Consider the following 121896-nt stretch of genomic DNA (forward strand, 5'->3'; position numbering starts at 1 on the left):
GATGGGAATCAAGAGTTCCCTGTAGTTCAATCTCTTGAAATTGTTAGTCTGCCTGCCCACTGATCCCGCTTATCGGTTCTTGCACTTGCGCTAAAGTAAGCTAGTTTTAGCTCATGTGCTGGAGAAGGAAAACAGTGACGCGGTCTACAGCGTGAATAAGGACATTAGTTTTATTTATATTGCACAAAAGAACAAGAGCGCGATGGTTAAGTAGAAACTGCATCCAGGATAGAAACAACTGCATTATGCTGCTAGCAGAACTTGGGCTCTTTGCAAGCATCTGGACAGACAGCATGCTAATGCTAAGCTAGCCAAGAACCCAGAGTGATGTCAAAGCTGAGTGAACAGCCCAGCAACCAGACCCTGAACTTCAACAGGTAATAACGGCATTGATGAGCAGTCAAGCTGCTGTTCATGTTCCACAGGAGAATCACTGTGACGAATGTTATGAAGTGTCTTTGTGCTGGTTTTCATCTTTGATTTGTGGTTTTGGCTTTGTGTTCATATCTAAATGCTAAGACAAACATCATATGTGTGTCCTCATTAGGATGGGGATTTTTGTTCTGTCGCATGGAAGCAATTTGCAATCAACAGAAATTCTCAGCTTCAGCTACACTGACGTTGAGAGTAATAGATTAATGAATATACATTGGAGTTGGAGAGACTATAGAGTTTGTGATTGCTTCCAACATGATAATGGCGGTTGCTAGGGGATAAGAATACATATAGAAAAATAGTCTTGTAAAATATCACCATTAATATAAATGTAGGATTTTAATATTGCAAATGTCAAATCGGCCAGACATATGGTAGCACTTCAGTTCATTTAGGCATGTAAAAACGGACGAATCGACCTGCTAAAGTTTTAAATCGATTCTCAGAACAATGAAGAAATGTGATTCAAGTGACTGTGGACATGGCAGAACATGAAAACATGGATCCATATTGCGTTTTATGGGCAGCTCAGACTGGTGGTGGTGGTGTAATGGTGTGGGAGATATTTGTTTGGCACACTTTTCACTATGTAATACAAAATCAGCACACAAATAAATATACAGCCCACCCAAGTATTGTTGCTGATCATTTGCATCCCATAGTGTATCCAGCTTCCAACAGAATAATACACCATGTTACAAAGCTTGAATACTCTCAAACTGATTTCTTGAGCATAACGATGAGTTCACCGACTCAAATGGCCTCCACAGCCACCTGATCTCAGTCCAGTAGAGCAGTTTTGGGGTGTGGTGGAACGCAAGATTCACATCATGAGTGTGCAGCAACTGTGTGATGGAATCATGTCAACATGGACCAAAATCTCTGGGGAATGATTCCAGCAACTTGTTAAATCAATGCTACAAAGACTTAAGGTGGCTCTGAAGGCAAAAGGTGATCCAATCCATTACTACCAAGGTTTACCAAAGAAAATGGTGTGCAAGCTTATATAAGTAGAAAGAAGTTGCACAACATGGAAATATTCTTGATTAGTACATCCATCCATTTATTTTCTCAAAGGCTTTTCTAATTCAGGGTCACAGGATGTTTAGTACATTACTTTAACAAATCAGAGAAATATCAGGAACACAGCTTTCATGAAAATGAAGAACTGCTGCTGCGTGCTGGGATTTCTGTTGATATTTTTTTACCATTGTTTCAGGAAGCCATTGTGCCATTGCTTTACGGGTATGACAGCAAAGATGTTGAAAAGCTGTGTAATCCATCACAGAAGAAATAAAAGCTGTGATCCTTTTTTTGTTGTTCTGAAAGTTACTTGCAATGCATTAACTCATACACATCCAAATATCCAGTAACTGATGGAATGTGTAAGCCCTGCAACACAACAACCAAAGTAACTGCATTCCTGTTATCCTGATTCATTAATGAAACAATAGGTTCATTAAGGTATAGAGCAGTCATTCATATGAGGCTTGGCAGACTTGATTTGTGGTTTATGCCAGATTGGACTACATGCAGTTTTATGTAAACCTGGCTGCCTTGAGCAGTAGGGAAAGCGCAGCCAAAACATTGCATAGCAATGTTTAGCATGAGTGACTGATAAGAACCTCTGCCGTGCAGAAACACTGATACAATTTCCAACTAGGTATTCGTGCTATTGCATCTGATTCATATCTAGCTATGGAGCAGATTTGTGTTCTCTCTGAGCTGCTTTTTTTACTTTGTGAATTGTGAATAAAGGTTTATTCTTGCAGCTTATTATGTCAAACTTTTCAGTTTTTTTATTCATTGTACCAACTATCATGAACGCTAAAATTGTGTACACTGTGTGGCATATTTTTTTGTGTTTGCCTTTCAAACACGAAACTCACGGACAGACTCGTTCAGCACAGCTCTCATCTGGTGTTTCCATTACAAAGAGGAGCGCGCATGCTTTGATGGGGAAAGGCACTCTCTCGCTCCCTCTCTAAAACCCTAATTGTACCTGCTTCCAAGCCTATTTCTGGGACATCAAAGGATCAACTAGCCTAAGTGCTCATGCCACAGTGTAAGGGTGCATATTGAAGCCTGTATTTAGAAACTCCCATCATTACCATGCTGATGTAAGGAGGGTTATTTTCTCATATGCGCTCCATACCGGAGCGTGTATAACATGTAAACATGAGGCAATGGCGCCATCACATGGACAGCAGAAGTACTGACCACTAGTGGATGATAATTTGTTTGAATAAAAGATGAAACCGCAGGAGACGGAGCACAACAAGTCTGGGGGAATTCATGCATAGCGCTAAATAGAAATTGATTTTGGGTAGCAAATAAGGGACAGTTATGGAAGCAGGATCCCTGCTTTGAAAGTGAAAGCCTTCTTGTTATTTAAAAGTGTAAAGAGAACAGGGTATCCCATTCAGTTCCATGTCTAAAGGTTCAGATGTTGACCTCTGACCTCCCAAATTACAATACAAATTTCTCGCACGGCTCATATTTTTCGCTTCTCTGTTGAGTGACAAGAGCCAGCCCGAGTCATTTCAACTTGTGATTTTCTATGATGGCTTGAAAAACATCCTCCAACAGCATCTGCTGCTGGAGGAAGGCCAGAGTGATATATCTGTTGCTAAGCAACCACTTTGACTCTTATTTTGTTGTGCAGGACCACTAACTAGATTTTCAGACAAGGTTGCATCAGTTCGGTTTGATTCCTCTGCAATGTTGGAAACATGCAGAAATCAAAGGAGAGAGTGTGTATTATTGATGTGTCTGTGCTAGCTCTATGCGAAAAGACACATTTTGATATGAAGTTACAGATGAGAATGCAAATGTGGGAATGGAAAGTGGCTGAAAGTCAGTGTCTATAATGATGCTTGGTACAGTTTGTTATCGTGCATCATTTCAAAAAAATCCACCAGATTTGCACGCTGTGAGGCGAGCCCTCACGGTCAGCAGTCAGAACTGCAGCAGTAACAAGGAGGAAAAGCCCGTGGAGGGAATTAACATAATTGAAAAGGCCAATCTGAAGCAGTCCTCCTAAATAGCGTGCTCTTTTTTTTCCCGTATCAAATCTGGAAAGATACACATCATTTAAAATTCAGTGATACGTCCTGTGCATTATCTGCAATGAGCATGTCAATAAGGCTCCATACATTATTTAAATGTCTTATCGGTAAATGGTTTCTTACACAGCTCTGCAGAAGTAGACCCAGAAACATCAGCTACTTTGGTCTTTGAAACAACAAAATGACAAAGTCCCAGCGTGGTAATATGCTGGTGCAAATCTGCATGTACAGTGAAGCTCTCCACTGCAACTTGGGGAATAATATGTGGAATAATCAGTAATGCAATAGTGCTGTAGTTGGTTTTGTAGCTTACCTTTTCACACTGATGATGCAGATGTCCTAATATACAGAGACTTTAATGTAGCGGAGTGAAATCAAGTGTTTAAAAGTGTCTGTTGCTTGGTGGTTCTCGGCCATCTCTTTTTTATAAAATAAATAAATAATTTTACAAGGTTTTTTCTGCCCTTCTGCTTCCTTGTTTTGAACTCTATTGTGGTAGCTTCTTTCAAGCCAACCTTTCAAACTTTTTTTATTATATCACCCATAGGCTATGTACTCTTGGCTGGTTTGAAGACTGCATGCAAAAAAACAAAAACAAAAAAAACTGTATGCATTTCTATGGTGTCTCCATTCCTGTTCACCGTGTACACCTCAGACTTTCAATATACACCACCTACAAAAACACTGTGATTAGTATTCTGCAGTGGCTCAGTGTATTCGTGATGGGCAAGAGGAGGTGTACAGAGGACTAGCTGTTGACTAGCAGGTTTGTGTAGAGACAGAAATCATCTGCTTCTGAATGTGGATAAGAAGCAAAAGGACTGTTCACGTACCCACTGAATCAGATTCTACAAATCAGTGGGTATACTGCAAGAATTTTTACGTTCTGTAAAATATTGAGAAATAAAAATAGGTTTAAGTGAAGTCTGGTGCTTCACAACCTCGGGTTTAGAAGCTAAATCCATTTTATGGTACTTTAGTGACTAAACCTTAAAACAACTACATTCATCGTTCTGTTTCTCGTTACCACCAGACCAGAATTCTATTTCTTGTCAGTTAAATTAATACAGCTTTGGCATGTGACAGAGTCTGCATAAAACTGCAAAATATATAAGCCTGTAAATGTGTTGTGTCTCCTTCTGATGTGTCAACATCAAGCAGTTTTTTTGGGGTTGGGGGTTTTTTGGGTTTTTTTTTTGCTGCTCTGGATTTCTCGTGTCTTCTTTATTCCCAGAGGCTCTTAGATGAGACGTGTGGAGGAGAAATGACAGTCGTTGTCACTGTGATGTAATGCAGCAGGTGACTGGATGAAGAAGGCATCAGTGTGAGTGAGCAATGAAGCCCTGTTGAAGCAACTACTGTATAGTGTGGACGGCAGTGACAACACCTGGATTTATGGGCAAAAGAGATTTCATTTGCAGTGCTCCTATACACATCATGCTACAGTAGGCTCCAAAAAGCTACCAACCAGTGTTCTGCAGGTGACCTTGAGCTCTAGTAGAATCAGAAGAAAACTGAAAAATACAGGTTGTATAAAAAATCAGTGCATACTGGACTGGCAGAACCACCAACCTTATGAATTCTTCCTTAAAACAAATCCTTTTTTCATCCTCTCCACTGAATGGCTTTGATAACTGTATTTATTCATCTGTCAGAATAATGTCATGTGCCAGAACTGAAAGCACAATTACATTCAGTCTTATTGTGGGTACAGCAACCTTTGATCCAGGTGTTTTAAGAGAGCTGACGATAAAGTAATAAGCCTTAGTCCTTTCTGAAGGCTCTCTAATGATAAAGATTATAATTGCAGCACTGTGCAAAAGTCTTGAGCCACTCCTTATTTCTTTGTATTTTGCTTCCAAGAAGACAGACTTTCTTGTGATTTTTAAAGTGGTCTTGAGCAATAGTTCTCCAGCTTTTTGAAGAACTTTCAATATTTTTCTTTAGACATGGGTTGTTTTTTCACTCATTTTCAGTTCAGCCCTTGTACCTGACCATTTTCAGAGGAATGCTTTTTTGCTTGTTAGGAGACTTAAGACTGTGACTTAAGGCACCTCACTCAAGAGATGAACAAGTGTTGTGTCTAAACATAACAGACAACTTAGGAAAGAACTAATGTAAAACTGTGTTTGTAGGCATTTTGTTACTAGCAACATGTGGCAAAACACATATTTGTTCTCATTTCCTTTAGTTGAATCTATGAAACAAATTCAAAAAATGTTTGACAGACAGAAATGAGCATTTTTGCACCAACAACCCAAAAGGCTATAAGCTGAAACTTTTTAGGGAGGGCGGAAAAAAACCTGCTATGGTTTCAAGTTGCCTTTCAGCCTGTAGTGTCGGGAATCTTCTCAGAATTGATGGAAATAAAAATGTAGATTTTGATCCTTTTTCCAATACTATGTGAAAAGTGTCTGATTAGCAACAGCTTAGCTTATTTTTCAGCATGACAGTGATCCCAAACAAACTGTCAGTGCAGTAGAAGCATACCTGGATAGAAAAAAAATGGAGCATTACTGAAGCAGTGTGAGATCTTCTTGACTGAGAACAGAAAATAGATCCGATTCCAGCATCGAGAACTATTTCTGAAGACTATAAGAACAAGAAAGTTTGCCTAAGAGGGTTCAGGCTGTACTGAAAGTGTTCCTACCAAACACTGACTTTCAAGCTTGTAGAAACCCCGTTTTTCTTGTATACTACAATTCCATATATGTTTTTGTGTTTTATTAAATCACTGCACATTTTTCCCATTTTCATATCAAAATAGGGTTGACTGAAAGAAAAAGGGTTGACTCAAGACTTTTGCACATACAGTGAAAGTTTTGCTGTGTAAGATATTGCAGGCATTACAGTTAGGTTTTCTGTTGTCACCGACAACAAACATTTGACCTCAAATATGAATGCAAGAAGTTTTGCTGAGCAGGGCCTGCAGATAAGTCGGTATTACAAACTAAGCATATTTAGTGTAATTCAAGTTGGCAACGAAGTCAGGCTTGGCAGAAATCTCAACACTGGCCATAATATTTAGGTCCCTGTATTTGCTCTGCATCTACAAGCCACTTTGCAACCCACCTCAACCCCACCTTTTCCTTTGTTACTGCTTTCTTCTGTCTTGCTGCTGCTGTTCTGAGTGTTTTCAATGTGTGTCACTGAAAATGTCTGATGGTGTAAAAAAAAGAGCCAATATGCCAAATGTAAATATCTGTAGTTAATATTAACTAATATTACCCACCATAAGATAATCTCAAGTTTAGCAAGGCTGTGTTTTATCACTTATGAACAGAAAGGGGAAGGTTTTCATGTTTCATTGGTAAGAAGTATAAAAGACACACATATGGACAAATTAGGTTTAGACTGATGTTTAGTCCATATTCCACAAGATCAATTAAGAGGCATTTCCACTGTAAAGTAAAAACTCAAACAAACTAAGACGACACAAAACCAGAAAGAGTAACCTGTACGAACATGTACCATGCTTCTATACTCTATTATATTTTTGCTGCAAATATTGTACTTTTGTACTCCATACTATTTCTTTTAAATCCTTAGTTACTTACTATTTTGCAGATAAATTGCATTATACCCAGGAATAAAAGTAATTAAAATCACCAAGAGTTGCAATGATCCAATAACATAAAGAACATGAATCTGAAAAGTGCTTCTACATAATGAGTACTTCCTTTAAATACATTTTGATTATCCAACTCATGCACTACTAAAGTACTTAAAGAAGATTATTTTACGTAATTAAAAAGTCTAAAAACTTTCCTACTTTACAACAAACGGATCCAACACACAGCCTGAAAATCATGTTTATGCTTTTTGATGCCTGTCACTGAGTGAACACTGAGGAACAGTTTTCAGTACCAAAGTTACCAAAGTCACAGCTGTGGTCTACTACAACAGCTGGGGAACAGTCTGTTGTACCTTTGTGCTTCTTCAGGTATTAAAAACTGTTTATTGTTATGCTTGTGGGAAAAGTGAACTAATAGAAAATACTTTGATTATGCATTCCGTGACTGCTGGCTTAACAATATAACGGGTTCTCCTATGACATAGCACAGTAATACTTGTAAGAAGATGTAACACTTTGAGATAAGTATTGGGTTTAAGGTATGAACAGTGTGTCAAACATAAGGCCCAGGGGCCAGATTTGGCCTGGACAGCTTTAGAACAAGTGAAGGAGAGGTATACATTTTGGACCTTTAGCTGTATTTTTTCACTGATAAAGACCTCCACCATGGCCACTCATACAAATGTAATTAAGTAACAGATATATGACAGAATATCTCCTGGGTTTTTTTTAAGTACAGAGTTTAGTTTTATACCAATAGTACATTAATTTTCTATGGATTGACAAAATCTTTCTGTTTTTTTTAAATACAGGACACTCAGTGGGAAATGAATTACTGAACTTTCGCTGTAATTTTACACATTTCTTACACTTTAACAGATGACAAATTGTTTTCCTTGTAACAACAGCAGTGTTTTAAAATCAAGTTTTAATAAAAGAATCTGGTTTCTTTGTTGTGCATCTGATTAATTAGAATGACTTTGTTACTGAAATACTGACTGTTGCTAGTTTTCTTTGCTATTCAAGTAAACCTGGAGACAGTTTTGCCCAGTGTGCTTTTACCCCATAATGCTCTTTCAGTGGTTCTTGGTGGTCCCAATCTCTCTGTTCAGTAGCTACAAATACATTGTTTTGTTTTGTTTTCTTCATACAGCGCTTTTAAAAAATATTAAATTAAATAATTAACATCAACAACTCTTCATCCCTCACCAAGAACCTTCTTTATGGGATGTGAGACTGAGACGCATACAGTATGTCATTTTGACCAGGACCTCCAAATCCAGTTTATGGACTTTTATACCTTTCTGCCTGAAAGTAGAAACTTGGTTGCACTGGGCTAAATGCAAATTTTCAACCAAATAAACTTTTTTTTTATTATAAATTATTATTATCAAAGTATACTGACGGACAAGGTGGATTAACATAGGAATACCACATAGGGATACCATTCATACTGGCATTTCCCTAGGGCTAAACACAACATGGAAGATCATATTGGGAGTCTTTCAATCCTAAGCCAGAGGTTGCCAGGGGTGGGAATAAATTCACAAGCCTCAAACACAGAAAAGTATTTTGGACTTATGTCCTTAAGGCCACCAGTTACCCAGGTCTTTTTGAGGCCTTATACCTTGTGCTTTTTTGTATTCAGTACCTTGGTCTCACATTAGGGTGGCTGTTTTTGTAATTGACTAGAGCTGACCTAATGTTTTATCTTTCATTAGTAACAGTGTATGGCGCGGCGTTTGTAAACTGAAACATGCTGAAAGTAGCGGCAACATTTTTCCACATTTAGCTCCAAACCTTACAAAAACATGTTTTTTTTTAGTCACTTTTTACAACATTTAGTAAAATATTTGTAACTTTTAATGTTTAAAACACAATTTTAAATGTTAAATCTAAATATTACATTTAAATCTAAATGTAAAATTTTAAATCTAAATGTTACAAGAAACTTTTGTGCGGGTCAACGGAAATACCAAAATAAAAGCTTTACGAAAACCTCCGGCGCTAAAGTGATCCTGACAGTCACCGCTCGTCTACCAGCATGTCCAGGGATTTAGCTGAAAACATCGGAAGAGCCGTTTTGTCGACCATAAAGGTTCAGCAGTAGTGCACCCTCAGCAGCTGCAGTCTCCACTTCACAATCGCCGCAGCGTGTGTGCAGCTAAATCGCTGGACATGCAGCCAGGCAAGAAGTGAAGCAGCTCATGGCGGTGAGAAGTGACCGTCAGGACAGAGCAGACACACAACCTGACCACTACCGGCACACTTTAGCGCCACATAACAGTGCTGCATATTTAATATTAATTTAACTATCCTGTGTTATATATATATTGTGGTGTCTACACTATCTTTGGCTAGAAACGGGGCCATGTACTTCCTGGATGATGGCCTCACTACTGCCCCTAGAGACTGAAGAAAATGATGCATGTAGTAAGTGTTAGCGCAGGTGTTTTGAGTGAACCCATTGTTGTTTTGTTTTTACTAGCTTTGTATCGCTACACCCTGAAAAAGACACACCTGATATTCTTTTTTTTTTTAATGTTTTATGTTAGAATTGTGTTCTCAGATGTTCACCCACCTTTGGAGAGGTAAGAGCTCCCTTTCTGATTTTTTTTGGCCTTTTTAGCCTTTCGGTATTGTGCAGTCAAGTTCTATAGTCTTGTTAATGCCCTACTAATTTTATTCAGGTGTGTTACAACAGGGACACATGGAAATGTTTCAGGACACTGGCCCTCGATAACTGCAGTTTGAGACCACTGGTATAGTGTGAAGGAAAGTTACAATGTGGTATATAAATGTAAGTTGTAGTGGATTTTAAAATAGATAACATTTGAACTCTTCACTGTTGCATACTTGCATTAGCATCATTTTTTGTTTTCTGGAGTGTTCAAAATTCTGCATCTAATAAAATGTACACAAATCTGTGTAAATATCAAGAACTGCGATTTCAACAGTGGATAAAGCCAGTTTTGTTTGTTTAGTTTTTTTTATTGGTTTTGTCTTAACTAGGGGTAGAAATGTAATGCGTTGATTGTGATTAATTAATGAAAAAAAAATAACGAGTTAAAAAATAACAAATTTAATGGCACTTTGCATTCCAAGCAAAGGGCAACTTTGCTAGGACTGATCGGAGGCAAATTTCGTTTTCAAAAGACTACCCGTGCAAAAATGAGTTTGCATACCACCAAAACACTTCAACCTTATGGTACCAACTAAATGCAAAACATGTTGCAGCAAGCACAGAAACTGTGGGAGCTGATACTGCTAGCAGTTCGAGTACAAACAAAAGGTGTCGGCAGCTCAAACTTGATGAAATGACTGGCTTCAGGACCAAAATTATTAAGTCAACATCGGACAAACTTACAAATTTTCTCGCACAATGGATTGCTCGGACTGTAGACCACTATCAGTGGTAGAAAATAGGGGGCTAGAAAATGTCCTTCAGATGAGTTTGTACAGCGCAAAATCCACCATTAGTCAAACAGACTGCAAACCGCTGCAGTGGTGGTCCAGTCGAGCAGCGACCCACCCACAGCTGTCTGGCCTGGCCTGGCCTGGCCTGCAAGTATTTGATTAGTCCTGCCACTTCTGTCCCATGTGCGTGACTGTTCTCACTTGCAAGTCACATAGTAATAAAACAAAGAGCTGCCTTGAGCTCTCAAAATGTGAACAGGCTAGTTTGTCTAAGTAACTGGCTGAAAGAGATGGACAGTAAATAAGAATGGAGATATTGTGAGTCCAATGGGTTTGTTTTTTTGTTTTTGCACTACAATGTTCGATGTTTTAACCTAATGTACAAAATAATTTTGGCTAAGGTTACTCAGAGTTTAAAGGTGAAGCTATTCAAGTAACCTTTTATGTTTTTGTCTTATTTTTTTTTTCAGAAGAAAAACTGCACTTTGTGTTGAAATTTTAATTATTGTTATTTAAAGACGATACCATTTTGAAAATGTACTTAAAGTATTTAAAATAACACTTTATTTTTAAGTCTGTTACAAAGTCTGTGGGGGGGTTTTGTTCTCTGTTTTGCATTGCAATGCAGTTTAAATGTTTTTTTGTTTTTTGTTTTAATTAATAAACCTTTTGCGCTTTGGGGCAAATTTTCTTGTGCGATCAAATGTGCTTAATTGAGATTAATTATGAAGCCTCTAATTTATTTTTTTAATCGAGTCCCACCCCTTATCTTAACATATTTAAACAAACATTTGACAAAAAACAACAATATTTTCAATATCCTTTTTTTTTTTTTTTTTTTTTTTTAAATTTTACGTATTTTAATCTTTATGCTGCTGAGTGGCTCATTTTGTTTTTTCTTTACTAAAACTGCATTCAGAGAGGGGCCCCTGCACCAGTGCATGTATGCTTTTTTGCTACTTTGAAATGATCATGATACACACCAATTTAAATGATTAATTTTAAAATAAAATTATTAAGCTTTTCCTGATATCTTTCCTTTGTACTTTTAGGAAAAACAACAGAAGCAGGCCGATACGGACTGATGGTGGGATTACAGCAGAGGGCAGAACAGATGAAGGTGTGCAGGGTGAGAGTGGAGAAAACAGCAAAACATTGATACAATTGTAATTTTCATCTTATACCCATCTTATTCTTTCTTCCTATTTTCATCCCAGTCTATCCTCTCTGCCTCCCGGTCTTCCTCCTTGTCTCCCCATCTTCCTCACTTCTCTGGGACTTCTTCACTCTCTCTCTATAATGCTCTGTTTTCCTCCTTGTCTCCACTCTGTCTCACTATCTTATTACCTGTCTTTCACTCTGTCCTGGGTTCTTTCTCAATTTTTTCCCAGTTTACTAGAGTTGTAATAGTTTTGTGTCATATGATTAGTTTTTATTGTTATTTTGTTTTGACTTTTTCTTTTTAATTCAGTTTAGTGTAATTTAGTTTTCAGAGTGTTTTGGCTTGTTTCAGTTTAGTTTTCATTATTTAAAAAGTGTACTCTTTAGTTCTTATTATTTCAGTGTTACTTTCAATCTCTGTCTTCCTTCCTCTCTTCATTTCTTTCTTCTTCTTCTTTTGTCCCCAGCTGGCGGTCGGCAGGGGAGGTCGTCCATGAAGCGTCACGCTTTGTCCTCCAGTGAGCGGCGCGCTGCTGCAGCAGAAGGCCAAACCATTGGAGTTGTCGCTTCTGGATCAGCTGTTCCAGCTCTATTCCTACCTCCACCTTCCTCTCTACCCATTTTCCTCCCTCTCTACCTCTCTTCCTCACTCGCATCCTGTCTTTTCCGCTTCTTAGAATTCCTCTCCGCCTTCTTTCCTTGTTGTCCTTCCTCTTTACATGTCCTTACTTCCTTTCTGTTTTAATCCCTCCTTGTATTCCTGTTGTACTTTGCTTTCTCAATGTCTTCTTCCCTGAGTGCCCACAATTTCCTGTCCTTCTGCTATTCCTGTCTCCCTCTCCCCTCCCTGTCTGTCTCCTTCTCTCCATCCCTTCTTCCCTCTCTCCCTTTCCCTCCCCCTCTCTCTCTACCTTTTTCCCTCTGTGTAACTTTTGTCCTGTCACCCTTCCTCTCTTAACATCTTCTTCCCTGTTTTCCTCCTGTTATCTCCTTAGTCTTCCTCAGTCTTTTCTGTCTTCCTCCTTCGCTCTTCTCGCTGTCTCTTCAGTTTTCATTTGTTTTCGTCTCTATTTTTGTTTTTCTTCCCTCACCTCCACCTTCCTTTTATCCATTTGTCTTCCTTCCTCTTCATTTTTTCATTTTCTTCCTTCCTATCTCCCTTCCTTCCTTGCTGTCCTTTTTTCTACCTGTCCTCCATCTTTCTATCTTCCTTTCTCCCTGTATTCCTTTCATCCTTTCTCTCAGTTTCTTCCTCTCTGTTGTTCATCCTCCCTGTTATCGTTGCTGTCTTCCTCCCTCCCTTGTTGTCTTCTTCTCTTCGTCTGTTTACCTCTCTTTCCTTCTTGTCCTTAATCTCTACCTATCCTGTCTCACTCCATAACATTATTCCTGTAGTCCTTCTCCTTCCTTTCTTTTTGTCCTCGTCTTTGGCTATCCTCAGTCTTTCCTGCTCCCTCCCTGTATTCCTTTCATGCTTCCTCTCTCTGTCTCTTCCTCCTTCCCCTGCTCTTTTTCTGTTTCCCCCTTTGTCCATTTCCCTCACTCTCTACCTCTCCCTCCCTTCGTTATTGTCCTTCATCTCTTCCTGTCCTGTCTGTCTGTCTTCTTGTATTCCTGTCATTCTCCATCTCTTAACATAATCTCCTGATTTTTCTACTGTTTTCTTCTCAGTCTTCCTGTCTTTCCATTTTCCCACTCTCCCTCTCTCTCAATGTCTTCTACCCCACCTTTCTCGCTTGTCTTCCCCTATTCTCTCCTTTTTCCTCGCTCCCGCTCTGTTTTCTTCCCTCTTCCTCTTTTTCTGTCTTCGTCCCTCCCTGTATTCCTGTCACCCTTCCTCTCTTAATGTCTTCTTCCCTGTTTTCTTCCTGTTTTCTTTTCAGTCTTCATCTCTTTCTGTCTTCCTCCTTTGCTCTTCTTGCAGTCTTCTTAGTTTTCATCTGTTTTCCCCTCTATTTTTGTTTTCTTCCCTCATTCTATTCCTACTTCCCCTTCCTCTCTACCTGTCTTCCTCACTCTCTTCCTGTCTTCCCGCTTCTTTGTTTTTCTCCCTGCCTTCTTCTTTCCTTGTCCTTCATCTTTCCATGTCCTGTCTTTCTTTGTTTTCATCCCTCCTTGTATTCCTGTTATCCTCCCTTTCTCAGTGTCTTCTTCCCTGACTGCCCACATATTCCTGTCCTTCCACTATTCCTGTCTCCCTCCTTCTCTCTCTCTCTCTCTCTCCTTCTCTCCCTCTCCCTCTCTAACTTTTTGCTTCCCTCTTCATATTTGATTCCCTCTCCATGTCTTCTTCCCATCTGTCTCTTTATTCTTTCCTCTCTTCTCTCCATTTTCCTCGCTCCCGTTCTGTTTTCTTCCCTCTTCTTTTTTTTGTCTTCCTCCCTCCCTGTACTCCTGTCACCCTTCCTCTCAACATCTTCTTCCTCCTGTTATCTCCTTAGTCTTCCTCAGTCTTTTCTGTCTTCCTCCTTCACTCTTCTCGCTGTCTCTTCAGTTTTCATTTGTTTTCCTCTCTATTTTTGTTTTTCTTCCCTCATCCTCTCTCTCAATTTCTTCCTCTCTGTTGTTCATCCTCTCTGGTATCGTTGCTGTCTTCCTCCCTCCCTTGTCCTCTTCTTCTCTTTGTCTCTGTTCACTTCTCTTTTTTTGTTGTCCTTCATCTCTACCTATCCTTTTTTCCTCGCTCCCACTATTCCTGTCGTCCTCCTTGCCTCAATGTTGTCTTCCCTGTCCCACTGCCTCTCTTCCTTCCTCTCTACATATTTTTCCCTTCCTTCCTTGTTGTCCTTCCTCTTGTCCTTTGTCTTCCTTCCTGTATTCCTGTCATTTTCCATCTCTTGTCATCTCGTTATTGTTTTTTTTCCCGTTTTCATCTGTCTTCCTCTCTCTGTCTTTGTTTTCCCTCCCTCTCATGTCTTCTTCCCCGTCTTTCTCCCTTTTCTTTCATCTGTTCTCTCCATTTTCCTCACTTCCGCTCTGTTTTCTTCCCTCTTTTTCTGTCTTCTTCAGTTTTCTTGCTTCCTGTTTACCTCTTTTTTTGTTTTCTCCCCTCATCTCTGCCTTCCTGTTTATTCATCCCTTTCTTCTTTTCTTTCCTTCCCATCTCCCTTCCTTCCTTGCTGTCCTTTTTTTTTCTACCTGTCCTCCATCTTTCTATCTTCCTTTGTCCCTGTATTCCTTTCATCATCCCTCTCAGTTTCTTCTTCTTTGTTGTTCATCCTCCCTGTTATCACCGCTGTCTTCCTCCCTCCCTTGTTCTCTTGTCTTCTTCTGTTTACCTCTTTCCTTGTTGTCCTTCGTCTCTACTTATCCTTTCTCACTCGCTCCCATTATTCCTGTAGTCCTCCTTGCATCAATGTTTTCTTCTGTCCTAATGCCTCTCTTCCTCCCTCCTTCTTTTCCCATCTTCCTCTCGTGTTTCTCTATTCTTACCCCTCTATTTGTCTCCCTGTATTCCTTCTTTTCGTCCTCGTCTTTGGCTATCCTTAGTCTTTCCTCCTCCCTCCCTCTATTCCTTTCATGCTTCCTCTGTCTCTTCCTCCTTCCCCTGCTCTTTTACTGTCTCCCCCTCTCTCTAATTCCCCCACTGTCTACCTCTCCCTTCCTTCCTTGTCCTTCATCTCTTTACCTCTCCATTGTCTTCCTTCCTGCATTCCTGTCATTCTCAGTCTTGTCTTTCGTAATGTCTTCTTACCTGTTTCTTTATTTCCTCCTTTGTTCATTTATTGTCTTCCTTCACTCTACCCACATTTTCCTGTCCTTTGACAATTCCTGTCTTCCTTGCTTTCTTTGTCTTCCCTATAATTTGTTTCCCACTCTATTTTCCTCCTTGTATTCCTGCCTCGCTTCTCTCTCAATGTTTTATTTCCCAGCTTGTTCCCTGCATATCTGTTATCCTCCCTCTCCAGTTGTCTTACTTTCTTTCTTCTTGTCTTCTCAGTTTTCCTCTGTTTACTCCCTTTCTCACTTTTCTTTCCTTCTTGTTTCCCTTCTTCCTTTTTGTCATTTTTCTTCCTGTCCTCCCTCTTTCTGTTTTCCTTCCCTCCTTCTCTCATGTCTTCTTCCCAGTCTTTCTCTCTTTTCTTTCATCTGTTTTCTTCCCTCTACCTCTTGTTATGTCTGTCCCTCACTTTTCTTGCTGTCTCCATCTGTTTTCCTCTTCTCTTTTTTTGTTTTCTCCCCTCATCTTTGCCTTCCTGTTTTCTTCCTCCCATCTTCATTTATTCATTCCTTTCCTTTCTTCCTTCTTTCCTCCCTGTCTCCCTTCCTTCCTTGTTGTGCTTTGTCTCTACCTGTCCTGTCTGTCTTCCTTCCTTTGTTCCTTTCATTCTCCATCTCTTAACATCCTGTCCTGTTGCTTTGTTTCCATCCTTCCTTGTATTCCTGTCATCCTCCCTTTCTCAGTGTCTTCTTTCATCTTTTCTTTCCTTCCTGTCTCCCTTCTGTCCTTGTTGTCCATTGTCTCTACATGTCCTCCATCTTTCCATCTTCCTTTCTCTCTGTATTCCTTTCATCCTCTCTCAATTTCTTCCTCTCTGGTATCGTTGCTGTCTTCCTCACTCTCTTTTTGTCTTCCTCCTTCCCTTGTTCTCTTCTTCTTTGTCTCTGTTTACTTCTCTTTCCTTGTCTTTCATCTCTACCTGTCCTATCTTCCTCGCTCCCATTATTCCTGTCCTCCTTTCATCAATGTTTTCTTCCCTGTCCTACTGCCTCTCTTCCTTCCTCCTACTGTTCCATCTTCTATCCTCAGTCTTTCCTCCTCCCTCCCTGTATTCCTTTCATGCGTCCTCTCTCTTCCTTCTTCCGTTGCTCTTTTACTGTCTCCCACTCTCTCCATTTCCCTCACTCTCTACCTCTCCCTTCCTTCCTTGTTGTCCTTTATCGATACCTGTCCTGTCTGTCTTCCTTCCTGCATTCCTGTCATTCTCCATCTCTTAACATCATTCGTCAATGTCTTTCGTAATGTTTTTACCTGTTTCTTTGTCCTTTCTTCTACTTCTACTGTTTTTCCTGTCCTTTCGCTACTCCTGTCTTCCTCCCTTTCTATCTTCTTCCCTGTTTTGTTTTGGGGGGGGTTTTTGTTGTTGTTTTTTTGTTGTTTTTTTGGGGGGGGGTTTGTTGTTGTTGTTTTTTTTGTTTTGTTTTTTGTTTGTTTTTGTTTTTTTTCCTGGTTATCTCCTCAGTTTTCTTCAGTCTTTTGTCTTCTGCCTTCGCTCTTCTTGCTCTCTTCTCAGTTTTCATCTGTTTTCCTCTATTTTTGTTTTTCTTTCCTCTCTTCCTGTTTTTCTTCCTCCATCTCTCCTCTGTACCTGCCTCCCTTGATTTTAATCCTCCCTCTCTCCAGGTCATCTTCCTTCCTGTTTCTCTCTTTTCCTATCTCCCACTCTAAATGTCTTCCTCTGTTTTCTTCCCTCTTCCTGCTCCCGCCTTGTCTTCTTCCCTATCTGTTTTCTTCCTTCTTTCTTTTCTTTCTCTTCCTGTCCTCTTCCCTTGCGTCGTCCCTCTCAGTATGCTCTTCCCAGGTTTCCTCGCTGTTGTCCTTTTTTTCCTCCTATCTCCCTCTCTATCAATCTTCCTGGTTTTTTTTTTTTTTTGGTTTTTGGTTTTTTTTTCCTTTATTCCCATCTTCCTCCCTCTTTTTCTTTTCTGTGTTAGAGCTAATTTTTTTTAAACACTGAGTGTTGTTGATTTTCTAACACTGACAGTGGTGTAGAACATTTTCACACTCCTCAGTCTTACTTTAACACTGGCGATTTTGCTATCCTTCCTCTCTTCTTTCCTTTCACCCCACCCCCCAATCTGTCGCGGCAGATGACTGCCCCTCCCTGAGCCTGGTTCTGCCGGAGGTTTCTTCCTGTTAAAAGGGAGTTTTTCCTCCCCACTGTTGCCAAGTGCTTGCTCATAGGGGATCGTTTGATTGTTGGGGGTTTCTCTCTAATAGGATCTTTAATTTGCAATACACACCTTGATAAATTGAATTGAAATTGAACCAAAGCTAAAGTCTTCTAATTTGGACAGCCAACAATATACAATAAACTGAAATCAACAAACTCTTGGATGCATTTTTTTTTTTTCTTTCTAAGTCACTGTTCTCATGACACTCATGCAAGTTAATGACTGTGATGGAGGCTTTTGAAATTTCACATGCATTTTTGCCACAGAACAAGGACTTCCCAATTTGCCTCCATCACAGTAATGAACTTGCATGTATGCCATGTCAACATTTCATGTGCCATTCTCTTTAACTGACAAATACAACGTAGTTTATCAATTTTTCAGAGTGGTAGAATCTCCAATGATGTGATGAAAACAGATGTAATTGAAAACAAAAAGCTTGAAGGGCTGCTAATGTTAAGGGTTTTGTTTCTATTCATGTCTCCTCCTGTACGATTTTCCTGATGTACTGAAGTGTCCTTCCCCGTGACACTGAACCTGTTGTTTATGATGCCATGTACCTATAAATAACCAAACATGTCTCATAGCATGACAGCAAATCTGTCACACACACCAGTTTCTCATCTAAAATTTAAATGAGCCTCAGAGGTATGCTCCATCTTCCTCAGTGTTGTGGACTAAATCAGCCACCTCGATTAAAAAATAACAGTAATAAAATAATAACCAAATTTTTTTTAATTGATCAAGTTGTCTTTTAAAAGAAATTTAGACCAGTTCCAGAGCTTTGTTGTTTGTAGAAAACAATTATTACACTGAGTGCTGCTCTCTTTCCCTTTGAAATATATCCTATGAAGCAGTGGAGCCAAAAACAAAACAGCAGGAGCTGTTGAAGCTCGGAGAGTAGACTGTATTCTAATTTATTGGATCCAGTTCAACTAACAGCTCAGACCATTTCTCAGAAAAGTCAGAACTGAGCAAACTTATCTGGAATTCAGGATGCAGAATGCATAAGACGGTGTAGGAGCAGGATTATGACCAGATTTGACTTCACCTTCTGCACACTTTGACAGACATGGCTTTCTCCTTTCCTGAGGCGTGCCTGGTGCTAACAGTGACCAAGTAAGTGGTATCTGATTGGTTTCTGAGCAGAGTTCAGACTTCGGTCGGTTGGACATAGCGCAGTTTACCCCTGGGCAGGGCAGAATACTCAGAGTAACTCAACTGTCCCTGGCTGGAGAGGACCCCAGCTGACCCGAACACTAGTTTGTCCAGGCTCAGAAACTGTTAACATAGCTGGGCTCAGCACCTCTGGTGTGTAATGGAGATGAGAGCAATGGCTGAAGGAAAAGAAATAATATGAAGAGAACATGATGATTTTCACTTTGAGTTTTTTCTTCTTCACCAAACCATAAAATCTTTTACACGAGCTTTTTCATTGTAGCTTTTATTTTCTTATCGTGGGCCTATAACAAAGACATTTCAGAATGGCAACAAAATCGACTTTACAGTGATGCATGTAGAACAGATAAAAACGGCAAATTTCTAAATTTGAGAGACTGCAAAAGCAGGTTAGAACTTTGACTTTTTACAGTTATAACAAAATTTTGAAAATGTTTTGTGCCAGTTGCAAAGCCCTACCAACTCTTATCCGAACTGCAGTGAAGCGCATCTCATAGTGGCACGTCAGCCAGGACAGAACAGGTCACCACTGCAGTGTGGTGGAGCTGGTAGAGACGTGTCAGACGTGAATTTCTTCAGCTCTGATAATCTCTGTTGGAGACAGAAGGACATTATGTGCACATGTTGTTAGGGGCAGGTATCTTCTATTTTTTTTTATCATTTATTTTTCCAAAGAGGAGGAGAAATGATGGTGACAGGACAGAAGGAAGCACTAAAAAGGCCGTCGGTCAGCTGCCCACATAGACTCCCAGACTTTGGTGTCTAAATGCATTCACAGCTACAGCAATAAGACCATCTGAAACAGCCAACCCAGTGAGGCCCTGCAACAAAATGACAAATTCCACAGATGCGATGTTATCTGCGATTAGATTCTATGCAACCCAGCAAGGACTGATGCATTCCACATTGTTCTACACAAGCCCTATTTTGTATTATGCATCATGTCTTACAGCTGCTGTAGAAATGCTGTAGTGTCCCTTGTGAGCATTATGGCAGTTAGCTAATCCATCCAGAGAAATGTGTCATCTTCCAGGTCTCTGTATACGTATAAATATGTGTGTGTGTCATGTTGGGCATAGCGCTGGATGGAGCAGAAAAAGATGGTGAATTATTAATCCATTAACAGATTGGCCTATCTCGTTACAGGTGACTCATACACATGCACACAGAGTGTCCCAGCTAGTTGGACTCCTGGTCTTCAGGAGCATGTGTGGTATTAGGGAGAAGCACAGAGAGACATGTAATACAGGATATAAGTGTTATTGTAGCCGTTTGAATGGAAGGGGAGTTTCTCAAAGCTACTGAAGTGTATGAGCAATCCAGCTTTGATTGGTCAATCAAGGTTCAATCATGAATAATAATTTTTCCCAATCGTTGTAATACAGGTACGTGCAGATACACAATTTTATTGAGCAGAATGTGTGTTGTGTTCAATCCAATAGCAATTTTTTTGTAATTATCTGTCATCCTCACTTTAATTCTTTAAATCTTTTATGTGGAACACACAAAGATGCTATCTATATCGTACTCACCAGTTATGGCATCCCGGAATTCCTTTGGCTGTAGCTCAGGAGGTAGAGCGGGTCATCTGCTAATCTGGAGGATGGTTGGTTCAATCCCTGGATGCTCTAGTCTACATACTAAATATCCTTAGGCAAGATAATAACACCAAGTTGCTCTCCCATGCATCCATTGAGGTATGAATGGGTGTGAATGGTAGATAGAAAAAGCATAGTAAAAAAAAAAAGTACTTGCGTGAATGAGCGCTATATAAGAACCAGTCCATTTACTTTGTGATGATGCTCATATCGTCAATGTACACAAAATACAGGTGAGTTCAACACCTGATATTTGCCATGGCCAGTGGACACGACCAGCACGGCCACACCCTCGTAACATAGCTGAGCCATCATCCATCAACCTAAAAAAATGTCTTACATCAAAATGGACAACCCATGCTGTCCTCTTGTTGCGACCAGTCATTCATTCTTTTTTTTTGGCCTTCTCTTTAAGCATCATTGTTGTTTTGGTGCCTTCCTCCCAGTTACATCATATAAGTCAAGAAAAACTTGAGCTCAATGTCTGGTCTGCCAGACAGCCATGTCACTCACTGTGCATAGTGAACAACCCAGTATAACTCCAACTCACTTCCCTGTCTTTGGTTTTGCTTCCTCTCTATTTTCTTCTGTGCCCCCTTTGAATTCTGAAGAAGCAAATACCTTTGTTGGAGAGGGGGTCATTATTGGTTGAATTGTATGTGCAGGCAACGCTGGTAACACTCTCTGACAGAAGAAGTGGAGCGTCTTGAAACAACTGGGGTCCAACAAAAACACCCATCCTTACAAATGATGTAATCTAACTCTTATAAAATGCAACATAACAAAAGTCAATACAATCTCTGAAAAAACGATTTGGGGCATCTCATAACTGGAGAGCTGTGACATTCTATCACGCTAAACGTGGAAATATTAAAATTTCATTTTCTCTGTTTTGTTGTTTGTGACAGGCGGCTACCGGAGAATAATTCAACTTATTTCTATTGTTGTGACTCCAGCGAGGAATATGACAGATTGTTTTTGGCAAGTTGCTAATAGAGTGCAGAGCGCAGTTTCAGCAGTGACAAGTGTCTCTATTTTCTGCTGCGAAGGGACACGCTTCCATTACAGATAGGACAGATCCAGATTGTCTAGGAGCCCAGGAAATATACACTTGCAATATGGAGCTATTCACATAAAAAGACTGTGAGAATACAAAAAAATAAAAGAATGCAATAGTTTTTGTGGAAACAAGTCCTAAGTGTGGGAAGTGGAGGAATCTTGCCACCTGGTATTTCTCTCTTTTGTGACTTTTCAGAGATTTGACACATTATTGTCTGTAAATGGATGACACCATAACAATGCAGCGGTTAAGAACCCCCACCTGTCAAACCATTTTTTCTCTCTGCTGCAGCTTGAATTGAATCACTGAGACCCTTTCTTGTTCATCCTATCAGAGCTCCTTCACTCTTCCACACTCTGAAATAAAGGATACCCACAATAGCGGACTTCCCTTTCTGTGGAACGGTGGGCGTAGAGATGACTCGGCCACTGCGCTGTGAGCAAACTTCTTCTCCTGGGCTTTCACTGCACTGTGTAGCTGAGGACTTTGTGGGTAGACAGCCTGTAGCAAATGGGCACTAAAGCGATACTTTGTAGCAGTGGGTTCTACAGCAACATGTGGGGTTGACCTTGTTTGACCTTGAAGAAGAGCTCACATGTTCAAATTTTGATGGATTGTTAACATGAGCCCACTCTACACCCTTACATGGTTTTTATCAGAATTCAATGACATACACAAATGCCACCAAAAACATGGCAGCTACATGCAAACCGAAGTGGAAAAAACACTGTGCAGCTATTTGGCTCACTAGGGACTTAACTTAGCAAGCCAATTGGGAACGTACTACTGCAAGTCAAAAAAAAAATTGAACAAAGTGGAAAAAGTGATATATTTCAAGACTTTTATTTTCATTTTCAAAATTTCACATTATTTGAATATTCCATTTAGGATTTGATTAAATTGCAATTCAAACAGTATGAACAGTGTATAATTCACAGGGTGGAAGTAATTTTATGTGTTTTATGGTTTACTTTTATTAGTGTGTGTGTTTTTATGTTTCGCATGTTTTCATTTGTGGTGAAGATTTCAGACTTCTGCCCAACCCTGGTGAGCACAGGCTCCCATCACTACTCAGACCACAGTGAAGTGGCTTGGGCTAGTCACTGCCACTAGCTCTCTCAGACAGGCAGCTTCATGAGGGGGGACACTTTCCGTCCACTAAAACTTTTTATTGGACTAATAAGGGGACTTTAATTCCTTTTTTTAAAGTATCATTTTAGGAGGCTGTCAGGCCCTTGAATATAAAGACTTTTGGTTCAGTCACTGGCGTGAGCTCGACAGTTTTAGCTTTTGTAAAACTAGTCTTAGAGTGTGTTTTTCCATATTTTTGATATATCTATTTTTTTCCTGGCCTGGGCTGGTTTATGGTTTTATGGGTTTTATTGTTTAAATGTAAATAAATTACTTTTTGAACTGCTGAGGACAATGGGTAAACTGCAGTTACCATCCTTTTGTTCACCATCATGTGTATGCTGCTGCACCACAGAGGTAGCAAGCATCCTGGGCATTAGCCAAATGAATATTATCATCTCCATGTTGACAAAGTAAAGAATGTTAACAGCACCAATTGTGTCTAAATGAGACTGTAGTTTAACAGATTCAGTCCCTTAGGCTAACACCTATTTACTGTTTAAATGATCGTTTCTGTTTGTCTCAACATTACTGCTGTTTGTAGATATTTAATAATATTTGAGTTCTGCATAGGGCCTGGAGAAAAAGTCAAGCCTGTAGTCTTACAGGTGTTTAAAATGAAAACTTCCCAGCTAACAGCTTGTTGTCTTCCCTACCTAGCTAATGAAATTAGTTAACTGATCACTTTACAAAACATGCATTAAACTTGCGTTAAACCGCCCAAAAAGTAAGTCAGTCCTTCGGGTCTCTTAAGTTAGTTAGTCCAGTTTACTGCATATTGCTCTTCAGTTTGCAGCACACAGTAGTGGTTATGAAAATGCTGGCTCTCCTCTTAGCATCCTGCTCCAGCTGCAATCAATCAAGACATTATGGGCCAGTTTTATGGGAAGTTAGTAAATAAAATCAAACTTATGAGAAAAGCTGCGCCCTTGAACCTAAAAAACGATTGCACAAAGGATCTTTAGGAAAGAATTTATGTGAAGTGAACTTTTTGTTTTACTTTGACCCCTAGCCCATCTGCTAACCTGTACAGAGCTGAGTTAATGGTCTATACTTCAAACAGACAGCAGGGAGCGAGAGAGAGGTGGTCCATGTTTTCTATAGTCTTGAACAGCCTGTTCAAGCATATCAACTTGCTAAGTAATCAACTTCATTTTGCAGTTCCTCACATTATTAAGCGATGCCCGGTGACCTGCAAAGTTATTTGCCAACTGTTTCAAGCTTTAAAGCACTGCATGGTCCCACGTCATCAGCTGTGAGAATGTGTTTTACTTCATTGTTGTCAGTTTTTATATTGTTGGTTGGACTAGAAAACATCACCTTACATTGCACTGCAGGATACCAACTGTACATGGTCGTATGGGGTCTTCACACACCCCCGTTCTCTGCCAGCCATCGGGGCGGGGGGCTGGGAGGAGGTGTTGGCTGACAGATTGGCCTCCCTGCTTCTGCGAGGCCTGGGGCGGTCTGCTTGCCTCCACCCCGGGGGGAAAGGGTCACATCTCTTGGGTCTGGGTGCCGTTTCCCCCTCTGGGGGCGAGGGTACCTGGACCCGGGGTATAGAGTATGTTTGGGGAGTGCGATTGTGTGTACATGTGCATATATGTCTATTCCTACGTTGGATGAGTGCTGAGTGTTTGTATATGTGTGCATGAGGGTGGGAATGCATGTTTGTGTCTGTGTGTGCCTGTTTGTCTGTGTTTATATGTCAGGTCAGGTCTTAGACTCCACCTCCCTGGGAACACCCAGGCCCTCCAAAGTGTGGAGGCCTATCTCCCCTCACCACACTCCCTGCCGGTAACTGATGCACTCAGGGGTCGGTGCATTGGTGGTTCTTGGTGTCCGGGGCTGGGCGCTCAGGTATACACCAGCTCACTCCCGGTGGCTACTTGGCGGGGCCTGGTGCCTGTCGCTCGGTCAGGCCTCTTCCGGGGCAAAGGGGGCCCTCGAACCTCCGGCCTCGGGGCCTGCAGCTCGGTTCACTCTGGCACAGCTGGCTGCCGGCAGAGCCGGCGGGCGCGCCAGTGCAGCCCCCTCTGGCTTCTGCTCCGTGGCTACTGGGTGACCCCTCGTCTGGGGATCTCCTCAGCCCTTCCCAGGAGGGTGGCACGGATGCCCCTCCGGTGGTACTCCTTGGGCTCTCGCACTCTGGGGTCCCTGGATGTCTGGAGCCTGGATCTCCTCCATGCCTGCTTCATGCCCTGGGGGACGGGGCTATGGCCCTCCACACCCTCTAGCAGACCGTTACATGGGGAAACCTTCTGTATACAAGCGCGCTGATCCACACGGGTGTGCACATGGGTGTTCACTGTTCGTAGACATAAACTACACCTTTCTTAGCTGCTACTTCAAAGCACATTGTGCGCTGTCTGTGCTGCACAACAACATTCAATATTTAGTATTTATTGCTGTTTACACTTAGCTAGATTAACATGATGGTGTTGTGTTTAGTATGTTGCTTTGTTTTTTTTTTTTGCTTGTTTTCTATTCTTTTTCTCTCAACAGGTGATCCAGGAGATTTTTTTTTTCTCTTTGTCTTTGTAAGTGCCCTTTCTCACTGTCCCTCTTCCCTTCTGTTTTTCTTTTCCTTCCTCTCTTTCTTTCTCCCTTTCCTATCCCCCAATCATGTCTGTCCCATCTGTAACAACTGAAAATAAAATAAATAATAACAACAAAAATTGATCAAATGGACCAATACGGCAATGCCATGATGATCCATTTGGCAAAATAAATCCATTTGGTATCCTTGTTGGTCTTCAGACAACAATTCTGACGGCTAAAGAACCAAATGGGACAGACAAAAAAAAAAAAAAAGAGAATGTGTTTTACTTCATTGTTGTCAGTTTTTATATTGTTGGTTGGACTAGAAAACATCACCTTACATTGCACTGCAGGATACCAACTGTACATGGTCGTTTTCACTGATTTCTGATGGAAACAATATAATCAACTGGTGCCATCTGCTGGCTGACATAGAATGTGATATTAAAACACACATATATACTCTCTATACTCTACTCCGGCTGTTTTATTTAGGCCAAAAGAGTCTCTTTTTTCTTTTCTTTTTTTTTTAACCCTGGTGGCTGTTTTCTTTATGATCAGCAGAGGTCATAGTTTACCAACATTTATGACTGCTGTTGTAAACTAATCTGAGACCAGTCCTATAAATTGAAGGATTTTCTGTGAGTGTAAACAGGCTCAGATTTTTCTGTATTCTGTTAATCCAAATAAATCCCAATACAGTATCCTTCAGAGTTTTCCCAACTCATTATTAGCTCTCTTTTCTGGTTTCCAGCTGTTTTCTCAGTTAAATGGCACATGTGCCCATGTGTGCTTTTGGGGGAAAAAAATGTTGAAAGCTCATGTTTCCTGCCTTATAAATCAGATTTACTGTGATGATATATGTACTTCTCTGTACTTTTACAGTCAAAACACATCTTAAAACTTTTATGACAGCTTTTCAACCACTAAAGGCAAAATATTCTTAATATTAAAACCATGCTCACAGCAACAGATCCAATGTCTGCTTCTCTTCTATTTGTTCAGCAAAGTAAGCGGATTTAAAATGGCACCATGCAGGTAACATTAGATGCAGACTTCTGCATATTTTGAGCCCATGCCTTTGGTTGCCGTACACTTTTTCCATATGTGACACCATCTTTTTTGCGCCAGAGAAACTAAAGGTGAAGGTTTTGTCAGATGCAAAATGAAAACAAAAAAAATGTCAGCAGGTGATTTTTTTCACTTATCTAAAAATATGCACGTTGTCAGAAGGACAGTTGCCAAAATGGTGCAGACAAAGCAGCATATGCAGAAAATCACATGTCAGTGTTTAACTGTGCACTGCCCAGGAGGTGTGGAAGTCATGGCCCAATAACAGCTGTGCTGCCTCACGTTAAAAAGCGACTGCAGAGTCTTCTTAATGTGGGACAGATGTGCTCAGTGACACTGCTGTCTATTCAGGCAGGGAAAACAGTAAATCAAAATATATTAAGAGCCAATTGATGTGCAGCAAAATGTGTGGATTCTTTGCTCCTCTTGGCTGTTGAAACACAAACCGGAGCGCTGTTTAGAAGTGGGAGGAGATGGACTGAAGTGTGGACAGATCCCTCATGACTGATCACCAGCTTTCTGGAGGCCACATGGAGTCTGTGTTGTGGTCTGTAATGTGTTCTGACTTTGGCTACTCAGCTAAAGTGCAGCCATGTATCTTCGTTCTGTGTAATACTGACAGACAGTGATCAGGGAAGCTACCGGCTAACTATGTTTAGTTTAATGAGTACTGGAGCTTTTGCTGAGTAGTTGATGGTGTCTGTGTGGAACAGGAAATTGGCTGGTGCCTGTAATGCTCAGCTGGCACATGATAGGACAGTCCTATCTGCAGATTCAGTTTGGAAAGCAATCTTACTTAAATCTCATCATCTCTGTAACAGAGTCTACCGGGATTGAGCGTTTAGGATGAGCAACAGTGCCTCCTGGTGGGGCAATCCGATTCCTGCATCCACTTTTAAAGGGAACCTGTTACTCCCATTTCCAGCTCCATGTTTTTCTTTGACTCTACTACAGCAGATTTGCATGATTGACAGTTCAAAATAATCTTTATTTGTCAAATACTGGCTGTCTGTGCATATAGCTAACACAGCTTTGTGCCTGAGGTCACCTGATCTCAATGTCAACATACAGAGCCGAGAGTACAAAAATCTGTCTCAGAAAATGTTTAGATCTGAAGTTTGATCAGTGAGACTCATACAGAGGCTGACATCATTATTTGAAGTTTGGTAAAAGGACCTCATCTTTTCACTGAGCCTCACCGTGCACATGATGTGCCTGATATCATCGTGTTATTGATGGGCGCAGCTCTTTCTGTGGTAGTAGAAGTGCTGAGCGGCAAAGCTAAGATGGTGAGAGATAAAAGGCTGAAACACAGAAAAGCATCCACATCTGAGTCTGATGCTCTGTGAAACCACAAGTAGATGTGCTATTATTGTTTTTCCAGACTTGGCAGAATTTTTTTACTTTTTTTTTTTTTTTAAACAACCATGATCAAGAAAACTCGATATAAACATTCAAAAAAAAGCAAAAGCAACACGAGACAGCTTTCACAGTTGGTTAGGTTTAGGCACTAAACTAGCTTTTGTCAAACGTGTTAAAAAGACTGCAAAAATAAGGTGTCATGAGGGATTTAATAGTTAGTCGCTTTTACTTTTTTTTAGTTTACTTTACAGTTTGATGTTAATTTCAAGAGGCAACAGTGACAGCTGTCAAAGTTGATTCTGTGTCTTTTGCTAATTTAAATGTTTATATCTAGTTCTCTTGGTCTGGCTTGGAGTGTCTCACAGTATTAATTAAACTCAGGGTGGCGCAGTGTGTCCAGCACTTTCTGTTACACCAGAGAACAACTCATCAGGTTTGCAGAGGTTATAAAATGGAGCACATTTGTGTGAGTTCTCTGCACGTTGTTGTTGCAGTAGAAGCTGCAGTGAGGCATTTCCTATGGTTGGTTTGTGTTGTGTGAAAAAATATAGCTGCAACTTGTAAAACCATCAAGTTCCAGAAGTGTTCATTGGGGAGTAGTAAACCTGTTGGCCACAGATTCACTCTTCAGTCTTTTCACATATGCACAAACTCCAGTACTTGAACGATGCCATGTTTTTTTAACCTAAATTTTATAACTATCTACTAACTAATACTTACACTTTCACATACAAAAATTTCAACAGGACTCTGAACTCCTTTCACAGATGAGAGTCCTGACATATCCTATGCAAGTCCACACTGTAATCCATCCATCCATATTCTTCTGCTTATCTGGATTCGGTTCGCGGGGGCAGCAGACTTAGCAGAGAAGCCCAGACCTCTCTCTTGCTCGCCACCTGCTCCAGCTTTTCCAGGGAAACACCAAGGTGTTTCCAGGCCAGCCGAGAGATATAATCTCTCCAGCGTGTCCTAGGTCTGCCCCAGGGCCTCCTCCCAGTGGGACATGGCCAGAACACCTCGCCCAGAAGGAGCCCAAGAGGCATCCTTGTCATATGCCCAAACCACTTCAACTGTAATCATATCAGTAGAAATAAAATCAACACCCTCCAGCACTGAAGGTTACAAAATTTTGAAACAAGCATATGTCAGCATTCGTGATGTTATTTTGTTGGATACCACCATAGGGTATAAATAGCCCTCTTAGAAGACAAAATTAGTTTCACTCCCAGGTCCCCCAGGACTGTTAAATATTTAGTAAGCAGTGTCTTAATGCATGCTCCACCAATCAGGTAAGGAAATCCCAAAAAGGTGATTCTGTTCATCTGGACACAATGTTTTCAGTGGGAGAAATGTTTCATCGCTCATTCAAGTGACTTTCCAGTCTCCGTCCCAGAATCAACTTTTTGATATTTAGTAAGCAGCGGGTAGGTACCTTAGTTCTCTATACAGACTGGGAGCCGGTGACCTGAATCCATCCTGGAGTTTTTTGTATGGCCATGATGCCAAAAGTGTGGGTTGTTGCACCCCGATGGACCACGAGAATTCATTTAACAAACATTTAAATATACAGTGGAACCCCGACTTACGAATACCCCATTTAACGAAAAATTCAAGTTACGAAGGCACTGAACGGCAATATTTCTGCCCGTGTAACGAAATCCGCTGGCTCTGATTGACTGAGCCTACAATGCCCACAATGCCTTCCGAATCATGTGACAACCCCTTGGCTTTCGTAATTGCGCTTCGCTGTTCCACTTAAACGACGTATTGTTGTTCTAGTTAGCAGCCTATCGTTCAGCATCGCCTCACTCAAAAGGCGCAATGGGTGCTTCGACTTACGAAAATTTTCGACTTACCCTCGGGAACGAATTCATTTCGTAAGTCGGGGTTCCACTGTATATGGAAAATGTGATTTAAAGACTTTGAGAACATTTTATTTTTATTGGAAAAGAGGACTTACATAGAGAAAATCTTTATAAAAGTAACATGGTGTAATTAATAAAATTCTCTATCATTTTTCCATTAAGTACCTTTGGACTTAATTGTAGTTACTATTTGTTAAGGGTTATTAGTTCATGCCATAGCTTCCTCCTTCTCTCCTTATGAAGGTTCTCTGTTTATTCATTTCCTCTTTTATCTTGCTAATTAGTTGTCTCCTGTGTCTTGTGTTTACTTTGACTTTAATTAGTCTCAGCTGATCCTTTTCCCCACCTGTTTCCACTTCTGTTGAGCGCACACAGTGTGTCTGTGTGTATAAATAACCCAAGTTTCCTTTTGTCCCTTGCTGCAGTTTGTTATCCTTTGGCTTTTGCTGTTTACGTGCCACTGTGGATTTTGCGTCTTCTGTTCATGCACTTTTGACCTAGTTAGAGTTTTGTTCTTATTCACTTTGTTTTGTCTGCGAGTCCTGCTTTTGAGTTTTTTGTCACACCCATGACACCTGTCTTTTATCTTATTGTTAGCGGGAGAGAATTTAAAATGCAAAAAAGTGCTTGTTGTTGGAAGAGCTCAACAACAAGCATGAGATTAAAATGAATGAATGAAAATATGAAGGAAATGTGTAATAATATATTTGTGTGAATAAAAGGTTGGGTGTACCACAGAAGATTTCCTGAAGTTTGGAAAGAGCTGTTGAATGGAATAAACCAAGAAAATAATTCATATTTGTTAGTAATATTCAGACCTGCTGTTAGGTGGGTTTTGGTATTATTTTTAGTAACAATGCTTTCATGTTGCCTTCAGCAAGACGGTGAATATTAGACTTTAGAATATTAGAACGTTCCAGATTAATACTAATGCTGCTATGCATGCTGGATGTGAAGGCAACTGCTTTTGTTGTTTGGTTGTTGTTTTTTTCTAGTAATTAAAGAGGCATTTCATGCATTTCCCAAATGTGAAACTTTTTCTTTGACCAGCGGTCAGACTTACACACTTTCACTGGATAAAGCAACAGTCAAACTAGAAAGTTCTGCTTTTGTAATAGAAAGCAAAAGTCTGTTTGGGGCACTACAAAGAGGAAGAAGACTTTGAAGACTTTGAAGACAGAAATTGGCCAAATCAAGCTGATCCACGTAGCGTACCCGTGTCATGCCTCATTTGAATTTTTTGATTTTTTTTTTTCTCTACCCACAGTTCATGGTTTAATATTTGTCAGTTTCTTGTTTTAGGATATGGAAAGTAAACCCAGGAACAGAAGCAGCATCATGACCTCAGCTCTCTATCCTTATTTCATTTTTTTCTGCCTACCCTTCTGAGGTAGTTTTTCTCACCATGAGAGTTTGGCAAGAAAAAATGTCTGTCTGTAATGATTGAGTTTTGTGGTCATTTTTTCCCCCTTGAATGTAAAAAGAAATCAACATTTCTCTGTTTTATTTGAGCTACCATCGTGCCCTAAATGCCTCAACCTCAGCAAAGGTGGACTGTTTGGGCCTGAGTGCCACATGAGTGGATTTTTATACTCTTGGAACATTTCAAGTGGTTTCCCTGTGGTTAGACAACCCATTTGCAATCAATTCTCTGTGGTTTTACCTTTAAACTAGACTGAAGCAGGAAAGCCAAAGCTTTAGGAAAGGAAATTCAGTAGCATTCCTCTGCCATGAGCTCCTCCAAATATTTGGAAACATACAAGTTCTACAATAATTTGCAGCGTCTGTGCCGATAAAGGACCAGGCATGCCTCGTTGCTCAGCTTCTCCTGCAGTGACCACGTGCAAAGAAATCATATATTACAACTTCTGCAAATTTGGTTGGATCAATTTAATTACAAACTCTGTGTCTTTTTGATGTGGTACTTTAGAAAGTACTCGGGACATGACTGCCAGGATTTGGGCTCTTATGTAGTCCTTCATGCATTTAACTAAGTGTGTGCTGCTGTAGCTAAAGACCAGCACAGATTCATTCTGTGTGACCTGCGTCTTGGTGTCGCTGTACACTTTGTTATTGAGGTGACAGATCAGCAATAGCACCAGTTTATAATGCTGCTTTGGGTACGGCATGGTGCACAGGCCATGTAGTATCCAGGGCATGCCACATACGAACCCAGTGTGTGCCCAGGCATTATAAAAACCACACATCACACTGTTTAGATTCAATCCTATAATGTCTGCATGCGTATGAACTGGCATTAGTGCCAAACATGCACAGTTCGCTCCTGGTTGACTAACATTTGCAGAGGAAACTGCAGTAAGTTTTTACAGTGTTATCCACAGATATATGGTGTTATCAGCCGGCTGTAAGGTTTCTGACAATCAATGTTTTTTGCCCAATGTGGCGCAATAACATAAAATGGAACCACACTATTGCCGGAGAAAAATAGAGAGCGAGGCTGGGGAATTTATTTTCCACTCCCAGCTGGAAAACAAAGAAAGTACCCTTGAAAGAGCCTTGTTTACATAATTGCCTGATAATTAGTGAATATAAGTGGAAAGATAAAACTGTTAAGGAACATTTGCTTGTTCTTCTTTTTCCTTTTTTTCCCATTTAGGACTGCAAAATAATAGATGCTACATAAGAATAATGTTATATAGATCAATGTCTGTGAAGGTTCTCAGTCATCCATCGCAGTCTAAGGAGCTTGGAAAGAAAATCATCTGGACATCTTTAAGTTTCTTGAAGACGTTTCACTTCTCATCCAAGAAGCTCTACCTAATCCTCGAGCCACACTCATTTTCACACCTGGACTCATGTGAATAAATAGGGGTCTATGACCACCTTGGGGACACACCCATAGGGCTTAAATCGCCACCAATTACTCTTAGAACTGAAGAAGCTTCTCAGATGAGAGGTGAAACGTTTTAAGAAACTTAAAGAAGTCCAGACGCTTTTGTTTTCCAAGCTCCTTAGAGTATATAGTTTGTAAATATTACTGTTGTTAAACTCATGTGAGGACAAATCTCTTACATTTAGGTTTAATGCTTGCAACTGGTACTGGCATAGAAGGCAAAGTTGTCCATGACCAGTAATGTCTTCAAATACTTTAGCACAATGTTGTGTTCTGTGTTTGCTTCCTTACCGTACAAATGGTCCCACTTTGGGTGCATTTGTTTCATTAATGTGAGCAATATCTCTGAAGAAGTGTTTGTTTAATAGTTTCATCTAGCATCACCATCCCTTCTGAAGGCGCACATGGCTTGTAAAATGTTGAGCTCACATTTGGCACATACAAGTTCCCCAGTCGGAGAGCAACTGTTAAAAGTCACATGTTTGGCCAGTCAGTGTAATTGCATTTATTTTGTGCGGTAATGTTTTTTGAAGTGAGGTGGAGCAGATGCAGAGGATCTGTTGATTTAATCGTAAAATACACGAGTGCAGTGGTTTGTGTACTCGCAGCCTCCAAATTACCCTGTACTCTTATTTTTAGTTTCACCTACCTTGTGTATCTAGCGTCTATAAAGCGTTTTTCCACAAGTATTGCCAAAGGGAAATAAAAATTTCACAAGCAAATGCTATTCATAGCTTTTAAAAGAAACACTGTAAAACGTGTCAAACCTATCCTTTCATTACGGGTGAAATTTTCCTCCTGCACAACGCCAATCATTCAGATAGCAGATAATATACAGTGGCTTGCAAAAGTATTCGGCCCCCTTGAACTTTTCCACATTTTGTCACATTACAGCCACAAACATGAATCAATTTTATCGGAATTCCACGTGAAAGACCAATACAAAGTGGTGTACACGTGAGAAGTGGAACGAAAATCATACATGATTCCAAACATTTTTTACAAATAAATAACTGCAAAGTGGGGTGTGCGTAATTATTCAGCCCCCTGAGTCAATACTTTGTAGAACCACCTTTTGCTGCAATTACAGCTGCCAGTCTTTTAGGGTATGTCTCTACCAGCTTTGCACATCTAGAGACTGAAATCCTTGCCCATTCTTCTTTGCAAAACAGCTCCAGCTCCGTCAGATTAGATGGACAGCATTTGTGAACAGCAGTTTTCAGATCTTGCCACAGATTCTCGATTGGATTTAGATCTGGACTTTGACTGGGCCATTCTAACACATGGATGTTTTGTTTTAAACCATTCCATTGTTGCCCTGGCTTTATGTTTAGGGTCGTTGTCCTGCTGGAAGGTGAACCTCCGCCCCAGTCTCAAGTCTTTTGCAGACTCCAAGAGGTTTTCTTCCAAGATTGCCCTGTATTTGGCTCCATCCATCTTCCCCTCAACTCTGACCAGCTTCCCTGTCCCTGCTGAAGAGAAGCACCCCCAGAGCATGATGCTGCCACCACCATATTTGACAGTGGGGATGGTGTGTTCAGAGTGATGTGCAGTGTTAGTTTTCCGCCACACATAGCGTTTTGCATTTTGGCCAAAAAGTTCCATTTTGGTCTCATCTGACCAGAGCACCTTCTTCCACATGTTTGCTGTGTCCCCCACATGGCTTGTGGCAAACTGCAAACGGGACTTCTTAGGGTTTTCTGTTAACAATGGCTTTCTTCTTGCCACTCTTCCATAAAGGCCAACTTTGTGCAGTGCACGACTAATAGTTGTCCTATGGACAGATTCCCCCACCTGAGCTGTAGATCTCTGCAGCTCGTCCAGAGTCACCATGGGCCTCTTGGCTGCATTTCTGATCAGCGCTCTCCTTGTTCGGCCTGTGAGTTTAGGTGGACGGCCATGTCTTGGTAGGTTTACAGTTGTGCCATACTCCTTCCATTTCTGAATGATCGCTTGAACAGTGGTCCGTGGGATGTTCAAGGCTTGGGAAATCTTTTTGTAGCCTAGGCCTGCTTTAAATTTCTCAATAACTTTATCCCTGACCTGTCTGGTGTCTAAATCCAATTGAGAATCTGTGGCAAGATCTGAAAACTGCTGTTCACAAATGCTGTCCATCTAATCTGACTGAGCTGGAGCTGTTTTGCAAAGAAGAATGGGCAAGGATTTCAGTCTCTAGATGTGCAAAGCTGGTAGAGACATACCCTAAAAGACTGGCAGCTGTAATTGCAGCAAAAGGTGGTTCTACAAAGTATTGACTCAGGGGGCTGAATAATTACGCACACCCCACTTTTCAGTTATTTATTTGTAAAAAATGTTTGGAATCACGTATGATTTTCATTCCACATCTCACGTGTACACCACTTTGTATTGGTCTTTCACGTGGAATTCCAATAAAATTGATTCATGTTTGTGGCTGTAATGTGACAAAATGTGGAAAAGTTCAAGGGGGCCGAATACTTTTGCAAGCCACTGTATATATATGGAGAAATCTCTGTGCGCAAGGGACAAAGCTGAAAATAAATTCTGGGTACTGATGATCTTTGGGCTCTCAGACAGCACTTCAGTACAAACAGACATGATTCTGTCATGCCTCTGCAACACTTACCCTCAGCTGTCTGTGAATACATTTTGCTGTGCCATCCACACATGCAGGTTTAGGTTCTTTTAAAAGTTCAATAAAACCCTTAAACTAAAAAAACAAAACAAATACCATTACAAGAAAGAATAAAATTGCATGTACAGTCATTACAATCATAAAAGATAACAACTGTAAAAGCAGTAGATTATTCATACATCCAGTTGTACAGTAAGGGGAGAGGGGGCTCAAGGGGAGCTTTTCGGTATGCACATGACTGTATTATAAAAGCTTTTCCTCAGCGGAGTGGTGCGGCATTTTAAAGCCCTGTAGTTCCTTCCTGAGGGCAGCAAGTCAAACAGATGATAAAATGGGTGAGTGCTGTCCTCAATGACCCTCTGGGCTCTCAAGTCGTAAGTGTAGAGGGCGTAGAAGATGGGGCTAAGCACACAGCCTTGTGGTGCTCCTGTGCTCAAAGTGAAGCCTGAGGAGATGTAATAACCGAGTCTCACAGTTTCCGTCCTACAGCTTAGAAAGTCCTTATCCATAGTGCTTTGTTATCCAGAGCAGTTGTCCAGGCCAGACCGCAAGAGTCAAACTAATCATCAAGGCAGGACCTACAATGTAAATTTTAAGCTGTGGTTCAGCTTAAAAAGCTGAAGTCAGAGTAGAAGCTCATTATGTAGGAAAAGTCTGACCTTTTGCTCTTTGATCGCAAATGGAGCAGATCTCGTGGGCTTGTAAGTTCCTTTTAGTGGCATCAGCAATGTTGATGAGTGGTAAACAAAGTTGCTCATGAGAGTTGCTCAGTCTGACTTGAAATAATTTTTGTCAAAAAACCTCACAGAAAACAGGCGTCTAAGAATACAAAATGTTCCGATTGTGAAAAAGAGTGGATGTTTAAAGCATGTGACGTGTTGTGACGTGTTACAGGAAAGATATTTTCATGTGTTTCAGACAGGCCTTCTAAACTTATTTCCTTACATCTCAAAGCTGGTTTATTGTACCTGCCTCTGCTGCATGCTGGGCTCACATTCACAGGCTATTTAGCTAAGCAGAACTCAGAAAGAAAAATGTTTTTATTGATTATGTACGATACAGCTGGACTTAAAAACTCCCTTTTTTGACATGAAGACACCTTCTGCATAACCAGGCCCATGGAGGGACAGCCATCTGGGGATGAGAAGATATCCATCCAGGTTATCCTCAGTAGGTAGATGGCTCAGTAGGTAGAGTGGTGGTCCCTTGATCGGAAGGTCGGAGGTTCAAATCCACTTGAATGGCTACCCTGAGGTACCCCTGAGCAAGGTACCGTCCCTACACACCGCTCCCCGGGCGCCTAATGGCTGCTCCACAGGGATCAATGAAGTATACATTAAATTAAAATGAGGACCTGTACTTGAAATTGCTTACATTTCCACATTCCAATAAAGTGCACCACAGTCAAGGAAAAAAAATGTTTTGCCTTGGATCCCACAAAGTGCCATTGAATCAAACTTGTCAGCTGACACTGGGAAATAAAAAGGAACAGAAGAGAATTATCTTTACTTTCGTAATTACCCCAGTGAAATTTCTGAAGACCCCTCTCTTCCACTGACATCTTCTTCCGTAACACAATCACATTAAATATGCAGTCAGACTGTCAGGTTTACCTCACCAAAGAAACTATCCAATACAAACTACTGACCAACAGACATTCTCGCATGCATACTCAGTAGCTGCTATGGCTTGATGTGAGCTGACTCACATCAAGCGGGCATCTTCATCAAATTGTTTGATGACCAAAAAATGACTGACGCGGCTTGGCGCTTCAGAGAGAGTCTGGTGTGCCGTGTAAAAGATGTTATTTTCCATCTTCCTCAAGAAATGTCACATGATGTCTTGGTTTGTGATGGATGCTTTGCACCTCTCCAGCTGAGTTTCAGAAAGTGTTTTGGCATCTTTTGCCAGTACCACACTCTATTAAGATCTTTAATGATGGTTCTTTTTTTTTTTTTGCTGAATTTCTGTAATTTTAAACATGTTTTTCAGAAAACTTTGAGAAAAGGCACCTAATAATTCTTACCAAAAGTATCCAGGGCAGTTGTTTGCTTACTTTCCTCTGCGTCTGTGTACAGCATGTACCATTACACCCATAATATCTATAAGGAAATGAATGGGCACACATCCACAATGAATCATGATTTCCATGGTGCATGTAATGGTTCAATTAAAGTGTTTGAACAGTCTAATAATCTCCTGTAGGGTTACTAAACACTCTCATCAGACGAAACAGAGTGAGAAACAAGACACCCAGTGTCACAACAACCAGGGCAGGGGTTCTAAATTTGGGGGTTGGGGGGGACTTCACACCAACTCCACTGACTTTAAAAAATAAAAATAAAAAAAGATGCACTTTAACTAAATTTCATTGGTGCAGACTGAACCTGCATTTCACTATTTTAAAACTTACTTTTATCATCCTACTGCAGCAGTTTGGAATTTTGCAAGAAACAGCTTCATAATTAAAAATTCTGATGCTGCATTATTAACAGGTCAAAAGTATTCACTTCACATGTTGTTAACATCCCCCATCACCCCCAAAATGGAACTCTAACCAAAACAAAAAGGAGAAAAAATGTTACAACTATACATATGTAAACTGCTATAGCATACAGTAGCATTAGTCCACACACACCATGAAGTCAAGCACTGATGCAATACAGGCAGATCAGCAGTTCCTGCTGCCAGCCAGTATCAGCTGATTCTCAGATCCTACATCCTGCCATACATCCAAATAGGAACCAAGTCATGCAGGGAATCCAGTTTAAGCAGTTTTAGCCTACCCACATTAGCTGCACATCTGCAAGCTGCTTTTTGAACCCACCTCCACTTGAACTCCTTCTTTAACAATGAAGATAACCAAATTGGACTAATTATATTTTTTGCCATTGATCCCTGCTATGTTCTGTACTGGGATTTTGCAGCTGCTCTTTCCACCTCATATTTCATGGGTGGGGTGGATCAGGAGGTACAGCATGTCATCCACTAATTGGCTGCTTCAATCTGCTCGCCAAAGTATCCTTGAACTGAGCTCTAAGTTCCTCTCCAGTGTGTTCATCAGAGCATGAAGAATGTTAGACAGAAAGCACTGAATGTGTATGACTGGGAGTGAATGGGTTAAAGAGGCATGTTTTATAAAGTGCTTTAAGTGCTCCAGTAGAGTAGAAAAGCACTATATAAGAATCCATCCAATAGATAGATAGATAATAGATGGATAACTCTTTAATGTCATTGCACAGTCATTCATAGTACAATGGTACAATGAAAATGGAAAACTGTCCCACGTCGGCACTACATACAACACAACACGACACAACACGACACGACACAGTAACTTAACTTTGACCATATATATGTGTGGAAGGGCAGGCGGGCCCAGAACAAAGCCTCCAAATACAAATGACTGCAGATGTAAAATAAAGACTAATTTTTATTATAGTGGTTCAGACTGAACTAGGTAATGCTTTATTTAGACTGTTCATTTATCCTCATAGAATTATAAAACTTTACATATATAAATAATTTTGATAATACTGATCCACCAGGACCATCCATGTGACTGTAGTTTCTGATTGCTGTATTACTGCTAACACATTATTCTGCTTTAAACTTGCCAAGTGTTTTGGGGTTTGGGTTTTTTGTTTTGTTTTTTACTTCAAGGCAGTAGATTTGATATAGATGGATTGGATAATGACCACCTTACTGAGCTAACTAGTCAACACAGTAAAGGGTCACGCTCCTGCAGTGGGGACAGGGGATTTACATGTAGATGTCCATAAATATCACAATGACAGAGTGATTTCTGGACTGGACCTTCTACATGGATACTGTGCCCGGTGCATGTTTTGCCTCTCTACCATGACCGATTTTGACTGAGGAGATAACATAATAATAATGGTTTGCATTTATATAGCGCTTTTCGAGACCCTTAAAGCGCTTTACAATTCCATTACTTATTCACTCTCACATTCACACACTGGTGGAGGCAAGCTACAGTTGTAGCCACAGCTGCCCTGGGGCAGACTGACAGAAGCAAGGCTGCCATATTGCACTTCTGGCCATCACCAGTAGGCAGTAGGTGAAGTGTCTTGCCCAAGGACACAACGACCAAGACAAACAGAGCTGGTGATCGAACCGGCAACCTTCCGGTTACAAGATGAGCTTCCCAACCCCCTGAACCACGGTCGCCCACAACATCAATCTTTCTGCCATATTTACTGGAAATCCCCTTCTTGGACCTCTTTTTTTAAGCTCCTATTACAAAGTATTTCTGAAACAAAACAGTATAGAAGGAAAATAAAGTAGTAAAAACAACAATCTCATTTGGACTAAGTATCAACTAACATTTTACCAGAGATGCATGGTCAGCAGACAGTATGTAGTGCTGTATGACAGCTCTACAAAATGCTCTCTTTGCCTTTCTCACTAATGTGGTTTGCTGCAGTATATCTGCTGCTATGAAACAAGCTGATAATATACATTTGGTATATTACAGGCTGAGTTTGAAACACTCACTCAAAATCATGTAGTGGAAAATGTGCCTTCATGTTGTGCAGGGCCCTGTTATTGTCTTTCAGTTTTAGAGCGCATGGCTCTACACTAGGCCGAATCATCCCAGCCCATCCCTGCACCGCAAACAGAAAACCACACGGAGATCAAAGCAATGGTAATGATGCTAAGGGCATGTTAGAAGGACAACTGCAAACGTTTACTTTCCTCAAGTCCCATCAGTCACTAATTAAATCCATTTATTTTAGGACTGAGATTCCTTCCAGCCTGCATTCATTTACCTGCAATCAGTGCACCCCAAACACAAAATCACCAAAAATCCAGACTTTCATTTCGGCCTGCTTGTTATTGAACTAGACATTCACAAAGCCAAATGTGTTCACAGAGAATTATATGATAAGAGGGGAGAATGGAAATCTTTCCCTCGACACAGACTGTACATATTAACACAGTCAGCCCTTCTATTCATCAGTTTTGTTGCATGTTGAAAATATAATTGCTATTTGTTTAGATATGTGTAGCTTGTGGGTGATGCACACATGCACATGCAGGTTTATGTTGTTTTTTCTGAGTGTAGACAGGATTGGAGAACATCTTTTTGACCATCAGTGCTCACATGTTATGATACTATAACTGTCTCCTCCCTGGATGTGTCTTCTGTCACGTTTTCATTCTTTCCTGTGGGACAGTTGCCCCGCTCCCTCTCTTTTTCTATTTAACTTCCATGTTATCTCTCTCCCTTATTTCAGTTTTGGCTAACGTATGTAAAAGTTATATATTTGGCTGCTCAGGTGGAGTGCAGGATTTACAGACGAACGAAAAACTGTTTATCATCAGATCCTGACAAATCCCAGTTCTGAAGTTACACAGTAATCGTGTCACCTGATCACGAGTCCCATTAGATTATTGCAAACAGATTATATATTACAGATCAGAGAGAAGAAAGAAACAAACACATTCAAGGGATTTGCGCAGTTGCAGAGCTGTATGCCTGCACTTGTGTTCATTATGGATCGATTTCTGATTAAAAATGAATACTGCAAATCCATCGTCTCACTTTGCTTTTTGCATTGTTGCTATCCTTTGACGATCTGAAAAGAAAACTCCTGCAATTGTATGTCTAATGAGGTCAGCTGCAAAAATAAGCGTCCATGCGCCAGATTTACTAACCCCATCCTGGCTTTAAAGACCTACGTTTGGGATTTCAAGAAGGGGCGCAGCATCAGTTTTTCTACAGAAAGTGGTGGGAACAGGTTTGACTGCATGTGTGTTTGTTTGTTTCCCCTTCATGGCACCAGATTTTGGGGGAGAATATTTAAACGAATCATATAAAGATTTGCAGCTTGCAATTTAATGTTAAATTTAACACACAAATAAAGCACAGAAAAGCTGAGAGTGCAGCGCCAAATCTTTGACTCAGTGACTCCTCATGCTGAGTGCGCACATACACACGAACCATTCAGCTGCTCCCTTATTTACAAGGGCTCGACACAGCTGGTAGCTCTGCATGTTTTGATTTGGCTGACTTTTACACCAGACGCCCTTCCTGCAATCCCCAAAGGATTTGTGTCAACTTCCAACGGGGTATCAACCCGGGAATCTTTCACTTGTCCTGTAAATGTGCAAACCTACACTGTTTGATTTGTGTTTGATTCTTGAAATATAACATTTGACTTTAATAAGTATCTCCAATCTCATGCAGACCATAAAAAACCCCCAGAGCGATTGATGCCAGTGACTCTGTAACAGTATCTTCATTAGCTCACGTTCATCTTTAGTTCTGACAGTAAATCATGTTTTCTGTTCTGCACGTCGTCCAGGTCAACTGTTATAGACAGAGTTCAGGTTTATATGGTGGGATAGTTTTAAATAATCTGGCTCTCTTCTGAATAAATCTTACACTCCACCTCAGTCTCAGTCCTCAGGACCTCACACATAGTGTCCAGCGGCTTCTGTCAAAAGACTTCCTCCATCCATCTAACCAATTCAAGGTAGTTCCCCCTTAAATAAACCTCATATTGATTCTTCTTCAGCCACTTCTCGTTTGTTTCTTAACTGGTACACTCCAGAGTACCTAGAGAAACCCACTCCAGGAAACTCCTTGCTCTGTGCATGCTAACTACCCCACTACCATGTCATCCTATTACAGATCTCTTGCCTGTCTCAGTGCAAGGGGTTACACAGTGTGAGAAATGGATCTGAACAGATTTGGGTTAAATTTGACCGAGAATAGCATTAATTTATAGTTTTCAGTTAAGTGACCAACTTGCTGCCCTTGCAGGCAAAACACTTACTCCTTCATAACAGCAAATAGTGGATAGTGGGCGGTACTGCAGAACAAAAGTGTTGTTTCTTTCGCCTGTCTGGAGCCAAGAGTATTTGGATCATTTGTCCATGGAGGAAAAATGAAGATATGAAGAGAAACTGGGAATTTTGTGGCTTTGGGATCAAAATTCTACCCCAGCAGCTTTATTTAAATTCCTAAAAGTGCCAACTTCTCTCCCAGAACAGATGTTGGTGCGATACTCTACGCCCATCTGGCAGCAATAAATGAACATAAGTTGGTTAGTGCATCTGAGAGGTCAGCAACTATCTGGCATTATTGCTAAATTTAAACTCAAAGACATGCAAAGTATGGCTGGAGGGCAAAGGACCCTGTTACTGTTTTTGCCCTCCAGCTGGGCGTGTCCCACGAACTCTGACTTCATGTGAAAACTATGGATTGTAGTATCTCTAGAACAGCATACATGGGTGTGTGTGTGTGTGTGTGTGTGTGTGTGTGTGTGTGTGTGTGTGTGTGTGTGTGTGTGTGTGTGTGTAATTTGAATCACTTTAGGACAAGTAATCAAATTTCAGGCTTACAAATTGCATTTAGGGTATTTTTGCTGGTGTCAAATGTCAAAACAAAATTTTACATGAACACAAGGTTTGGTAAATCTTGCTCTAAATATCATGATGACAGCTTTGACTGCTCTTTTTGGAATCAATTCCAGCAATAAATGCAGTGTGAAATTACATATCATTAGTCAAACCTGTGTTTGACAAGTCAAAATATCTCCAGTGAAAGTAATTTTTTGCTCTTCATAAAGGAAAAGTTTTGGAACCTAAGCTAATTTGGTTTTCAATAGTTAAATGAATACACTGACATAACTCCCATACTGTAAATAAAGATTAGTTAGATTTAGAGCTTAATCACATGTACAAAAAATAAAATAAAGACCTACAAGGCAAATTCAGTATTTTAGTACATTTAAACCTGGCCTGCAAATTAAATTACATCAGACTCTAAATTCATTTTTGTCCTCCTCATCATAGCTGTGGCCTTCACAGCATCAGTGCAAATACCAAAATAAGCAGATGGACCCATCTTCATAGCATCTGCAGGCTATAAAGCTAGCTAACATGCAGTGCAATAGCCTTTATTCAGAACTTAAACCAGCATGCTTTTGCGTATTTTTTAAAATGAAAAAGAAAATCAATAATATGTTCAAAATTAAAACTCTGTATCCTCTTAAAGATTGGTAATTAGTTGTTTCATCTGTTTTCATGCTCGTTACTTGAAGTTGGCTTACTACGGCTTTATTTGCAAAAACATAAACAAAAACACTTAGTGTAGTTACACACTGTTTATGACAATAAGTTGCCCGAAATGTTTGATTGACGGATATCTGCTATGCAAATTTGCAGGTGTGCAGATATGCGTCTATAGCGATTATAAGTGGTGTGTCAGCTGAACTGATAATTTCAAGTCACGAAAAAGATCCAGAAGAATAGAGGCATGAGCACGTCTTTTCTCTATCCTGAATACAGTCAAACGATGGGTCTCTGCTCTCTGAAGAAAAGCAAAGTAATACTGCCACTGCTGTTATTAGTAGCAAATATCTGAGAGACTCTAAGCTGTGTGGTAACACTTGCAGGAAAACAAATTTCTCCATACATGACCACAAACAATAGACTGAAGTTTTAAAGATTAAATTAGAGAATGATAAAGGTGTTCTAGACGTGTTCCTCAGGCCAACTAAAAAAGCTCTGGCTGTAAGCAGCAGACATTTACCACAGTACTAGTTAGTGGGCTGGTGATGAAACTATACCCCAAGCCTCGTGGGTGGTCAGTAAACCATGAACCGGGGAGAGTTGAGTGGTAAAAGCTAACATTGACCCCAAACAACCGCATAATCTGCCAAACCATTCTTAACTATGCCTCTCTCATTCTCAAGTCTCAGATCTCTCTCAAGTGTTTCCAAGAAACCCAAGAGGCGCTGCACGTTGTAGGCCTAATGATGGGCATGTGGGTAATTACAGCATTCTCAAATGTGGCAACACGAGTGGTTATACTGCTCACACACCGACCTGGCACCTCCTCACTGCCTCAGTGTCTGCCACGTCTTTAGACTTTGTTCGGGCTGGGTCCTGCCATAGATGTGTGCTGTTTGGACTACTAAGGTACACTGCTGTGCGCTTTTTTGTGTACATCGGCCTTTTATCTTGTTCAGGAATGAAAATGAACGTTCTGTAGGGATGCTTTTGATAAAAATCTGTTTCGTTTAGTGGACTCAAGCCCAGTTTCTATTTTCTCTTTTGATGATTTTATCTCCATTCTCTAGGTAACTAACTTAAAATATATCCCCTGTAAAACTTGTAACACCCAACACACTGTACATGACATTTGAAGCAGTACTAGAACTCAGTAACTTCCCCGAGGCCTGACAGTTAAAAAGTATGTGTATGTTCAGAAGGGAAGTTTAACTAGAGTGTGAAAAAAAAAACTGGTGCAAAAATGGCAATTTACGGAACTCTAGATATTCAAATTTTGAGGTTTAAGAAGAGGATTAAAAAAAAAGAAACAATTACAAGGAAGTTAATAACACATTCATGTATTTCATGTATTTTTAATACATGAGTTGTTATTCCTGGTGAAGTGATGGCAAAATGATGTTGTATTTTTCACTCTGTTGTATATAGCATTTGTATTCTATTTTTATCCTATTGTATATTTTATTCTATTTTATTCTACTGTATATAGTATTCTATTTTTATTCTATTCTGTACAGTTGTGTACTGTATTTATTCTTATTTTATTTTATTCTAATTGTCCTTCATAACTTTTGCACTGTCCACTTCCTGCTGTGACAAAACAAATTTCCCACGTGTGGGACTAATAAAGGTCATCTTATCTTATCTTATCTTATCTTAAAATACAACTCAGCCTCTTCACTATCTGTTTTGTATGTTTATTAAATCTGAGCATTTACGTATTCTTTTATTTATGTAAGTTTAGTGATTTTTTTATTTTGCTAAAAAGCCCATAGAAGTTTACTTGTTTTATCCAAATACTTCATTGAACTGTTGCCATTTATACACTAGTTGTAGTCAAAGACAGGATATGCCATGGCTGTAGTGCGATGTTGCCTTCAAATGCTGGTCGTAAGCCGAATAGAAACAATTCTGTTAATTAAAAAAAAGTATATAAAGTTTAATGCGACTGTACTTTTTTCTGTCTGCCTTTTTTTTTTTTTACAACAGTGGGATGACACTTCTTCCTTTTCATACAATACACAATACTGGGACAAATATAACTACATTACATTAACTCAAAAAACCCCATCATGAACAAATTGTCCTGTTGTCCCTGAATGCAGCATTGATGTGGGAGAGGACGCGTGAGGAGAAGGGGGGTGTGACGTCATGGCAAGGGTGCCCAGTCTCCAGTTTGGCGGAGGAGAAGTTTGTGTAGCTTCGACAAACTCTACACACCACAGGCGGGGGTAGCAATTAGAGCTAAGAAGAAACAGGGCTGTTAATAACTTTTGGGGGGACTGTAATATCAACATGACATTATTTCCAGTGTTATCTAAAGTGCCATTATAATTAATATTGTTGGGGTTTTTTTTTTTAAAAAGTAGCGACCAGAGCGAAGTGGATTTATACCCGTTACATTACAATTAACGGCTTTATTACTGTGCTGTTGTTTCTCTCTGGTTGGGCGTTTGCTTCCCGTTATTAATGAATAGGTCCATATCGCTTTCAAGTGTCTCGTATCTGCCATCGGGCGGTCTCGCATGAACTGCGTAGAGGCAGCGACGAGGGGTCGGAGGCTCCGCCAGCAGAGCCGGGCTTCAGGATGAAGATGCCGCGGGGAGGACGCCTGTTTCTGGCGACGTGCCTCGGCTCGCTGTTCGTTCTCGTGCTGTACTTTCAGAGCATCACCAAACCAGGTAAGCCCACACATATATATTCCACTCACTGGGGAAACAGTGCTACACTCACGCTATTGGGGTACTGTTTAACGAACATTTTTTAATGTATTTAAATACGGCAAATAAAACTGTGTTCGATATATTGTGTGGTTATCACAAGGAAGGAGAAAGCAGAGGGTCCGCACTTTATTGACGTTAGCTAAGCTAGCTCTTCTTCTCATTCGCTGTCGTGGAAAATACACGCTGGTGTAACGAGTGAAAGAAACTACAGATAATTAGGCACACACACTGGATTTAGGGTTTAGGGCATGTGAATGACTCATTAATAGCGGGGAAAATACAAGTAATAAAGCTCTTCGTGCTTTTTGGTCTTGTGGTCTTGCTAGAGTCTGCATCTTTGGCAGGCAATTTTGCAAAACTGTGAAGTTTTAATGGTGGCATAATGAAAGGTGAATAAGCTCACATGGAAAAGGTGGAAGGGTTTGGAAGCCCCCTGCTTTTGGAGACCCCCCCCCCCCCCCCCCCCCACACACACACACACACATACACACACATATTCCTCCACCGTGACCCTCCTCTCCTCCTTTTACCTCTACTCTCCTCTGCCTTTGTTTCCTGGGCAGCACAGAGAAAAAGGACTGCAGACCTCCAGGGTGAGGAGTAAGGGGTGAAAGAGATGTCCAGATGATGGATTTGTGCCTTGCCATGCATACTGAAGTGAAGCAGCACATGCGCTTAGAGAAGAGGAAGAACAAATATTTAAATTGGTTTGTCAAGGAGAGAAAAAGCAGCAGAGCACAGAAACCAGACAAATCAGCTATAAGCGATATTTTTGTGCAAGAGGACTTTCCATCAGTCGGTGTGGGTTTTTTTTTTTTTGTTTGTTTTTGTTGAACAGTATCCAGGGTAACACTGCACGTATTAAGGAAATGGCAAAAGAAATCATCACATGCACCCCACCTGAATATCACAAAACATACACCTGAAACAAAAAACAAAAAACCCTTGAAATCACATTTTATAGCTTTCAGTAGCAGACACACAGACCACATGTTGCCAACTCCACAAGCAGCACACTAAAGCACTTTCATTGACCTCCCCCTTCCATCTACAGATTATATACCCTTACTGGTTGACCCATCGAGGCTTGGCTGCATTAGAACCCGCTAGTAGCAAATGAAAACCACATGAAAAGCGGGTTGGAGCCACAATAAAGAAGACTAATTAACTGGATGTCAGCAGAACATCTACTTAGCGTGAATTTAAAAAAGCGAGATCCAAGCGTTGTTTAATTTACTTTTTTTCCCATTCCTAGCTTTTGCTCTCCTTTAAATTGTTCTGAAATGAAACAGGGCACAAACATCTTTAGATACTTTTCAGCCTACTCCCTTTAGATATTCATAAGGTATTGCATTTTTCCATAGTTCAGATCTGTGGTTCTATCCAGAACTCGTTCCATAAGGCCTGGTGTCAGGAAGGATTTTGTGATGAGTAACCTTAAAGAACTGTTTTTCCTGCAGATGCTTAAGTAGAGAAAAAAATGGATTTAAGACCTGAAAACGTGATGATCAACACAAATGTTGCAGACAGTTAATGGGATTTCCATTGTGGCTTTGGTGCAGTTACACTGACCATAAAGTCGTGTGTCATGGTGTCCTGGATCATCCCCGTGGTTTCTGACTGATCAGTTAATAGTTTGATCTTTGTGCTGGTTTCCATTTCAGTTCCTTGTCTGTGTATAGTTGTTCTTTTGTTTGAGTATGTTCTTGGTCTCCCTTTCAGTGTACAGCGTGTCCCTGTTAAAAATGAAGGTTAGTTCCATATAAGGGCTTTTCCACTGGTACCTTCTCGGCTTGACATAATGCAGCTCAACTCAACATTTTCCATTACAATCAAGTACCACCTAATGTGTGTGGGGTTGTTATAGCAACATGGTCAAAAATCCAGTGATGTCATTTGTATGTGACACAAATGCCACAACAATGGAGGACGTCGAGGCAATGGTACCTGCTGCTCATTGATGGCTTTTTGTCAGACTTTGATTTTTGTGAAGGACATGCTCTCATCATCACTGACTTTAATCATTGATTGAGACTAGCTAATCAGTGGCATGCATTCTGTTGACGTCACATTTTCATATCTGCTCAGATCACTTGGATCCCCAGTTGAGCACTACTAAGAAAGTGCCTGTACCAAGTACTACCAACTCATGGAAAACGCTTAAAAGTTGAGTCGCGTTGAGTTAAGCTGACCTCAGCCGACCCTTCTTTCCTTAGTTCCCCCCCTACATTGTTGCCTTGAATAAGTTTACCTGTGCCTTACTGTCCTTCTCAGTTGTGTAGGTGTTTAGTCTGCGTTAGGTTATCATCGTCCTTCTTCTTTTTAAGTTTCTCTAATTGTGAATGTAGAGTTTTTTTTGACAACGTCATGGTTACAAAAATCTGGACTTCAGATGTGTAGCAGCGGTTTGGGAAACAGCTTAAATATGTTAGCAGCTTTGCCCCGTAGTTAATTTGCCATGCTTCAAAGTTGTTCTGTTTTGCGACTTAATAATATGTATCGAAGAACAGATTTATTGGGAGTTCAACTGTGTGAAAATGTTGGATAATTGAGGTAAGACAGCAGAAGAAACACAAACAATTGTAAACAGCTAACAGAAAGCTAACTGAGTTTGTCTGTACTGAAGCACAAGCACAAAGTAACATACACCCAGCACTAGGGTTTAAAAAAATCAGTACTCAGGTATTAATAGTAATTTGATACTAAAATGAATATTCAGTTACGATATTAAATTGCAACCACTGCAGGCAGACTTGCACGTGGCTTCTTTTTTCATTAACAGCTGAAGTAATTAACACTCATGTACTGCAGGGGGAATTTAGAGAGGTAAAGCTTCCATTTTAGCAGGTTAAGCAAGCTTAACCTGGCCACACGTTAACATTAGCAGTTTAACTATTAGCAATTACCTGTTAGCCACATTAGCCATCTGTTATCATTAAAGTAGCGGCTAGCAGTGTGTGGGTCGCAGATAGGATATTGAGCAGTGGCAGATACACTGGCCAGCCACTTGGCTGTTTGGGAGCAATAGAGTTCTGAGTGTGGAGAACTAATCCGAGCAAATAAAGAGTGAAATTGAGAATAGAGCAGTAGAATCAGATGGTTTCAGGTTTGAAGAGCAGAGCTGAGGATGTAAAGAGCTGAAAACTGAGGTGGAGCAGTGTGAACACTGGATACCGGGAGATGTGGACAAAATGATAAACTTTAACTCTTCTGTTTTTACAATAATTTCTTTGAATTTATTTATTATTTTGTTGTAGCCAGCTATGACGTCAATTTTAAAATGCAGGTAGTGAGCAGTTCAGCCTTTTACAGTATGCGCTTTATTTTATTTTTTTAAAGCTTCTTCATTTTAACATTACTAATTCCATAATTCATCAAAGGTTCATTTGTAACTTTTCTATAATGCTCTTCTTCTCCAGTCAAAAAACCTATTTAGATGTGTTAATACATTTTACACTAGTGGTAGGCGGATCGATCCAAATATCGATTTTATAGACACCAAGTCGTCATCGGTATCGGATCGATACTAGCCTGGTGAGATTGATTCTTTACTTTAAGTTCTGCTCTTGTTTGCAATGCTGTGCTTTCGGCAAAGATAAAACAGCCTGGTCGCCGGACTCGCCGCTCCTGTGTCAGCGCAGGAGCGGCTGTGAGGAACCTTGGGGTCACTTTTATTAAAGTATTTGGGATATTTGCACAGCTGTGTAAAATATAATGCAGGTGCTTTTCTTTGTCCAGGTTTTCTTTGTTTGATGTTTGAAAGTTCCTGAAAAGATGCAGTTTGTCTGGCTGTTTGACATGTTACACTCTGAAATGGTAGCTGCTGTGTGATACCTTGGAATGAATTCTTTTGCAGAAATAAATCAATAAATCACCAATAATAGAGCAAAAGTGGGATGTCAGTCAGGAAACAAACCACACAAGCAACAAGGAGCTTCTGTATTTAGCCTCACTATTTTTGCGTTTTCCCTTTGTTTTCGGAGCAGCTGATAACAGCACAGCTCTGAAAATACTTGCAGGCATGTGTTTTAACGTGAGACAATATGCCATTGATTATTATATAGATTATAGTTTTTAGTTGTAATGGTATATGATAATGATAATGGTATATGATTATAGACTTTCAACTTGTTTTCAGCTGGTTCTAAACTAAATTCTGGACCATAGCCACAGGAAATGCATTTACACACCAGGAGCATTTAACACACATTTTGACAAGATACTTAGTCTTTGATAGTCTTTCTTGTATTCGACATCTGGATGTCCCCATCTGATTGTGATATCAGTAACAACAATGTGATCGGCTAGTAGAGCAGGGCGATATGACCAAAAATATTTATCACGATATACATTTGAAAATTTGCGATAACGATATAACTGACAATATAATTGACACTAGACAAAATACTTTACAATCCACAACTTTATTAGTGCAAAAAAAAAACCATCAATGTATTTTCACTTAAACAAGCAGCTGTTTTTTATGTGCATTAAAGTTATATAAAAATTTAACAGTGCAAATGCAAATTCCTTGCTGACAGTTTAACCAAAAGGCATTTCCAGTGGAAATTGGCCGACATATCCTCAGCATAACCATGTATAATATCCACAAAACTTAAAAAGAGGTTATACACACAATACGGTAATATTATGTTGAAGCACAGTACGTATCACTCCGCGAGGCTCCTGCCTACGATAGCCGTAATGCTCCGACAATCCATCAAGCGGTGCGGCTTCGTAGCTTAGCAAAGTCGTACTAAAACATTTGACAGATTTTCGAGCGCCGTGTACCACATAAAATCGTTTCGAGGTCAGTAAACACAACCAGAATTCATACATAAGGCACACGGGATTATAAGGGGCACTGTCGATTTTCAGAAAAATCAAAGGATTGATTTTAAGTGTGCCGTATTTTCCAAAAAACACGGTAATAACGACAGCCCGCTAGCATGCTCTGCCAAAAATAGTGCTTTGGTGTGTATCTGACGGACGAAAGCTAAACCAGTTCCACACCACTGAAGCTGCAGCATTTTTACAAACCAATTCTGGTTCATCCGTTTCATTCAATGATCTGCTTTCGCCACCATGCTTTTTCCGCCATGTGTGTATGAAAACAAAGGCCCTGCGCATGCACGTTTTACCCATATTCTATCGCGATATTTCATTTTCTTATCGTTGCCCAACATTATACCGGTATTACCGTGAACGGTATGATATGGCCCAGCCCTATCGGCTAGTGACAAGATGATCGGCTGGAGCACAGCAGCACCCATCAGCAGTAGCGTGCCTAAATTAGCTGGGGAGTTGTCTTAGCCTGTAGGAAGCAAACAGCAAAGCTTCATTTTGGAGGAATTTCTCTCTGACTTGATCACCAGGTTCTGTTTGCTGGAGTGTTTAATTTAACCAAAAACTGCGATCAAATGAGTTCTGATAATGATGCTTGATCTTGATGGTCTCACTATTCTTATGTTGTTTGTTTGGAGGTTTTTAGTTTGCTTACATAACCTGTTGCCACCAACTTAACTAACATTGTTTCACTATATCTGTCTCTGTGAGGTCCCCTCCACATGTGGCATGTGTGAGAGGAGAGGTGAAATGAGGTGTACTCAGAACAAAGAAAGAAAACAAGATGAAACAAGAAAATGAAAGTAAAAGGCTAAAAGTCTAACAGAGTTGCGAAAAGACTATTTGTAATATATTTGTTGTTGTCCTTTTGTCATTTATTATCTTATTAATAAATTCAAGTTCCAGATATTGATGCTGTCGGATTTATTTGCTTTTTCTAGTTTTATTAAGTTAGGAAATTAATTTTTAAGTCAAGTCTGATGCTGTCTTACACACAAAAGACTGATTCATTTATCACAGCAAAAGGCAGATACATTTGTTACCTTAAGCCAAGGTTATCATATCAAACCAAAGCTGGATCTGGATGGTGCCCTAATAAAACCAAGACTTACAAGTGACAGACTTCCTTGTGGGAGTAACCAGGTTTTATCTGCAGTGGAAATCACTTCCAATAATAGAGTGTGACTGTTGGTGAAGGATTGGGTAATCACTGTCAAACAGTGTTGACTGTTGTGTGTGGTTGGTGTTGCTTCACTGTGGTGTTTTCGTCACACTCACAGCCTTTTGAATTCTGTAACACTTTGCCATTCCAGTACAAAAATAATACTTGATCTCTACAGCTGCATACAAGATTATTGGCAGGTCTGAGCGATATGGATAAAAGTCATCATTTTTTTTGTCATTTCAGTCAGTACAATACATTTGTGTCATGATGAAGATCGAATCACTAAAATCACTACTTCTAACAAACCTGAAGCTTCATTTTTGACTCCTAAGTGGGATTAGGAAAATATAAGGTGAATCTTGGTTTAAATATTTTCTATCAGAAGTTGAACATGATAAATGTACTACAACACTGGACAAGAGAATTTAAATAAATACCATGGGTACATATAATGAACTAAAATCTAAATTCTGACAAATTCTGGCAAAAACTTCAATTATTACAAAAACTGCCTCTGAACTGCAGTCAAACTGTTTTAAATTGTTGGGAAATAATCCCACAAATTAAAAAACATTGATAATTTTCTCCAGTATCCTCAGTACAAATTCCACAAGGTGAACATAAACCAAAGTGACATATTCGCTGAATTCTCCATGGGAGAATCCACTGAGGGCTCATGAAAGGCAGTATAGTCTCAGTGAAGTGGGCAGTGACACTCATGCATGGGTAAGTTGTGTGACTTGTACATTAACTAAACACTCTGAAATTCCGCATCAGGTTCCTTTTGAGCCCCGGGTTGTGTCCGCTGGGGTGTAATGTTCGATAACACTATGGCTAGAGTTTTCATTCACATTTTCGGTTGTCATTTTGTCTCGCTCACACTCCTGATGAACCAGTGTGCAGCAACCCAAACATTAGCACATGTGCTGCTGCCGACTGCTCCTCCAGTGCTCTGTCCTGTGTTTGTCAACCTAAAGACTTATTTCCAACTCTGTTCCAACCACATGACTGAAGAAAGTACAGTACAGTAGTCCCAGCAGCGACAGGAAGCATGGTGCATATTATTGTTGTGGTTCTATTGTCTGACTTCCTAAAACAACACCCTTGGTTTGGAGTTTAAGAAAGTAACACAAAGTCCTGTCCAGAGTGGTCTTATGAACTCATTTACCCAAGTCATGTCATGTGTTACGCCATTAAATGCTCACTTAGTTAGGAATTTGACTGAAATGAGATTAAGATGTATATTACAAGAGGCTTAGTGATATGTTATGACTGACCATTTGACATCAATGAATATATTGTGTGTCTAATTTTCAGTCAGCAGTGAAGTATGGTCAGGCAGTTTAGATTGACAACATACAGTGGCCATGCAACCACTGCAGGGGGATGCTTGGACAACCAGGTGATTAATATGAAGGGACACAAAATGTAATATGATATAATTTTTAAAGAAAATAAGCAATATTTAAGATACTTACTCTAGGTTGCATTGGGTTGGCCTCTAGTGAGGAACCTTGGGGTCACTTTTAGAAACATCCTCTCTCAGAGCGATGCTTGTTCCTACATTCATTACTTTGCTATTGTTATCAGGTTGGTCTAAAAGTTTCTGAAAAAGCCTTCAGTTGATCCAGAGAGCAGTGAGAGTACAGACAGAGAGTAGAAAGAGATCATATATGTCATATTTCTTCTCTTCATTGACTCCCTGTTGAATCCAGAATTGAATTTGAAATACTTGTGCTAACATACACAGTCTGGAATATCACTCAGTGAGCAATCTCACCAAGATCTGTTAGGCAGAGGAAGTCTGTATTCATCTTTCCACTTTAAAGTGTGAACAGTAAATTGGTTTGATTGGTTCCAGAAGCAACATTACCATTCCCACTTATATTTTACTGTTAGCTCTCCCCCAAAAGTCAAACAAAAAGATTTGTGACACTGTTGAAATTTCCCTGACGTAACCTGTTTCCACCCGGTCTTTTTGATCAAACACATCACTGTTTGTACAAAAATAGAATTGAATCTTTTGCCACTCGTTCTTCTTTCATGTGGCTGCTCTGACCCAGCTGAGCTGCCTCAGTGTCACTATGCGAGTGTCCTTTGAGCATCTAAACGTGTGTGTTGTCAAACCCGGAGCACATGTGTCACCTTTAAAAGTGCTTTGAACTGCTTCTGTGGCTGCGCTAATTTAAAAAGTTTTGTGCTCTTTCAGTTTGACACAGGAAACCATTTTCTCTCATCAGCGTAAAATTTACAGTTTGGTCCAATTAAAGATGCAAAGCATCATTTTGTGTGGCCGAGTCAGTCGTCCTGCCATAGTTAATATAGGGTTTTGATTTTTTGTCATGGGATTTGCTAGAATCATAATTTCTGAACATGAATATTTTCTCTGCTCATGGTGCTGTTTGCTCTGCATTCACCCTCGCCAGTTTTATTCCACTTCATTTGCTGGACAGCTGTATGCAACTTTGCCTGCTGTAGGGTGGTAAAGCCTCTGTGTCTGTGTTCCCTAGCTGGGAGACAATAGCAAACTGTCTGCTCAACAGTGATGTGCCCGTGGCATCTGAACAATATGAGCTGTTCTGATTTATGTTTTAAGTCTGGAGTGGACTGTCATAGCTGCCACCACATACAGGAAACTGAATTCACCAAATGTGAAAAAGCAAACTGTCAGCCATGAACGACAGAAGGCTGTTTTGACAGCCATCATTGATGCTCCACACAGGCCGAATCCTCTCTGGGTCTTGTGACAGTGATGGATTCCACATCAAAGCTCTAAACAGCATCATCAGGGCCCACTCTCATCTCACCCACGCACAGACTGTGGGGATTGTTTTTCACCTAAACATATTGTAGACACCCACTGTAAACTTTTGTCATTAAACACATATACAGACACAACCTGTGCATATCTATTCATACATGTAGCTTAATCCAATAAACTAAGTACACTCTTCATTTGCATGTGTGCACACCGCCACTTATCAGCTGACACTGATAACAGTGCAGCTGCTGTGACGCAACAAGTGATGTCTTTAAGGTCTCCAACAGAGCCAACAGCTCATTAGAGAGCACATCACACCATGTGCTACACCTGTTGGCAGTTTGTACTGTGTTAGTATTATAATGTAAAAGGTGTTAATATGGTTAATAAGGCTAGTGTCTTAAGTACATAAAGATGAAGTTATTTATAGTCAGCTTAAACTGCAAAAATAGCATTGGTGCCATGTTTTTAGCTTTTTAGCGCTGATGTGTTTGTAACATTTAGATCTGTGTAAGAGACCGGAGTGCACCGGTCATATTGCAGAGGTTCACACAGGATTAGATTATGTTTGTGGCAGCAGTGCGTGTACCCAAACCTTAAATTGTGTTTTTTATGAACTGTTCGTGTTCATAAAAAAACATTGTCATCTTAGCGTCTGAACATTTTCTCAACAGTTGCACCAGGAGACAGGAAATTAGTTCAAACTGGAGCTGTACTGAAGTATGCCTCACTTTATCTGACATGTTTTACACAACTGTGCTGCTCTGTAATTATGAATCAGATGTGTTCAGCTTCTTCTTGTGTAAGAATACTGACAAAGCCGAGCTGACGGTTGCTGGAGTTGGATGTAAAATGTCGAACGATGTGAGGTTTCACTGAAATTACTGGAACGTAAAAAAGACTTTTGAATGAACCGTGCTGAAACACAGATGGGCAGAGGTGTAGAAACAATAAAGGCAGATGGCTGCATCGACAGACTGTTAGCTGCAGTGATGTCTCAGATAGATCAGTTCATTACATGCTACATGTCGTTTCAGAGAAGATAAATTTCAAGCGAACCTCAAGTCTGACATCAGATTTTTCAGGTTTTTCAGGTGAAAAAGGATGTGATGACTTACAGGAACTGGTTAGTCAGTGCATCTGCTGAATGTTTGTAAGAGGTGTGCAAGTAAAAATAAGAAGAATAAGAGTAAAATGGAAAGCGGCTGCCAGCTCGCTAGTGTCACGTATTGTAAAGCTACCACATCTAGTTTGTGTAATCACCAACATCTGCAGTCTGTAGCACATGAATGTTGTGACACCGTGAATCGGGCTCTGCCTGGTGACACGTTAGTCTTGATAATGCTGTAGTCGGCTGCTGGTGAGCCAGACTTTTATTTACTTCACATAAAATACATTACATTGCCCTTTTCTTACAGCTCATGGAAACTAATAAAGATAGGCCTTCTTTTGAAGTGCAATTAAGCTGAATTATACACTCATGCAGTACAAGTGATGCAGCATAATTCTCTGTGCCTTGTATGCATTATGATCATAGAGGCGAAGAGGTTTCCAAAAGGGGAAGCAGCTTCTTTGCCAGTAAAGCAGGGCTGTGATTTGCCTTTGTAGAGTGGGGACAAAACAGCCGGTTATTCCAAGTCCCACAAGGGCTTTTTGCATGTAATGAGACTGGGGCCGCTTCTGCTCTTCTTCAGCTATCGGTATGTTGTCACTTCCTGATATGAGAGGAAGTGGTGGTTTTCTGGTGGATGTGATAGAACACTCAACACACACGTACATATAAAAAAAGAAAAAAAGAAACTAAGCTTCACAATGATCAGAGCATAGTAACCACAGATGTATTCGTGGTCATGTGATGTATTATAAAATATCAGAAAAGTTGGCCTGATAGAGGAATTCGGGATTGAACGATGTAGAGCCATTTGTATTGGTAATACACACCAGTGGACCGTATACACCCATATTTAGAAGTTATGCAAGTAAAGTGTGTGTCATGTTGACTGCAAACTTGACTTAGATATTGCAACTGTGCTTATCAGCTGCAAACCACAAAAACAAACTAATGTATTAAGGGAAATGATATTTTTGGGCTGCAGAGATAGCAGTGACCGAGGTTTATCTGTTCACATCAATTTGGCAGTCAGTAAATATTAAGAGTCTGTCTTAATGAATAAAGAAAAAGAATAAAGAAACAAATGCGTCCTTGGCACAAAGAGGAAATAAATAACAGCCCGAGTCCTGTGTTTGACAGGCTGGTGAATAGATTTCTGGGATCCACAATGATTTATACAACATGTCACGATTATCCATCGAGTAGCTCTTTAAACATTCAACACTGACTGACTGACTCACAGCCTGTTGCCCAGCTAAAAGTTTTATAATTTTATATTCAAATAACTGACATTTCCAGTTCTGCCGTGATAGTGATACCTTGACTGTTGATATCTGCTAAGTGTGTTTTTCTGAGTAGATATGTGAGCAGTGATCTAATACCAGTGTTAAACTATAATAGCTATGCTCCTTGCTCTGAGACCAGTAATCATTCAGGTGTGTGTAAGGCAGCGTCAGAGTCCACTGAATGTTGATTGCCTAACATTTTTAAATAAATACAAAATTATTATAAAAAGGTGATCTAAAAAAGGTGATATAAAAAGGTCATGTGTGTTTTATTAAAATAATAAAACACACATTAACATTATTTAACTGAGTTATTTGCTGTGGTCTCACTTCAGCACAGTGTGAAGTGGGTTTTTAGTTTCCACATCCACAAGTCCACTTGGGCCTGTGTGACATAAATTTCATCATCAGACAGTGACTGTGTCTCCGTCAGCAACAGAGTATAATCCAGGCTTGAGAGTGCCTATTGCATACTACTGCCATTTATAGCCATGCTAGTTTCCCCTTTCCCTGCTTTCAGTCTCACTGAGTGCATCTCCTCAGACACCTGTGTCGTGTGTGGAGTGGAGCTGATGATCCAGTTGTTGACATTGGATTGTGGCCTATATTTGCCATTTCCTGAGCTTTCCTCGTGACTTTGGCATGGATAGAAAACCTAAACATTTCATGTCCATGTAGCGTTTATGCTCAAAACAGACAGTAAACTATTAACAGACCCTCCACAAGTGTCTCTTGACCTACTTTCCAGCTTCCTGAGGAAGTGTCCTGGGTTTGCTAAAGGCTTATCTGCTTAATAATTGTGGAACTGTGCTGTAGGCTGAGAGCTCACATACCTCATGTATTATAATTAGAAATCTCTCGAAGTTGCCATCTTATTTTAAAGCCTTAGTGTTTCACATCTATGGGATGCCACTTTGCAGTTAGTGTGACTTTTAGCCTGAGTGCTGACAAAAAACATCTTTACTGGTTTAGACAAAATCATATCAGAAATGACATGTTCTTTCTTTTGGCCTGGTGTGGATTTTCGTTATGTATCCAGTGAGTCCAGGAAGACTTGATGTCTATCTGTGCGTGTTGCTGATGATGTGGCACAGATTACCCAGAGGAAGTGGAGGATTTTGATGGTTCATGTGAGCTCACGCAGAGAGGCTGTGGCCCAGGCAGAGGTTGTGTCTCCACAGCCTCTGCCTGCCTTGACCTGAGATACGCCGTCTTCTTGTTGTGTGAGTGCACATTACACATTTGCTCTGTCACCATTTGTTCTCCTTTTTGTGTTTGCTTCTTCCTCAAAATGGAAGGAAGCAGTTATGATTTACAGCTTCGTGTCAATCTGGAACATGTGACAGTGTTTTTTGTCAGACCAGAATGCACAGCTGATGGGTTTTTAAACATTTCAGAACAGCAGGGGTTCGATTTTATTTGTTTGATGTAGTTCAGCAGAAAAGAAGAGACACAGTAGGAGGGAAATGGCCTCCGTCTCCATCTGGCTTCCATACTTACAGCATAGCCATTCACCTTGCTGGTTAATATTCTTTCCATATGATGGTATGGAGACACCCCTCCCCCCAAAATGCTAAACTGCATAAAGCACACTTCCCACATCTACTTACCTCTGTCTTACTCTGGCGTTGTGCCTGATATAAAGCAGCCCTCTGCATCATTTAGCCACATATGCAAAACAAATTTCTGTTCTCACTTTAGTGCCATTAGCTGCAGACCTAAACACTAACACTGTGTTTGCAGGGAGGGGGGTGTGGAGGGTGGCATAGAGGAATGGAAGAAGAAGACAGATGTGTTTACAGAGGCTGAAGAAGGAGGAAGGGCACAAGTATCTAGACTCTCGCAGATCGTCCAGTTCAGCCTAACATCATTCGCGTCCACAGCTAACTGTTGTGTGTGTTTGTGAGCAGGTAAAGGTCTTCTTAAAGCAAAGAGAGGCTAAAAGAGATGCGTTAATAATGTAGGTGTTGGAGTTTTATAGAATCTACAGTATAAATGAATGGTGGGAGATCACGTCATGACTGAACGGGACCAGCAGATGGGTGGAAAGTTGGCTCTGTCCGTAACTCCATTTGGACATCTTTACGGCGAAATTTAAACTTGTGCAAATATATGAGACGCTGTTTCTCATTAGTCACCTACATGCAGACTGAATTTTGAAAAAATAACAGTGAAGTGGTTACACTTAAATCAGTGGTTGTGGATATATGACACACCATGCAGCAGACTTGCTGCAGGGTTCCATGTGTCCTGTCTGCTGCAGAACAACTCTGATCCATCAGAATGAATGCAGGACCTCTGGAGGTGTCCTGTGGTGCAGAGCGGGTCCTGTGGGTTATGGGGCAGGACCTTCATGGATTGTGTTCATTCCGGTACATTTATCAGAGCGGTGTATGGTGGGTTTGGAGTTTATAATCAAAGGCTTTGGCATTTTTTCTAGGCTTCATTGCTTATTTGGACAATTTTTGTTGCGTGGTGGAGCTAGGGGAGACCACAGCCTTGGGGAGTGTTAAGCAACATTAACGCACTTTTCAGTACTTATAGCCGTTAATGCTTTGAAGCGCTCACTGCTTTGTCCTCCTTTGTGACTCTGCAGAGGCAGAAATGAACGTCCTCCATTAAAATTCAGTCAGGAAATACTTTACTCAGATCACCCAAAAGAGAGCTTTCACAGGTTGTTTCCACATACACTTCTACACAGTCATTCTTTGTTTTGCACCCAAATGAGTTTCCCCAATGCTGAATATTATTTAGTGCAGGTTTAAGGCACCACTGAATTACTGTCACTTTTCAGACCTGGGAGCAGAGGCGCTCGTTTTATATGGAGTATGTGATCAGCGAGATGATCAGTTTTGTCCACTTCACGTCTCAGGGGTTTCAGTGTTGTGTCCATTTTAGTAAAACACGTTTGTTGTTTAAAAGCAGAAGCTGGTTTGAAGGCTGTCACCAGACCAGGGAAAAGCAGGACAAGTCCGCTGCAGACACTTTATAATGGAGACCAGGTGAGAACAATGGCACATATTGTCCCACCACACACACACGCACACACACAATCACACGCACATAGTGTGACTTGAGGGCTACAGCTAGTAGGTAGCAAGTTTCACTTTCACTGTACAGACTGTACCAACTGCAACATCTAAAGCTCAGTACTTAACACACTGTAGTATTAAACATAATGCAAAATGAACACTTAGGCTCAGGCTTCCAGTCTCTGACGAGATGCTGCATTTAGTAAAAACACTTTAAATTTGTATCAAGCTACTTATTAACATTCAAACATTCAAAAACCCCTGCAGCCTGCCTGCCAGCTTTCATAAGCAAAGGTCATGTGTGCAAACTTTATGTGCAGACCTTTGAAAGAGTCCAATCTTTAGATAAATGTGTTCCACATGAAATCCTTGAAGGAGTTAAACACCGTACTGACAGCTGGCCTTCAGCGGTTTTTAAAAGGCTTTTGTTGAAAGTTGTTTGTGCCTCTCCCTCTCTCTCTCTGCATCGTCCTCATCACAAGCAGCTGGAGCTGTTGGCAGCTCACAAGTCCCTCCAAGGCCGCAGGGAGCTGCTGGAGCAGGCATGTCTGAGCCACACGAGGAAGCGCCGCGTGCTCTCACCGGAGGATCTCAAACACCTCATTGTTGACGACATGCATGGGCTTATTTACTGCTATGTACCCAAGGTTGGTAAGCACGTACAGATGAAATGAAAGAGGTTTGAGAGAATGTGAGAGGAATGGATGACGATAGAGGGAGACAGGTGCATGTTTATATTTCACAGGTGTTTCCTTTTCTGACTTGCAGGTAGCCTGCACTAACTGGAAGCGTGTCCTCATGGTCCTCACCAGCGACGGCCGCTACACCGACCCCCTCGCCATCCCCGCTAATGAGGCCCACGTCGCAGGTAACCTCCGCACGCTTTCCGAGTTCTCGGTCGCGGAGATCAACCAGCGCCTTCGCAGCTACCTCAAGTTCATCTTTGTGCGGGAGCCCTTTGAGCGGCTGGTGTCGGCCTACAGAAACAAATTCACGCGCAGGTACAACACTGCCTTCCACAAACGCTACGGAACCAAAATCATCCGCCGGCACAGGCCCAACGCCAAGCCGGAAGCCCTCGAGAAAGGAGATGATGTGACTTTCCCTGAGTTTGTCCAGTATCTTGTGGACCCTCGGACGCAACGGGAGGAACCTTTCAACGAGCACTGGGAGCGGGTGCACTCCCTCTGCCACCCCTGCCTGATCCACTACGACGTGGTGGGGAAATACGAGACTCTGGAGCCCGATGCTCAGGCCGTGCTCAGATTGGCCGGAGTGGAGGGGACGCTTCAATTTCCAACGTCTGGCAAGACCACCAGGACAGACGGCCACATGGCGGCGCGTTACTTTAAGCACATCAGTCCTTTCTATCAGAAAAAACTGTTCAACCTGTATCGCATGGACTTCATGCTCTTCAACTACTCCACACCAGAGTATCTCAGGACTTGATGAGCATCACTTGTCCTTTCAGGCACTTTTGTGTCGCTCCCTGCCTCGGAGTGGTCCATCACAAGCAGAGACTTGACACTGGGACTCTCCAAGGAAAACAGTTAACGGCTGTGGAGAGTGACTGGATTTTCTGGTTTCAGTAAGTGAAACTAAAAACTGCCTAAGAAGAAGACAGATGGTGTGTGTGCTGTTATCTACTGAGTGAGGATGGAGTTTGTCTTTAGCACAGCAGACTGCAGGTGACACATCATCTCTTTACAAACAGATCCTTTTTGTGTTTGTTGCAATTTCTTGCCAAAGTTTTGCTTCATCAAATTTAGCAAGCCTTGCTTTGACTTTAGTTTGAGTGTTGTAGAGCTGGTGAAATGTGCCTCATCAGCATTTTTCTGCAGCTCTCACTACAGATTTCTTTCCTTTGTTTTTGCATCTTCTGAGAGGTAATGAGCCAGAAATGAAACTTGAGAGGAGCAGGTTCTCTTCTCACAGGTAAATGTGCTGACTGTGAAACTGAGCACAGTGTTGCCGTCTCTTAGGAAGGCCTTTATTTATGTCAGTATTTATTGTTTTGGAAAGCAAGGATGTCGGGCTCATTTTTTTTTCCAGAGGAAATGATTTTCTTTTCTTAAAGAACAAAAAGCTTTTCTCTTTCAGAGTCAATATTTTTTTGCCGTGTCAGCTTTTGCACATTAACCGATGCTATAACAGAAAACCGTCAGAGCGTACCACATCAGCCTCTTGCTTTAAAACTGCACAACTCTCGCAGCTCTCGTTCACACCGGCTCCCACAGATCCCAGAGTGATTTCCAGTCGTAGACGCTCCCTCATTCCAGTAAAAGTGTGTTGCTGTCCCTCATCTATCGTGTGCCTGTATTTAGCTCTGAGCAGGTAGGCTGAACAAACAACCACATAGCTGTGGTCAGGGCTGCGTCCAGCCCAGGACTAGCCCTGGTCAGAGCTCCCCTTGTTGGGCTGTAGGCAAGCACACCAAGGTTTAATCCACCTACGGTCACCAAACAGGCCTCGTTCAGTAAATATGATCAGTACACTGTTTGACCTTTATTAACTCTTTGAAGACAAAATATGCATTTAAGATGGACTTGAAATATTTGCCAAAGATAAAAATAACTTGTTTAAAATTCATATTACCTCAGATATTTCCTTGCAAGCACCATAAATGAGAGACAGTTTGTATCATACATATCTTTTTATATCCCAGCGTCCACTTAAATTATAGGAAGATTAGATTATGCTTTAAAAATAACTCCCACAGTTTATCAAGATTAAGAGCTGGGATTACTTAGTCTTCCCAAAATAACAGACGCGAACATTTCCATAAAAAACACACCCACGGTTTGCTCAGTGTACACTGAAGCTTTGGCTGTTTATTCTTATCTGCACATCCTTCTGTTTCTTTTATAAAGTATGTTTAATTTAGTCAGACACGTGCCAACCTTTCTTATTATTTTCCTGTAATTACGCTTTGAAAAGTGCAATATTAGTACGTGTTAAAAGCTGTGTCTTTATTCAAGCCTTAATTTTGTGCCATATTTTATTTTTCTATTCCAGCCATGGATTACAGGGTGTTCCTTTCCGATGCTTTCCTGCATAGCAGTTTGTAATTTAAGTCGTAATTTGTAAGAAGCTGCAACCTGGCAAAACCTGATTACACACTTTATTTTTTTTCTTCTGTTTTATGATCTACTGCACGAAATGTATGTTTCACCTTTTAATTTAGAATCTGCTAAGTTTTCATCTCAGATGCCCTGACGCTGCTGTGTGGGACACAGCTAGCCAAAGAGACCATTTTCTGTAGAAATGTTCTTTGAGTCAGATCTTTGTCATGGTGAGTCATTGTGAAACGGCAAACAGAGCACAATCTGAAAGAATCTCTCATGCACTTGTGACACCAAGCTGTGAATCTGATAACTGAAGTGCACTTGCTGATGTGATAGTGAATGACTGGTTACCTTGAAGTTTTAAAAAAATATAAACCCACAATGACAGCACTGTGTGTGTCTGCTTTATTATTATGACAGTTGTCCTATAGTTGAATGCCATTTGAACACAGGTGTGCAGAAACTGTGTTTTGTGTGGTTTTTTGCAACTCGTGCAAAAATCACTGTTCGTGCATTCTTTACACTTTCAGCAGTAGGAAGAGTAAAATTGCCCCAAACTTTAAAAACCATACACATGCTGGAGTAGCAGGACTTTTTTTTCTTATTTGTATGATAATGCCACAGACAATCGGAAATTAGTCTGTTAGTTTTTTATTAAAATAGAACTGTTCATAGCCACAAAGTCACATTAACACTCACCAACAATTTTGCTTTAATCTCCAGACACATAAGACAGCACAATGTAGGTATGGAAGCTTGAAGAACTGAACACAGCAAGATTAGAAAACTTTAAAAAGGCCCTAACGTCATAACGTGGCAGTGTCAACACTGAAGTACAGTACAAGCTCTGACAAAGATAAAGCTAAAGAGAAAGAACTGTTGCAACATTTAAATACAGATTCTGTTTTTTTTTTTTAACATTGAGATGCTTGTAGGTGAGATTTTAGTTACAACATGGTTGACATTTTTGCTTTCAAGGCAACTTCAGACTACTAATAAAACACAGTGCAAGTTTGCAGTCAGATGTTTTTGTTCCAGTTGCACTCCATACTGTCCAATAGGGCTGGATGATACACTAAAAAAGAAATAAATAAAATAGAGGTTTGCTTTCTTGCAAAAAGCTAGATGCAAAGACTGACCACTCTCAATTAAAAGCCACTTAGCAGTAAGCTAAGTTGAGCTAATAGCTAGCAGGTATTGAATTAGCAGTTAATGTTCGTTTTCATTGTTTATAGCTTGTAGATTTTTAGGCCTCACTCACACAAGCCTAGAGACTCATGGACAACCCTGTCTTCCCAGTTTCACTACCACTTTTCGAATAGTTTTTAAAAGTCAGCAGTCTGCTAGGCAGCAGTCTGCTAGTGACTAAAGCAATTACAAGGAGGTTTTTGGTGCAGTACCATATACCTTTCTGCAATCATTTTCATGCTCGTGACTGCACACAATACAGAGAAACCAGTTGCCAGTCGAATGCACACTGCCAGTTACTGACTGGTCTCTAGGCCCGTATGAAATGAGCTGAGCAAGCAACGTCACAGTGACTTCTCACAGCAATTCACAACTGATCAGAGAATACACGTTTGGTTGTTGCCAGATGGTTGCAGACTGTGTGACTAGGGCCTTAGGTTATGTTAGTGCTAGGGTAAATAGTTATCATTCTAAAGTTTAAAGCAAGCACGTGTTTAGCTATCTTTAACAATTAGCTAAACTGCTACCATTGCTTCACTTTAAAGGTTTAGCTGTAATTAGCAGGTGTTAGCTTACCTAAGCCAGTTAAACTTATTCTATACCTTATACATATAGCTCTATTGAGCTAGGGAGCTATACTAGCATAAGGTTATGCTAGTTTTAAGGTAAAGAGTGTTTCACCATTTAAAGTTCATATTACAGTGACTGCCTTTGACATAGATAAATAGTTAGTTTTTTCCATTTTACAGTTTAAGCATTTAACTGGGATAAAAGGCAGCACTGTGAGCAAGCTATCGCCATCACTAGAACTTGGGTCCATGTTTATAAAATTACCAAATTAAATGCTCAAGTAATGTTCCCATGTTTTTATCTGTGATTGTTCTCTTTTAACCATTTGGTGTAGTGGTCTGCAGGTATGCGAGACTCCACTTTGGATCAGAACATTTTGTAGTTGCAGGGTAACCATTAAGTGAGGCCCAATGCAAATACCCTCTAATTTGTTATAACCTGGCAGACATCACGCCACCTACTGTAGAGTAGAAGAACATCATTTTATATGTCGTCCATGTGAACATGAAAGAAGGGGGGGGGGGGACTACTACAACAACTCTGGCTTTACCAGCAACATCCATTTATTGGCCTTCTTATCCAAATATTTTACTCAGAGTAATTTAGTTACTTGCATTTTTAGAAATGGCAGTTGAAAATAATAATTTATTAAAACACTAAACTTTTCCTTTTAACAGTTTCAAATTAAATGTGCATCTAATTTGGATCACCGTCAAAAATTCAAACAGCAAACAATCCACAGTCAAACAATCACAATAGTCTAAATAACTAATTTCCTAAAATTGTCATATTAACCTTAATTGTTATGCGAATGACAAATTTTAAATTGTATCATCCAGCCCCTTCACCCACACTGGTTAAGACTCACTTATGTGCTGGTACAACACAACCTTAGCTGTGGTCTAAATCTCACAGTATCACAGTTAATACACTAATCTCAGATGACTAACCTGGGATTCAAGTAGTACACGTCTATTGTTCTTATGCATCTAGTGCTTAACAGTGTTACAATAAAAGCTTTAAGCAAAGACCTATTAACACTGCAGTACCGCACATAAATGTTCACTGAGAAGACGGGTTGTTGACAGAAACGCGTTGATGTTTGAGGCTTACTCGAAAAGTGCATGCACGTGAAAAATGAGAAACTCTCCTTGTGTTTAATGAGTGCACACATTCGTGTTTCAGTGTTATTTTGAGACATCATGTAAACTCAAACAGAAAGACGAGGACATAGTTTAGGCCAGTCTGATTTGGTCACCCAAATGCTGTCATGAACTTTTACCGATTCTATCCTTTGTGTTTTATTAAACATTTGAATGTGCAAAGTCTGAATATAAAGCAGCTTAAACATGACTTTAACTGTTACGTGAATTAAAAAGGGGCACAGTGAACACAGGCAGAATGTGACACCAGATGCAAATTCTACCAGCGTGTCCACAAGAGTGGGATATTTCTGAACTCTACTATTTTGGGGTTTTAAGACAAGACAAAGAAAATCAAGGATATCAAGACAGACTATGACCAAGAACTGGGGTTAAAGGTAAGTTATGGATTTGGTCAAGAGCTGAGCTAAAACCTTAAAGTCCAATATGTGCAAAGACTTTCCATAACAGACAAAATAAGTATGCACTCACTGCTGTAATGATGAGGTCTTCTGGTTCTGAAAAATGATCACTATGAATAGTAAGGCTTTGTTGACCCTCCATTAAAGGGATGTAATATCAAGTAGTGAGAGAATTCCAGAGGCAGCTCCACAGCTGAATAAATCTTCTGCATCTGTCTGGTTTTTTAAAATCATCATGTGGCAGCACAAAGTTCACAACTATCAAAATATTGCAGAACGCTTTCTGAACGTTGAGATCATGACGCACAAGGTGAGAGGTGCACACACATTTTCACGCTTCGGTGTTTAGAAACACATTTTCCTCCCACATTTTTTACAATTTCTAGTATGATGTGAAATCTGAACAACAATCTACTTGCTCGTAATCATTAGCTTATTGACCTAATGTGCACGCTAACGATACTGTACATTTATCTAGTGAATGTCCGACATGAAGCTCTACATAATCTGAACATTAGATATTCAGGAGAGCGCTGTGCATTGTGGACAAGAGAAAAAAAGGATTTACAGATGTCAAACATTTAACAGTTATTATTTCTGTCCGTCCATCTGTCTCAGTATCTCAACATTATAAATCAGCACAAAGACTGGTGTCTATTTTGGTTGTTAGAATCCTTGTAAAGTACATTCTGTGGATTATGATAGAGATAAGAAGTTTATCATGAGAACATTCCCCATTATTTTATATTCCAGTTAGTGCAGCGGTCCCCAACCTTTTTGGTGCCACGGACCAGTTTAGTGTCAGACAATGTTTTCACGGATCGGCCTTTAAGGTGTCGCAGATAAATACAACAAAATAAAATGATATGACCAAGACAAAAACCATGGTATTTTGTAAATATAATAATAAACGCGAATTCACTGTGTAATTGTGTAACTTTATTAGCAGCATCCTCCTGAAATGGGCCAACAACATTGAGAGTAACATCCTCCTCTCTGCCCCTTAATGCTCTCTGGTCGCTATGGTAACGCATAAATATTTCTTTGAAAATAAGTCTCACAATTAAAACATGGGAAAAGACCCAAGGACACTGAGTTAACGATACATTTCACACCTGAGCCTCAACTCACGCGGCCCGTACCAAACGATTCCAGTCGGTGGCCCGGGGGTTGGGGACTGCTGAGTTAGTGTATGAGATATGTCATTTATACGGTGACATATATCATCCTCTCTATCCTCCAAAATCAATGCATAGTGCAGTGCACCCAAACACGGGCTGCTTTAAGTCTGTTCTATCCCTTAGATTTAAAAAGACAAAACAAAATCTTGCCGTCATGCCACTATGATAAGTTGCTACATATTCCACGCAGGGTAACCACATAAGGACCAAGAAACAGAGGAATGACAGTCAACATTAATTCAAAATAATGCACTACATGTTCTGAAGGACATCATTTTGGCTAGGCAAAAAAAAAAAAAAAAAAAAAGATTGATTGGTTGCTAGGCTTAAAGTGGATGTGTCCAAGCAGAATAACCTATCCAGATGGATGGATGTAAATGGGTGGATGTCACCAGTGCTGTACCTCCCATCAGTGTAAAGGTTTGAATTTGTGACAAATACGGATTTCTCAGGCGCAGTGAGAAAGATCCAAAAATGCTTTATTGTCCAATCAAAAGCATTTTTGTTAATGCAACAAAATTGGGTTCAATATGATGGTGGCAGGCTAAGAGTTCAGTTCTTAATGGAAAAAAAATCCGTTTATAGACCCAGGCTTTGAACCACTGACACGCAGCGGAAACAGAGAGCCAGGAAACCAGTGCCTAGCAGGTCTCCCAGGGCTGTCAGGTACGGGATGGAGAAGTTGTCAGGGTCCAGACTCCGTCTCCACATCAAACGGACAATTAGGTCAGCAACATAAAGGAGGATAGCCACCTGGAGAGAGAAGACAACTGGGCTGTGAGTGTCAAAATTAGCATCAAACGTTAGAGTACTTGTAAAGTTAGCTGCTTTTCTAACTATTAGCTGCCAGTAATGGTCAAATAATCTAATGATATACATGATTTAAACAGCTAAAAGTAAAAGATGGGCGGTTGAAAGTATGGCTAAATGTATAAAGTTGGTGAATGTAATGGCCTAACTGTCAAAACTGCAAGACCTGTTGTAACAGTATAGTAATATTTAGCAACTGAAAATAAAATGATGGGGAATTTGAATAGTTTTCTAAAGGTTGTCTGTGAAGGTTCTCAGTCATCCAGGTCAGTCTAAGGAGCTTGGAAAGAAAAGCGTCTTGAAGAATTTAAAGAAGTCCAGAGGCTTTTCTTTCCAAGCTCTTAGACTTTTCTAAAGGTTATGGGTAAGTTGTAAAAATGGCTAATAGTTAAAGTATGGTTAAATCTGTCCCTAAAAGAAATGCACAATGGTTGAAATCAGGAAATGTCAGCGAAAAGTAAAGCAAATGATTTAAATAGTAACTGTAACATTATTAAGATTCAGGAAAAGTAAAAACACAAGGGCAAACTGTTGAAACAGTTCAAACTAATAAACAATGGTTTAAGTATTAAATGTTAGCTCAAGCTGTTGGTGATCCAGTTGCCTAGGTGGTCCTCTAAACCATTTACTATCACGTTATATGCCAATCAGTGCTTCCCTGGAACTTGTGAAAAGCGTATCCCAGGTCCTGATCACTTCCCACCACTAATGCTTATGTTATGCGGAGTTCCTTTTAGTCGCCCAATGTCATTCTCCGTCTGTGGTCTCTGTTTGGCGCTTTGCTTCTAGTGCAGATGCAGCTTAAGACGCAGCTCTAACTTTTATAGTGAATGGTCTCTGTTTCCAGTTTGTGGCACACTTTAAGTTTCAGTATCATTCTGTGATTAGTTACCAACTGTCTGGAATCTAAACACGTGCGGCATTTACAAGCGTGCACACTGGGCGACCGCAGCAGTTTGCTAGAGACCAAAGTAAGCAACAGGACATTTTTGGTGCACCACACTCTCTGAGACAGATTTGAACCAGCAACCTCGGGTGATCACGCACCAGTCGGTCAGAGAACGTGCATTTTCCCCTGAAACCGACCTGAGGGAGCGACGGGGTTTTCAACCGGTCTCTAGGCCGGTGTGACTAATGCCTAAAGTGGTAGAAGTAGAGCTGACTTTAAATAAATAAGATAAGATAAGTGGTTTAAAACAACTAAAAGTAAACAGCTTTCTAACAGTTGTTTATAAAAAAGAAAGAAAGAAAAAACGGCTGTTGGAGAGAAAAAAATAAAACCTAGTGGATGAATAGTTGGAGCAGATGATTAGAATGTATATCTAAAAGTAATGGTTAAATGGTTACATGGTCTATATTGATTGTTTTAAGTATTTGATTATCAGTTGAAAAATCAGTGATCCATGGCAGTGTCCTATGAACCTTCCTAGAAATGGAATCAACTTTTTTGGGCTTGGGCTGTTAGGAAATCTGACATCTTGAACCTCCGGGAGATTACCGAGAGTGCCAAACTATTATTGACTTGGTATCAAAGGACAAAACACAGAATTCTGTTCAGTAACACAGACTTTCCAAACACATGACAGATGATGTTATGCTGGGGATTGCGGTGTACTTTCTGCTCTATCCTGGAGCAACTCTTTATCCCAGTGAGCTGCTCAAACACACACCTGTTACAGGTCATTTCACACTTTGGTAACAGGTGGTTGCGGCCATTTTGATCAGACTGTACAAAGTCTAAGTCTATAATGTACCTTCTGATGACTGGTTTTCACAGTCTCTGTCAGACTGTCATTGGAAACTTGAGGGTCAGCTGAGAGCCAGCGAGTTCATGAGAAACCACTCAGTGTTGGCTACCATCAACAGGAAAACCCAAATGATTTCTTACAGTGTATGTGGCATGGGGCTGAATCGGTGTACCTGTAGCAGAGCAGCACACAGGTAGCAGACAGTGAAGGCTATGGTGATAGGTGCCTCCTCTCCTTGTAGCAGAGAGATGGCGTAAAGGAAGACCAGGTGACCGGGTATAACCAGCATCAGCAGCACCCGTGCTGACTTCGAGTTGACCCCTGGGAGACAGAAAATGTAAGAAAATAGTGCCTTTTGTTATCAACCACTGATCTGTATCACCAATCTTTTGACTCCAACTTCTAGTCTAAACTTTACTGTGATTGTATGATGTAACATAATCTGAGTTATTTTACAAGCTCCACATTGTCAATATTGTCAACACTTATAGTTAATCTGACATCAACAGCTGACTTTTTACACATTCTGCAGACTCTGGTTGACATCAGCACATTTGGAAGTCTTATTTGCAGTCAGCTAATAGATCAAGTCCCACATTCACACGAGCTGGCCGTTTGTCTCTGGCTGAAAATGACGATGATGGTGGTGAGACAGTGAGTTTAAAACTATGGTGTGGTGGGGCCTGTTGGGTGGCCCTGGGGCTGTAGCTCTTAGGTTTGGATTTCGTGAGGAAGCTGGCTCTTCCTGGGGTTCAGGGCAGGTTGGGGTGGGCTGATTGTGTGTCTAGAATGCTTGATCCCAGCCCCTCATTAGTAGAATTTATTTTTTACCAACGCCTGTTAGGACATTTAAAGTCAGTTTCCTTAAATCGTTTAAATTTCTGGTTTAGAGAGCTTCCACCGCATGGCAGCATTACCTGAGGAGAAGAAGGTGATGCAGGGATTGGGCCAGTGCTGCCTCATCTTGTAGGGTAGCACCCCTGGGATGCTCCAAAAGTGCAGATAGGTAGAGATCCTGCTGGCCTGGATGGCTACCAAGTTGCCACCCACTCCTATGCATGGGAAGAGAAGGCAAGAGGATGAACGAGCTGAGTCAAAGATGATGCAAATAAAGCAAGAGAAACTACTTTAAGCTGTTGATCGCGACTTTAAACGAGCCGCTGCAAATGTCGGACAAAGCTGCCATTCAAGTTGTAACGTCGTTATCAAAGTTCTTTCCCACAAAGAACAGTAAACACAGCTTTAGTGACGCTTAATCTCATTTATTGCTGCCGGCACACAAATTAGGCCAAATAATGACACACTCTTGGCACAGCTGTGATCCGGACAGGGTCTGCAGAGAGACGCGAGCCAGAGCAACGCTAAAGCCTGACCACTCGAGTCACAGTAACTGAAACATAAGAGAGATGAGTACAAAAGAGCACTGCAAAGTGCGGAGACTAGTCGCACATGCACGTGGAACGCCACACAAATAAACCTGGCTGTAAAAATCAGAATGGGACAAATTCTGGCAAAAATATTGTGTCAATACTGGTTGAGCATGAACTGTTTGATGAGCCATTTTCTGATTTCTAATGTGCTCCAGGTGGGTTACACAATCAAACTGGAAGATAAGATTCTGGGTGAAATGAATTTATTCGCCTCTTCAAAGTCGTATTTCGACACAATCAAGGACGGCTTTTGCAGATCCAGCTGCTTTTCACAGTCCATTTTCATCTGGTGTTGACAGTGATATCTGTGACTAACTCGGTTATGTCAAGCACCTTTCCAAGTACTTAGCCCCACAAAAAACAAAACCAAACAAAAAAAAAGAGGCACAGTTGCCATTAGGATGGGGAGAGGGGTGTTTTGTGAGGAAAACATAATGCTGGTTATATTTTGCAAGCCAGAATAGGAAATTTAAACCAGATGGGAAATTTAGAAATTATCAGCGTGGCACAAAGAGCGTACGAAACAGAGGATTATGAAACAGCCGGAGGATGGGCAGAATCAAAATGAGAAACAGTGACAGGGAGGATCTGTGGTTATTCAAGGCCCTATGAGCTGTGCCAGCACACTGGCTGTGCATCATTAGTGGTTTACATTGACTTCTCTCCTATACTCATCGGCTCTCTGCACGCATCACCTCACAGCCAAACCACTCGGCCTTAGGGCTGCTTCTTTTTTGCTTCCTCTTCTCTATGTCATGATGCAGTTTTCATTAACACATAAGTTTGACACACATTAAAGATGACGATCAGGTCTCTATAAGCACAGTGTGACGATCTCTCTGCTCGTCCTTATGTTTATTTGACAGGTTTGTGGTACACACAGTGCTACTGCGTCTCAAAAAATTTATATTTTACAGATTCAGTGCACATAAACGGAAATATTTCACCTTTTTCTTTTAATAGCTCATGAAAAGCAGGAATCCAGTATCTCAGATTTAAGTATGTCAATAAATTACTATTCAAACAGCATAAACACCATACATCTCTCACCCCTGTTTAGCACATACAGCCGCAATCATTTGGCAAACTCCTGATTTGATGGTTACCCGGATGACGATCATCCACATCCTCCAGGAGAGGATGAACAGTGTTAAAACTGCTACCAAATGGTTCGTCGACCATGTTATTACTGTCCTGCCAACTCACCTCACCTAAACTCCATAAAGAATCTTGAAGGTATTGTGAAGAGGAAGATGAAAAACACGCAGGCAGAGCTGAAGGCTGCTATCACAATAACACCTCAGCAGTTCCACAAGCTGACTGCCTCCGTGCCACGCTACATTTATGCAGTAATTTGTGGTGATGGAGCTCCCAACCAAGTATTAACATTTTAAAGAAACATACATTTCATGAACTGCAATTTTTAGCTTCATTTTTAAATTTTTGTTTGTTTTTTATGCTTGGTCTACACTGCCTCTAAAAGAGTAGCTTGACTTGTTGCATCTTATTACTCATGTATTTGCATCACTATAATGGCACAATCGAATCGACCACAAATAGTTTGCCAAGTCTACTCAGCTGCTGTTGCAACGCTCGACCAAATTTTGTCTGTGGCTGTTTTGTTTGTGATTGTAGCTACTCTGACAGTTGGTTCTTCTTATTCTCTTCTTATTTGACACAACAGCAAAGGTGATGTAGATAAAGTCAGCATCCTCAAAAGTAAACGACCTAAGTAGAAGCTAGTAGTCACATCAAAAGAGCATTTATTTTATTTTATTGTAAAGATAATAGTATTAAGTCAAACAATATGGGAATGAAGAAACTGTAGTTCCTTTCCAGTTATGGCAAGCTCCAACACTGTTGTTAAAATGGCTGATTTTAAAGCAGAAATAATATGTTTATAGCCAGCTATAAAAAAAACAAAATATAACATAAACAATATTTATACTGTAGGCAGTTATACGGTACTAAGTGCCTGCTAGGTCTTCCCAAATGGTTAGCTGATGACTTAGCATGCTAGCCCTTTTCCAAATATAAAAAAAAAGCTAGAGTCAAAAAACCAAACTTCAAACTTTAAAACAGTCGTCCACAAACCAGTAGGTGATGTCATGCTGGCTAGGTCCATCTTTTATCTGCAGTCTATAATTTAGAACCATATCCCTGTTTGGCTGCTTCGCTTTCAATGGTTGGTCAAATAGGTGAGAAACTAGATTTATTCTTCACTCTTTTCCATTTTTAAATCACAAAATATTGCATTTTAGGTACAAGTGATTATATTTTGGTAAAAGAAGAACTCTGATTAAGCAAAATACAACATAAAAATTGAGTTTCCAAAAGATGCATGAAAGCAGTTTGATGCCCTTACATCATGGCTCTGGTGCATAAGGAAAAAGTTGGTTCTTCTCAAATGTTCCAGTGGTTTTAAGGCTTCATTTACAGGACATTTTGGCAGTTCTTCAGGTTTTAGCCCATTAACTTCAAATCATGTGTACTTTAACATTAGGGCTGAACATTTTCCGAAGCATCACATATGATTTTAGACTGGTTTCCCGCTAGCAGCTGGTTTCAGTTCATTTCACAATGGCAATTAACATCCACTTGGAAAAAAAAGGCTCAAGTACTTGAGGAGAGGTCATCATGCATGGTAATTTAGACTGTTCTGAATGCCCCCAATTGGTATTACATAATATGTTCTTAGTGCTTTGGCGGTGAATATAAACAAAATCGTTGCCAAATTCAAAATTTTACTTCAGCAAAGTTCTTGTCCTGCTTCCTGTGTTTAGACAAGATTTTAATATTATGAGAAATATGGCTTCAGTTTTCAAATTAAATAGGATTATGTAGAAAAACACTGAACACTGATATCCAGCCAGTCTGGATGGGTCATTCACCGACCACATTTATATTTTTCTTTCGTGTTTACAGCTTTTTAATGTCAGACGTCAGAGCTGTTAAACACACAAAATAGAAGCGTTTCCAGTTACTTGGAAGGAAATCAATAAAGAAAAATCCTTTGATCAACTCAAAGTATTTGGATGGGGATTTTAGATGCACTCAAATCCTGGTAAAATGAAATATTTCAGCCGTGCCCCGAGAGGTGGACTGTGCTGTTAAATCTGTGCTTCCTGTGGTGCTCATGCACAACAAACCTGAACATGAGCAGCTATCACTATTTCTAAATCAAATGAGAGTTTGACATTAAATTTTAAGCTCATTTGATTTAACTGCAGCACTTTATCAAATTTTATTACTATACCCATGTGACACAGATCTCAACTTCCCACATCTTTGAGCTGGCTGACACACAGAAACTCACTGTCATCAACTACCGCACAGGCATTTGTACAGACATGTTCAAGTAATTACATGTGGCACCGTTTCATTTTAGAGACCTGCTTACCATTAATGACAGGAGTGAAGATAGCCATACCCTCGAAGTTGGGATCACTCACTGTCTTGTCCAGTATAAGGCCTCCAAAGCTGGACAGCACAAACACAAAGGCAATCACAACACAGCAATACAACCTATGTACTCATATGCTGTACATACAGCGCGATGCATGATTTCTTAGTTTTGGTCCATATTTGTCACACTTACAGAGTTCACATCATCAAACAAATGTTATTAGACCAACGTAACCCCAGTCAACACAGATGCTGTTTTTAAATGAAAAGCTCTCCAAACCTACCTGCCCTACGGACAAAAGTAACAGCCACTAATTCTAATAAGCAGCTGTGCCACCATTGGCGGTGAGAACTACAATGAAGCATTTGTGATAACTGGCAGTGACTCGTTCCCATCGTTGTGGAGGAATTTTGGCCCTCTCTTCTTTTGCTTTTAGGATTTGAGTCACTAGACCACTCCAAAACCTTCATTTTGTCCTTTTAAGCCATTCCGAAATGGAGTTGCTGGTGTGTTTCAGATCATTGTCCTGCTGTATAATTTGAGTGCCCTTGAGCTTCAGGGCACAAACTGATGGCCAGACATTCTCCTTCGGGATTTTCTGGTAGAGAGCAGAATTCATGGTTCCATCATGAAGCAGCAAAGCAATCCCAGACTGTCACACTACACTTGGTATGCCATTCTTTTTTATTAAATGCTTTGTTAGTTTTATGCCAATCGTAACGGGACTCAAACTTTCCAAAAAGTATATTTTTCCTAAAGTCTCAGCGATCATCATGATGGTTTTTGGCAAATGTGAGATGAGCCTTTGTGCTCTTGTTTGTCAGCAGTGGTTTTCTCCCTGGAACTTTTTGTCAAGCGTCTTTTTTATTGTTGAGTCATGAATTCTGACCTGAACTGAAACCAGGAGTTCTTTAGATATTGTTCCGGGTTGTTTTGTGATCTCCGTGATGAGATGTTGATCTATTACACTAGCTTTGATAGGCCAGCCACTCCTGTGAATGTTCACCACTGGTCCAAGTGTCCTCCATTTGTGGACAATGGCTCTCACAGTCACCTTCATTCTGTCAAAGTCCCAAAGTCTTAGAAATGGCTTTGTAACCCTTTCCAGACTGCCACTGGATATATGTCATTGATTTTGTTGCTCAGCTGTTTCTTTAGATCAGGACAAGATGTGTTGCTTTTTGAGGTCTTGTAGCTTCTTCACTCAACTTCTGGGAAGATTGGCAGTTAAATGATGGACATCAAATTGCTATGGAAATGACCTTATAGTATTTCCCAGATTGATGGGCAGCAACAATAGCTCCTCTCAGATGATTGTTGATGTCTTTCCACTTTGACATTGCATTAAAACACACATGAATGATCCAGATCTCTTTAGAGGTGCTCACACTTGCTGATTATCAATCAATCAAGTACATTTGATTAGCAGCCCCTGGCTGCTGCTTAGCCTGTTAACTCTTATAGGAGAAGTAAGAGTAGACTTCATACGTCCTGTGAAAAAATACTTTTTAATAGGCCTGTATATGTGCAAGAGCCATAAACACACAAAAACCAAATCTATTCACATATCAAGTGCTGTTTATTATTATTCTAGAGTAAGTGTTTGAGTGTCTACCTGCTAATGGACATGGCCACTATTACGGGCTGCCATCCTGAACGGAGAACCTCTCTGATCTGAGGGCTTTGTCGGGCCACCAACACCCAGACCGGGATGAGACAGAGAAAGACCAGACACACCATAGGTGACAGGTACCATATGTCTAAAAGAAAGAGAGACAGAGAGACAAAGACATTATACTGAAGGTCTCCAAAGAAAGAAAGAAAAAAAGGAGACAAATCCAGTCAGTTATGGGCATGTCTGCATGGGTATGAAAAATGTTATTCAACACAACATTAAAGGCTTTACAGTTTTATCCTACATATACAGTAGCTAGGAAACTTGCTTTATTTGCTTGTGTTCTGTGATGTAAATGATACTGGCATTTTATTCCCCCTGTACACATACATGCCAACCCTCCCAATTTTTCTGGGAGAATCCCGAATTTCAGTGCTCCTCCCGAAAATCTCCCGGAGCCACCATTCTCCCGAATTTCTCCTGATTTTCCACCCGGACAACAGAATTGAAAAACCATATCCCAGAATTCATAGCGCGGCCCAGCCAATTCCAGTTTCCAACAGTGGCGGCAGCTACTTAGTTTTAATATTACTCTTATTACTCTTTCTGGGTCACAATATAAACTTTTAGCATATTTTCAGGCGAGAATGTAGCTGTGTAAACTTTAAATATCTGAGCCGACGAGAACAGCGAACTCCCAGCACATCGTTTTCAAACCCCCGTGGTCTTTCGCTACTCAGGCTAAACATGATATATAACTCACTTAGATAACCTAAAAATGTTATTGTCTGACTTTTTTCAGTGTTTTATTTGTTCCTGAGTAAATCGGTTTGGCTGAGTTTAAAGTTATTAGATTAGATTAGATTAAATAAAACTTTATTAAACCCTCAGGAGGGTTCTTCCGAGGTTTTCACACGGCTGAATAAACGTCAAACAAAAAACTGATTAAACAGAAGTGTGAGATGGTCGAGAATTTACACCAGTGTCCTGTTATATTTTAGATAGCAAGGAGCAGACAGCTGAGTTTATTAAACTCCACCGAGACAGCGGTGACGCCGATCTGAAGGCTAGACCGTCCAATTTCACAGCCGTTTACTCCCGGCCTATCCGACCTTCTGAGGACCCGGCCCACGTAGACCGCGAAGGCCGGGTCCTCAGGAGGATGCAGCCCATGAATTTGGACACGACCTTAGATCACGAAGGCCGGGTCCTCAGGTGGATGCAGCCTCTGAGTTTGGACAGCCCCGGCTGGGGGACAGTAATAACGGTGACATTTAACTTAATTTAAATAAATAATTATAAATAAATAAACACTGTAAAATTCAAGTTTTTTTTTTATATGTATATGTATACCTACACAACACAACACACACTACAGTGTGTGTTGTGTATACACAGTGCATTCTCACAGTGTGTGTGGAAAAATCTGCCTTTTGCTGCCATCTTCTGGCAGAAAAAAGTCAGTTAAATCTTTCCTTCCAAATTTCAAGGGCACCAAAATACCCTGTATCACTTGTTTTTCACATTTAAGGGTTGTTATTGGTTGTCACTGGCAGCCACCAGTGCTACCCCTCAGCCTCCCAGCAGAGGGCATCTATGGTATTAATTTGAAAACCTAGGCGATTTCCTTCTTCAGTTATCACACTCACAAGACTATCAGAAAAACTGACCTCTGACCTTGTCCGAGATTTCACCTCATCTAAGATTTTTAGTAGCAGCACCAATGGGATGAATTTAAAAAGCCTGTGTTGCCTCGTTTGAAGCACCATGCTACGCAGCTCCGGGGCCACAACAGTTATCTCAAACAATAAACTGTGTTAAGGCCGTGGCTCGTAACACAACACCCATTTACTTTCTGAGAGATGTCATTTATTAACAAAACATGTAACCAAAACAGATCAAGCACAAAGGCTGGGTCATGAAGGAGAACAAGTGGGTAGAGCTAAGGAGGCAAATAGCCACAAACCAAATACTTCACAGATCACCAGAGGGCGACACCTAGGACATCACATCCAAACACACACACACACACACACACACACACACACACACACACACACACACACACACACACACACACACACACACACACACACACACATTAACAATAGCAGTGCTAGTGATCTGTAATACTAGAAACTACTTATAATAAAATTTTATTATTATTATTTTATTTTTTTGTAAATCTGGATGCAGATCTGGACATACTCCAAAGGTCAATTCTAAGCTGTGTGAAAAATGAAATTTATAATCCAGCCATAGGTTTGTGAATATAAGGAAAAATAGAACTGAACTAATCATGTGACCTCTTGCGCACAGTTAAAGAAAAAAAATGCAAGGAACTTTAGTGAAACCCAGTAAGCTTGAGATCATATGGTTGCTACTGACATCTTGGCTCTTTCCTCACCTTTATACTCATAGAGCGCACTGCTGACCCCAGCCAGCAGGGACAGGGTGATCAAATCCCCCAGACTCGCAGCAATGGGAGTGGCCACATTGTCAGGGTTGATTCCCACTTTCCTCGAGCCGATGATCACTCCAATCATCACCAGACCTGCACAACAGAGTGTGAAGGGACAGAAACACAAAAGACGTGAGACGCTTACACTTTCAATCAACATACGGGGAAAACACAACTGTAGAAAGAAAGAGCCAATTCAGCTTCTTTCATCATGTTTGTGAGACAACAGAATGCTGACGGAAGCTTTTAGTTGGAATTTGTTCGTTTTTCTATATCAATAAAGACAACTGTCAACACGCCAACCTGCCTGAGTGACAGCTGGCTGGGAAAGAGAAAAGAAAAGAAAAACAAAAGGGTATGAGTAAAAAAACTAATTACAGAGAAACTGAAATGACAGTGTAAAGAGAGACAGTGACGAGGTTTTCCCCTGCAGAGAAGAAAATGAAACAAGGACAGTTTTGTTCCTTCACGCATCAGTCCTGCTTAACACCAGAACACTTAAGGTGAGCATGAATTATGGATTATTCAGGGAGTGCATGCTGAGACGGGTAATGTAAGGACAGGCGCACAGATGAAAACTGTTTGATTGAAATTTGTTTCACAACATTGAGAAGCCACCCTAAAACACTGTCAGAATAATAATATTAGCTTGTAAAACTGTCAAACTGTTACGTATTGTTTGTTATAGTTACAATGAATCACATTCACACCTAGCAGCTTAAATAAGAGTTTGTTACCTTAAATTAAGACCTTAAAAACGGTAGCATCTGCATGGGTGTGTGTCGTTCTGTCTGTCAACATGACAGCTTGAAAAGTTTTTTGTGAATTCTGAGAAAACCTTGTGGGAGTGTGGAGTGGGGTCATGTTAACAACCTATTAAATCCACCGAGGTCTTCAAAGTCAACTTTATTTATTGGTTGAAAATTGGCAAAAAGCCTTATAACACAGAAACTATGATTATTACACGTGTGGTGTGTATTGCCCACATATAGAAAGTCCTGTATAAAGATTAAAATATCATGACACATTTGACCTCTGACCTCAAGTTCAACAGATTGATCTGAAGGTCAAAGTGATAATAAAGCTATATAGAGCTATTTAAAACTATGTATCTTCCTGAGGTGAGTTAAAAACATCCAATCAGAAAGTTCCTCTGTCAGGAGGTACTGATGGTGCCTTTTTTATGTGTCTAGTTTGACTATCATAACATCATGAAGAATGTGAGTACAGCTGGTACTCTGGAGTGAATGCTTCATCTGGTTCTTCTATAGTTACAGCTTCTGATTTGACCCCTGACCCCTAAACAAAACTGTATGCTTGGGCGACTATATGCTGGAATAACTGACTGTTATTCGAATTTCCAAATAAAGAACATCCCCGCAGCTTACTTACCTAAAGACAGAGCAGCTACAAAGGCGGTGGTGATACTGCTGGCGCACAGGACAGCTGCTTGTTCCAGTTCAATGCCTCCTCTGGAAATCGCCCCTAAACAAATTGCTGCCACTGCGGCGAGGAATCCTACCACTGTGGCCTGGACCTGCCGAAACAGGACAGAGCACAGCAGCATCAGGCCCCGGCTACAGTAGGATAGTGAATTTAACATTCAGAACACTGAAGGATGGATGTAGGAAGCAGCAATTTTCAGGAGTGAATATTTTTTGGCAGATTTTTCTCAGAAAAATTGCTTCAGGAATCGTTTAGCCTAAAAAACTGAAGTGGAGTGAGTTTGTACTTAAACACAATGCAGAGAGCAAACTGAAGACAGGAGTCCTGAACTGTTGAACAGTGACAGTCCAGCCCATTATTTACTCTTTTCATATTTTGTGTGTAAATTTCTACCCGGCATACCTTACCTGAATAAGTGCCAGATTGCTGCACACCATGGTCCATTGTTTATCAGGGTCATCCATTTGGCCTGTGTTAGCCTGCAAACATGGAGTCATGATTCATATGTTGAGGCAAAGGCTCTCGCTCAAATAACACATGTCTGAAAGAATGAAGTTTTTTGTTAAGACAGATAAATGGGTCTTCGTGAGTCTTTATTATATTATATATATATATATATATATATATATATATATATATATATATATATATATATATATATATATATATATATATATACACACACACACACACACACATATATATACATATATATACATACATATATATATACATATATACATATATATACATATATATATATATATACATATATATATATATATATATATATATACATATATATATATATATATATATATATATATATATATATATATATATATATATATATATATATATATATATATATGGCATGCTGTGGGGAAAAGCCTGTTCTAACGTTTGGGTTTGTGGTTTATTGTTAGCACCTGACAGCTTTTTGCTTCTTATTCATAAACTCTCTCCATACTCTTTCACATGATACTTGCGTTGATGGCAGAAGAGGCTTGTAGTTTTTGGTGACTGGCAGGGACCAGTTTGCGGCATATTTTCATAGGCAATGAAAAATACCTTGCAGTGTTTCTAAAGCAGGGGTGTCCAACTCCAGGCCTCAAGGGCCGGTGTCCTGCAGGTTTTAGATCTCACCCTGGGTGAACACACTTGAATCAAATGATTAGTTCATTACCAGGCCTCTCGTGAACTTCAAGACATGGTGAGGAGGTAATTTAGCCATTTAAATCAGCTGTGTTGGATCAAAGACACATCTAAAACCTGCAGGACACCGGCTGTTGAGGCCTGGAGTTGGACACCCCAGTTCTAAAGCCTCTCCACCAGAGGCCTGGGAGTTTGAGGGTCCTGTGCAGTGTCTCGTTGTTCCTAGGACTGCACTCTTCTAGACAGAAACCTCTGATGTTGTGCAAAGAATCTGATGGAAGAACTCTTCCAGTTTGGGTGTTACAGCTCCTAATGCTCCTATTACCACTGGGACCACTTTCGACTTTACCCTCTACGTCTGCCCCAGTTACTCCTTCAGCCCCTCTACTCCTCTATTGTTGCTGTGTGCTGGGATTAACACATCTATCACAACTCCCGTCTTCTGCTGCTTGTCAAGCATCACTATATCCATCTTGTTCGCCAGGAGCTGCTGGTCCATCCAGAACTCAAAAGTCCAACACGACCTTACTCATATTGTTCTCAACCACCTTTGGTGGTGTCTCCCATCAGGAGTTGGGGACTTTTATTTCATTTACGGTACAATTATTTCTGTACACTGTCCCAATCACTACACTACAATTGGCTACAACCTTCTATTGTGTGTTGGATGTCTCTGGGTCCACATTGCACAATCTGGAACTTGGGTCCAGCTGTGTGTGTGACTCCTGCCTCTATGGATCTGGTCCTTAGGACTTGTTCTGTGCTGTCCTTTAAGATAGCCTTTTCTAGCCATTGATAGGACTTTTTAATGTTAGCCACTTTCTCTATCTGTCGATGGTGCATCCTAGGCATGGTCATTCATGATGGTTCCTCCTCCTTTACCTCACCAACTTCTGTCTTTAGCTGCCTGAAGCTTTCTTGTAGCAGCTCATCTAACATATTCTGGATTATGGCTCTGACTCTCTCTCTCATCATTGTTCGTAAAGCCTTAGGGTGCTGGACTTTGGGTGGAGACATCTATAAGTTATAAGGATTCTTTGTTTGGATTTGGCATCTACTTCCTCCTGTGGCCAGCTCATTAGTGTGACTGCTGATTAAGCATTCACAGTACTGAGATCCAAATCTTTCTTTAAACACCATTCAACACCATTACCACACACACACACACACACACAGCAGATATACTGCAAATATTCTAGTTTTTCATTTGCGGTTCTTCGGTTTAGACATTGAAAATGAGTCATTTTATTCTTCAAGGGATTTAAAGAATATGAGCTTTCAATATCCATTCAGATTTTTTCAACCCCTTTTTCTAATGTACATTTAAAAGCTATTCAGCTACTTTCCAACCTTGAAACTTCTTCTGTGTGAACAGCTTTCAGCAGTTCTGCACTTTGGCTTTCAGGTGAATGATTATGTGTATTTCAGCTCATTCAACAATTTTTTCACCAAAGATTCAGCAATTATAAAAATTCAACTCAAATCACTCAACTGTCAGCATTCACACTGCACTAAGATTTCTATGCTTCACTTTATTAGTACCATTTGTTGGCACAGAGGTCTCACAGAGGTTTAAGAGAGAAGCTACATGGTTCCAAAGGCGCCATTCACAACATATTTTGATAACAAATGTTCTGCCCATCTTCTGAAGCTTACACCACTACCTAAATCTCAGAAATGTTAAATTTATTATGATACTGAGGTGACTCATATAGATGTTATAGAGGCATTGTATTTCTGAGGAGCAACTCTGAGCTAGAGGATGAGGGGATTATGAGGTTAAATGTTCAATTCGATTTATGCTCATACCACAGATAACATAAGATAATTTATAACATAACCCTTAGACTTTCTTACAGCGGTAGAGAGGCGAGCAGCCAAGGTCATCTCCAGGTTTCCTTTGAGTCCAACCAGAGCTGGAACCAGGATGAAAACTTCTGTGATCACCTTAAACACCTCCCAGTGCTGGAACACACACATTGTGTAATGAGATACTGAATAAACAATTACAGAGCAGTGCAAAAAAATACAAAACCAAAGCAAACATTCCTACTAATTATGCCTGACATATTCCTATTCTAAAAACAACTGCACCTGATTAAACTTCCTGATGGAATTACGAAAGACGATCAGATATTCTAGACTAACCCAGTAGCCTACTTTCTGTTTCCACTACTTTGAGCATTCGCCGCCACGCCATACCGTGCAGGTTCACTGGGTTTAGAAGACTTGCAGTTCACAGAGTCCGCCTCGTGATGGTTTAAATCTTTAAATAAATGCGATTATAAAAGAACACAGCTACAGAGAGCAGAATGATGTGAAGATGTGACAGCCATGTAGGGAGGGAAAGAAGGAAGAGTGGAGGGGACTGACAAAGCAGGTCAGTAAAAGTTTGATAAGACGTTTTGTTAAATAGGTGACGCAGTCAATTATAAAATATAATATAACAGGAGCTAGAAGACATAATATATTATTTATTGCTAGCATGTTTAAAAAAAACAGCTTGTGCTCAGTGAAGACTCTATTGTTTTATAGCAAATACATCCTTGTGTGAACTTCAAAAGATTAATTTCTGCAACAAATATAGCTCTCGTCAGAGGGAAGAAAAAACCTATGCAGGTGTACAACCACCTACATATACTTCTTAACTAGCTGACTCAGCTGATCCTGGATGGCACGTTGAAGAAAACAGAGAAGTTATAGAATTTCTCTCTCTTGCTTTTAAACTTCAGATGTACTCAGAGCCACAGTGTGGGAACCATGAAACTATAAATCTTTAGCTTTTATATATAGTGGGGATCGCATTCCTATAATAAACCTTGCAGAGCCTAAAGTCAACTTGAATTCAGAGTTACATGGAGCCAACAGATTCTAAATTGGCAGCAAGGAGTATGATTAAGCTTGAATGGTTGTCTCTCTGTGGTACGAGGCTTTTACAGAGGACTGGGTTCAAAGGACAGAGCACAATAAGCACAAAAAATATCCAGAAATTTATTTAAATTCTTTCTTCTCAGACGCAAAATCCAAACCCATCGGTCCCCATCACATTTTAAATACCTCATAGTACCACATTATTCTAATACAGCACTTTTCCTCCAATTCTACTTTTAGACACTCTGAGAACCACAAGTAAACCTGCAGTCTGAGAGTAGAGATTTCAGCTTTCAGGCCTCGGTTCTGTGGAACTAGCTCCTCGTTTGGATTCAGGAGACAGACACCTACTCTACTTTTAAGATTAGGCTTCAAACCTTTCTTTTAGAAAATGCTTATATAGCTTATATCTTTCTATTCTTTCCTTTATCCTCTTCTCTTTCTCCTCACCCCCAACAGGTAACAGCAGATGTCTGCCCCTCCCTGAGCCTGGTTCTGCCAGAGTTTTCTTTCTGTTAAAAGGGAGTTTTTCTTTCCTGCTGTCGCCAAGTACTTGATCAAAGGGGTCGTCTGAATGTTGGGGTTTTGGGATTTGTAAGTAATGAACTAGTGCCTATTAGATTTATTATTGCAGGATTTTGATATGTGTTGTCAGCATTTACAAAGAAAGCGCAGCGACAAGACTCAATATAAGAATGAATTTAACCTTTATTCGACTGACCCAGAGCTTTTTTTTTTTATATTCCTCTGAATTCTCTGGCTGCTTCTATCAGCTGTCACATCAAATGTCAGAAACCCAGTTCCACTGGAAGTTATGCATGCCCATCACTGCCTCTGACTTGTTTCATAAGTGATGAAGTATGTTTATGACATGCCTTCTTCACACTTTGTCATTTCGGTACAGGTCAATCTAAATATCATGCCCTTTCCATTCTTAAGGGTTATGAATCATTTCCATGATGTTCTGAATCCTACAAATGGAGCTACATATTGATGAGCAGTAATTAATTATCTCTCCTGTTTCCAACTCCTGGAACACAAATATTATTTAACCCATCAGTTACTGATTACTGTGTGCCAGTTAGCTAGCTTAGGTAACCAGAGCCAGTGGTTTGTCACATACAAGAACAACCCGAACACATTTTTAAATTTTTTTAACCATTATGAACGTGCTAACTATTGCTCTGTTAAATATGATGCACTCTCTAGTGTTTGCAACCAATGGGATCATTTCTGCCTCCTGACCTATTTAAACAATAGTGAACAGGTGATGAAGGTGAATGGATCCAAACAAGGGAATAAGAGAACTGAATGTCAGTCTTGTCAATGGTAGAGGAGTGTGTGTGCTGGTGTGAGTGCATCTCTATTCATACCAATTCCTCTCAGGTTCTGGATTGCTAAATCTGGCTGACGTCTGTCATACACGGAGGCTATCTTGGGACATGTCCCACTTCTGCTATAATACTGCTGCTACTGCTGCTTGACTGTGAGTGCGAGTGTGATGGGACAAAAGCCAACATAAGCCAGCTCAGTGCTACTGTAGACTTCCAGGGACTTTTTAATCTTGGTGCTGTTGCTGTCTTCAAAATGGCTGATTCAGATACTTCAGACACACAAAAATGATATTTTCAGAAAATTTTACACTCAAGAAGAATTCAGTATTTTATGCTCGGTCTATAATAACAGGTTTTTCCTTTACTAACAGCATCTCTGTGTATCAAATACACTGTGTAGCAAATACACTTCTTTTAGCCAATTACAAGCCAGGTCTCAAGCCAAATATTTGCTGGGGAATTGTAATGTGTTAAGTTTGCTTCATTACATTAAAAGTCTGGTTGCTCATGTTTTGCTATTAATGTTGTACTCTGTAGTTTTTTTCTGGTCCCCTTGCCACTGTGACCATTAATGACAAACTGGGTTATAGTCTTAAAAAAATAGTGACATTTTAAAAAATACAGTCTGTATTTTTAAAGAGCAAGCAGTGACAAAGAGGAGGAAGCTCAGGTGTTTTTTTTGTGATTGATTCTGTTGCACATGTATTTCTGGGGGTATTATTATGAACTATCTACAGTGTTGGGGAGTAACGGAATACATGTACCGGCGTTACGTACTTAAAATACAAAATATGAGTAACTGTATTCCATTACAGTTACTGTTTAAAAAGGTGGTATTCAGATTACAGTTACTTTGTTGAAATGAATGGATTACACGGCGGTCTTTTCCTGTTTCATATGTTAGGCTATGCTCTTTCTATTTTTGGTAATTCCACGCCGGTGGAAACCCAAACAAAACACCAACTAAGAGGTTCTAATGCCTGTGTGTCAATCTCATGGCCCATGTCACCTCTACTTGCAGCCCGCATAATGACGTGAAGGAATATTTAAAAAAATTATTATTAAAAAAATATTTAATATGAAGGCAATAGGCAGAGTGTTACAGGCATCGCCCTAAAGAATGTAGCCTCATGGGCAGTGTAGTCCATGCTGCAGGGAGAATGGACTGCCATACCTGTTATGTGTCTGTGAGCGCGAGGGAGGGAGAAAAAGGAGGGTTGAAAAGTACAAGTTGTCACCGACCAGAAATGGGAGATGAAAGCATGTAAATATAATAAAAACCACTGCAGCCAAAAAGAGTGCCTGACGAGCCCAGTTGTAAGTAAACTATTAAGACTCAACTGTACACTGTGTTCGTGTTTTCCTCCAAAACAATAAGTTCCGTTGGAGCAGCCTTTCAACGCCTCTCTCTGTCTCTCGCTAGCAAACGTGACCCAGACAACAAAGTAAAGCTAGTTTTCGGCTACGAGCCCGACACGGAACCAGACGTATTAGCCAGAGGTCCCTTTACTACGGTTCGGAGCCGCAGACCTGTTTTATATACAGCAGCTTGCAAAAGTATTCGGCCCCCTTGAACTTTTCCACATTTTGTCATATTACAGCCGCAAACATGAATCAATTTTATCGAAATTCCACGTGAAAGACCAATACAAAGTGGTGTACATGTGAGAAGTGGAACGAAAATCATACATGATTCCAAACATTTTTTACAAATAAATGACTGAAAAGTGGGGTGTGCGTAATTATTCAGCCCCCTGAGTCAATACTTTGTAGAACCACCTTTTGCTGCAATTACAGCTGCCAGTCTTTTAGGGTATGTCTCTACCAGCTTTGCACATCTAGAGACTGAAATCCTTGCCCATTCTTCTTTGCAAAACAGCTCCAGCTCAGTCAGATTAGATGGACAGCGTTTGTGAACAGCAGTTTTCAGATCTTGCCACAGATTCTCGATTGGATTTAGATCTGGACTTTGACTGGGCCATTCTAACACATGGATATGTTTTGTTTTAAACCATTCCATTGTTGCCCTGGCTTTATGTTTAGGGTCGTTGTCCTGCTGGAAGGTGAACCAGTCTCAAGTCTTTTGCAGGCTCCAAGAGGTTTTCTTCCAAGATTGCCCTGTATTTGGCTCCATCCGTCTTCCCATCAGCTCTGACCAGCTTCACTGTCCCTGCTGAAGAGAAGCACCCCCAGAGCATGATGCTGCCACCACCATATTTGACAGTGGGGATGGTGTGTTCAGAGTGATGTGCAGTGTTAGTTTTCCGCCACACATAGCGTTTTGTATTTTGGCCAAAAAGCTCCATTTTGGTCTCATCTGACCAGAGCACCTTCTTCCACATGTTTGCTGTGTCCCCCACATGGCTTGTGGCAAACTGCAAACGGGACTTCTTATGGTTTGCTGTTAACAATGGCTTTCTTCTTGCCACTCTTCCATAAAGGCCAACTTTGTGCAGTGCACGACTAATAGTTGTCCTATGGACAGATTCCCCCACCTGAGCTGTAGATCTCTGCAGCTCGTCCAGAGTCACCATGGGCCTCTTGGCTGCATTTCTGATCAGCGCTCTCCTTGTTCGGCCTGTGAGTTTAGGTGGACGGCCTTGTCTTGGTAGGTTTACAGTTGTGCCATACTCCTTCCATTTCTGAATGATCGCTTGAACAGTGCTCCGTGGGATGTTCAAGGCTTGGGAAATCTTTTTGTAGCCTAAGCCTGCTTTAAATTTCTCAATAACTTTATCCCTGACCTGTCTGGTGTGTTCTTTGGACTTCATGGTGTTGTTGCTCCCAATATTCTCTTAGACAACCTCTGAGGCCGTCACAGAGCAGCTGTATTTGTACTGACATTAGATTACACACAGGTGCACTCTATTTAGTCATTAGCACTCATCAGGCAATGTCTATGGGCAACTGACTGCACTCAGGCCAAAGGGGGCTGAATAATTACGCACACCCCACTTTTCAGTCATTTATTTGTAAAAAAAATGTTTGGAATCATGTATGATTTTCGTTCCACTTCTCACGTGTACACCACTTTGTATTGGTCTTTCACGTGGAATTCCAATAAAATTGATTAATGTTTGTGGCTGTAATGTGAGAAAATGTGGGAAAGTTCAAGGGGGCCGAATACTTTTGCAAGCCACTGTATGCACGGAATAGTTTTATATACGAGATCGCTGCAAAAAGTGCAGCCTTGCCTAATGTCCACCCTACTGTTACTCATTTTATATTAAGATTTAGAAATCTTGTTGGTATTGGTATGACGAGTAGCCTTCAGTAATAGTAATAAATCACACAGCAATAGTAAAATCATGTAGCTGTAAAAAGCTTGATAATATATTAAGTCAGTGGTTCCCAAACTTTTTTTGCTGGGCCCCCCTTGTTTTACAAGAAAAATGTTTGCGCCCCCCCCCCCCCGCACGCGCGCGCGCGCGCACGCACACGCACGCACGCACACGCACGCACACATCCTCCAACCACACACACCCATATTTTGCTCCATTGTAGTTTATTTCACACCTCAAACATTTAGTAAACAATTAAGCAAATACAAGTAATCTGCAATAAATGACAGGTAGTAAGAACATAAACTACTAACTCTTTTACGCTACGTCCACACCTACACGGGTATTTTTGAAAACGCAGCTGTTTCGGCCACACGGAAACGGTGTTTCGAATCACCGAGAATGGAGATTTTTTAAAACTCCTTTTTTTGCGTTTACGTGTGGACGAGGAATACAGAGTTCATCACGCAATGTCAAAGGTATGTGCCTTTTTTCACGTCACGCTGTGCACCACGTTATTGTTTACATGAGATGAATTGCAAAATAGCAGATAGAGACGAAATACTGTTAATCTGACTATCTTCAGGTTTTACACGCTTACACACACAGTTACTGTCCCTCCATTTAGAAAGGCAGAGGCGTCACGGTGTCATTATTTTACGTGTAGTTTTTTTTCCCTGTGTAATAATGTTCAACATTGCTATCAATACATTTTTCAATCCCTCTGAAAAATGGGTTCAAAAACATAAACAACTGTGGGATGCTGGTTGTCCGGGATTTGAACAGGGGGAACAAATCGTGGCAGGATCAGCCTGATATTATTTTTATCCCACTGTAACTTTACTGTATAAAGAGCTAACATCTCCAAAATGTCAGGAGTAGTTAGTCATTACAACAAGTGTTTGTGAACAAAAAACCAAGAATGTGGGATACTGTTTGTCCGTGATTTGAACAGCCCAGCGCTGCTCCCGACGAAGGGAAAACCAATTCTGCAGGCAGACCTACCTCGGCACTTGTGCAGGTGAAACCAAAGGGAAGATATGCTTCACCATATTTTCTAGTCTTTGGCTTAGAATGAAGTTGGTTTGGAAACATATTCAGCTATGCTTCATCTCCTGCTTTGCGTTTGTGTGGGCGCCCCGTGCTAGCAGTGTCCAAGCGTTGTTTTTTTGTTTTGTTTTGTTTTTTCCCTTTTCATGCCGCGCCCCCCCTGAAATGGCTCTGCGCCCCCCCTAGGGGGGACCTTTGGGAAGGTCTGTATTAAGTAATCCAAAGTATTCAGAATACGTTACTCTCATTGAGCAACGTAACAGAATACGTTACAAAATACATTTTGGGGCATGTATTCTGTAATCTGTAGTGGAATACATTTTAAAAGTAACCTTCCCAACACTGACTATCTGTGGTTAGAAAACAGAGCAACTTTTGTAAATCAGTGCTATTTGGGGATGGCGCTCACTGCCTTTCTCGATTTTTCATACGCGATCTGACAGATCGAATCCATTGTTGTCAGAGTGTGTTTTTTGAGGAAAAACTTTTGATAAAATGCAATGCTTTCGGTGGGCATATATACGTTATACGACATGTTCATAGCCAAAAAATATTTTTTTCGCAATGCACTCCGTGTGTAAAGGCCTTTACAGTTAGGGTGGATCAGGTGACCCTGAACCATTCTTTATTTATGCTGCAAAATGCTGGTGATGCAAAGTTGGTACGTTCCAAGTCTGAACATAGAATGACTGAGGGGGAATTCCCATAACAGTACAGAATACCAGGGATGGACATATGACAGGGCAGTGAATACACTGGAGGGTTACCTAGGTAACCAGAACTACTACCCATCAGCTTCAAAGTAATGCATGAGGAACACTTCAACTGTGACAAGGTTCTTTACTTTTAAGAAGCTTGGAAAGAAAAGCGACTGGCCTTCTTTAAGTTTCTTGAAGATGTTTCACCTCTCATCATTAAATTACTATGACCTGGATGACATATGCCCTTTACTATTGTTTTTACCTTTTTAAGTAAAGAACTTGGTGACAATTTCAAGGGAGATGCAGTGTATATACAAAGTCATCTCCCTCTCTGGCCTTCTTTTTCTCTCTCTCATCTCTAAACCACTTATTGAATTAACTGTTCAATGCAATCCCAAGGCTCTCGTCTCTCTCTCTGGTCTAAATCTGATTTAGAAAGCTCAGAAAGGTGGATGTAACACAAGACTCCATCTGTCAACGGTGAACCGGCAGAGCTGTGCACGCATGTGCAATCACAACACACGCATTTCTTGTTTAACCAATTCAGGGGGTTTTTTAAGGATCTCAACAACACGGACTGAGTTCAGAAAGCAGGCCAAGTCACAAAAAAGGTAGATGACACTGGCAAATATCTTATATTTAACTAAGGCCAGCATTAGTCTGAACTAATTCAAGCTTGTGAATACCTGAGGGGCAGGAAAACAAAAAGGTCTTTTCCTCCAACTAGACCGTTTATCTATTCTTCATAGCAACAGTTGTCAATACGTGTCTGTACTCAGTATGCAAATACCCACCCACCTTTCCACAACATCCCACAATCAGAATCTATAAGTGAGGTCAGTCCATTTCTCCCAAACATCCATTAACAGGACTGGGTCTCAAATTTCATTGTTTGTTTTTCAGCACTGGGAATCAAAATTAGTGAAGTAGGGAGCTTGCTCAAATATTCTTTGATCTCTTTGATATTCAAAAGTTATTCCACCTACTCCAATACAACACCACTTTCAGGTTAACCTACGAAAGATCACCTCTTTATAGAAAGAGGGAAGTATGACGTGAGTGTGGTGCCCTTGAGCAACAATCATGACACAATAATCAAAACACTTCAAATGGCACCCAACTCTACACATCTATTCACATTATTCTTGGATAATTACTTGAATAAGGTCCATAACGATACCCGCGGAGACCATTCCAAGTCCTGATATGAGGTATGGCACGATAACCTGCGCCCCAATGAGCCAAGAGCTCTCTGGTAGGAAACCATGTTCTGATCGAGTCAGCTTCCAGGTCACGCCACGTAACTTCTTGCCTTGGTAGCGTAGCTCTAACTCCAGACGAGTCACAACCATGTTGCACAGGGGATTAATCAAAGCACTTAGTTTGATGTTTAGTTATCCCATGGTAAGTGTAACTTCATTCCAAAGGAAAAAAAAAAACTCGGATTAAAAATAAAAAAGGTCTGAGGGGTCAAAATAAAGTAAGGAAGTGAAATACCAAAGACGAAATTAATCAATGAGTTTGTCCTTGGTTTAAAACAGGGGAAATGTTTCAAGCAGTTCCTAAGGCTCTTCCTGAAGAAATGAGAGGCAGCATTTGGGAGCATATATATGTTCTGCTCTCAAGGGATGACCCAAAGATGACAGCTACTTCTTGCATCATTCTTGGCAGTACACAAGATAAACATTCAGCATCCCTTTGAACCAAACTGGAGATCCGATATCTATTCAAGCAAGCGAGACATTCGTCATGTTTCCATTCCTTCCAATCAATGATATGTTTTCCCAGGCAGAATCAAATTTAAAAGCTTTAACTCCAACTTCAGGGAGCTGGAGCATGGCATCTTTGGACCAGTGGTGAGTCAGCAGTGATGAGGTATCCATTTGTCAGCACCTCTGGGGAAAAACAATCATTAACACGATTTCTGATTCATCAGTCAAAATGTTCCACAAGCACAGATGAGCCACATCTGCAGTCAAAGTCTTAAGTTTACCTCGCAACCTGCAAAAACTAACATTAATAATAAGACTGGTTTACGCCAGTAAATTAATGCTGAATAGCTCAGTGGTCCTCCAGTTGTCCTGAACAACTCTAGAGTCAAATAAATCCTCTAGTTGAGTTTGGTGTTTGTTGGATGGAGTCCTCAGTTGATCCAGCTTCTACTTGACCTCCAGTGTAAAAGGCACAGCTGTATCTTGTGAAGGCAGAGCTCGGAGTGACAGCTGAATGAGTGACAGGAGCAAAAAGATGAAGAACAGTCCAAAAGGTCTTGAGAGTTTAGAAGCAGGAGGAAGACTTTATATCTTTGATATACCAGCCTAATCTATTATTTGGCGAGGTGAGCTCTGTGATGTCAATAGGAGATCCACAGATGAGATGCAGCACACAGTACCACTTGAGCAGACTAAAGTGTTCCTCTCCTCCTTTCAGCATCAGGGTAGTCCTGCTCACTCAGCTCTGCTGTGACGTAGCACAGAAAGAGGCAGGGCTGTCTGCACTGTGCAAACTCACGAGAGAAACGACCGGCTTTCTGCCACGCACTCTCCCTCTAAGCTATTTTTTGCTGCGTGTCTGCCTCTTATCCTCCCTCCCTCCCGCGTATGGCATCCATCGTTCTACGTCGAACAGCCTTGCTGCATTTCTCCCTCTCACATCCCTCTTTCAGTCGTTTCCATATCTCTGTATCGTGACTCATTCTTTCCCTCCATCTTTTCCTTCCACTTGTACCTCTGTTCTAGCTGCTATAATCATTTTGGAACACCGTATTTAAGAACAAACAAACATACTGTACAACTACTGATTTCCAGGCATCTTTCAGGTCTTAAACTAAAAATCATTCCTCTCAATGCATACTGTTCACACAAAAAGAAAAGAAAATGTTTTCATACACAAAATATTAATTAATGACATGTAAAAAAAAAACTTTACATGTAAAATCTATAAAGTGCTCCATTAACAATAAGATTACATCATTTGAATACAAGAAATAAGGTTCTGGATTGGCTAAATAGAATTAAATAAACTGCCGTCGCTATAGTCTCAGATCACTTCGACATTGTGTAATAACACTGATGTGTTTCTTCTGGAAACTGCTGAGGTTGATTTGACAAGCAAGGCAACTGATTAGCAGCAACAATCTAAAAAGCTTATAATTGTTCTTATAGGATGTACATTACTTTGCAAAAGTCTTGAGCCCCATTTCTTTATATTTTGCTTCCAAGGAGCAAAGACACTTATTTTTTAAGGTGGTCTTAAGCAATAGTTCTCCAGGCTTTGTGAAAGTCTTTCAAAGTTTTCCTTCAAACATTGGCTGTCTTTTGTCATTTATTTTCAGTCCAGCCCTTTTTCAGAGGACCATTTTCAAGGCAATGTTTTGTTGTTTGTTAAACAGCTTACCAGTGAATGAACCAGCGTTGTATCTACACATAAGACAACTTAGAGACTGAACCAATTTTAAATTGTATCTTTAGTCACTTTGTTCCTAGCAGCCTTTTACAGAAACTCATCAACTGTTCTCATTTCTTTAGCCAAATCTGTGAAAAATCCCACAGATAATGCAGTCTGATAGATATAACGAAATATTTTTATTACAGCAAGGTGTTTTCCAAAGTTCTATTAGCTGAAATCTCTCAGCATGGTGTGCAGTGTGTACTTAAGAAATTTGAGGAAACTGGTCAGTTGGAGGACAAAAAGAAGAAGTGGCAAACCTAAATTTTATTTACAGCAGATGAACAACATGTGAAAATCAAGTCCTTATAGAACAGGAACAATCCAGCACAGGACCTGAGAGATGCTGACCCTTCAGTTGCTTCATTCACTCATCATTGAAGTCTCATAAGAAATAGTCATGGATTGGCTGATGAGGAACTAAGACAACCCCAAATCAAAGAAAATAGGACCCAGTGAAAATTAGAATTTTAAACACTAGCATTAAATACAGAATTTTTTTTATGATCTAATTTTTAAATATCTTGAACTTATAAAAATGAGTGTTTAAACACAAATGCTAATGATACTCAGTTACTTTTGTAATGTGTATTCATTACAAATCTATCAAGATATGTTCTTTTTTTATACATATCTTTATGTGAACATTTGGATTGAATTACAGTGACAACTAAAACAGCAGTGGGATGGGTTTCAGTGTTTTTGCTCAGAAGATAAAAGACACTTGCACTTACACAGCAGGGGTAAGACACTGGGTAAGACTTGTAATGAGTGCTAATGGTAAACTCTTAGCCTAAATGCTGCTAGATATCAACACGATTGATGCATCACTGGCCCATTTGTTTGCTTCAAGTATTCAAAGAATTTATAACTATAACAGTTTCTGGGATTCTGTCCAACTAACATTTAAGTCTCATTTAACCACCATAACTGTAATTTAAAAACGTCAAATATTGCATGTTTGCAATAGTCTAATGTATGGACGATCTAATTTCACATTTTATGGAGCAAGCTTTTATAGAGCTCTAATTTGGAAACCAACCAACAGAACAAAGAGAAGCTGACACAAATGGCACTGCCTCCGTCTGTCCATCCATCTATTCATCTTCTTCCGCTCATCCAGGGCCGGGTCGTGGCGGCAGACCTCCCTCTCCCTGGCCACCTCCTCCAGGTTATCTGGGGCAACGTCAAGGCATTCCTACGCCAGCCAAGAGATATAATATTTTTAACGTCTCCTCCCATGTGGGACAAGGCCGGAACACCTTACTGAGGAGGCATATAGGACGCATCCTTGTAGAAGCCTCAACTGGCTCCTTTCGATGTGGAGGAGCAGCGGCTCTACTCTGAGCTCCTCTCGGACGGCCGAACTCCTCACCCCATCTCTAAGGGAGAGGCCAGCCACCCTTTGGAGAACGCTCATTTCCACTGCTTGTCCCCTCATAGGTGAGGGTGGGGACGTAGATCAGCCAGACAACCGGGAGCTTCACTTTTACGCCTCGTTGTCTCTTTACAGCGACAGACATCACTGCAGGCGCAGCACCAATCCATCTGTCAGTCTCCCATTCCCCTCTCCCGTCACTTGTGAACAAGACCCCAACAAATTGCATGTAGGATGTAATTGAAAGACAGGGCAACAGGATGTGGTTGTTTAGACAATAGCCACCATCACAGGCCACAGTAACAATCGTTTTTGCTGATAGTGTAGTGTTGCCGTCTTTATCGCCATTTTAGATCGGCTACTCTCCACGTCCTTGTGCGTCCGTTGTGCTTTGAGACACAGCTCCCAGCCAAGCTCATGACTAATCTTCCATCTGATGCAGGAGGGAAACTGATACTGTAGACTGCAGAGTGGGAAGAAATACTGATGAGCTACAGATGGAGTAAAGGGAAGTAGCCATATGAGGACGGACGTATGTTTACCAGTGGAGGACGGAGGGGAAGAGAGAGACCAGCTCATCATAGAGCAGACAGCAGTGTGTCTGATTTCCCTCAGCTCAGATGGCTGCAGACTAAATGCCAGGGACAGCTGGCACAGGACAGACACGACTAGCCCAAACTCATTATTAAATGTACTATCTCACTATTCCCACCTTATATTCCTATACTGTATCCTACACTATGATTCTATACCATTGTGTAGAAAACACATCCATCAGTCAGTTATATTCTTGAGGTATTTTGACCAAGAATATTACTGACATTTCATTAAGAACTGATGGGAAGGTTAAAGGTATAGTCACAAATTTTTGAGGTCATTTAATAGAAAAAAAGTATACTATAGTCTATGTACATGTACAGCAGTGTGTAACTACATTTTCAAATAAACTGCATACTCATAAACATGTAATTAATCTATTAATAATATATAGGAGTGAGTTTGCAGTTTCTGGAAGTCATCATGTTCCTTCACCATATTTGAATAGTTCCTGTGAAGGACATCTCCCTTCCAACTAATGGCGTTTTACATAAATGGTAGAGACAGGCCATGTATGTAGTATGCCAAATGGGGACTAGAAGAGAACTTGTTTTATCATCTGAGAATGGACCCCCTTCATCAAAGAGATAAAACCACTTGCACCTAAATAAATCTTCATCCTATTTCTCCTTACCTCAAGATTAATCTCCTAAACAGAAGTCGCACTCTAAGACATGAAAACCTGCATAAACATGCTTATTTATTCCCAATACTGTTGCAGTGACATATTGCCAGTAGATCAGACATGCGACTTTCCTGTCTCTGGAGAGTTGACAACGAGCCGGGTGAACAACAACAGCTGATTTTAAGGTAACATTATGCCAGCTAATGTTAGACTCAAGTGTCATAAAAATCACACTTTTCCTCTGATAAACATTTTGATTACATTCTCACATTCTATGAACGTTTATTCCCTAACTGTACGAGTCCAACAATGTTAAATCCACGTTAGATTCACTAGCACAAACTAAAACTATCTATCAGGATATCCTCAACAGCTCACCTTAGTATGGCTGTCATCAGTCAGAGGTGAGCTTTACTGACTGACTCACCTGTATTGAACTCCTTTTACAGTTTTACAGCTACACATGGATGCTTCTCACCCAGCATTGACAGCTGAGATAAACAGTGGTCTGATTGCCTTCCACAGAAAGGAAAAATCTCGATTATAGGCATAAGCTGTTGTGTAGTCGTGGCAGTTATGATATAATGTACCCTAAAACATGATGTTAGGTTTTTGAACATAGTGTAATGTTTTGATCTCTCTTAGCTGACTAAAACATGTTTGTCCTACAGGAGCCAATGTAGCAAGGATTATGCACTTGAATTGGGAGAGGTAAGAAAACAGAACTGCAATACCCTGACATCTAGCAGAGAAAGATTTTATACACTGTAACTATAAAGAGGGGTACTATTAAGTTATAGCATGTGAAATTTCAGCAGTCTTCTAAGTTCACTGCAAATCACATTGTGCAACGTGGATCTCATAAATTTGGGTAGGACATTATGTTTGATGCACATACAACATGTAATAATATTAGCCCACACACCGGCTGCTATCTCTTAACTATTGATCTACATTGTTACATGCTACTGAAGATGTAATAGTATCAACATATTCACCAGGGACAGCAGCAGCTATGCCCTGGGGTGCATTCAACTCACTCAAAAGGCCATCCAGTCAGTTTATAACTTCTGACAGAACTGGCCCAGTGTACACCATGTTAACATGATCAGAGATACGATAATACTTAAGTCAGAAGAAGATGGCTTTATTGCTGTGAGCCAGAAGACTATTTCAAGGTAACAAGTACACACAAGCATACACACAGTCCCACCTCCTGTAGCAAAAACAAACAAAAATACACACTTAGACGAACAACCTGTTCTAACCGGTGCAGATGAGTCACTATGTTGCTCGTGTTGTTATTTATTCACTACCATAAAGTCTCTGTGTAGTCCAGTTTTTCATTATTGTGACACTCTCTCTCCTTACGTTAACACGTTTAACGAGAGAGAGTAACCATCTGGGTCATTACTGACGTATTTTGCTGTGCCTCTGGTCTCCTAGCTCTTAAATCTGTCAGAGATCTTTCCTCACCGGAAAAGAGCCTGCCACTGTGTGCACAGATTTACTGTCTGCTAAGAGACGCCTTAATATTCTGTTGTACATTACATGCCAGACAACGTGAAAATAACTTCCCTGTACAATAAACACTTACTTATGAAGTACTTTATATGTAAAATGAAGAGGGACAAATTTTGATGTTTTCCCCCTTCACGATTTCCTATTTTTTTGTATGTTTGTCACACTTAAAAGTTTAATTCTCGGTTAACTTAGATCTGTGAAGCCTGCAGTTCTTTAATGTTGTTCTGGATCCTTTTGTGACACCCAGGATGGTCGGCGATGTGCTCTTTTCTCATTTTGGTCAGCCAGTCACTCCTGGGAAGCTTCACCACTGTTCCATGTTTTCACCATTTATGTATAATGGCTCTCGCCGTGGTTCACTGGAGTCCCAAAACCTTAGAAATGTGCTATGATGTGTTCCCTTTTTAAGGTCTTTTAACCTGCTTCACTTTGTCAGACGGTTTCTATTTAAGTGATTTCTTGATTCAACAGGACGTCCAGTAATCGAGCCCAAGTGTGTTTAGTGAAACTGAACTCAGCTTTCCAAAAAATGTGGTTAATCACAGTTAATTCATGATTTAACAAAAGGGACCATTTTAACAGGACCAGGTAGTTTTGGGTAACTTTTCTCCCTTAATCAGTGAATCATCATTAAAAAAACCGCATTTTGTATTTACTCGAGTTATCGTGGTCTAATATTAAAATATGTTTGATGATCTGAAACATTCAAGTGTGACAAATATAATAAACACTAGGAAATCAGGAAGGAGGCAAACACTTTTTGACACCACTATACTTGTGTTTTAGGCACTAAGAAAAAAAATGGTCAGGTTTTATTCTGGGGGTTTAAAGAGGGTGTAATAATTGTATCCTTTGACATAGCTGCTACATTTACACTGGGGTAAATCTGATCATAGTTTTTGTACACCATCCCTGAAAAAATCATCTTGGAGAGTGGTGATGCCAGCATCTGATGAGGGATTCAAATGAGCGGCCTGAAGGTTACCTGACAGCTAGTAGGCCCCAATATCCACTATTATGTTAACATACTTCATGCTTTTCCACTCTCAGTATGTGATATCACTCTCCAAGCTACCCTAAGGACCTTACCTGTACAATGTCCAGCACCATGCCAGCCATCACCATGCCCATTCCAGCTAGCAGGTAGGGAAAAACCACCTGAAGACAGATGGCTATGGATGTCTCTTCCTCTACTTTGGCAACAGGCACTTTCCTCCTCTCCTCCGTAGGCTTTTTAGGAGGAGGTTGCACGACTGGGGGCAAGATGAACTCATCTTGCCCGTCTAAAGTGCTTGCCAAGCTGGCACTAGGACTCCCAGTGGGACTCTTCCCCTTGGAGCGGGACTTCTTGGTCTTTTTCCTCTGGCGGGCCTGTTGTGATGGTTTATCCTCCCCAGGCATGATGACAGCAGTGGCTGTGACAAGTAGGGTTGTGTTAGTTTAATCTGGGAACACAGAATAGATAGGGACAGTAAGGGTCTAGTTTGGCACAGCTTTACCATCTAAAAATAGAGATAACTGCGTCCAATCTTTTGAATCCATCCACTCCACCAGGATGTGCCAATCAAATCAAATATGCTTTCCATCAGCTGAACAGAGGATTAGCTCTCATATTTTGCCATGGAAGGAGACAACAGTTTCTATTGGTGATCCTTCACTTTGTTATATCTAGCTCTATTTAGAAAGCATGCTAAAGTAACATATATAGTTACACAAAGGGAGAAAAGCACCATATAGTTTGGAGAAAGTGTATAGAACAGCAAGAAATGTAAACTCTACACATTTCCACCACTGTTAAACTAATGTGGCGGGGCGTGGTCGGTGGTGCCGTTGCAGGGGAGGCAAACGCACCTGCAGGGAATCCGCAATCACGCCTCGTCAGGTTAAAAGTGTGCTGGGTCCCGGATTCCAGTTTTGTTGTTAGTGTTCGGCTGGCAACTGGAAAGTTTCAGCCGTGTGTGTTTGTAAACAGCGACCGAGTGTGTAAATAAAGTTAATGCTGAAAAGCAGAAACATGTTGCCGGTCTGCCGTGGTTATATCACAGCTAAACTCTGCTCTTCCTTGTATTTGCCTTCTGTTACCCCTCAGCATTCAACTGGGCGTAGCATAAGGCTGACGCTCCCGGAGCCTGGTTCTGCAAGAGGTCACTTCCTGTTAAAATGGAATTCTTCCTTCCCGCCATCGCAAAGTGCTGCGTATAGGGGAGCCTCTGATTCTGGGCACTTTCTAATATTGTAGAGTCATTATCTTGCAATATACAGCTCACAGAGGCAACTGTTGCAGTGAATTGACGCTATATAGACAATAGGTTAAAGCTTCAACTTTTTCTGATAGAATGGTGCTCTGTTTTCAGGAAAGCTAATCAACATATTAAACACAAGGGCATAACAGAGAACTGTAAACACTATACATAAACAGCCCCTTCTTTTCTTAATATATGAATATCTTTTATTTTTATTATTTTTATTTTTTAAACAAATAACTGAGCTGACAGCTGTATTAAACAATCTGTAGCAATCACTAGTCAGTAATGCACTGCTAATATACCAGCTTTAATAAAAACCTTTATGTTGATAAGTTGGCACTGTTTCTCATTTCTCATCATACTAATTTCATAAATTAGTTTTACTTGGAGTATCAAACTTTAGAGTGAATAGCTGTCATCGTTTCTTTTAGCTCTTCACTCAACTGTTTTATTCAGGAAATTCCATTATGACACTAATTACTAATTGAGAGTTTTTAAAATCATCAGTTCAAACTCGGGACCGACGAGTAGCTGGTGTGTGATACGTGGTCTCAAATCACAAAGTGCTATCATGAGTAAACGTACAAGACTACACAGAAAGGGAAACGTTTGTCTTCTTTTAAAAAAGCAAAACTCAAACATTAGTAATACAAACATGTTCGACACGGAGTCCCGGAAACCTCCCCAAACGTCTGAATTCATCTGCAGGTACCGAAACCACGCCGAACATACAGCGCAGAATTCTTCTGTTGACATGCATTCCCTCACTTGGACGCTGCCATGTGCATATCCCATAATACATCTGTACCGGTAACCACGGTTACACAACCAGGTGCTTTCTGATTGGATAAACTAACGAGTAAAAGCGAGAAAAAAAATACTGCGTAAGCGTGTAGCCCCGCCCCCCTCGCGAGAAGAGTGCGAGCAGCTGCTGTTTGTAATAATGAAATTCACAGTTTTATGACTGTGAGGATGTGTAAATATTATAATATATAATAATATGTTTGAATAAAACAGCTGTAGAAACAATTTTTGAAAAGCGTTTGGGCTGAGGAAAAGATTTATTTTTAGTTTCTTAATTTCAAAGACCAGAGAAAAATGTTTTATATCAGTTTATGTGGCGGTTTGCCTGGCGCTTAGACCTCCAGATCATCCCGGCTGATCAAAGTGACTGAACTTGTGATTTAATAAGTTGATATGTGTCTGACATCAGACTAATGTCAAAGTCAGAAAACCTCTCTGTCTCAAACTCCCTGGTAGTTTATAGACGACAATATGAAAATCTTTGAAGGCATGGGGGGAAACACCAGTGGAATCACCAGCGAGGCATTAGCAGTGTACAGAGCAAACCAATACGTGTTACCATTTCTAGAGTCTGTACTGATCACGACACACTCTCATTGAACATAAATTCATAAAGTTCCGCTTGGACAGCGTGCTCTCTAAGGCCACAGAGCCACATTAAGCCTGGTGTATGTTAGTTTCCATATTAGATTTGATTTTTCGTGCTTACCTTTGTCTCCAGCCAGAACTCGTGAAAGTTTGCGGGGAAAGCAATAAGCTCCCGAGAATAACCGTGTGTGCCCTTGCTATGCTGTGTGTATGTGCTTGAATGGAAATGCCTGTCTAAATTAGGATATGTGTATGTTCCTCTCTCGTGCATTTGTTTTTTTCTATGTGTGTCTGTGCGCTGAGCTCTGCGCGTGCGTGTTTGTGCAGGGTAGGAGCTGGCGCGCATGCATCATGGGGCACCGTCTTGAATTTCATGGCATTAGCAGATAAGGATGACCCCCCCCTCACCCCCCTCCTCCTGTCTCTTTCCATCTCTGTCCGGCTGGCTGGCATCTATACAGCATTTTCTCTTTTCCATTCACAGAAAGAATAAAGTTTGCAACGTCATAGTTAGGGAAACCCTCCTAAAGGATTTGTGGGGTCGCGCCCACACACACACACACACACACACACACACACACACACACACACACACACACACACACACACACACACCTCACTGAGGTTTTTATGAGCTTGTGTAGGAACTATAACCATTCATTACAATCAAACATCATACATGTTTAAAAGACACTATTTAATACTATTAGGTCGCCCCCTCTTCACTAATTTATGTTTTAAACTGAACAGCCTGGTTATTTCTTTACTGTTGCTTGCAATATGACACCATGCCATGGGCATGCAGCAGTTTTTTACGGTTATGTGATGGCATGCTGGGTAATGCCTTAGGGGTCAGTGTCTAATAGTCCTGTGTTTTTGGTATCGATCTGATACCAGATAAAGACAACTTATGTAGGGTATAGCAGTGTGTCATGGCTTACAGTATGAGACGAATCATCCGTGATTTGCAAATTGTGAACATAATTTAATGACCACTCGATCATTGTGATTTTTAACTTTCAACAGTAATAATGATTAGTTATCACAACAAAACGCACCTTTTAGCTTTTCATGCATTTTGAAACTTCTTCTTGGAGACCTGAAATGTAAATGTGCCTATCCCTAGCACTTTGAGCTCTTCTGTTGTTTAAATGTGCTATAGGTTATAAATAAAATAGACATCACAGCCAAAGATTCATCCACACTGATGTGAAAGAAATGTGATTCATCAGACTAGCCCACCTTCTTCCTTTGCTCCTGGTCCAATTCTGATGCTCACGTGTCCATTGTTGGTACTTTCACCATTGGACAGGGGTCAGGATGCACACCCTGTCTGGTCTGCAGCTATGCAGCCCCATACACAACAATCTGTGATGCCCTGTGTATTCTGACACCTGTCTATCAGGAACAGCAGTAATTTTTTTTTGACAATTTGAGCTACAGTAGCTCATCTGTTGGGTCAGACCGTATGAGCCAGCCTTCACTCACTGCATGCATCAGTGAGCCCTGGCTGCATATGACCCTGTCACTGATTCACCACTGTTCCTTCCTTGGACCACTTTTGATAGATACTGACCAGTGCAGATCAGCTCGCAAGAGCTGCTTTTGCTTTGGGGATGTTCTGACCCAGTCATCTAGCCATCACAATTTGTCCCTTGTCAATCTCACTCTTGCTCATTTTTCCTGCTTCTAACTCGTCAACTTTGAGGACAAAATGTTCACTTGCTCCATAATATATCCCACCTGCTAACAGGTGCCATGATGAAAAGATGATCAGTGTTATTCACCTGTGAGTGGTCATAATGCTATGCCTGATCGGTGAATGTATTAGACTGGGTACATTCTGTTTAAAGTACACTACATTACAGTCACTTTTTTTCCCACTTTAATATATTGTTGATAAATCTGTAACTGGTTTGCGTTAATTAATACAACAATAAATCTGAGACTTGCCATTTTCAAATAGCCATAATTCAGAACAAGTCCCTTCACAACAATTACAGCGTTGAGTCTTCTTGGATAAAGTATAAGCTTTGCACACCTGGCCATTATTACTGGCAGATCCTCTCCATTTCGGTCAGGTTGGACGTCAACCATCCAAAAACTGCCATCTTCAGTTCTTTTTCAGTTAAGGACAGCCAGAGACCTCTTCTGAAAGTATTCCAACGTTGTACTGGCTGCTCTCTTTGGTTCATTGTCATCCACCCAGTCTCAGGTTGCACATTAGCTGGGTGGATAGCAGTGTCTGGTGTTTGTCAGACATAATGCTTGCATTTTCATTCTTAAGACCTGGGTATACTTTTTTGTCTCCACATGATCTCATAGTTCTTTCAGTGCTGCCTGGCAAACTCTAAGTGGGCAGCATTGTTCCTTTAGATTCTTCTTCTGTCTAGTCCCATACAGGCCTCACTGATGAAGCGCCGCTGACTCTTTCTGGCAGGCTCTACTATATCTGTAGAGGACTGTTGCAGTTTTGTCACAGTGGCCACTCGGTTCATGGTCACCTCCCTGACCAAGGCCTTCTTGGTCATTTGTTTGATGTTGCAGGATAGACAACATACTAATTCAATTCAATCTTATTTATATAGCCCCATATGATAAAAACTGTTGGCTTAAGGCACTTTATATTGTAAGTCAAAGATCCTGCAATGATACTGAGAAACATTCAGACGACCTCCTTCTGAGCAAGCATTTAACAATAGTGGAAAGGAAAAACTCCCTTTTAAGAGGAAGAAACCTCCAGCACAACCAGGTTTAGGAAGGATCACCCACCTGCTGCGATTGGTCGTGAGGAGGGGTTGGGGTGAGGGGTGAACAGGACAGGACAAAAGACACACTATGGAAGAGAACCAGACATTAACAATAACTAATGATTAAATGCAACATAGTGCAATACTTTTGCCCTGAGCTTTACGTTATGGAAATTCTTTGCCTTTACTTGCCACAGTTGAGGTTTTGGACATTTTAAGGATAATTCAATATTCAAAGGAATTGTCTGTGATCTTGATCTTGATTGCCTTCAAGATCCAATCTCTTATGTCTTATGGGGAAGAAAACCAGGCAAAGGTTCACAAAAACCTGAAAGAAGAAACCAGTAAAGTTCTGAAACAAATTTCTATGGACTGGTGAAACAAAAATCAGCCTCAATCAAGAGATGGAAAAAAAAGAAAGTGTGGAGGAAAAAAAGAAAAAGAAACAGCTCATGACCTCATTTGTCAAAGTGGCTACCAATGGAACTGGCAGTTATTGATGATTTCGCTGCTGAACGAAGTAGCAGACCAAATTCAGAAGTGTACAGGAGGTTTCTGTCTGTGTTTTTAGCCCGAGGCATAAAATCTCATTGGATGACATTTCATAATTCAGTGCAGATTAAAAGCAGACAGACTTTACAATACCCAAGAGCCGAAGATGTCTGCAGGAAAGGTCTGAGGGAGTATTCAACAAAGTATTAAATATGTGACCATGTGGTGAAATTTCAGTTACGTAGTTAACTCCATTACCAGATCTTCCTTCTGACATTATACTTAATGAAACATTGGCTATAGATGGACTGACATCCAAAGAACCGAACACACCATCCTTAGTATACAGTAAACAGTTTTTCATGGGTTTATAAAGGAACTTACACTATTTAGTTTAAGTTGGAGTCCTCAATATAACCACTAGGTGGCAGCATGGATTAATGAGAAACAAAACAGCAAAAGGTTTTGTTCACATCATTAGAACTTTTAGAACTTTCTAAAATAGACAGCTACCTTGCAGATTCCTCACCTACTTGCAAAATTATGCTGAACCTAAAACCCGACCCCAGCAGAGAGACTGTTTCTATAAAAACTCAGTTCTCTTTAGGCCTGCTGCTAAGTGATGCAATCAAAACAAAGCAGGCTTGTAAAAATGTTCCACTTATTAAAGTTGACAAGAATGAAGAGTAATTTTCCAAAATGCTGAGAAAAAAAAAGAAGAATAAAAAAGCATTCAGGTGCAGTGGATTTTGGTGGTATCAAATACATGGTGGTCTGTTCGGATGATCTGTCTCTAACAGCCTTTAAGTCCAGGTCTTATTTAAGTTTATAGTAATATGATCCATGTTGTAGTTATGGATTCCTTTATGTCCCTGTTCAGAGGTGGAAAGCCCCTGGAGGTTATGGAAATATGGTTTCCAGTTGCTCAGTGTTTATTTTCAACTCATATTACCGGTAACTATAATCGAAACCAGAAATGGCCGAGATTCGCTGCGCACGTGCATTCCTATATGTTCTGCCTTTTGTGCTTTTTTAATGTGTACAGCACATGGTTTGTGGCGTTCTTTGGCTTCAGATCATCAGGGCTGTGTGAGTCCTGGCATTTTCAGCACCTCATTAACACCTTCATGCACATACAGTACAGTCACATACAAAGATGCATTTATTAAACTCTCTCAGAAAAAATATTTACTGTACCTTCAGGGATACAATGGATTGTCGCTGGAGTAATGCAGTTTAACCCTTTAAAGGGTACCCTTTGCAGAGAGCACTTTTAAAAACTGGTGACTGTTTTCACTTTAAAGTAATGTCAATAAAATGAATCGCTAGAGATCTTGAGGTATTGTATTGTTATTCATTCATTGGGATTAGTTTAGCACTTGTCTAGACTTGCTTACCACTCAGACAGCTTTATCTATCCAAAATCTGAGGCTAGAGCCAACTTTAAATCTCACATTAACCTAACATACAAGTGTCTGAACTACAGTAAATGGAGTACCTTTTTTAAACTGAGACCACTTTTTACTGCAAGTCTCATTCATCCAATCGCATGCAATCACACTGTGCTTTTATCTATGCTTAAGCACTTTTCATAACATTTACACACACACTCGCAGTCTGATGGATGCACAGGGGGAAACTCTGGGTTCAGTATCTTGCCCAAAGACACTTCATCATGCAGACTGGACGACTGAGAATTTATCCCCTGCCCTACTGATTGTTAGATGGCCCACTCTACCATCTGAGTCTAGAAAACCTACAGCCGCTCACTGTGGGATGAAACTAGAGAAAATCTATAATGCACACCGAAAATGGTCATATACCTTTGTACTTCTTGGAAAGGTATCTGTGTTTTGGCCTTTGATAAGGACGCAGAGTTACCTCAGGAGGTATACAGTATTTACTTCAATGAGTTAAAGTAATTATTATGACTTTATCAGTCTTTCACATTTCTTCATTTCATTGTAGTTTGCGGGCATTCATTTAGATACAGCTCTCTTAAGGTCCCACCTCAGCATTTCAATTAGGTTGAGGTCTGAGCTATGATTGAGCCATTGCAGTACCTTGATTATTTTCTTATTCAGCCATAATGCTATTGATGTGTGGTGTGTTTCGGATCATTGTCCAGTTGAGTGACTCACTTTAGGCCAACGTATAACTGTCACACAGATGGGCTAATTTCTAAATGTAGAATATGTGGATGTAAGGAGGAATTTTGCCATCAGAATGGCTGCAAGGTGCACGCGTCTTGTGACTGTAAAAGCCATCACCACTTTGCATGACAGTTGGGATGAAACATCTTTGCTGATATGCTTTTTGTTTTGTTTGGGGGTTTGTTTATAGCCAAACATTTCCACATTTGGTCTATAAAAAGGAAATTGTTCCAGAAATCATCTGGTTTGTTCAGATGTGACATTGCAAATCTAACTGTGCTCTTTTAGGACAAATAAGCATCAGTAGTTGTTCAGCTTTTTTTAACTGTACTGTCATAGAAATTTAAATCTTTTAAATTTTAAACTTTTAAATCTTTTAAATTTTTTATTAAATTTTATTAAATTTATTATTTTATTATTAATTTTACTGCTGTTTTTGTCTTCTTAGTGGATTTTGTATTTATCTAACTCTTCTGGTCTGTTAGTGCCTCTATCCTGTCTGTGCTAGTGCCCGATCTGTACCCTGTTATTGACTTATGTTGATTCTCCATATTACTGTGAAGCACTTTGGTGTGCCTTCGGGTTTTTAAATGTGCTATATAAATAAAACTGTATTGTATTGTAGAAATTTGATGTGCTAACTGAGGCCTGTAGAGTCTGAGATGAAGCTTTTGCTTTTGTTTTTTTGCAGTTTAGCTGAGCATTGCACAGTCTGACCTTGGGGGGAATTTGTTTGGGAGATTATGGCACTGTGTCACAGACCAGCCAACTGCCAATACTTCCATTGTGTGCATAGTTTTTCACAGGACTGTAAATAAATGCACATATTTATCAAATATTTCTTCAGTTGATTACTTTATTAGCTTAATACACAATACCAAACAAATAAACAATAAGAAAAAGTCATTTAACCAGAGTCACAGACGTGACTGACATTAGATTAAGATTGCTCTTGCTACTCTGGCTAGCTAGGCTTTTAGCCAGCCTAGCTAAATGTGTTTTAGCATCGCTAAATATTAGAAATGTTTGGTGTTGCATTTTTCTTTGACTTATGATCAAAGTAGTATCATGGAAAATATAAAGAGTTGTTTAAAAGAGAAAGTGGATAAATAATTAAGATTTAATACTAAATTTGTGCTAAGAATGCCTTTTGACATTTTGCCTTATGATTGGGAGTTTGCTACCCAATTATTGTGCCTGTCCCCCCCAAAATTAATGATTCTGCACCATTGCTACCAGTATATAGCAACACCCCTACTTATTATAGAAATGTTAGTTTTTGTAGTTTGGCTAATATTACAGACTAAAACCACTATATTTTTGCCAAAGGTGGAAGCATTACAAAGCTGTTCAAACATGCCAGCACCACATCATAGACTGCAGTGTTTCAAAGCAGTATTTTACATACCATGCTGTATGCTACATCTGATTTTTGTATCAAGTGAATAATAGTTCAGCATTTACCATTAGTGTGTTGGTGAGAGAGTAGCTGATTTCACCATGATAATTACATACATTGTTACATTCCCCAGAAGCATGCTGACATTGTAACACGAGCGGATAATGAGTGTTGTACCCCATATATACGTATGCAAACCCTCCTGACTGCACTAGTGATATCATCTACAAGGAAAACTAAAAGGAATGACTAATGTGTGATTCAGGTCCATGCAGTGTTTTATAAGCTACTGCCGACAGAAGTGCTTTGGTACTTGCGCGACGATATGCACAGTGGTTGATAGATAGCTATGTGCTTCCAGGGTCCCTGGACAGCGTGGTGGAAACTATCATGGAAATTCGTAATGTTGCTATAAATAAATGCCCCTGTCCTCTGTTGCCAGCCACGCTATCAGTCCTTTAGTCAGTCAGCAGACTGTCTGTGTTCTGTCCTGCCTTTCTTGTTGGGATACTTGTTTTTCAGCTGTCTATCTGGCTTAAGTTGGGCTAAATGGTTTTTTAATGCTAATGCCTAATATCCTTTAACTATAATGGAAGATGAAGGTATTAGCTGCAGCTGGAGAGTAAGACTATATCTAAAGCAGGCAGTCAGTGTAGGTGAAACTATCATAAAAGACATCTCGTTTTGACTGACTTATACTCTCTGGTGCACCTCTGATGTACCTTGGAGCACCTGTCGCTGGTCACACGGGCAGCTGTTGGCCTTGTGAAACTCCCACTGCATACACTCTATCACCATCTCTTTTTACACACATGCACATTACTGTGCTCCTGTGTCAACTAATATTACTAACCTAAATCTGTGTGAGTGTTCTCTGTGGAAAGGAAGGAAAAGATAAAATAATCTTGAGAAAAGAAGTAATTTTCTGTAATTATTAGTATTAGATTAGCATTAGCAGTAGTAAAGTACTGCGTAGGCTTTTTTTCATTCAACAGGATTAATGAGCAGAATTAATGATGATACTGGTATCAATAAAGTTGTATCATGTCCCGTTTTTATCCCACAGTCAGTCTGTTATGTTACTGAAAAGATTTTAGGAACACACAGCACTGTGCAAAAGTCTCAGTGCCACCCCTTATCTTTTTATATTTTGCTAGACAAATTGGAAAATGGTGCAGTGATTTTTGAAATATAAGGTATATACTTGTACAATTCTAAGAAGCTTGAAAGTGAATATTTGGTATGACCACCTTTATTCTTTAACACAGCCTGAACTCTTTCTAATTTAAGTAGTCTTCAGCAATAGTTCTCCAGGCTTGTTCAAGGAGACTCAAAGCTCTTCTTTGAATGTTGGCTGCTTTTGCTCTGTTCTCTGCCAATAATAGTGTTTGATAATTTCTTCTTCTATCTATCTTTTATGACCTTACGTTGGTGATAATTTACAATTTTTGCACAATAGCTCCCAAATAAGTGCCTTAAGGTGTTTTGAGATGGCTGCTGAGTGGTGAGATTTGTTTCTAAGAGGACTTTGGTCTTATTTTTGTGTGTGTGTATGTGTGTTTTTTTAGTTTGTATTTGGAGACTGTGTAAAACTCCATGAGCTAGAGTTTCTGATAATGACCTCACCAGTTCTGAATTTGAACCCAGAGACAATGAACTCTAGGTTTATGCTATCTATCTTAACTAAAGTCAAACAAGTTGATGATTCGGCCCAAACGTGGAAAACAACTCTCAGACATTTTGGATACATATATATAGATACTGTAGCCAATATAACCTATTAGCAAGGGGCTGTGTTTGGTTGGAAAAAGCTACAAAAAGGAGTCTTTCATGTCAATAATAGAGACTGAGATACCAGAGAACAATGTTTAAGACTAATCTTTTGATGAACAATGTAGTTACAACACAAGCTGGGAGCTGTTGTGTGAAAATGCTGTTAAATACACCAAATTATTATTCCAGCTTTGATTGTGATCGCTTACCAGGAAGATGAGTACTTGTATTGAAGCTGGGTTACTCACTTGGTGATGATTTGTTTGGATCTATGCGTTTGCCATGGATTCAGTTACATTTAACCTTGCGCGCAGCGCTTATTCCTTCAACACTAAACCCAAGCTTTAGTCAGAAAATGAAGCTCAATGGTACGTAGGCCAACCTAGCATTAATTCAGCTGATGTACCTCCAGGGTAATGTCGGCATAGTTAATGAATGGCTATGAAATAGACTTGAGGCATTTGTACTAATCACTGTGTTGTCAAATAATGCAATAATGACAACATGTAGACCCACTAGGATATGATAAATGTATTTGTTTATTTTCTAATACTTGTATTCAGACATTACATAAAGGTTCGCTGGATGTTCGCACTCTCCACCATAGAAGAAAACATTTTTTTTGTGAGTCATCTTCCATGTATGGAAATTCCACTATGTGGTGCTGACGCTCTCTGCAGATGTTTCTTCTCTCTGTTTTTGTTGTTGTGCTCCAGCAGTCAGCACCTTGACTCTTTGACTCAGCTTGTGGTTGAGTTGGGTTTTATTGTTTGTTTGTTTTAATGCTGGTTAGCAGTGTGATGCAAAAAAGGAAGTTATCATGACAATATTTACTGTTTTTTGGCCTTTTTCAGCTTTTATTGACAGAAATAGTGAAGAAAGGACAGAAAAGCAGAGGGAAGACATGCGGCAAAGGGCCACGGTCAGACTCGAACCCGGGCCGGCTGCTCTCAGCTATGTGGCATGTGGCCACCTGCTCAACGCACTGAGCTAAACCGGCACCCTTTTTTGTTATACTTTTTGTCTTCTCTGCAGAAAGTTTTGTCTCAGGTGCATCAGAAGGGAAAATGAAGTAAGGACGTATTCACATCTACTATAACTTAGGGGTGAAGGAGTGCAGGGATGGGGCAGAGATGGAAATGGGAGGATGAAAGGAGGGAGAAAGCAGAAGCCGTTAAAAGTTGGAGTAGGTGAATGATAGAGAAGAAGAAGAAAAAGTAGAGATGAACCTCAAACTTTGTGTTGCTGGGACAGTTTCTCTTTTGGAAGCTGCTCTTTGTTCTTGGCTTTCTTATCCTGCTTTTTTGCCCTCCTCATCTCTTTTAGGTTTTTTCTTTTTTTTAGCATCTTGTTTTTGCTTCTATTTTGCTTCCAATCGCTTCAAAGCTCTCCTCTTCTAGTGCTTTCTGGACTTCCAACAATTTATTCTTTATACTTTCAGCATCTTTCTTTGCATTTTCATTTCCCTTTTCCCCCTTCCTGCATTTCAATTTTCTTGTCTACCAGTACAGGATGTAACAAAAGACAGCCAGCATCCAAAGAAGAGCTTTGAATGTCCTTGGATAGGTGAGTTGATATGAGCTGATCATGAATCTGCAGCATCAGACAGCAGAAGAAGCAAAAACTTTAAAAAGGCTGTTACCTAACTCACTACTGTCTTATTCTTGTCTAATGAGCTAACGTTCGTTTACATTATCCTTAATTTTGTCTAATGAATAGTCTCTTTCTCTCTCTCTCTCTCTCTCGGTGTTAAATGTGTCACCAATTTTCTAATTAAATATTTTTCTCAAAGTGCTATTGACTTGATATTCTCATCAAATCTTAGTAACAGTGCATCCAGTCCACACATACAAAGAAACCAAACCATATGTGTCTATAAACTAAGTTATGTGTAACAATGATCATTGACACAGGAAAAAGTATTAAACAAGCTTACAGAAATGTATTTAATACTTGGTATAAAGTCCTTTGTTGGTGATGACAGCTTCAAGATGCCTTCTGAATTAAAAAAAAAAAACTAGTCACATGCATTGCTCAGGTGTGATTTTGTCCCATTCTGCCACTCAAATTCTGGATTCTGGTCAGCTGATTGGCTGGGCCAGTCTAGCTTTTTTTTTTCTTTCTCTGTAAACAGCTGAGAGTTTCCTTGGCTGTGTGTTTGGGATCATTGTTTTGTTAAAAAACATCCTGCCTCATTTCATCTTCATCATCCTGGTAGATGGCAGCAGATTTTTATCAAGAATGTCTCAGCACATTTTTCTATTCTTTCTTCTTTCAATGATATGAAGTGTGCCAGCCCCACACCATGATGTACCCACCTCCAGACTTCACTGTTGGTATGATGTTTTTGGACTGATATGCACGTCCCTTTGACCTCCAAACATGGTGTGTGTTATGTTATCCAAAGAGTTCAGTTTTGGTCTCATCTGATCAGACAATTATCTCCCAGTATTTCACAGGCTTTTCTAAATGTCGATCAGCAAACTTCAGCATGATTTTTCTTCAGCAATGGACTCTTGAGTGGTGAGCGTGCATACAGGCCATGGTGAATGAGTCCATTACTTGTTGTTTTCTTTGAAACTATTGTACCTGCAGATTCCAGGTCTTTCTGTAGCTCTTGGACAACTCTTCTGATCATTCTTTTCCCTCTTCTGTCTGAAATCTTGGTCGTGGTCGATTTATGGTGAAATTATGTTCTTTCCACTTCTGCATTATGACCCCAGCAGTGCTCACTGGAACCTTCAGTAGTTTCGAAATCCTTCTGTAACCACTGCCATCAGCACCTTTACAACAATAAGATTGTGGAAGTCTTGAGAGAGCTCACTGGCTTCACCCATCATGGGATGTTTCTAGTGTGACACCTTTGTAACGAGGCACCTTTTTACAGGCAATCAGTTGGGACTGAACCAGCTGATATTAATTTGCACTAAGTTGGAGGATTGTTTTCTAATTACTGATAGATTTCAACTGGTGTCATGACTTTCTGTGCCTTTTTACGCCTCCCTTCCTTCATGTATTCAATACTATTTACTTACTAAATACTGTCATTTGTCATTATTGCACACTTTAATTTCTTTTCATGTGTGGATTGGATATATATATGAAAATAAAACTGTTGTCACTGAGGTACTGTAATGAATCATTCTTGCTTCCACATTCAAGCTTCTTCAGATACAGTTGCCACATGGCTCACGTGGCAATCACTGGCAGGATATAGCAGACATACTGTATAGTCCCACCCTGTATGCCTAGGGGTATCTTCTGTATGTATATGCTTGTGCAGTAGGCATGTGCATCGACTTTTACTGGATGACTTCAGAGGGGCCATCTGCTGATGTTGCTGTCCAGTGTCTACAGTGTGACTTGTTGCATAATCCTACTGAAGTGTACATTGCTTATTGCACAATGACAGCCTATTTATGCAACACCAAATTTTTATTTCCCTGCAGAACTTTTTCATACAGTGAATAACAATAAATTATCTTTTTTTCTTTTTTTCTTTTTTTTTGTCTGTCCCATTTGGTTCTTTAGCCGTCAGAATTGTTGTCTGAAGACCAACAAGGATACCAAATGGATTTATTTTGCCAAATGGATCATCATGGCATTGCCGTATTGGTCCATTTGATCAAACTTTGTTGTTATTATTTATTTTATTTTCAGTTGTTACAGATGGGACAGACATGACTGGGGGATAGGAAAGGGAGAAAGAAAGAGAGGAAGGAAAAGAAAAACAGAAGGGAAAAGGGACAGTGAGAAAGGGCACTTACAAAGACAAAGAGAAAAAAAATCTCCTGTATCACCTGTTGAGAGAAAAAGAATAGAAAACAAGCAAAAAAAACCCCAAAGCAACATACTAAACACAACACCATCATGTTAATCTAGCTAAGTGTGAACAGCAGTAAATACTAAATATTGAATGTTGTTGTGCAGCACGCAGGACAGACAGCGCACAATGTGCTTTGAAGTAGCAGCTAAGAAAGGTGTAGTTTATGTCTACGAACAGTGAACACCCGTGTGCACACCTGTGTGGATCAGCGCGCTTGTATACAAAAGGTTTCTCCATGTAACAGTCTGCTAGAGGGTATGGAGGGCCATAGCCCCGTCCCCCAGGGCATGAAGCAGGCATGGAGGAGATCCAGGCTCCAGACATCCAAAGGCCCCAGAGTGCGAGAGCCCAAGGAGTACCACCGGAGGGGCATCCGTGCCACCCTCCTGGGAAGGGCTGAGGAGATCCCCAGACGAGGGGTCACCCAGTAGCCACGGAGGAGAAGCCAGAGGGGGCTGCACCGGCATGCCCGCCAGCAGCCAGCTGTGCCAGAGTGAACCAAGTCGCAGGCCCCGAGGCCGGAGGCCCGAGGGCCCCCTTTGCCCCGGAAGAGGCCTGACCGAGCGACAGGCACCAGGCCCCGCCAAGTAGCCACCGGGAGTGAGCTGGTGCATACCTGAGCGCCCAGCCCCGGACACCAAGAACCACCAATGCACCAACCCCTGAGGGCATCAGTTACCGGCAGGGAGTGCGGTGAGGGGAGATAGGCCTCCACACTTTGGAGGGCCTGGGAGTTCCCAGGGAGGTGGAGTCTAAGACCCGACCTGACATATAGACAAAGACAAACAGGCACACACAGACACAAACATGCATTCCCACCCTCATGCACACATATACAAACACTCAGCACTCACCCAACGTAGGGATAGACATACATGGACATGTACACACAATCATACTCCCCAAACATACTCTATACCCCGGGTCCAGGTACCCTCACCCCCAGAGGGGGAAACGGCACCCAGACCCAAGAGATGTGACCCTTTCCCCCGGGGTGGAGGCAAGCAGACCGCCCCAGGCTCCGCAGCAGCAGGGAGGCCAATCGGACAGCCAACACCTCCTCCCAGCCCCCCGCCCCGATGGCTAGTAGAGAACGGGGGTGTGTGAAGACCCCATACCTCCCTCCTCCCGCTCATGTGTAGTGTTGCTGCGTGTTGTTCTAAAGTGCATTTAAAACAAGGGAGGGCATGGTGCTGCTGCCAGAGAGCAGCAGGTGTTAGCACGGCCCCTCCCGAGAACCCTCAATGTCTACATGGATTTAAAATTGAGAGGTGGGCACCGGCGCCAGAGGTAGGGTTGAATACACAGACCGTCCACTGGACGCCGTTAACGTGGTCACCCTCAAGGCCCTATATATATGTGTGTGTTATGAGAGTGTGAATAATGTGGATGTCTAAGTTGTGGAATAAAATTGAGGCACAGGTGGCCAGAAGGGGACAGAGGGGGGGGAATGCCTCCCCTGCACCCTGGTGACACACCCGCACCCCAAGGCCCTACCTGTGTGGGTGGGTGTGGTGGAGCGGGAAGAGGGAGGCAGCCGGGGATGGGGAGGAAAAGAAGGGAGGGGCAAGATGGCCCTCCTTAGGGCCAGCTCCCCCACTGACCCCAGTAGGCACCCCCGTCCTCTGGTACCCACCAAGGCAAGGGAGCCCAGGCCCATCCAGACCGGGGCCTACGGCAGCAGCACCGCCAAGCCCCACAGGACCTGGGGAAGCCCACCCTACCCCACCGCAGAGGAAACTGTACCCACCCCAACATTCAATCATCTCCAGACTACACAAGACAACAGACACCCAGGTTAGGTTTATTCTCCACCTCTCCTATGTCTCTCCCCCACCTGCAGAGTGGACTTCTGCAAGGATGGAACAACCTCCCTGCCAGTTGAAGAGCCCCCCAGTTAGGCCGATGCACCAGAGGCCCCCTGCGCCAGGGCTGAGCCCCCGTGCACCCACCCGCCCACAACCTCGGTGACACACCGACGAGGACTGAAGCCCCCAAGGCCCAGCCAGAGCCCCATCACGGAGACGAAGCACCCCCGAACCCCAAGCCCCCACGCCTGCCCCGGATCCACTCAGGGGCAGCCAGGCTACCAGGCCAGTAACCTACGTCCGCCAGTACAGACCATCCCCCAGCCCCGCTGCACGCAGCCACGAGGAGAACACCCTCTAAGAGCGACCAGAGCCACTAACCAGGTTATGACCACAACCCCCGGGTTGAGCCCTCCAGGGATAACGTCTCTAGGGGTTCTCCTGGCGCCCTAAGCGAAGGCAGGACCAAACCATGACCCCCCACCCCCACTAGGTGATGAAGCCGATCAAAGGAGCCCAAAGGGATTGATCAAATGTGGTGGCAGAGGCTGTATCAAGACTAATGTGATCTATTAGATGGTTTTTATATTGATTAGAATTAAGATTATTTTTATTTTTCCAGTTAAGGAGGACCGTTTTCTTGGCAATGCATAGGGCTGTAAAAACAATGTGGGCTGTGTTTATTTCTGCAGTGACCTCATCCAAGTTGCTCAGCAAGCATACTAAAGGGGAGGCTGGAATGTTACATTTCAGACACTTTGATAAGTCTTCACATATCTCACGCCAAAACTTCTGCACTGGTGGACAGAACCAAAGAGCGTGGATGTAATTGTCTGGTGTATTGCCTTGACAGTGTGAGCAGTTGTTGGAAGATGTAAAGCCCATCTTGAACATCCGATGACCAGTATAGTGCACTCTATGTAGTAATTTGTATTGTATTAATTGCAGACTGGGATTTTTAATCAATTTAAAGGTTTTTAAGCATATCTGAGACCAGAAGTTTTGGTCTAAGCTTACTGATAAATCTGCTTCCCACTTTGCAATAGGAAGGGATATTGATTCATCTATTTTAGAAAGTGTTCTGTATATTTTAGATAATAATTTGGGGGATTTAAGAGTAAGAAAGTGTACCGCACTTGGTGGTGTTTGTAATTCAGCTTGACTGAGGTAAAATTTCTTTTTTACTATGGATTTAATTTGTTGATATTCTAAAAATCTTTTCTTGTTGATCCCATATTGTGTAACTAGTCTGTCAAATGGAATAAATTCTGTTCCCTCTAATATATGTTCTAAGTATTTAATTCCTTTACAACTCCATTCTGGAAAATTAATCATATTATTGTTTTGTAATGTGTCAGGGTTATTCCAGATAGGTGTACGTTTGCATGGGATTAATGAGGACTCTGTCATTTTTAGAAACTCCCACCATGCTGTCAGAGAAGAGCTGATGTTGACACTTTTGAAGCATTCATGTCTTTTGATGTTTGAGCTGATAAATAGTAGGTCTGAAATTTCTAGATTATTACGTAGTGCCTGTTCTACATCTAGCCAGGGCTCATCTAAGAAGGTGTGTTTAAACCATCTAGAGATGAACGGAAGCCTGTTGGCTAAAAAATAGTGATTAAAGTTAGGCAGATCTAATCCTCCTTTATCCTTGGTCCTTTGTAATGTTTTTAAGCTGATACGTGGGGGTTTGTCCTTCCAGAGGAATTTAGAAATACATGAGTCTAGAGATCTGAACCAATCTTGTGATGGCTTATTTGGGATCATTGAAAACAAATAGTTTATTTTTGGCAAGACCATCATTTTTATAGCGGCGACCCTTCCCATGAGTGATATGGGTAAAGATTTCCATCTAGCCAGATCGCTTTCTACTGTCTTTAAAAGCGGGATGTGGTTTAATTTAGTTAATTCTGAAAGCTTAGGAGAGACATTAATACCTAAATATTTTAGATTTCCAGATTGCAGTGGTGTAGGAGAAGAATTATGGAAGGAGCAGTTAATGGGAAGAACTGTAGATTTTGACCAGTTAATTGAATAATCTGAGACTCTTGAGAAAGAATTTATCAATGCAATCACCCCAGAGATATTGGTTTGTGAGTTTTGGAGAAAAAGCAACACATCATCCTCATAAAGGCTGATTTTATGTTCTACATTCTTACATTTTATGCCCTTAATTGTTGTAGCCTGTCTAATTGCTGCTGCTAATGGCTCAATAAAAATTGCAAACAGTGAAGGGGAGAGTGGGCATCCCTGCCTGGTGCCCCTCAGGAGACAGAAGCTGGAGGATGTTTGGTCATTTGTTCTGATATGAGCTGTTGGGAAATTATATAATATTTTTAACCAGTTTATGAAAGAGGTTCCAAAACCAAATTTGTGTAAAGTTGCAAATAGAAATTTCCAGTTAACTCTGTCAAACGCTTTTTCTGCATCAAGAGACAATATTATGGTTTCAATGTTTTTACTGCATGAGTAGTCTGTTAAATTAAGTAATCTACTTGTATTTGTCGATGAGTGCCTACCTTTTATGAAACCAGTTTGGTCAGGATGAATTAAAAGGGGGGTTATTTTCTCTAGTCTCTTTGAGAGAGCTTTGCAGATTATTTTAAGGTCTACATTAATAAGGGATATTGGACGATAACTTGAGGCAAATACAGGGTCTTTGCCTGGTTTTAGTAAGAGACTGATATTTGCAGAGTTCATATTTGGTGTTAGTCTACCATTTTCTTTGATTTCCTGCAACATTCTGTAAAAAACTGGTGCTAGAATCGTCCAGAATTCTTTGTAGAATTCTGCAGGAAAGCCGTCTGGACCTGAAGCCTTATTATTGGGCATACTTATCAGGGCTTCCTGGAGTTCACCTGGCGTCAGTGGCGAATCCAGTGCCATTGCTTGGGTGTCTAATAATTTTGGAAGAGTTATGTTGTCCAGAAACTGATCAATTTCGTTTTTAGATGGGTTTATTTGTGGTGTATATAAAGTTTCATAGAAATCCCTAAAAATGTTGTTTATTTTTTTAAGATCATATATTGTATTCCCAGATAAATCTTTAATAGCACATATAGTTGTTTTTTCTTTATTGATTTTTAACTGGTTAGCAAGAAATTGTCCGGATTTGTTACCGTGTTCATAATTTTGCAGGCGAAGTCTTTGTACTAAGAATTTAGTCTTTTTATTAATAATTTCATTTAATTCTAGTTTTGTTTTGCATATTTTGTTTAATATTTCTTGATCTTGGTGTGACACGTAGGCTTTTTCTAAGGATTTGATGTTTTTTTCTAGTTCTTGAATATTTTTGTTTTCTTCTTTCTTCTTATGTGATGAGAAAGAGATTATTTTACATCTCATCACGGCTTTCCCTGCTTCCCAGAGGACAGATGCTGATGTTCCAGGAATGTCATTAAAGTCTAAATATGAAGTCCATTCTTTTTTAAAGTATTTGATAAACTCTTCATCTTTGAGCAGCGATGTATTAAATCTCCAGTTTTTACTTGGTGTGGTATTATTCTTCTGCATTAGTGTTAAAGATACAGGAGCATGATTGCTGACAGCTATAGGATGAATCTCAGTGTCTGAAATGTCCCTCAGCAGTGAGCTGCTGACCAAAAAATAATCCAGATGAGAGTAGGAGTGATGAACATGTGAGAAGAAAGAATATTCCTTACTGTTGGGGTGGAGGGAGCGCCATGCATCGCAAAGACCAAAGTCCCTCATATACTGTTTGATTATATTTGTGGACTGCCAATTACGCTGAGTTCCTGCTGTATTGAGCCTATCCATTTCTTCATTTAGTCCCAGGTTGAGGTCTCCCCCAAGAACAATTGAAAAATTATCTTTTTTTAAACAAAAAGGTATTTGTTAGTTACATAGTTACAAGCTATGATCAAATTTCAGCATGTTTATGATGTCATAAACATGTCAGACAACTACAAAAAATATATAAAAAAAAAATACCAAAAATGATTTTTATTGAGTGATACCTATATCCACTATATCTAAAGTAAATAAATAAAAGAATGTTTCTTATAATGTAGTGATTCTAGTTTTTCACACAACTATATGTTATTTAAGAAGACATGGCCCAACCTTTGCAAATGTAAGTTGATAACTCTCATTTACTAATCTACTCCCTCCAAGAGCAAAGAGTTTAAACTTACATGGATGTGGACTTTGAAGTTGTTGGGTTCAAGCACTCGGATCAAAGACTTTTGTGCACAAAGTGTTGGGGTTAGCTAGGGTTATGTGAGTGGGGTCAGTCTGCAGGCCTAGCCTGATGGGAAGTAGTGAAGTGGCATGAGGGTTACTATATGAGCCTGCTGAGCGCAAACCCAAGGGGTCAAAGGGTTTGCTGTAATTCTTTGCTTTAAAGTCAAGTGACTGACTGCAAAAAGGAAAACAAAATAAAGTTGGAACAAATTCAACCAAAACTTACTTGAAAAATTACAAAAGAAGATTCTCGTTCTTTATATTTCTTTTTCCTGTGGTTTTAAAATCTGTGTAATGATCATGTGAGAGGGTCCATGCAAAATATTTGACCTTTTCAGAATGGCGGTGTTGATGACATCACCACCTGGAGTGGGGCTTTCTGCTGTGGCAGTGAAGAAAGAGAAGCTCAGTGCTGCAGCTGTGAAGACTTGTAAACTGCATTACAAGAGACTGACATTACTCTCCGGCTCTGTTCCACAGCATGTCTTTTATCCTGTCTTCCTTCTCTCACCCCAACCGGTCGCAGCAGATGGCCCCGCCCCTCCCTGAGCCTGGTTCTGCCGGAGGTTTCTTCCTGTTAAATGGGAGTTTTTCCTTCCCACTGTCGCCACAGTGCTTGCTCATAGGGGGTCATAATAAATCAACCCCCCTAAACCGAGATTTCATAGAGACATAAAACAACTTCAGACAGCAAGCATTCTTTGGGCAGTATTTACTTTTAATTGAACAGTATTGTATTATAGATATTTATATATTATTTTTATTTTCTTTGTTCTTTTCATATTTTAAGAAGTTTGTAGTGCAGTAAAAACAAATTTTAATATACTTGACATCATAATGGGAATAATTATGAATTGTTATTATTTTGTTATGTATGTAGATATAGTACATGTGAAGGATTTAATTTATTGTTTAGTAAAATTGGTTTAAATGCTTAGTAAAAAAGACTTATTCAGGAATATTGTACATGTATTCCAGTTGTTATTTACTGAAATGGTTATAATCCATTACTGTACCATAATTAAGTCATAATAAAATTAATCAACTATAAAACCCATTGTCATTTTAAATAATTTAAATACTTCTTCATAGCCTTTTTATCACATAGACTATCAGATCAATATTGACTTATTGAGTTTAAAGGTTAGAAGATATTTGACATTTTTAGGTTGACCTTAAAGACCTTGGTGGATCTTAGGCAAATTTTAATGATTGTGAATTTCTTATTTCACTCAAAATAAATTTAGCAATTCTGTTAGATCTGTCAGATAGAGGAACAAACACGCATGCTTGAAACAAGCATTGATGCTACCAAAAAACTCGAAAGGAAAAACTTGAAAGAAAGAAAATACAAAAACAAGGCAAAAATGACCAAAAAGTTTCCAGAGAATTCCCGACTTACTGAAGAAAGGATGCAAAACAACGACAAAGATGGAACAGTGGTGGGCCTTTTTTTTTGCCAGTGCCTGGGGGCCCACTGTTTCATAAACCGAGCGTCATAATCAAAGCATAGATTATCAGTTTACTGTGCACACACATTCTGTTTGTACTGGCTCTCTGCTCTGCTGTACTTCCTTTCTGCACCTTTCCACACCTCTTATTCAGTT

General features: G+C 40.5%; 2 protein-coding genes across 7 annotated transcripts; one reads left to right on the plus strand and one right to left on the minus strand.

The window, feature by feature from the left end:
- The first annotated feature begins 45089 nt into the window (after positions 1–45089).
- On the plus strand, positions 45090–63243 carry LOC134618202 (carbohydrate sulfotransferase 11-like). 3 transcript variants are annotated; one of them, XM_063463461.1, is made up of 4 exons: positions 45090–45555; positions 59688–59767; positions 60280–60444; positions 60566–63243. In XM_063463461.1, the coding sequence occupies exons 1-4, from the start codon at positions 45462–45464 to the stop codon at positions 61244–61246; spliced, it is 1020 nt and encodes a 339-aa protein (XP_063319531.1). In that variant the 5' UTR covers positions 45090–45461; the 3' UTR covers positions 61247–63243. The 3 variants fall into 3 exon arrangements, with proteins under 3 accessions (XP_063319531.1, XP_063319533.1, XP_063319532.1); XM_063463463.1 differs by having other exon boundaries at positions 60283–60444; XM_063463462.1 differs by having other exon boundaries at positions 59691–59767.
- Positions 63244–63504: 261 nt separating this feature from the next.
- LOC134618201 (solute carrier family 41 member 3) lies at positions 63505–102127 on the minus strand. Of its 4 annotated transcripts, none has more exons than XM_063463459.1 (11): positions 102004–102127; positions 99334–99689; positions 83294–83401; positions 80689–80760; positions 80228–80372; positions 78782–78928; positions 76375–76519; positions 74754–74833; positions 70841–70975; positions 70096–70244; positions 63505–68118 (listed from the first exon to the last, which is right to left on the minus strand). In XM_063463459.1, exons 2-11 carry the CDS (start codon positions 99643–99645, stop codon positions 67945–67947), a joined length of 1467 nt encoding a protein of 488 aa, XP_063319529.1. In that variant the 5' UTR covers positions 99646–99689; positions 102004–102127; the 3' UTR covers positions 63505–67944. The 4 variants fall into 4 exon arrangements, with proteins under 4 accessions (XP_063319529.1, XP_063319528.1, XP_063319527.1 ...); XM_063463458.1 differs by lacking the exon at positions 102004–102127 and adding an exon at positions 101146–101265 and having other exon boundaries at positions 99334–99659; XM_063463457.1 differs by lacking the exon at positions 102004–102127 and adding an exon at positions 101146–101265.
- Positions 102128–121896: the final 19769 nt, after the last annotated feature.

Source organism: Pelmatolapia mariae, linkage group LG20 (assembly GCF_036321145.2).
Source record: "Pelmatolapia mariae isolate MD_Pm_ZW linkage group LG20, Pm_UMD_F_2, whole genome shotgun sequence".
NCBI classification, from domain to species: Eukaryota; Metazoa; Chordata; class Actinopteri; order Cichliformes; family Cichlidae; genus Pelmatolapia; species Pelmatolapia mariae.

Bases quoted from the DNA above. Each gene is read 5' to 3' on its own strand.
- LOC134618202 (XM_063463461.1), top strand. From the start codon at position 45,462: ATGAAGATGCCGCGGGGAGGACGCCTGTTTCTGGCGACGTGCCTCGGC. The intron at 45,556-59,687 runs GTAAGCCCACAC...GTTGTTTAAAAG, and splicing joins TCAGAGCATCACCAAACCAG to CAGAAGCTGGTTTGAAGGCT. The intron at 59,768-60,279 runs GTGAGAACAATG...CCTCATCACAAG, and splicing joins CACTTTATAATGGAGACCAG to CAGCTGGAGCTGTTGGCAGC.
- LOC134618201 (XM_063463459.1), bottom strand. From the start codon at position 99,645: ATGCCTGGGGAGGATAAACCATCACAACAGGCCCGCCAGAGGAAAAAG. The intron at 83,402-99,333 runs GTAAGGTCCTTA...TGTGTGTTCCAG, and splicing joins TGGTGCTGGACATTGTACAG to CACTGGGAGGTGTTTAAGGT. The intron at 80,373-80,688 runs GTAAGGTATGCC...CTGTTTCGGCAG, and splicing joins GCAATCTGGCACTTATTCAG to GTCCAGGCCACAGTGGTAGG.